The following is a 123233-nucleotide window of genomic DNA, read 5'->3' as shown; positions in this document are numbered from 1 at the left end:
ACTCAATATAGGGTCTTTTTCTCAAAAAAGGACCCCAAGTGAATATAATATCGTATAAAGGTCTTAAGTGTCTAATCAGTCTCAAATAAGAACCCGAAATACCCGATTAGTTTCAAGTAAGGGCCTGAGTTCGCCGGCCGGTCAAATGCTCACCGACCGACGACCACGTTACTGTTCTGGCGACCGAAATAAAGGCAGTTTCGTCATTTTCTTTTTAATTTTTTTTTCCTTTTTCTGTTTTTTTTTCCTCTCTTCCCCCGCCAGCCATAGTCAGGGCCGCCAGAGGTCGCCGGCGTTGGGTGGAGGCTGCCCTCGTCGGCGTTGGGCAAGGGCCGCCCTCGCCTAGGCTGGCAAGGGTAGCCCTCACCCGCCCTCACCTGACGCCGTCGAGGGCAGCCCTTGACTGGGTTGGGCGGGCGAGGGCGACCCTTGCCGGCGTCGGGCGACCCTCGCCTGCGTCGGGCGACCCTTGCCAGCCTAGGCGAGGGCCTCCCTTGTCTGATGCCAACGAGGGTAGCCTCCGCCGGCCCCGGCTATGGTCGGCGGGGGAAGAGAGGAAAAAAAAATCATAATAAGAAAAGGAAAAGGAAAAGAAAAAAAAATTAAAAAGAAAAAGACGAATATGCCCTTGTTCCGGTTGCCGGAACAGTAACGTGATCGCCGGCCGGTGAGCATTTGATCAACCGGCGAACTCAGGCCCTTACTTGAAACTAATCGGGTACTTCGAGTTTTTATTTGAAACTGATTGGACACTTGAGACCTTTATATGACACTATATTCACTTGGGGTTTTTTTTTCAGAAAAAGACCATACCAGAAGTCCTTAATTGAAATTTTGCCTAATTCATAGGCATTGTTAGGTAAGATACTTTGGAGGGATCGATCGAGGCATCGAGAGCAATTTTACTCCTCCCCCCATGAAAGAACCACGAATGTACGATGATCCTTTTAGTTTTGGACACATGCAATGCAATCATGGTACTTTTGGAACAGTCCAATTCAGCGGGTAGGTTTTCACGAAGAAAATCCATCAGACTTATCACGTGGAGATTCTGTCAACAGGTATCCCAGCATGCTGAGCCATGTTTGGATTCTCGGAAGATCAACTTCCTGTTCAACTGACCGAAAAGATCGGAGGATCTCCATGTTGAGATGCTGCCGAATTCTTCCCGATTGCTAATGTTATGATTGACTGGGTCAAATGATCTTTTCGTTCGCGACTTGAATTTGGAATCTCAAAGTGAATTTGAAGGGAAACGAAATCATGAGGATCCTCCCCTGCCGAACTGCCGACGATGTCTTTACCCATCCAATGTTCTTCGTGAAGGGGATGGATCAAGTCGAGCAGATTCAGCTGCATGCGTGACATCGATACCCGTTATCGAACTGGGTCGACAGCAAAACCCTTTCCTGGGGTTTGAAAGCCGGGGCTCGAGTTCCATAATCGCTCAGTTCTAATCGAGCTCGAACCCGAGTGTCGAGCCTTGGATATCGAGCTCGAGCTCGAGCTTAATGCAGTACCGACTCGATGACCCTTTATTCGGGTGGGAGGGATCCGCCCTGGGCCAGGGAGATCAAGGGGGAAAATGGAAACGAATCGCTCTTTTGCGAGTAAATTCCGTGGAAGAAGTACCGGATTAGGCAGCAATCCTATCCGATGATTAGGAGGGAGACCCCCAAATCAAAGACAAGGGCGTCCGAATCAATGCCCTTTTATAAACAAATCAAAAGAAAAGAAGGAGGAAATTTGGTCCATCTTCTTCTGCTTTTCTTCTTCGTAACTTTCCAATCCTCAAAAGACCAACATCCTCTCAAACGTCCCATTCTCCAAGAGCCCACGAGCGCCCCCAACTAAAATATATTTATTTATATATATATATATATATATTATATATATATATTTCAATTGTCCACAACATTAAAATCAATAAAATAAGTGGTGAGATCTCTTGGTGGCCCCCCCAACACCCCAGCTAAGCTAAGATAAAGGAATACCACATCTCATTCATCATGTGTACGATATTTCTTTTTGTTAATCTTCGGAGTTTATCATTAAATTTAAGATTCGAGAGCAGGATTTGCACTAAACCAGCTCCCCACATTCTGTGTGGCCATCGTTTGATTAATCGACTAATTCGGATCAATCATTGAAGACCCCGAATTGGGTACGGGGAAAAAATTAATTTCGAGACCCCCCCTTCCTTTCTAGTCGATCATGATTAACGAATAAATCTTATTAAAACAACAGCAAAAAATTTTAAGGGGCGGATTTAGAAAAAGGGGGTTCGTATTTATATTCGAATCAACGGCCGATGGGGTCCGGCGACGTCGAATGGACCCTCCCCTTTGAAAAGAAAGATTAGGAATTGGGAGAATTTTTCTAAGGTTTTGAATAATAGTGCCCACCCCCCCAAAATTGTTCCTTGTACGGCAAATGAATGGCATCGTCCGTATTGCTTTGCGAAAAAGCAAAAGTTTAGGAGGATTGCAAATCTGATTTGTTTATTAGGATGTATGCGATTGTGGGCATTAGAAAGAAGACCGGTGATGATGATGATTCGTGCGTTTCCTTTTGGGGTATCGCGGAGGGAGAGAAAGAGAGAAGGGTTTTAAGTTTAATCCGAGAATGCCGAGGAGAAGAGAACAGGAAATGCCGCGAATTTCAATGGAGCTGGAAGGCGGGATTTGAAGGGAACAAAAGTCAGTTGCTCGAGGAAATGAAATGGAATGGAGCACTCCAAATCCAAGATGGGGCATTAGAGAAAGCCCCCGGAATTCGAGTCAATGCAGTCGAAAACCTTTTCGTGTGGTACCGATTGGAAAACTAGCTAGAGAAGGCTTTTAGGAAGATTTGCCAACCGAAGCACTAGGGACCAAACCCCAGCCACAGGTGCCCTTCTCCCTGGATCAAATTCCTTCTTTTGTCTTTTGGGCGCGCACGAATGAAATGGGAGGGAGGTGCTCGTTTGCTTTGCTCCTTAAGGAAAAGAGGCATGGATGGAGAAAAGGCAAGGGAAAATGACACAAACAATCTCTGAACTTTGATAGAATGTGCAATTTGATTCTCGAACTTTTAATTTATTCAATATAATCCCTAAACTTTAGCCTAATGTTCAATGTGGTCCCTAAACTTTTGATACATATTCAATTTGGTCCATGAACTATATGAAAATGTTCAATGTAGTCCTTAAGCTTGAATTGATTAGGGACTACATTGAACATATAGTTTAGGGACTACATAGAACATTTTCATATAGTTCAGGTACCAAATTGAACATGTACCAAAAGTCCATGGACCATACTGAATAAATTAAAAGTTCATGAACCACATTGAACATTAAGCTAAAGTTCTAGGACCATATTGAACAAATTAAAAGTTCAGAGATCAAATTATACATTCGGTCAAAGTTCAGGGACTGCTTATGTCATTATTCCAAGAGGCAAAGAAGAGGAGAGGGAAAAAGCACGAGATTGGAAGGGAGCTCGTGAAATTCTCTCCTCTCCCCTATTTCTTTTCCCCCCCTAAAAACTAGACCCCTAACCCTAATCACCACCTCAAAAATGCATTAGCCTCCCGCTTCCCTCTTCGGCCTCGCGGAGTCTCGCTGCGGCGCCGGTTTCTTCGCCGCCATCCGTCGCTGTCGCCGTGGGGTTCAAAACACGCGACGGACGGGCGTGCGTGCGACGCTTACACCAATTTGCCCCATGCGAGCATCTTTTAGAGACGGAACGCCATGCATTCCAACGATCCCGAAATTATTCACCTCGAGAATTTCCGAACGTAAAAACCCATCACCCCAAAAATTTGTTCCTCTTCGAATTCCCTTGAGCCCCTGTTTTTCGGGGCTTTGCTTTCTGCCCAGTAAACAAAAGGAAAAAAACGGGTGTCATATATGTTAACAATGATCCTTTCCCCCTCCGAAGGAAACACACATCATTGCTCCCCCTCCCTCCCCAACCATCCATCCTTTTCATCCCTTGCGAAACTCCTCTCTCTTCTCCTCTCTCTCTTCTCTCTGTCTGTGTGTTTGTACTTCGTGCGTGTGTGAAAATGGAGGGTGTTTGAGCTTTCTAAAGATTACTCACTTCGCTTCGAAAATCTCGTCCCTTTTCCTTCCTCTTCTCCTCCCTCAAACCTCCCAAATTTAAAACACCCACCACCATCTCTTCCTCCTCTCGCCCTCTCTCTTTCCACCTCCTTCTCCTGCTCCTTCTTCTCCTTCTTCTTCTTCTTCTTCATCAGCCAAGTCATCGTAAGACCCATCTCTGGTCGAATGGATCCTTCGTCCACGAGCTCCGTCAACGGGTTCTACACGTTCCTCACCCGGGGGATCGACGACCTCGAGCGGACCTACCTCGCCCCACGGGCGGGGGCCGGCGGCGGCGGCGGGGGAGCCATGTCGATCCAGTTCCTGCAGGCGGCGCTGGCCCTGCTCCGGTCGTTCCACTCCAGCCTCACCCTCCTGGTGCAGAAGCTCCACCTCCCCGTCGGCGACAGGTGGCTCGACGAGTACATGGACGAGAGCTCCAAGCTGTGGGACGCCTGCCACCTCCTCAAGTCCGGCGTCTCCGCCCTGGAGTCCTTCTACTCCTCCGCCCTCGACATCGTCTCCTCCCTCGACCTCCACCGCCACCTCTCCCCCCAGCTCTCTCGCCAGGTAATTAATTCCCGCGACAGAAAGAGATTTCCCAGATTACATACTCTGCAACTGTTCCCTGTTTCGGCCGGTTCCTTGTGCACGCTGATCCCGCGAAATTACGCGCGGGTGCCAGAGCACCGTGGCGCTCCGATCATTTTCGGATCGCGCGGGGCTCTGATCGACCGGTGATCGTCGTGATCATTGCCGTTTCAATCTTGACTGATATTTGGCTCCCGATTGGCGGATCGATTGAACAGTTGGCGCGGGCGATCGCGGCGTGCGGGAGGGAGGCGGCGGGGCTGGAGGAGGAGAACAGGGCGCTGGTGGAGGCCCGGATGGGTCAGCTGTCTCGGCTGCGGTTCGACGACTGCGCCGCCGCCGCCGCCGTGGAGCCCCGGCTCAACGGGTTCAACGGGTTCCGCGGCGTCCTCTACGCGATGCGCAACGTGAGCTCTCTCCTCCTGACCGTCCTCCTCTCGGGGCTGGTCTACCACTGCCCGGAGCAGAGCTTCTTCTCCGCCCGGCCTTACGGCGGCGGCGGCGGCGGCGAGTACGAGCGGCCGTGCCCGCTGTTCGGGTCGGGGATAATGATATCGGCGGCGCGGCTGGAGCAGAGGATAGGGGAGGAGATGAACCGGAGGGGGAGCGGCAGGAGGGCGATGATAATGGTGGAGGAGTACAGGAGGGGGAGGGCGGGAATGGAGGAGATCAGGGGGTGCCTGGAAAGCGGGGCGGCGGGGGCGGCGGAGGGCGGGGCCGGGGCCGGGGTGAGGGAGAGGGTGGAGGAGATGAGGGGGTGCTTGGGGGCGCTGAGGGATGGGGTGGAAGGGGTGGTGGGGCAGCTGGATGACTTCTTGGACGAGATCGTGGAAGGGAGGAAGAAGCTCTTGGATTTCTGCAGCCACAGATGAATGACAATTTTTTTTGCAGCCAAGACGGGTTTTTTTCCTTAGGTGGGATTTTCGGTTTAATATCGTTATTAGCGTTATTCGTCGTTAGACATTTAGATGACTAGGAGGAGGAGGTGGAGGAGGTGGAGGAGATTTGTCATGAACATTTTTGAATGTGGGGTGGTGAAATGAGGGCGCAAAAGAATTTTACAGAAGTAGAAAGATGCTAGGGTGGTTGTACCTATTCTTTTCTTTCCTTTTTCCCCTTTGTAAGTTGCAACACTTTCCACTCTTGATCTCTCTCTCTCTCTCTTTTCTTCTTCTCTTATTTTGTTGCTTTAATCAAATTCCCTTTTTTTTAAAAAAAATATTTTTGTTCGTATTTCCCCTGGTCATCTTCCGTTTTTTTTTTTTTCAGTTGGCTACTCGATTTCTCTCTGTGTACGCGTATATTTCTTTCCGGTTCGTGTGGGATTCGCCGGCCTAGTTTTGAATATGTTATTAAGAGGGTTCGACTCGAAAGTTTAAAGTTATATGTGTTGAGGAGATATCAAGTATATAAAAACAATACAGTGGTATGCATGCACTGGTCAACACGGGGGGAGAACGCGAGCAGAAATTTAGGAACACTGCCGCGACCTAGAAACGCATTAAGGCCACGAAAGATAGTACACATACAGGAAACACGGGGTAAAACAAACGTGGACCAATGAATGGGTCGGGAGCTTCCTTTGTCTGTCGTCGTCCTTCATGGGTTGGGGGAATGCCAGCCAGTGCCTTACATTACATTAAAGTCAAATTAATCTTTTTCAGGGTTTAGTTTATTTGGGGGGGGGGGGGGGGGGAGTGTGATCTCGCCTCGTCCGGTTTCAGCTGTCATTTTAATCAGGCGAGCGTCGCTTCTTTCAAGTTGTCATAGGGCTGCTGTTATAGCTGTGAAAAAGAAAAGGAGGGCGGGCAAAAGAAAGTAAAGAGAACAGAGGAGGAGGAGTGTACTGTGTAGTGCAGTGTGATGTGCAGGGGAAGGGACAAGGAGATTCCTTGGTGGGCTATGAGTGAGTGAACCTTTAATTATCGTCGCATCAGACTTTGAGCACAGAAGCAGCAGCAAGAACGGCAGCTTCTTTTCGAGGGCTTTCTGGGGAAGCTTTTGTCTGGTCCGGTTCCTCTTCTTCCCCTTTGAAAGCCATGGGAGCTTTTATTACCAAAAGCTCCTCAGCCCTCTCTCTCTCTCTCTCTCAAAGAACAAATTTGGTAGTCAAATCTTTATTGCCCTTCTTTTGGGGGGTTTGAGGGGTAGAGTTGAAAAATGAAGGAAAAAGAAGAGCCGTCGCTGTCTCAAAGACCTGGTTGGATCTTTAAACCGTGAACTCATGCATGCTTTTTGTCCCATGCCGGGAATTCATGCCTTGCCTCTCTTCCAGGGTTCCCCCTAAAGAGACTGCTTACTAAACAAGCCACCTTTCGACCAAATACAAAAAAGAAAAAGAAAAAAGAAGAAGCTATCTGAATATAATAATGATGATGATAAATGCGGGCTGGGTGGTGAGGGAAAGATAAGTAAGAGAGAAAGAGAGAGGGGGAGAGAGAGCATAAGGGACAAAGGAAGTGCCCAGAATCATAATTTGGGGTTTTTGCCAAAATCATGTTTAGGCAACAGAAACCGGTAAAAGAACAATAATAAGGGGACAGTCACTGTGAGTCTGTGACTCTCTCTCACCACACCCCACCACACCACACCACAACACACCAAACCATCATTCCATTCCCCCCACATCCTCAGTGAGAAACACCACTGCTTTGCTCTCAGATTTCCAAACAAATCAGCAAACCAGAAGAAAAAGGTAACCACAGCTGTCAAGAATCTCGTACGAGCTTTTCCCTTTTTCCTCTTCATTTTTCTTTCGCTCATTTAAGCTCAGGCAATAATGACTAGGAAGCACAATCAATTTCAGCAATAGAAAGAGCGTGCCTTTAACAGATAAAAGGCCTCAGATATTTAAGAGAGAAGTTATATCTCGCTCTGCATTCTGGGAGTCATAGTCATAGTTATATCTCACCAAAAGTGTATTCATTCTCAACCTCATTTAACTTGAAGCAAAAGCTAAGTCATAGCTATAGCTCACGCTGTAAGTCATACAAATGTTCAGGAATTAGGCTCTCTGATGAAACGACGACCTGAACTTAAACCATTAACCCAGCACGTCCAGAAATATGTCGAGAACATGAACGTTGACAAAAAAAAAACGAAGAAAGATGCTTCCTAATGGTAATCATTTGTGTGAAGAAATGGACAGACTCAGACTGCGGTGTTCGATATTTCCACATGGTATAGAGACTAATTTTCTGTAATATACACAGCCGACTAACATAACGCCAAAAATTGGGAAGAGCGCGGGAGGGCATACAAGTGCAGGCGAACGGAGAAGTTCCGCAACAAATGCCTCCGGCTGCTTTTCTAGAGTCAACTGTCGATTCCTGGCATAGCAAATTGGGAAGCAAATGATTCAACTCGATTCCGCAGCTCAACAATGTCTTTGTTGCTCTGAAGACCCTTGAGGAAATCCCTCTGCGATTTTCCATGTTCCCTCCGCGCACCAATGGCAATCTGAGCTGCCCTCAGGAGAAAATCAGCTATCGTCTCGAAATCAGACTCTATACATCCTCTCGATGTCATGGCAGGAGTACCTAGATAAGAATAGATTTAAGTGCTCACTTTTGATATCGCAGCCACTATGAAGCTGAAATAGCAATGAGATCAATTCACAGAGTTATTCTACTTTCAGTTTTAGTAACATGGATACACTCAGAATTCAGCTTATAAAAGCTCCATCACCATATATGGGAGGTCAAAACTTACCGATTCTTGCTCCTCCCAGAGAAATTGCACCATTTTCACCAAATATAGCAGCTTTGTTGACACTAATGTGGCACATCTCACAGACCTTCTCATAATTCTTTCCTGAAAGAATAGTTATTTGGTCAAAAGAAATTTATGGATGCAACTTTTTCCATAAATTTATGAAAGAAGGGGAAACAGGGAAAAAATTTATGAACCGCTTGTCCCCAAAAAATTAAGAGCCATGAGGAGTTCTATTCAAAGTTTTGTCATAGTAAAATAGCAAAATGCATTTCAAATATCGCGAGTAAATCCTTGGTGTATATGAAAAGCAGAGAGCTCCAGCACTCAAATCAGCAAGTTATTTACTTCCATCATATAAACAAGCCCTTGTTCATCTGCATTACATAAGCATTTAATGCTAGAAGGGTTAAATTGCCTGATTAACTATCAGTTAGAGCTATCACAAAGCTGAAGTAAATAAGATAAAAGATTAGCTAGCAACAATTGTTAAATATGAGGAGTCCTTGAAAAAAATTTCAGAGGGGGTTTCATCATCTCAAAGAATACCTACTTGATAGCATCATCTGTAGTAAAGCTAGTGATATCCTAAAAACGACTACAAGATTTTCAGCAAAGAACTCTTCGGTTTCTCCTATATCTCAAATGATGAAAATGGCAGAAAAGCAACTCAATTGAAGAAGCATACATCACAAGGAAAAAATCAAATTAATAAACATTTCAATGACATTCCAGGATGTTCAGCAAAATGCTAGCTCAAAATAACGATTCCTCCACTGATACAGTCACTATATATGATGTTTCACACATTCACACAGAGAATGACAGCTTAAAATTCATTGCGTGCAAGGGGATGACAGGATAATAAACTCATGACACCTTGTAAAATCTGGAATAAGTAACAACTCTACCTGATAAGCCAAGCGGAGTCAGGTCCCAGACCAACAAATGATTGTCCGTGCCTCCAGTCACCAACCGGCATTTTCTTCTCAACAATGCAGATGCTAAAGCTTGAGCATTTTTCTTCACCTGTTGAATATATGCTCTGTACTCGAAGCTAGCCACTTGTTTTAAGGCTATGGCAAGAGCAGCAATGTGATTATTATGAGGGCCTCCTTGCGTCGTCGGATAAACAGAGAAGTTTATCTTTTCCTCGAAATCATAATTCGCAGTATCATGACCATGACTAGACAACAAGCCTTGTTTCTTTGACTTTACACCTTTTCTGTAAAAGATAATACCTCCTCTGGGACCTCTGAGACTTTTGTGAGTTGTTGAGGTGACAATATCACAATAATCAAATGGACTTGCACATTCCTGCAAATGACAATGACTGTCATGAGCATAAAAATTGGAGACTTAAAAGTTGGAAAACATTACATTATTCAGAGCATGCAGCTTTTTGTTGGTGTCGACTAGCAAGAAAACAGGTGTTGTATGTCGAGGCAGATTAAAAATCACAGAAATTTCAGTAAGGGTTATAGTATGGACAATAGTGCCATAAAAGAGTCCATCCAACCCTTACGAACAGAAGATTCCAATAAGAAAAAGCAGCACCATCTCCAAGTACCTCATTAAAAGATAAAGCTTGTCTCAAACTTCGTTGCTTATAGAACAGTTAAAACATACCCTGGACTTGAGACGTTGTGACTTACAATCAGATAATATCATGGTTAGTCAAACCACAGGTACATGGCAATGGCGCTACACGAATAATTTGTTGAACTTGACATGCCTGTCTATGCGCATACATGCAAACAAGGGGCCTAATGAATGCAATTGAACTCGAATTAAGGACTTACTTAGGAAAAATAGCACGCGCGTATATCATAAGCAAACACCTAAAATTAAGGCATAAGATCATAAAACAAGCTTGTAGAGTGATAGTGTTAGTTATGTTCACAATCCAACCAATCCCTCGTAATTCAATTCAGATTAACACAATAAAACGATGATACCAACGTCAGAAAAAGATCACGGATTCAAGAAAAAAATCTCATAAAGATCGCAGGGTCTAACCTTTGCTGCCACAAGACCACTGATGTGCGCCATATCACACATCAAAACGGACCCGCACTTATCTGCTATGTGCCTAAACCTTGCATAATCCCACTCTCGAGGGTACGAACTCCCGCCGCAAATCAGTATCTTCGGTCTATAATCGAGAGCCTTCTCTTCCAGCTTATCATAATCGACATACCCCGTCTGCGGATTGACTTTGTAAGGAAGACTCTCAAAGAATATGGAAGCAGCAGAAACCTTTTTCCCACTTGGTGCATAATAACCGTGACTCAAGTGACCGCCGGAAGGCGAGTCCAAACCCATTATCCGATCCCCCGGAAGCAAAAGACCCGTGTAAACCGCGAAGTTGGCGGAGGTACACGAATAAGACTGCACATTCACACCCCATTTATCCGAATCCAAATGAAACGCCTCCAATGCACGCTTATAGCAGAGGAACTCGATTTGATCAATATACTCATTGCCCGTGTAATTTCTAGATCCGGGCATCCCCTCCGAATACTTATTAGTCAAATGACTGCCTAGAGCTTCCATTACCGCCCTACACACGAAATTCTCGGAAGCGATCAACTCGATACCTTTAAATTGCCTCTGCTTTTCCTTCTCCATGATCTCGTGAATCTCCGGGTCGGCCACGGACAGAGCCTGGTTCCCCCACGCTTTGACGGCGGCTCGCCGGGCCTCGACCCCCTGCTCGACCGCAACCCGCTTAACTCCGTTCGAATTCGGCAACAATTGCCCGTCCCTCTGCCTCTTCAAGCACATGGAGTGCCCCAGAATCCTAAACTCCTCCTCCTCCTCCTCCTCCTCCTCCTCTTCCTCCTCCTCGCTCAATTCCTCCTCGTCGCTCTCCCTCGACTGGTCATTCTTCGGCTCGAGCAACTGCAGCGGGATCGGGCTCGACGAGCCGCGACGGTTCGCGACGAACTGCCCGGGAACGGCGTCGCTAGGGTTCAGAGGGGCCGGGGTGGAGGAGCGAGAGCGGAAGGCCAGGGAGAGACCGGACTGACAATCAGAGAAATCCATCCAAACAAACCCCCCCCAAGGAATTGCAGGGATTTCCGGGTCTTCGACGGCGACGGCGACGGCGATCAGGGGGGGGAGAAAAACTGGGGGAGACGACTTATGGGTAGGTGTAGCAACAACAGAAGCATCGACAGCAATTCCTGAACAAGGCGCAGCGGAAGAAGCGAAGCCTCGGCTGGCGATTCGTTGAGCTCGCAGCAGCAGACGCTTCCATGTAAAGATGGGATTTTTCTTCCGAAATCGCCTCCAAAATCGGAAATTGAAAGGACCCAAGAACGATGGATGGGTGTGCTTTGAGAGAGAGAGAGAGAGAGAGAGAGAGAGAATGATGATGGGTAGATGTTATTGACGGAGACTGGCTGATGAGGAAGGCGGGCGGGGGATGAACACGGACGCGATTGCGGGCGATGGGGCGAGCGCGCGCGCACAGAGTCGGTCGCGGGGGGCGGGGGCGACGGGATGACCGGCTGCAGGCGGTAGCGTTTCGGGTTGGTCGCCCGGTCGGAGGACACGTGGCGGGAGCTTACTGGCGGTTGGATGCTTGGGGAAGGGGGGGGAAGGAAGCTCGGAACAACGTTGATGCGAAGGGCGTCCAGGTACATGCGCTTACCTTGAATATCGCGAACGTGTGTCGTGCCGGGTATGCCAAAGCAGCAATTGTGGAACAAGGGGGGATCGCATTCGCATGGCACCGAGCTTTATGTCCTCCCGGGTGTGTTTGTTAGCCAACGACTTTTTCATGTTCTCGCGCGACCGTAGCGCTGGGGTGACGGGGTCTGTACACTCGGGGGCGGATCGTGTAGTTATAATTCAAACCGAGCATTATACGACGAAAGTGGGTTTTTTTTATGCTGGTGAGTGTGGCTGCGCGATCGCTCATGCCTACCCTATTGTTCAATAAAATGAAAAGAACGGGCTTTCATTTTTTTTTTTTTGGGTTTTGTGGGTTTTTTTTTTTTTTTTTCCGGCTATGGAGATCTTGAGATGTAGAGTTCGATGGGGCATCGAAGTAGCGATTTTGTGTTGGATTCGTTGCTTTTGCTCGCCCCGATTGTGAGTCCCCATCACTGATTACTATTATCGATAGCTATTAGGGGTGTCAGAACCGAACCGGAAAATCGAACCGAGATACGAACCGAACCGAACCGAAAATTTAGTGCATTTCGGTTCGGTTTTGGTTTCGATTCGGATCATTAAAATTAACCAATTTTTTTTTCAGTTTGATTTATTTCAGTTCGGTTCGGATCAGTTCGGATCGAACCGAACTAAAATAAACACACTTCCTCTCGCCGAGACCATCCTCACGGCCCTCCACACTCTTCCTCTTGCCGCCGTCCCTGCTCTTCTTCTTCTTCTTCCTCCCCATCGACTCGCTCGAGTCCCAAGCCTCGACCTTGCCATTGCCGCCGCCGCCGCCGCCGCCGCCGCCGCTGTTGCCGGTGACCACACTCATCTCTCTCGAACCCTAAACGCGGAAAATCCCCCAAATCATCAAACCCCATGAATCAGCATCCATGGCTCTCCAAGAAACTCCCCCCCGAAGAAACTCCCCGAAAAAAATCTCCCAAAAAAAAATGATAAATTACGCCGGGAAAAAAAGGCTCGAAATGGCTGACGCGGCGGCGGCGGCGATCGCTCCGGCGGGGAGGGTTTCCGAATCGATCGGCGGCGGACGGCAGCTCAATCTGCGGATGCGGCGGTCGAAGAAGCCGAGAGCGCGTCGACAAGAAGAAGAAGAAGATCGAGAGAGAGAGAGAGAGAGAGGATTTGGGGGTCGAGTTTGGCCTTTCGCAGAGAAGAAGAGAGAGAAAGAGGGGTGTGTGTGTGTCTGTGTGCGTCGTGTTCTTTCTCTAATTTTTTTTTTCTATTTTTTTTCTCTTTTTGTGAATTTTCTGCGGGTGGAATTCACCGAGAATGAAAAAAATGTCATTTTGTGGTGCGGTTGCATTTTTTTTATATTTTTCGATTATTACTGTTATTATTATTGTTATTATTTTTTAATCTGTTTAATTCCTGAAATTTTCTATTTTTTTTTGGGTTAAGCCTTTTTTATCCGGAAATCTTAACAATGTTTCTTTTTTTTTGTTTTGCCGACGTAGGGATTTTAAAAAAATTATCATAAAAAAATTATCATGAAATTTTTTTCATAAAAATAGAAAACCGAGCCATGAATAAAAAAGCAAAAAAAAACAAAAAAGAAGAAGAAACCGAAAACCAAACCGAACCAAATCGGCTTATCGGTTCGGTTCCAATTCGGTTCGGTTCCTATTTGGTTCGGTTCAAGGGGGCACCCTTAACGGTTCGGTTCGGTTCGGTTCGGTTTTTAAAGAAAACCGAACCGAACCAAACCGTTTACAGCCCTAATAGCTATTGTTTTTGTTATCACGTACCATCTTTAGCATTGTTACTATTTCTATCGTCACTTTCATCGTTTTGCAGATATCGTCATCATATTCTTTATTGTGATTATGCTGATACGGTCGTGTCATTTATCACAACTTTAGTAATAGCTAGACAGTTCGACATAAAAATGTAATATCCATCCTCAAACTAGAGATGATCCTGCAAATCGCATGAGGCACTAAGTTAAAGCGTCTTTCTTTTTTGGTCGAAACACTAAGTTAAAGCTTACACGCAAAGGAATATCAATCCCCGCAATTTAATCTTTGAAGATGCCGGTTCATAGCCCGGTCCGGTCCGATTCACAAGCCGAACCGAACGCCGCGGAGAGTCTTCATGTCGGACCCGGTCTTCCACTTCTCTTCCCGTGGGCAAAGCTGAAAGCAAGAGTCCCATCGAGTTCCAAATCTTCCTGCTTTTAGATTAGCTGCGTGATTGTCCATGGAAGAATCGTCGTCATCTTCTTCTCCTTCTTCTTCGACGGCCCCCCTGCATCCTCTTTCCTACTGGGATTGCCTCAACCTGTTTCTTCTCCGCCCGTTTCTCGCCATCTACTTCGTCTTCTCCTTCATCCTTCTGGGTATCTCGATCACTCCCCCTTCCGAATTCAATTGTGGTTTCTGCGAAGTCTTTCGATTTGTTTTTCTTCTTCTGTTCCGTTAACGCTATGTGGGTCTTTGATGTTTTTTCCTTTCTTATGTATACGTGATGATTCTTGGAATTGTGCTGTTCTGGTAAAGGTGTTCTCTTTTTTTTTTTGCTGTGGGTCTTCGATTCTGTAGGTTGGTATTTGGCGTGGAAGCTAGTTCTGGTACATGTTCCTCTGGTTCAGGAGATCTTCGGCCTCCGGAAGAAGTCTGTCAAGCCGAAGCCCCCGACTCGCCATCGGCTTTCGAAGTTCTATAGTAGCATGAATCGTGATCCCCAACAACACCCTGACTCTAAAAAGCCGATTTGAGATCGTTTATTAGGCATGGTAACCTCTAAATGGCAAACCTTTTAAGATGGTAATTTTGCATCTGTTGAGGCTGTCTGACTTTGAATTGATTGTGATGTGTTTTGGTTAATCTCTCCGGTATACTTAAGGTGGGTTTTCTTATCCCGATTTGTTTGACTTTGGTGCTCCAATTAGCTGAAGTAACGAGCAAATTTTCAAAGGTTCGACCTTTTGTGAGATTTATGCATAGCTTGTCTACGATGCAAGATATCCATGACAAGTTGATTATGTAAGAAGTCACCTCAGTGATCGTCTGTGAGGCTTTAGTGCTAAAATTAGAGTTCTGGACACTTTTGACGCGGATATTAAGTTTGCACTGGAATTGTGCTAAGGATCCTTGTGAGTATCTTTGAGTCAAAATCAATCAGCTGAGTTTCCAGTGTATTAAGCTGGTACAGTAGTGAGATGATGTCGCATTGCATGATGACAGGCTTGGGACTAGGCTCATCTTCCATAGATTACACAAAGAAAAAGCTTTTGCTAATTAGGAAACTTATTTGACGGCTGCTATCTGTCTTGTTTATGCTTATGTCAAGGACTCTTGAGAGTTTCCTGCTCTTGTCAATCAGTTCAATCAAGATTTTTATATGAATGCATCATCCTGGTTGTAGATTATGAAGCTGGTCAATTTCTTTTAAGTAAGTGGTAAATGTTTTAGGTTCATAATCTTTAATGAGGTTCAGGGGTGACACTTTCAATGACGGGATTGGAATTCACTGCCTTGTTACTGCAAAGTCATGATTTTGTCAAGAGGAAAGATGAGAGAGAAACTCTATTCAATAATCAAATAATGTTCGGCCTGACTTGATGGTTTACGTAGCCTGCTGCGATACTGGAGGCCTTATAGTAAAAAATTTCTTGGAACATAATTTGATTTGTGAAGGATACACCTTTTCTTCTGGTTGATATATCTTAAAATGACTGAAAGGTTAGCAGTTATTGACAATGACAGAGGTGGCCTGCCTTTACCACTGCTCCATTTACTCAGCAAAATCCATTCACAGCACCAATAGCAAAACACTTTCTGCTGAAAGATTTCTTAGTAAAGCACCAAAAGCCAGCGGCTCTTTACAAAGGGTTTCTGCTGAATCGAATCTGGGAAAACTTTGTTTGCATCCCTCGTTCTTCTTCTTCTTCTCCTCCTTCTTCTGGCTTTTTTCCTCCTGGACTGGCTAAATTTCTCCTCCGCATCCACATTAACCAAACTGGTTACAGGATCAAGAAAATCATCTTTCCTGTTCCTCATCAACCATCTGAGATCTTATGTCTTCATTTTGTTTTGAATCATCGAGCCAAGAAATGAAAGACTGAAAAGTTGGTTTGCATCACTTTATCAACCTCAAATAGGTAAAGCTTCTCACCATGTAAAAACAACTTATAATCTCCTATCTGTTACAATATTTCACTAACAACATGAGCTATGATCTTCCTCATACAAGTATAAAGCTCAGATACCAACATGACACTTGGCTCATGTCTAAGTTAAGATCACCGCTGCGTGGTCTATTTAGCTTGCTGAAGAGATGGCTTAAGGTACATGCCACTTAGCAGCAAAGTCAAACTCTAAATTGCCCTGCTTCCATGAGGGGTTACATAGCTAATGCCCGAGTGTGAAAACATCTCACATTTATCAAACGTTGCCAAATTTGGCAATACAAAGATGGTACTATGGCATAGGAAAGCTTTAATCTTTTTCTCCTCTGTGTATGAGATGTGCTTATAGTAAAGCTGGCATCGTAAGGATCTTATGACAATGCATGTCAAGGAAAATGGGGCGTGAAATCTCAATTTCCGTGTCATCCTTTCTGCGAGGGCTATTTTCTCCTTCCATTCTCTCATTGGCAAGTTTTAGAGCATGTAACTATGGACTAGAGATCTTCTGGCTGTTTACCGTGAACTTGAATAGCTTTCGGATAACATTCAAAGAATGATGAATTGTTTTGGTGTAAATTGTTCCTTCTTGGCCACGAGAGAAGAGATTATTGCTAAACGCCAGAATCAGACTGTTGTTAATAACCTTTTAGTTCTTCAATGCGTCGTGAATGCTGGAATTTTCCATGATTGGTTGAGTTCAGATAGAAATTTCCCAATGGCATAGTGCTGCTACCCTATCTGTTAAAAAAATTTCTGCTTAAGAACATGCTGAAGACAAAATGCAATAGTTTTGCATATTGATTCTGCACAAACCAACTGTTTGGGTATTCTTTTGTTACAGACAGATCGAGCAACTCTCGGATGAGGGAGGCAATCAGGCTTGTTAGGTCACTATGTTTGACAAGGATGAGGAACCTCAGAAATTTGTGCCGGAGACATGCTGATATTCCACACCCAATCTCTAAAGGTGTCAATAGGTCTGAAAGGTTGAAGATCGTCCGGTTTGTAGATCGACATTCTTAATACATCACAGGTGTAATTATTCGCTCCGTGCGTATTCAGTTCCATCTCGTCATTGTAATTATTCAATTAAGTGCATATTCTGTTCCATCTCTTATCCAGTCCACATTTACACGAAGTTTATGCGCGTCAAATCAATGTCAATGGCAGTATAGCGAGCAAGTTTTAAGCAGGCATGTTTTTTTTTTTTTGGGTCGAAGCAGCAGGCGTGTTGAATGGAGAAATTTTTCAGCTTATATGACATAGCTAGTGCCCGGTGCTTGTCTTGCTACAATTCGATGTTACCTTCCGAACCGTAAATGCTCATATTTTACTATTCCAGTTCAATTAATCGAGCTCATTATCTCCTAAATGGCCTGCATTTGAGCCCTGATAATTTTTTCTGCAAAGCTCGGCATAGGCATATAGCATTTACTTGTGAGAATCATTCTGAAGAAGGAAATATCAACATCTGAAAAACAGATCAGCTTGCCAATTGCCATGACGAAAAATGGTCACGCTTAGCAACATCAAAGTTGGGTAGAAGGAAACGCGCGCGCCCGGCTCGTTCATCATCTCCGTTTGACTGCATAAATTGTTTCAGAACGAAATTCCATAACCAGCAGAAACCCTTCCGAATCCAAAAATACTACAAGGCCAACATTAACACGCAAAAAGGAACACATTAAACCTTACAATGTACTAAAAGGACCGGGGTCTTGGACAAATAATCCAGAAAGAACGAAAAAAGGGAGTCGAGATTTCAATATCGTAACAAATGTGCTTCTTCAACCGGTTTCAACCGGCCCGGTTTATCCGTCGTATAATGCGCATCCCATCCTCTTCTTCCTCTCAGTAAAAAAGTTACACAAGCAATTAGGATTGCTAACCTTACATCTACAGCTACTCAAACTGGAGAGAGTCCTTGATTATAGCTGATAGCATAGACTCGGGTAACGAAAGTTACTTTGTTTTCCCAGCCAAGAAGAAATAACCAAAAAGACATTCACCGGACTCATCCGGTAACAAGGCACACAGAGTCGCCAACAATCGCAGCCACCACAACTTTAGATAAGGATCTAGGAACATTAATGAAGTTTAAAGCCAATACAATAACGCAAAAGCAACTTTAGATAAGGTTCCAACAGATCCAATACCACGACAAACATAGACCTTCAAAGGTACTGACTCCAACAACCTGAGATAACGCAAAGCAAACCAAGAGGCTCGTGACAGGGAAGATGAATAAACCCTCCCTCTCATTGCCTCCCTCTTATTATAAATTAAGAGAGACGCGATTACGCAGCTAAAAGCCAAACACGGAATGTCATAAGCATCACTCGACAGTATCTTTGATGCTACCAGCAGCAGCTGAAGCGTGCGCGCAAGTTCACCATCACTCTTCTTCGGTCTCGGACTCAGCACTCTGAAGCCAATCAATGAACGGCTTAACATTTTTCCAAATTGGAGAAGCTTTGTTTCCACCAGCCAGACCCTTCCGATACCACTCCATTATGAACTCCTCCTCGAGCACATCATCGTCATACAGGAACTTCAGAACCAGCGCTGCCTCCTTCGAGACCTCCTGACCTGCCCTTCCACAGAAAGACTCGATAGCCTGCAGCAGCACCATCTGTGATCCATCCTCCTCAGTGGCAGCCACCAGGTAACTCTTCTTTTTGGTCACTTCCTTTGCAAACCGCTTCCCAACACCATCAAAGAGAGCCTGAAATAAAGCATCCATGATTTCTTTCGGGGTCCCGGATAGAGATTTCAAGAATGATTTTAGCTGGCTGGATGAGGAGCCCTTTTCCAGGAATTCCTTAATCTCGTCAACAAGACTATCCTCAATCTCAGCAGTTACAGTGCCATTGCCATGCCCTTTGGTTTCTGATTTTGCTGCTTCTTCCGGCAGCTTCTTTGTCGACTTTGATTTCTCCTCATTGGTGGAGAGCATGACCATGTCAGCAGTAACAGCACTCAGCTGCTCCTGGATGCGCTGCCGGGCCGCCTCTAATGATGTGTCTGTTTGCCACTGCACGTCGTCGTCGTCGTCAGCAGCAGCATGATGATCATTCTCATCAGCCTGGCTCCCTGGTGGAGAGTGCTCCTCATCAGACAGGTTCTTCTTCTTAGTCGATGCACCTTTTGATGCGTCCTTGGAAGTTGCAGAAGCCTTTTTCTTCGCCGCCTCCTTTTTCAGCTTCTTCTGCTCCTCATCTGCCGCCTCCCCCTCTTTGAGCCGCTCTTTCTCAGCCCTCCTCATAGCCTTCTTATCTTTTGATGACTTCTTCTGCTCAGGTGGATTTTTCAGTATAAACGTCGTCAGCTTGTCCCTCATATCAACATCCGACACAAACCCACAAGCAGCACATTTCAGTGTGATCATCTGGGTCTTGGTAATGGTAACCTCAGTTTCAGGATTCCCACAACCATAGCACTGAACATACTTCTTAATAAAGTTCTCCAGTAAGCCGGCGAGCTTCGCAGTGTCATGGGCTCCATTAACAAGTGAAACTCCAGTCTTCTCATCAAACTTCGATTGAGCACCAAGCTCGCAACCAAAATACTTTGTGGTGTAAGAAGCAGGTCTGCCCAGTGCCTTCGCAATCTCAACCATGTTGACCACATTTGTCTTGATGCCATTGCCTCTACCCTCTATCTTTGTTATCATTTTTGGCATCTTATACCTGTAAAAGGCATCATCACGGTTCGAAGCACCAATATTTTGGAGGGCCATCTTGTCGCGGCAGCGCAAAGTCACGAATCTATATCAGAAGGAACAAAAGGTAACGGCAGCTTTATCTGCTATGGCAAAATTCTCTTCGGATGTAAAAGGTCGCATAGACCCGCAACCTAGAACTTCACTCCTGCAGCTCTCAATGGCTCCAAGACGCATGCATCCAACAATTTCAGATGGATGTATGTTCTTTTTTCTAGACGTAGGACAGTACTCCCCAAGTAATCCAAGTGATGACAGAAAAAGTGAGGCCGGTTCAGACATAAAAGAAGCTTCGAACTGAGGACCCTCCACTTTGACAGGCCAAGCGTCACAGATTGCCTGCACCAACTTCATGCAGGTAAACAAGACAAAATTTAGGAGACCACCAATTTATTAATGACAGAACTCATCAAAACAAAATAAAACACAGATATGAACATGCAACTAGGTATCTGAAATTTTCTCGACAAGACTGTAATTGTTGAGTCGAATACAATAGAAGCAATTTCCAGACAGCAAAAAAATACAACAAAAGCAGTTAAAACAATATTAGACATCCTAGATGTTTGATGGATAGTGACGATAGCAGCTCTAACCATTTTGGCCGTAAACCAACAAGCAGTTGACATAGATCCAACAAGTACTACTTTCCACACACTAAAACACCTCACATCAACCATAGTTCAGGCACAGCATCTCACACTCAGGCAGTAATAACATTCTTTATTAAAATCATATCAAAGAAAAGTGATGGGTGCATATCTATGCAAAACTAATAATCACCATTCCACAAATGCATGTCTTCATGCCAGAAGTTCCTTTTTCTGTTATTCAAATTTCATTTTCCGTCATTGGAACAAATGAAGGGCCTCTGCTTCCACAAGTGGCAAGCTTTTTCAGAAAATACAGACAACTTGGTCAAATGAAAACTGTTAACTCAATCTTTCCTGCAAAAGCCATGTCAGTATTCTAAAAAAGATCGCCACGCAAGGTTTATCTTAAACATTGATATGAGAGTGTGTTCGCATGATTAAATCTCATCGATGAATTCACTCATCAAAACAAAAGCTAGACACATTCCTTTGAATATCCAAATACGTAAGCAATCACGGAAATCGAAACACAGAGAGAATAAGACACTCTCGATATAAGACCTGCAACAGCTTCGAATAAATATACACAATAAAATCAACAAGATACATCAGCCCAAAGCACACACGATCCACCTAATTCCCAAACAGCAAGGGTTAGCTCCGTAAATCGATCAGAAAAGATCCATCACTCAAGTACTAGAAACAAACAAGCATCCACTCCATCAGGCAATCACCATACGCAACAAATCCAGCTAGAATCAAATCAGTTCGCAATCGATCGTCAACAATCCATCCAAGGTTTGACCAGACCAGACCGCGACCGAGGACAGCACCGCACATCCAAAAACCGTCAAGAAACCTCTCGATCCCCAACAAGAAACGCCAGATCTAACATGAAAACAGACGAATCGCGCTCCGACGAGCTGAATCGACCGTCCCGATCGCTGAACAGACAGCAACCGGCGCGATCAAACCCGACGACGCAGAGCGACGAGCATCGATCGAACCGATCGCCGCACCAGAACCAGTAGCAATCGGAGGAAGAGGAGGAGGAAGAGGAGGAACCGAGCACGATACCTTCTTTAACGATGGGAGAGGGATTCGTCGTCGACCGCTTCTCGCTTCTGTGCTTTGCGTCGCGCAGGCGTGGCTTGGCTTCTGAATTCCGGGGCTCTGCAGAAGAGCGATGAGGCTGGATTTATATAGGAGGCGTGAGAGTTACTAGGGCAAACTCATCCCTCCCGCAAATAAAAAAATAAAAAATAAATATAAATATAAATATAATCCGACCGACTTTCTAATTCCTAATTCTATTTTGCAAGAGAGTATCCCCGGTGGGTATATTTACGATTATGCCCCTCTTGGATGGGTGTTCCTCGCTTTTGTTCGGGGCTTTTCTCGGCATTTCACTCCGTTGCAGATATGGTCGGAGCTGGTCCACGAAAATTACGATGAGAAAGGGACGTTTAATATCCTGCTGTAAAGTAAAGGGGTCGCTGCCTAACATTTTTTACATATTATTATATTTTTGCCCTTGTTTTTTCCCTTGGCCAACTGGTTGCTTGACATGGGTTTTCTTGGGGCTTTCTGGCTTTAACTGGAATCATCTTCATCATAAAAAAACAATTTTTTTTCACTACCGTAAACTCATTTTTATGCAAGTGAATCCGAACTCATGAATAAGCAGATATTATAAACAATATCCAGCTCGGATATCAGTCATTATAATTTCTTTTTCTTTACTTGATCGATCATTATCGATCTTGTCATCTAGTATTTTAAGAAGTTATTTTCGATGCAACAAATCTAAAGGTGATGCGACGTCTAATGTGCCGGAAGAACGGTGGATAAATTTTTCAAGAAAGCAATCAGTAAATGATTATGTACTAATTAGAATTTTCCCAACGATATTATTTTAAAAACCTCGTGATAGAGTCCACGGTTTCACACTATATGGAGATTAAACGTCTTCGTTAGTCGTTTTTTCTATTATTGCGCTCGTTATTATTTCGGTTTGGACTTTCAGAAACTGACCAATCAATCGACAAGGGGCCATCGAAGGAAATATCCGGGGTGCCGTGTAATTTGGCAAATTATTAGTATTTTGTGAAGTGATGGAGATATTCATCGGAAAGGGGCCAAAAGTATATGCGGAGGAAAATAGAATCTAGAAGCTTATCGCTATCTTTGATTGAACAGGGAAAGGTGATGGGCATGGGCATGTTCGGAAGAGTAATGACATGTCGTACCAAAAATATCAATGATTTATATTTTTCTTTACCGCACTCGACTTTAGTCGGTCCGCGCTGCAATCGCTCGTTTTGGATTGGCAACGCGGGTTATAGATGTATGTAATTGTCGCGCTCCATGTGTATTTTTACGTGTACATGAAGGAGCCGTTTATTTTACAAAAAACGTATTCTTCATTTTTTAGCATTTGGATCGCTTAAAAAAATGAGTTAACAGAAAAGGTTTTCTTGATCAACGGAAAATTGATGCTTAAATTCAAGAAAGTAATTTCCTCTTTAAAACATTGAAAATTATGATTATACAGTAGCTTTTGGATCAAAAACTCTGCACTTGTGTATCAGAACCCCGACACTCGTTCACAGGCCCTTGACAACGAGGCCCGATCTATCGAGGTCCACCAAAGGCAAGCCAAGGCACATTGAGGAAGCGTTAAAGGCCCCAACGCCTGGGCCTTAATCCATCGAGGTCAAGCCCAGGACTCTCATGCCCGTGCTCATAACCCTGACACCCCAACCTAGGTCCATCTAGGCCAAGCTCGAGTATATCAAGGCTGGGGCCAAGATACTCAGCTTAGCCCCAGGTCCCGACCCTTGTGTCCTTATCCATCAAAGCTGGGCCCGAGACCCCGACCCCAGGCCTAGACTTAATTTATTGAGGCCGAGCACAAAACTTCGGCGCTAGTGCCAAGGTCCATGATGCCAAGCCTGCCCGTGCACGAATCCTCAATGTTTAGGCCTAGGTCCAATCAAGGCCCTGCTTGGGACCTTAGTGCCCAGGTCCTTGGCCCTCGCACTCAGGACCATCAATGTCGATGCCAGGTCCTCAACCCCATCAATGTTGGGCCCAAGACCCTAGTGCCCATGCTCGAGATCCGAGCCCATGGCCCCTGTGTTTGTGCCCGATTCCTCAGCTGCTCATGCGTAAGTTACTAAAACTCAAAATAGTCTATATCTGTTTAGGAAAATCCGATCTTTCTTACCAAACAACGAAAAATATTTTTTAGTATAGTTAGAGGTTTCAACCAAACATCGGAAAATATTTATCATTTTCCTGAAAAATGACTTTTTAGAATATATTTTTCGCGAAATAAATGGAACATAAATAAGTTATCATCTATTGAATTACAGGAATAACCTGGGAAGTTATTCTGAGTGTAAGAATTTACACCTTATTAATTCCCATGCTTTTGGCAAAAATTGGAAGCTTATCATATACAATTAGTAGATTTCGATATTTGCGTCCAGATTCAAGTGTGAAAAAAATTTACCATAAAAAAATCTAAATCTGAAAGTCATATGGAGAAAAGGGAAAAAGTAAATCGTCGTCTCTTCCATTCTCTCTCTTCTCTCTACCCGGCAACAGGGGAGTCCAGCCCAGATGGTCACATGACACGGCCTTTTACCAATATTAGAGTACATCATCATCTTGCTCGCCTCCCGCGGAAAGGTCGCTAATGCTTAAGGCCCACTTTCCGATTGTTGATCCATTTTGGGAAAACGACACAAATAGTCTTCGAACTTTGACCCGGTGTACAATATGATTCCTGAACTTTTAATTTGTACAATATAGTTCCTAAAATTTAGCATAATATTCAATGTGGTCCATGAACTTTTAATTTATTCAATGTCATTGAACATTTTTATATAAGACCCGTTTGGTTCGGCTTTGAGGGAATGCCTTTGGCAAAATGCAAAGGCCTTTGAACTAAAAGGGTTTTTCGAAATGCAAGTAATATTTAGTAATATATATTTTAAAATCACATTTGAAAGCAACTTTGGCCTAAATACTGTTTGGTAAAAATTATATTTTGTAAAAGACTTTTGCTGATATTTAAAAAAAAAAGAAAAAAAAAAGCAATCTTGGTGGAGCTCACCCACTGGTCATCACCGCCGACCAAATCTGGTCGCCAGCCACTGCCACCTGACCTCAAGCAAGGCGGCATGAGGTCGCGCGACCTCAAGCGTTGCCTGGGTTGCGCAACCCAGGCGAAGCCTGAGGTCCGGCAACCTCAAGTGGCATCCTCTAGGTCGCATGACCGCCTCCTGGGGTTGCCGAACATCGGGCAACGCCCTGGGTCGCGCAACCTAGGCAACGCTGGGCCTGGGTCATGCGACCCAGGCGACGCCCGAGGTCCGGCAACCCCAGGCGGTGATCACTGGGGTCGCGCGACCTCTGCGACCACCGCCTGGGGTCGCACGACCTCAGGCAGCGATCGCTGGCCGCTGGACCCAAAGCTTGAAGAAGATGAACGGTAGTCGCTCGATGAACAGGGAAGTTGCATCCCAAAAATGCAACTTCCTCAAGGCTCCTCTATTCAGGCAAAGGCCCTTGAAGAGCTTTGGAGATGTAATTGCATCTTCTCAAAGATTGCCAAACAATTTTACATTTGCTCAAGAGACTTTAGAATCCCAAAGCAGCATTCAAATGCTAAACCAAACAGGGCCATAGTTCAGGGACTATATCGAATATGTACCAAAAATCCAGGAATCACATTGAACAATTTAAAAATTTAGGGACCACATTAAACATTGGGTTAAAGTTTAGGGGCGATATCGAACAAATTAAAAGTTCGAAGATTACATTGCACATTGACTCAAAGTTCAGGAACTGTTTGTGTCATTTTCCCATCCTTTTTTCCAATAGAGAAGTTGTAAAATATTTTTTAGGGCTCAGAAAATGAATGATTTAGAAAATATTTTCTTAAAAATGATTATGTTTGTCTCTTAAAATAATTATTCAAATAAAAAATATTTTCATTGTCGACTACAATTTACGTCTAAACATTTTCGTTAACGATGAAAATATTTTTTGTCCATTCATTTTTGTAAACGATACAGGCGATCATTTTCAGGAAAATATTTTTCAAATCATTCATTTTCTGTAAAATAATCGGAGGCCTAGTAAGAAGTCGCAGGGCTTGTTTGATATAACCAAAAATTTAAGTGCTAAAAACTTACAAATTGGATAGTGTTAGCCTTAAAGATAGAAATAAAAGGTTAATTAATGATAAGTGAAAATTGATCCTCCAATATTATTAATTTCTTACCGAACATAGAAATACCATTATTGTTGGCAGGTTCCTAATTACCATCAGTTTGCTATTTCTATTAAATGAAAGTACCTCTTTCTTACTTTCCAGATTAAGCGAATTTTCATTTAATCGAATCTTTTAAGTCAATTCTAATGAGGGTTATCAAATAAGATCTCATTGAGGAGTTGATTCTCAATACTTAGGGTCCATTTGTTTCGCGGAGAGCATTTTCCGGGAAAATACTTTCCTCATTTTCCAGCGTTTGGTTTACTTATGAAAATAAGTAAATGGAAAATGTTTTTCTAGTCAACGAAAAATGTTTCCTTACCAAAGCTTAAATTTAGAAAAATGATTTCCTCTTTGAAAGAACCGGAAAACGTTTTTCCGAAGTATAACTAGCCATCGGCGCTTGGATCCGAAACTCTATGCTTGGGCATGAAAACCCCAACGTTGGTTCCCGAGTCCCGACATTCAGGACCAGGTCTCAGCTGTTGGGCTTGAGACCTCGGTGTCCAGGGCCTGGGCCCCCAACGCCTATGCTCGGGTCCATCGAGGCTGAGCTCGAACCCCTAGTACCCGTACCCGATGCTCTAGCACCCAAACTCTGGTCCATAAAGGTCATGCTCATGTCCCCGATGTTTGAGCACTAGTCCCGACCCTCCGACCCGAGTCCACAAAGACCGTGTGCAGGTCCCCGACGCTCGAGCTCAGATCCTTAATTAATGAAATGTTTGTTCTTATAAAAATATTTATTATTTTTATTATTTTTTTAAAAATCATTTTTTTATTTTTTTAAAAAAATCAAATTATCTATTATTTTCTTTTCTTTTTCTTTTCTTCCTTTTTCTTTTTTCTTCTTTCTCAGCCGATCGCCGGTCATGGCGACAGCCGGTGAGCTCACGGCCTCTAGCGACGAGCCTCGATCTCACCCTAGGTCGGTGAGCTCATAGCGGCCTTTGGCGGCGAGCCTCGAGCTCGCCCTAGGCCGGCAAGGTCATGACCTCTAGTAGCGAGCCTCGAGGTCGACCTTTGGTGGCCAGCCTCGAGCTCGCCCAAGGCTGGCGAGGTTGCGGCCTATAGCGGCGAGCCTCGAGCTCGCCCTAGGCTGGCAGCTCGGAGACCACCAGGACGTAGGTCGGCGAGCTCAAGGCTTAGGCGATCCAAGGGAGCCTGAGCTCTGCTGAGATTGGTGAGCTCGCGGCTCGCTAGATCCAGGCGAGCTCGGGCTTGGCCGAGGTTGGCGAGCTCGAGATCGCATGTGGCCATTATCGGGTAAGCCTAGAGCTCGCTAGTGGCCATCGCCGGCCAGTCACGGTGGAGGAAGGAGGAAAAAGAAAGGAAAGAAAAGAAAAAAAGAAAAAGAAAAGAGAAAAAAGAAATTAAAAAAATAATAAAATTTTCCAATTTTTCAATAAAAAGAAAAGAAAAAATAAAAAAGAGAAATAAAAAATAATTAAAAACTCGATTTTTAGAAAAATAAAAAAATCGATTTTTTTGCCCGAAATAAAGTCATGAGAATAAAATCATTTTCCAATGAATCCAAACACAAGAAAACGATTTTCATTGTGTATCACCAAACAAGCATTTTCCTGGAGAATGATTTTTTGGAAAATATATTCTTTTATCATTAAATTTTTCGCGAAACAAACGTACCCTTAATTAGGTTATTGAACAGGTCCTTAATATCTCTAGTGTCACGCTATTATGAAAGCAACCATGCAAAGTCTAATATAAGGAAAATGAAATTTTTACCATGCTCCATTTTATTTCATAGTTTCACAGGTTGATAACAAGAATATTTAGTAGTCGCAGCTACCTATCCGAATTGGAGGCAAGTATGGTATTTTCATGTTTCCTTCTAGTGATTCTTTTGCGTTTGTTGTCCTTCTCATGTTAAACTCAAAATTTACCAAACCCCACACAAAGTTATATTAGCAAAAAGTCCGGACTTTGGCTCGATGCATGATTAAAAATGACATATTTCACTTATAATGATCTAAATATTGAAATATATTATTTTCACCGAAATATGAAACGATTATTAATCCAATACGATCATTTGAATAAATAACAAAACTCATAAAATCATAATTTTTTACATTAACACGTCATAACAAAACTGATAAAATCGTAATGTAATGGGGGTGACTATCAGTCCCCATTCAACTCAAAAACTGGACCAAATCGTTTAAACCCATAACCAATCTTGGCCGATGAGGTCCCGGGTTGAATCGGTTTGACATCTTCCATTAAAATAACATTTATATATACTAATAAGTCGCAACTTCAAGAAGTCGACTCCATGGTCTCATGGTATGACGAGTGCATTTTCACTAAGCTAACGAAAGCCCATTTAACACTAGCTACAAATTTATGCAAGCTGATTTCATAGAATAAACTTGATTCTCAGGTAAATTCAAGCATCATCACGGAACCAGCTGATTCAGTTTAGAACCAGTTCTAAGAGTAACCGGTTCAATTCCCCATTCCAAAAAATCCGAAATGGAACTTACATGGTCAGTTCTAGGTTGTGGCCTCATAATCATAACCGACCTACCCTAAAACCAACTTATCCTTGATTATATCACTTTCCAAAAATGGAATTCAAATATGCCCCATTTGACAACCATTTAAATCTCTTTCCCAAATTAAATCACATCTTTGAATTTTTTCTATCACTCAAAGCACTAATTTATATCTGTTTTTTTTTTTTGCTAAAAAAAATTTATATCTGATTTTATATGCATATGCACGTGCCTAATTATGAGCTTCTTTTAAGACATTCAATAGGTATGGCTTTGGAAAGCCATAGCTATGAATTGTACGTATTACTTACACTTATCAGCTTGTTTCTACGTGTGAAATGGAATCTTAAGGACAAGTAGAGAGAATAACCTGGCTAAGAGGACATAACATGGTCCACGAAATTAATTGTCTAGGCTAGCTTTGAAATGTAAAAGTGTAGTAAAATAGATCTGTTAAAAAAGACCTCTAATTGCATATACGTACTCGTGAAAATAAGTTAGTATTAGCACGAAATTTATGCGGGAAATTAAATTTCCTTTTAAAGGAAATTAAAGAGGATTGAAAAAGGAATTTCCTATAACCAACTTAAACTAGACCTGCTTAGCGTGGGACGAACGTCCACGAATTAATTGGAATTTGGAACTGAACGGGCCGGTTCTCGATTCCACCCGAGAGCAGCATTGGTTTTGTAAAAATCAAATAATTCGTATTACATATCATATTTTTATATTCGATGACAAGTTTTGTCAATTGAGTGGTCTTATGTGCATTCTTCGAACCGGAGGTCATGGGTTCTACTTCTCCCGTTTGCAACTTAAGAACCAGAAACCAAATTGGATGACGAGGGATTGATTCCAAGGTTTCGGACCCGATAGTTAGCTCGGTTCTTCTCGAAATCGGCTTGGAATCGGACCAACTAGGCCGGCTCAAGGCGGTTTCCAAATTGCACAAGACCCGGTGGATACCCTCGATAATTAAATTGGGAATCTACTCTCGAATATTACCTTTTGAGCTCTCTTTTGGGTTGTTAGGCTCGAATGGAGTCGAACCAAGCCGTTAGGAATTCAATTGTGGACATTCTGTGAACCCAAATCCCTTTAGTTAGCATGTGAACTAACCTTGGGCCAACAAACTCATAAGTCATTAGTCTGAATGCTCGCTCGTACACCGTGAATGAGGTCGACCTACATATTCACTCACACACCGATCGTTCGCAAGGTCGCTCGCCCTGTGTACCGGATAGGCCTAGAGCAAACTCGTACCCGTGCCTAATGAAACTCATCACGCGGGAGCAATCCTGTGCACGAGCGACATCACACGGGCCGCCAAGGCCCACTCGTTACTTGCGGCGGCTGCGAGTGCAATGGTTAACGACCTGTGGAACCGGCAATAATTATGTGGGGATCATACTAAAGCACGTGTTTGGTGGGATTGGACTTAATCACACCGTCGTTCAGTACTGCGTGACGCGAATGCAAGTACATCGTTGACCTTGTGTGCTAGCTCGTGTACGTCCAAAACCAAGGCCGCTAAGGACGCGTCGATCGATCAATCAGCAACACGTTTCGGATCAATGCCTAAGGCTATATGTTCTAGTTATGCATAGGCTAGTATACTTAACGTAGCGGAAATCACGACCACGAGTTTGAATCGTTAGACGTTAAGGTCAATCCCAGGGACCAAAGGGCCACGAGGTGGACCGCTAAGTGAATTGATTTCGGAATTTAATAAGATGCCGAACTTTGTTCAATTTGGTCGTCCCATCTCATTAGATAACATGTCAAAACAGTATTCTTACAACTTCATGTGCGCATAAGTTAGTTTCGGGAAAATTACCAAAAAGTCCCAAACCTTTTGCAATTATGCCAATTCAATCCGAAATCTTTTTTTTTTGCCAATTCAGTCATAAACCTTTTGCAATTGTGCCAATTCAGTCCATCCGGTCACTTTTGGCCGGCCGACGCTGACATTGACGCCGGCCGACTGACGTGGCAATTTTTAATAATTTTTTTTTATTATTTTTCGAATTTTTTTATATTTTTTTCTCTTTCTTTTTTTTTTTTGCCTATCTTCTTCCCCGGTCGCCGGTCCGGCGACCGGCGAGAGACTGAGGCCGGCGAGGCCGCCCAGATCTGGCAAGACCTCGCCGTCGCCTGGTGAGCTCGACCTCACCCGGCCATGGCGAGGCTCGACCTCGCCCGGCGACGGCGAGGCCGCCCAGATCTGGCGAGGTCGACCTCGCCCGGCCATGGCGACGGCGAGGTCGACCTCGCCCTGGCCATGGCGAGGTCGACCTCGCCCGACGACGGCGAGGCTGGCCCTTGCCAATGCTGGCGAGGGCTAGCCTCGCCCATGGCCGGCGAGGTGGACCTTGCCGGCCTCAACCTCTTGCCGGTCGCTAGACTGGCGACCGGGAAAAAGATAGGCGAAAAAAAAAAATTCGAAAAATAATAAAAAAAATTATTAAAAATTGCCACGTCAGCCGCCGGCGTCCACGTTAGCGCCGGACGGATGGACTGAATTAACATAATTACAAAAGGTTGAGGACTGAATTGACAAAAAAAAGGTTTATAACTGAATTGGCACAATTACAAAAGGTTTAGGACTTTTTTGGTAATTTTCCCAGTTAGTTTCTATAGTCTGCCAAAATTGTCTCTTGAGATTTCGAGATTGCACGTGTTTGTCACGCAATCAAGTTGAGCTTCTTGAATTTGAAATATCGCAGGATGCCGATAGAATCTATAGCGGGGTGATAACAGTTTTCAATCTTTAATAGGATTAGATTTTTCCTAGGAATTATATTTTGTTAACTTAATTTCGGGCTTTATGAAAGTATCGCTCTTAACCGGTACGGCGTGAGGTTCATTACATCTAGTAATGATATGAACGATCAGAATGCGCAAGGAGCAGTTATCCCGAGACACTTAATGAGATTCTACGTGTAAATAACTACGTCTTAAAAACGCGTTACTTTCATGCCTTTTTTTTGCAATGCAAAATCTTTTGATCGACATCGACACCCAAAAAAAAAATGTGCAAATGAAAGTGTGAATAAGATTGAGTAATGTGTGAATTATGAAAACTTTTCACACGGCAAATTGAACTTTAAAGCTTACGAAAAGAAATCAGGTAGCTAGAGAACGGCGGTAATGTGTCCTTACGTGAAACTGCGAGTGGTTATCTTTTCGTGAGTACTTATCAGAGTTCGATTAGAATTCTTAAAACCGAATCAATCCGCGTTTGTTTGTTTCGAATTAAGTTTAATTATAAAGTACTTTTTCACTTCTCATCGAAATTTAAAATATTAGATAATATAAAAAAAAACCACGAACAAAAAGTAAATATTTATATCATCATTTTGAATCGTAAAAGTCTTGGAATTTTTAAAGTTAAAAGAAGAACCAAAATGGGTCGGCTGCAAAAATCTAATCAAATGAAAAATAATAGGCAAGGGAGCGCCAGAATTTAACTAATAAAGTGAATAATAAAAAAGGAAAAAATAATGAATATATATAAATTTGGGATAAGGGCATTCCTAAAATTTATCACGAGAGTGTAATTGAGTTCTGAAACTTTAAAAAAGTGCAATAAAATTCTAAAATTTATTATAAAAGCGCAATCGAACTCTAAAACTTTTCAAATGGTGCAATTAAGTCCTAAAATCTATGAAATCGATCAAATCAAGTCCTTCTGTCGATTGTATTTTTTGAAAGTCTTAAAGTTCGATTACACTCTCATGATAAGTATTAGGGCTTCAGATGAACTTATCACGAAGGCTGCGCATGACAACGATTCTGTGCCCGGAAACAGATTCTGCTCAGAAATGATTCTTTTTTATTCTGTGCCCGGAATTGATTCTGAGCATTTTAAGGCGTTTGTTAACGGCCCAAAATTCCATCCCTGGAATAGAAAAAGAACAGAAATGCGTTTGGTAACGCTACAAAATTTCTTTTTATTAATAATATTTTAAAATATTTTAATATTTCTTTCTTTTTTTTCTTTTTTTTTTTCTTTTCCTCCTCCTTGGCCATAGCTTGCTCGCCGGCCATGACCGGTAAAATATTTTTTTTATTAATAATATTTTTATTAAAATTATTTTTTCTTTTTTTGGCCATGGCTTGGTCGCCAGCCATGACCGGTAAAATATTTTTTTTATTAATAATATTTTTTATTAAAATATTTTTATTAAAAAAATATATTTTTATTTTTTTTTGCCATGGCCTGGTTGCCGGCCATGGCCGGTAAAACATTTTTTTTATTAATAATATTTTTTATTAAAATATATACATTTTTATTTTTTTGGGCCATGGCCTGGTCGCCGGCCATGGCAGGTAAAATATTTTTTTATTAACAATATTTTTTATTAAAAATATATTTATTTTTTTTGGCCATGGCCTGGTCGCCGGCCATGGCTGGTAAAATATTTTTATTAAAAATATATATTTTTCTTTTTTTTGGCCATGGCCTGATCGCCGGCCATGGCCTGTAAAATATTTTTTTATTAAATTTTTTTTATTAAAAATATACATTTTTATTTTTTTTGGCCATGGCCTGGTCGCTGGCCATGGCCGGTAAAATATTTTTTTTATTAAAATATTTTTATTAAAAATATATATATTTTTTCTTTTTTTGCCATGGCCTGGTCACCGGCTATGGCAGGTAAAATATTTTTTTTATTAATAATTTTTTTTATTAAAATATTTTTATTAAAAATATATTTTTTTCTTTTTTATGGCCATGGCCTGGTCGCCGGCCATGGCCGGTAAAATATTTTTTATTAATAATATTTTTTATTAAAATATTTTATTCTCGTCAGATCCGGCGAGGGCGGTCCTCGGGCCGGACATTAGAAGCTAAATTAAAAACCAAGAAAAGGAAGAAGAAAAAAAAATTGATTCTCAAAATTGTTCCCACAATCAAGAAGCTACTTTTTTTTTATTCTTGATTCTGCTCCAAAACTGATTCTGGGAACAATTTCTGATAAAATTGTGCCCAGAATCAAAAAATTAAACAAACGCATTTCTGTTCCCAAACTGATTCTGGGAACAAAAGAACAGAATCAAACACTGTTTGGCAAGTTGTCATGCGCAGCCGAATTGATATACTCGCGCTTTTTCCGATGCACGCTTATCCTTCTATGTATTTTCTCGGCCATGACTCGAGGCGTGACTCGTGCATCCAAGTCGTCGACGTGAACCTCACGCCGCTGGCGCAGGAGACCGAGACAACAAATCGCATCAAACCCCCCCATCCAACAGGCCCACAAACATTCCCCCCCTCCCAAAATAAAGAAAATATTAAATTTGACCAAAAATAATAATAATAAAAAAGAGAAAAAAAAGAATAAAATTACAGAATAAAAAACCAAAATATTCTGATTTTCCACGGCATTTGCCTAACCCAGAGTCCCAAGTTTGACGGTCCACGCGCTTGCTGCTCCGCCCGCTCTCCCATAAATACAAAGTCCAAAAAGAATTAGTAACAACAACATCGCCTCCTCTTCTTCATCATCTTCTCCTCCGTTTGAAATTTTCAGTTCAGTTCAATTCAATTCAATTCAATTCTCTCCCTCACGCGCTCGCCATGAAGAGCCGCGGCGGCAGCAGGATCTCCGCCAAGTGGATTCCGATCTTCTGCGTCTCCTTCTTCCTCCTCGGCATCCTCTTCTCCGACAGGTCCGTGCTCTTCTCGATCCCCCCCCCGGGGCGCCGATTGCCGTGATCTCTACGTGCCGGCGCCCGCGCCGTGCGGTCGTTTGATCTCGGCGGCGGCGGCGGCCGCGATGTGTTGTTATTTGAGGGAGCTCGATTCGAGCGTGCGATCGGTGTTCAGAGCAGGTCCGGTGTCGCGGTAGTGTTTTTTGATGATTCGGGGAAATCGTGCCCGCAGGATGTGGTCTCCGCCCGAGTCGAGTGGCCAGCTCGTGTCGCGGGCGCGGCGGGAGCAGGAGATGAGGATGCTTTCGGAGGATTGCGAATCGAAGAAGGTGAAGGTTCTGTTGCTGTATGTTTCGTGGCGGTGAACTGTGTCCGGGCGTGTGCGGATTTGAGTTCGAGCTTAGTTTAGCTTTAAGCTGGCGTTAACGTCGAGACTTTAACTCTTTTTTTTTTTTTTTTTGCGTGCCAGAAGCCTGCAGATGATAAGGATGTGATGCAGCAAGTGCACAAAACTCACGAAGCTATCCAGTGAGTGTCATGGCTGAGGTTTTTGAGCTGTTGAAAAGTCTCGATTTGAGATTTCGTTCCTAAGTCGTTTGCTTCTTTTGAAATTCTTGTGGAGGCCGGATAGATCTCTGGACAAGTCGATCGAGTCGCTTCAGATGGAACTAGCTGCTTCTAGGAGTTCAATGGAATTGGGGAGTGGATCGGGTGATCAGAAGGCGACGAAGAAAATGTTCATGGTCATCGGAATTAACACAGCATTCAGTAGTAGGAAGCGGCGGGATTCTGTCAGGGAGACTTGGATGCCTCAAGGTATTAGAATTCTAGTAGAACTCGTTGTCGGGTTGGCTGATGTTACCTCGTCGTATGTTTTTGTTGTCTAATGATTCGAATGTGGTCGCGATTGATTAGGAGAGAAGCTTCTTCAGTTGGAGCGCGAGAAAGGGATTGTTGTACGGTTCATGATTGGACATAGGTCAGTTATTCCCCTCCCTATTGGCATACATGCTTAGCATTATACCATGTGAAATGCTGTGAGTAATGACTAGACATTTTTTTCTAGATGGAATACGAGAGCGGAGTTTTGTGTAACGAGTTCCTTCGTACATGCACGCTCTAATAAAGCTGTGAGTGCCAACATAGTAATTCAGGATTTCTTGAATCCCCATAATCTACATAATTTAACTTGCAAAATTAAGAGTAACATCCTTTGGTCTTCCATAGTGCTTCTTTTGAATTACCTCGACGCAATGTCCTGACCAACGATAAGATTATCTTGTTTTTTCATTTTTGTAATGCTCCGTTGCCTGTTCAATGATGGATGCATATGAGACCTTTACAAACAACTCTCTCGCAAGTTGCAAGTGCCGTGTTCTGCCAACAATTGGCAAAAGCCGTAAATGAAATTTCTTTGATGAGAGACAAGCATAGGTAGTTCTCTTTCTAAAGCTCTCTTTTATTAGACAAATGAACGCATTTTACGAATTTTAAAATGTTTATGCAATGGAAATTCGAAGCTACAGAGTTAAAAAGGGGAAAGGTCTCTGGGGAAGGACCTGTGAGAATAGTCAGTGTTTGTTGTGCATAACTTACTTCTTTCACACCACTATGCACAGGAATGAAAACATCATATACACAAGAATGAAATTGGGAATTTGTTCATCAGCAATTTTAGATATTAAATTAGTAGGTCTTTACTTTTTTACCTTTTGTTTTCACAACCTTGGTTGAAGAAATTCCAGCTAGATTTTGGTGAATTAGAGGGGGGATGCATATGTCAGGCTTGTGGTTTAAGATGGAAAGTATAGGAGAATAGTTTTGAACCTTAAACTGACATATATTTAGTTGCACTTTGTATTCATTTTGGAGTAATTCTGGCATTGCAGAAACTCCGATTACTGGAATTTCCGTTGCTGTGTATCTAAAAGTAGAGTAGCTTATAATCAGCAGTATTTGCAATCCTTAATGCAGTTCCCATTTCGCTGAGCAATGACTTCATTGGATTTCTGAATCTAACTATGACCGCTTTATGAATCCAGTGCGACATCAAATAGCATTTTAGATCGAGCAATTGACTCAGAAGATGCTCAGCACAAAGACTTCCTAAGGCTGGTAAGAAAGCCACAGTTTTGCTGCTGGAAATCTGATAACTTGTTCGTAAATTTGGTCTTCTATAATACGACCTTTCTTCCTTTAGGAACATGTGGAAGGATATCATGAATTATCTGCAAAAACAAAAATCTTCTTTTCCACTGCTGTTGCTATGTGGGATGCTGATTATTATATCAAGGTGGATGATGATGTCCACGTTAATTTGGGTATGAGCTACTCCAGTTAGTTTCATTGCTTATCATTTTTCACTTAACTCCTGTCATTATTGTTCAAACTCTATTTAGCGCGTGCTTACTTCGTAGGTATGCTGGCGACAACACTTGCCCGGCATCGTTCAAAGCCGAGGGTTTATATTGGCTGCATGAAATCTGGACCTGTGCTTTCTCAAAAGTACCTTTTTAGATCTTTTAACTTGAGAAGTATCAGTGTCAAGCCTGCATTTTCTTTCTTATTTACACTTCTCTGTGTTTCATAGGAACGTCAAGTATCATGAACCAGAGTACTGGAAATTTGGAGAGGAAGGTAATAAGTATTTCCGCCATGCAACGGGACAGATCTATGCCATCTCAAAGGATCTGGCTACCTACATCTCAATCAACCAGTAAGGAGTACAATTTAATCTGGGTTTTGACTGATTGCTATTTACACAACATCCTTTTTAATCTTCAGTAGACATCACTTGCTTTCAGACTTTCTAATAGATTTTCACTCTTTTATAACTAAAATGATATTTGACATTTAGTATATTGATGTAATTGTAAAACTCTCTTCGTGCCCAACCTCTTGACTGGGGTGCTGATGGATTTATTAAGAAGTTGTCTATCCATTCCTCTCAACAAATGAGCCTGAATATAAGAAATCATTCTTTTGTAGGACATTATCGGTAAATTTTTTAACTACTATTCAGAAGATTTACGTAATTAGAAAAATTCGGATTATGTGTGCAGAAGGACCGTTCCTTGGCATCATTATTTCATTGAAAATTTATCACTGATCTTGATTGCGAATCAAGTATCTGTATTGACTTTTCCCTTCTGTTTTCATACCAGAATAGAACATTGAATTTGTTCAAAGCTTTAGTCTTGGTGTTGGATTATTATGATTTTATCTAATTACAATCAAGATTAGAGAACTTTGGTCCCTTGAGGTACTGAGTGCATGTGGTGGATTGGGCATTTCAGAAGATTGTGAAATAAGAGTTGGTCTGGATTGTGATTGCAGGCCCATATTGCACAAGTATGCCAATGAAGATGTGTCGCTTGGATCATGGTTTATTGGTCTTGAAGTTGAGCACATTGATGACCGCAACATGTGTTGTGGGACTCCACCAGGTAAATATACGTATCTCACAGAAAGACTTGTAAGATCAGAGAAAGGCACATACTTTCAACCTCTAGATGATAGCATCACTGCTACTGTAATCATGTAACTGAAAGTTTGCAATAGTTTTTAGCCATCTGTTGTATGCAGACCACAAGTCTCAATCTTTGACATGTTTTGAAATTGGAGATGGGAAACATGCCCTGGGGTTTGATGTTGTAATGTAATGCCAAAGTTTTAGGGTTCTCATAATTTCTTCTTTGTTAACATAAAGCTTCTGCTGCATCAGATTGTGAATGGAAGGCACAGGCTGGCAATGTGTGCATTGCTTCATTTGACTGGAGTTGTAGTGGTATTTGCAAGTCAGTGGAGAAGATTAAAGATGTCCACAGAAGGTGCGGCGAAGGGGATGGAGCTGTCTGGGATGCTTTAATTTGATGTAGAGTTGTAGCAGCGGATAGTATGTTGGGTAAAAGAGAAGTGCATAATCATTTAAAACACGGTGCGCACTGAAGTAACGGAGGCACTTTTGCAAGTTAATCGAGCATGCAACTTGCGGAGAAGAGATTTTCTTGCCGGGGTCGCAACATATTTTATGCACATGTGTGGTCCGAAGGAGGCGGTTGCAGCTGTGTTATCGAGCTGGAAAATGTCGTCGCAGTGCTTGTTTGCTGCATGTTCGTGGGCTAGGAAGATTGATCCCACTTAGATTTTGGGGTGATATATGGTTACTTTTACGTGAAATTATTTGTTTATTTTTCCCACTTTAGTGAAGTGTAACTTAGGCTTTTAGGATATTACACGCCTGGGTCCCATGTTTTTGACCCCCTGGCAGAATTTCGGGAACTGATTTTGTTTTTGTTCAAAAGGAAGTCAAGTGAATTGCTTTGCATCATTGTGTCGGTTTTTTCTTCTTACAGCTGAAATGGAAATGTCAAGATTTTCCTTGCATTTTTTCCTGGGTGGACTATGTTTGCGTGCGCTCGAAGTTGGTCAAGATTGTGAAATTCCCAGTATTCCAGCTGAAGTGAGCTACCAAACGTGATGGGAACACTTCACTAGCAACAGATGAGGGCCAAAAAGCATCTTCAACAAATGAAATGTATACGGAGTCTCTAAGTGAAGGACCCTGCTTGTTAAGACGTCACCTTCCCCAAAGCCGGCACCGGCGGGGCAGAATGTTCTTCTCTGTATAAAACATAGAAAGGAATAAGAAAGAATTTTAATATTAAAACAAGCCAAACAGAAAGTCTTTAATTGAGTCAAATCAATCACTGTTCATGATTTCCGTCGGATTGGGTCTCTGATTAGTCGGACTACATCGAATACTGGACTAATGTCGCGAAGAAAATATCGGATTTTGTCTCGATATGATTGTACCGATTAAGAGTTGTAGAATTTACTTGCATAATTCACATAAATTATAAAAGATCGAAAATGAAATTGTTCCAATCTTTAAATATCTGATTTTGCCCCGATTCTAACTTTGCTTTGTTGGGGAGGGGGAAAGGGATGGGAACGGAAGGAAAGGAAAGAAAGTAGAGATAATTGATTTCAGGTAGATTGCTTCCTAGTTTGTGGAATCGGCTCACTTAGTTATAGAATTGGATCGGACTGATTAGTCCGATTCTCGGGTGAGTCTAAAAATTGGTGGTAATTTTTTTTTCCTATTCCCTAAACTCTTATTTTTTAGTATTTTGGATCATTTATCCGTAAAAATATCGATAGAAAGACGCTAAAGGTGTAATAAAATATGATCAAGTATCATTGACTTATTAATAAAAAAAAATATCGGTTCGATCCGGCGGTTCGATCCACACCTGGAACCAGGAGCCGGATCGACAATCATCGATTCCAAATTTTAAAAATCCAAGAAGTGGATCGATTCTTGAGGGAACCGCCCAATTCCGGCCGGTCCGGTCCGATTCCAATGCTTGCCCCTGCAAGGGAGGCGTGAGCGTGAAATAAATTATAATATATTTTGCGAGAAGGAGAGAAAGGAAAGTTTATGCAATTCGAAATATTTCTCTTGCTTTTCTTTCCTCTGAGGTCTTCCAAGGGAAGCATCTGAATAAAAGACATATTTTTCAAACGTAAAAATTACTCCACAAATTGTTGAAAAAACAAAAGAAAAGAAGAAAAAACTAAAATCGGTCTCCCCTCCCTGTCGCTGTTTCTGTCGTCCCCCATTATAACTTATCAGACGCTCCAAAAACATAAACCAAAAAAAGGAAATAAAAAAAAAGAGAGGAAAAACTATTTCAGTTCAGCCGCAGTCCTGCACGGCACACAACCACCACCGCCACCTTCCCCAAGCTTCTTCTGCATCTCCGTCCCCCACTCTCTCTCCTTCGATGGAAGCCGACGAGTGCAGCGGCCGTCTCGCGGCGCGTTAGATAGACAGCGGAGAAGAGAAGCGATCGCGGAGAGGCGAAAAAAGTCAAGCGGAGCTCGCGTCGCTTTGGGGGTTCGGTCGCCGGCAATGGAGAACGCCGACGTCGTCCTGGGGCTGCACGATTTCCTGGAGCGCATGCGCCAGCCCTCCGCTTCCGACATCGTCAAGTCCATCAAGAGGTGCGCTTGATTTCATGGCGTCCGTTTCCGATTCGCTTAGCTTTCCGCCGTCTCCCTCGATGCCGGGGGGGGATTCCGTCAGCTGCTGCTTCCGGGGCGTTGATCCCGAGGGCCGGAGTCAACGGCGAGAAGGGGGGGGCTCTCTCTTGTTGTCGGCTGCTCTCGCTTGGTTTTTAGCACTATTCCGTGCTTCTGGAGACGAGTTCTAGTTTGAATTGGAAGCCAAAGCCGAAGTTAACCACGTGATGATTAGTCTACTAAAGGGGCCTCGATGTTGAAAGCGGAAAGTTGCGAATAAATTTTTTTATTTTTTTTGATAAGGATCGGATTCGTAGCAAGAAAACTGGAATTGCGGAAGCAATTGAACCTTTTTGCGCGTTCTGATACATGAGGTGGATTGACTCTGAAAATTTGTTGTTAAAAACTGCTGATGCTGGAGCATGATCAGGATTTTGCTCGATCAAAGTCCACTCTTCAAGTCAGGCACAATGAAGGATTATGTAGTTTTTTGATTTTGAAGCTTTCCCCTTTTCTAGTCGCGAAAATAGAAGACCTTTAGATCATATGCGGATAACCTTATTTTCCGTACTTCTTTTTGACATTAATATGTGAAGGTTCTTGACCTGTGAGCTAAGTGCATTCCTTTTTGCAGTTTCATTGTCTCGTTTATAAACAATGCTCCGGATCCGGAAAGGGATAGTGCCATTGTACAAGAATTTCTCAAGAATATGGAAGGAGTCTTCAGGAATCATCCATTGTGGGCGGGTTGCTCAGAGGAGGAACTGGAGAGTGCTGGTGAAGTGAGTCACTATCACAACAATTTTTCCCCAGAAGATTGCTTTTTGACTTTGTTTCCTGTATACTTATTTTACATGAAGGCATGTATACATGAGATCATTAAAGTTGCCTCCAGACAAAGCACTCCACTTTGCCGTCGTTAATGGTATTCTAAATTCTCTCAATTAGACATGTTCCAAATCTCAACTAGCCGATGAAAAAAAAAAAATCTCAACTAGCTTCCTAGGACCATGTCTTTAAGGTGGAAAGGGAAGGCAGTTCTGGGCTGGGCAAATTGGCATTAGAGTATCAACGCAAATTCTAATTTGTAGGGGACAAAGGCTGACTTCGCCATTAATGACGACAAATAAAGATATACCTGAAAAGTGGCTTCTTGCTCCGCCACCCAAATTCTTATTGTGCTACAAGCGAAGGGAAAGAGCCCCAAAGGGGAAATGGGATAAAGCATGTGTCGATAGTGGTTGCAGTTCAGCAGGATTGATAGGTTGATATCTGGAGAACGGTAACTGATACTGTGAACATACATTTGCAGCTGGTATGATAAAATCCCATGGTTTGATAGAAAGGACCCACGTAAGTGATTTATATGGCGTGGACATGATTCTTTGATGAGATAAGTAGAGTCTGTGAAGTTTCTGATGCTTCTAGAAATGAGAGAAGTATAATAGGCAAATAGAAGCACTGTCCATATTTGTGGAATTTCGCAACATTCTTCCTCCACTTCTTTTTTTCCCTTGGACTTTTAGAAGATTTCAACACTATTTGCTGAATTAGCTGGGAGCTTACCCTCATAAAAATGGTGAACTTCTCTCGAACAGCCTGTTGCTTTGGGTGGATGGGAATGTATTGTCCTTAGAATGGAGTAGATTTTCTATACTTGGAATTAAATAAACTGGTTATGTTGATTTTACTCTCTTTTTCCCTTTTTTATCTCGGCAGTAAATATATGCAGCTTAAGGTTCAAGCCATTTGCAGCGAGGCTTGGAAGTGGTCGAAATAATATTACTGCTTGGAACTTTAATCTAGTGGTTCATGCTGAGAATTCTCCATCATGATATTCTAGTTCATTATTCTATAGGCAGTCGATGAATTTTGACTGGTTTCATCCTGTTTCTCTGGCTTGTTTCTATACAGGGATTGGAGAAGTATGTAATGACAAAATTGTATTCCCGTGTGTTTGCGTCACATCCAGATGATGTTAAACTTGATGATGACCTTTCTGAGAAGATGGCCCTGGTGCAACAGTTCATTCGGCCAGAAAATCTGGACATCACGCCGACCTTTCAGAATGAAACGTCATGGCTGGTGGGTGTCTACATGCACTTTCTTAAACAGTTTCGTTTAAGGGAATTCTGGATTATTTCCTTAAGTTAGACTTTAGACAGTCAACTCTTTGGACCTCATTGACAATTATGCCAATAAATAGATGAACTGGCTACTCCTACTTTGGTACTGAAAATGCATTTCTTTAGATCTTGTTTTGAATGGGTTAGCTGCTGATATTATCTTCTAAAGATCTTTTAGTCTGACTAATCTTCTACTTTGGTATTGACAGCTTGCTCAGAAAGAACTACAAAAGATCAACATGTGCAAGGCACCAAGAGACAAGCTAGTGTGCATCCTCAATTGTTGCAAAGTTATTAATAACTTGTTGATTAATGCTTCCATTGCTTCCAATGAGAATCCACCAGGGGCTGATGAGTTTCTCCCTGTTCTAATTTTTGTTACCATTAAGGTACGTGTTCTCGCTATTTGAGATACCTGTCCTGTTCTTTATGACTCATGATATATTGAATGCTTATCCAAATTCTGTCATTGTATCCAAATTCTTTTATCTAAATTCATTGGCAGATTTATTGGTAAATATCAAAATTCTGAATAATATACATGATGTCAGATTTGAAGTTTGTGGTAACTTTTCTGGTTTGCAACACTGATGCCTTGTTCACTACTTTTAGCATTGTGTATCGTAATACTCAGACAACAATCTATACCATTGTTTTGTAATAATCTACTCCACAGTCTAGATAGTGAAAGGAGAAGTGTTGGCTTTGATCGTCATTCTAGAGTCCTTCACATACTGTGGTTTGCTGGTCATTGGTAAACATTTCTGCTGATGAAATGCCAGAGCTTTGGATGCAAGACTGACAGGCAATGTTGGTTAGTTTCTTCAATCTTCTGAATGAAGAGAATCTTAATTACAATGATGGTGTGGAACTCTTTCTTTGGATGTTTATAGGTAAGTTGGGAAGGGGATCTTGGGTCTTGGTAAGGCTGGACCACCATAAGCCCACAGTCCTCTGCCTCATTGAGGCGTTTAGATGGATAATATGGATAACCTTCAGCCTATGGAGGAGCGAAACTTGATGTTTCCGAATGTTAAGATAAATTACCGTCATGTCTCTGACTTTGGCCCAAACTAATGGACACCGTATTTTAGTGGACATTTCACTCCCCGCGAGTCATTGTCAAGGCATCAGATGCTGAGGCAGCCTGAAGTATTAGCTTTTCAACCCAGTGGCTCAGACTGATGAAGTAGACATATTTCATCTCGGCTTTGCTGATATGTATTCCTATGTGGCAAATTAGGTGGGCAACTGGAAATTATGATAGCCACTTCATCAGTCTCAGCTGGCTCACGCTAAAGAAAGTGCATTTATATATTAAAAAGAACATTTTACTAGGCTCAAAATGAGGATAGCAATGTTGTATTGATTTGGGAATATTAGGAGTAATCTTGCAATTTAAGCGAAATTGAGGGGGGGCAGTACTGTAGTTTAGATACCGTCTGGTGCATATCTAACCTGCAAGTAGTTCTACATATTTCGTTAATGAGACATTTATTATTCGAACAATCATGTTTTTTTTTATGTGGAATAATCACATATGTTGACACTATTACTTTGTCTTTGAACATGTTCCATAGAAGTTCGTTGGCCAGCCATTTTGAGGATTTCTATCTGTTGTTTATAAAAATGCTGGTGTTTTTACATAATTGGTGATAGTCCAAATTCTTTTCTGATTTTCCCAAAAGGAAAAATTGATCTTCCAATGTATATATGGGGCACAGACCCCAGGTTTTGAATGAAGCCTAGAGACGATGGAAATTTTGGAAAGATTAAGTAGTTTCATGGCTTCAAATTTTATTCTAATTTTTTTGGGGATACGAGTATTTTGGGATGCTGCTTTATCTGCTTATTGCTGAAATTATTCTCATGTATAATCTGCCCTTGTATACATCCCATGCAGGCAAGCCCCCCGCAACTGCACTCAAATTTGTTGTATATACAAAGATACAGACGACAATCTCGATTAGTTGCTGAAGCAGCTTATTTTTTTACAAACATGCTCTCCGCAGAGTCCTTCATCTCAAACATTGATGCAAAAGCACTTTCAATGGACGAAACTGAGTTCTTGAGCAACATGGAATCTGCTCGAGCTCTTTTATCTGGGCTTTCTATTGATGCCGATGGTCTCTCTAATAGAACTGATAGCGCTGGTGATTATGCGCCAAGAGCAGAACAGATGGCAACGAGAAATCAAGGTTCTTACAGAATTCCTGCAACACCACCCAAAACATCTGAAACGAAACTGAAGACAAAGTCAGTACCATATACAAGTAATCAGGCATCGATGGAAAAAATTCCATCCCTCTCGGATTTGGAGAATAAGGGGGCAGCTATACTGTTGAAGGAGGATCAGGTGAGTAAAACCTTTCAGGAGTTCCCATACTTATTTGCCCAGGCTGGTGATTTGACAGTAAATGATGTTGAAGACCTGCTAAGTAATTACAAGAGGATAGTTTTCAAGTACATTTGCCTTTCCAAAGGGATGAGTGTTTCCAACCCACAAATTCCTTTCAAATTACAAACCGGAGGCCCAAACCAAACGGAAACAGCGAAGAAATCTCATGATATACACTCTGAGCCACAAGAAGATACAGATAGGACAGATGATAGAGTTTCCTTCCTCGAAGAGGAGAGTCTTGTTTCAAAGTCGCCGCCAAATGAGCCATTGGAGCCACAAGGCAACCCTGTTAGCGAGACATCCCAATGATAGGTCAAGTCTTCTTTTTTTTTTTTGGTCCATTTCATATGTTTCTTAGGTAGAGAACACTGCCCTACGGAGGTCATATATTTGGGACAATGGACAAGATGTTAGGTTAATTCCTGTCCTCTGGTAGAATTTAGCAGTCGATCAGTCCTGTTTAAGGGAATGAGGAATGATCTAAAGAGCATCTACATCACTCCCTCGTCGTCAAATTTAGCTCACGTCTTCCTTTACCACTTGCAAAAAAATTTTCAGCAGGTTACAGTGATGGATAGGTGATAGTTCAATGTGCATTTTGATTCGTGTGATAGATGTGGATATTCCGCTCTTGATCAGAGTTTCAAGATCAATGTTTGCTTCAATGTTCCGCACCTGTGATTCTTTGTTCTTGAATTGTGCCTTGTATTGACCACGTAAGGATTTTAGTAAATTCTGGCCTGCATAGTCATAAAAAGATTTTTGGTATGATCCGTGATAAGAATGGATACAAATTTTATATTTCATGTGTTGAGGGAATGTAGAGGTAAGAATGAATCTCTCGGTAAATTCTGGTCATTCAGGTTATTACTGCAGGAAGTTATAAGCCAGAGATCCCGAAGGAAGATATTTGAAGGGAATTCATGTTTCTCAATCCTCTTTTCAGAATAGGGCAATATGTTTTCGAGGATTCTGATACAAAGTGCGATCATTTGTCGGTTGAAGGCTAGTAAGCTAACTTGTGAAGAAATAAATTACTCACATTTTAGTGTGGTTTCACAGAAAATCAAGGAATTGCACACTGAAAAATGCCGGTTCATGGATTTGCTTCATCAGTATCACGCGAAGTCGTGAAGTTGCATCAAATTTGGCACCTCACATTGCATTTTGCATGCTGTCTTTATTCTTAAGCAGGGCTTCTGCATTCTGAAACAAGCCAGATGATCATGTAGTTTTGCAGATGAGACTGACACGTCACCAGTTTCTGTGCATTTTTTAGTACTTTTTCTGTTGTAAGACTATCTTGACACTATCAAACCCTGGCAACCACTAAGCTCAACTCTCTTTCACCAATCTTTTTATTGATTTCTTTTCTTTTTCGCCAAAGAACCTACCTCCACCACTTAATGCCTTAACTTTCCGTTTGAACTTAAAACTGCATTTCCTTTTTAAATAATTCCGTACTTTTTTTACTAGACCTAAGAGAAACCAGACAGCATGATGGCCGTAGGATCAACAGTCTCGTCATCGCCGACGGTCGTGATCGACGTGCTTTTGATGGCGAACCACGTCCAGGAAAATAATGTCACGCGGACCTACATATTTCCGCGAAAAGACATTCGCATTGCTCGAAATAACGGAAGTTGACTAATAATTCCCATCAAGAGGAACGTGCAAAAGGCCTCCCCAACAGACAAACACATGAGGACCTTAGGTACTCATCTTTCTCTCTTTCGAAGAAACTTCCCCTTTACACTTTGAAAAAAAGGCGAAGCTCGACTGGAGATGACACCCATTACCCTTGTCCTTATCCCCTCGTTGTTATGCGGTCGCCCAATGTATTCTCTCGCGCAGCTAGCTTGCATTTTCTTATTTCTCAAATTCCTTGAACCACGTAGTGCTTATACAGGTGACATCACCTAAGAACTGGGGATCAAGATTCGAGTTATTCTGTGTGTTGGGACAGCCTGCAGTGCACCCCAAAAGTGGTACTATTTTTAAAAGGGGGAGTGTCCTCTTGGGGGGTGATTTTCTGGATCTGGGGGGATGTGGCCCTTCTTAATTTGACTTGTCATTGCCCTTGCATAACCGGGCATACCAACTGGCAGGTAAAAACCCTATTTCTTGTGCTTTGTATCAGCAGTGGATGTGAGAGAGAGAGGGAGAGAGAGATGGGTCTAGGGTTTCCTCTGTTTCTTTATTATTTGGGAACTTTAATGATTTAGAAAGAAGGGGGTGTTGCAAGCCACAGACAAGCATGTCATGCTGTGCCAAGACAATCTCTGGCCGTGGCAATGGGAGGCCACCTTCTCCTATGCATCAACTTCGACATAGCAGTACCCCCCCCCCCCCCCCTTTCTTTAAGGTTAACCTTAAGCCAAAAGAAACAGCAAAAAGAGACACTTGGATGGGTAAGAGATCAATGGTGACTTCCACAACCTGCGATTTTTCAATTATAAAACGACAACTGTGTCTTCCACGTATAATTGCTTAATCGTGAAGCATGTGTGGCAATGCACAAAACCATGGCATCTTCTGATGATTCCGACATTGACGGTGTCACTCTTAACTTCACTCCTTGCTTTCTTTATGTGAATGGATACTTTCTTGACTTCTTGTTTACTCAGAACAAGAAGAACACAGATTATTATTTTCGCGAATTTGTGACGAGACCATCTCGATTTGAATGTAATTATTCTCTAGGACTAATTTGTCGTAGGTAAATCCGTTTGGAAGATAAACAAAATTGTTTTCCGAGGTCTCACGTTGATTAATCATTCACGAATCACAAGTAAAGATTTCGTGCCTAAAAAATATGGTCGTCTAAACGATTAATCTCCACAATTAGTATGCATTTATGAAGATATCGAGTTAAAGATTTGAATACCTTATGCGCTATCCAATAAGTATAAAAGAAAAAAAATATCAACCCAGTTATTAAGAGGAATTCTCCAGGGCTATAACGCTTAATAATAGAAGTACTTTTTTTTTTTCATCTAATTTTGGGTATGCAACTTTTTTTTTGGTGAGTGATGGCGAAAGGGAGATTACCAAATCCACCTTTCACGTGCCACCCACGTGCAGACACACGCTACGTGTCGGCCGATATCAGCAAAGATATGTACTTCTCCGTTGCCCCGGACAAGATGTTATCCGCACGTGACCTGCATGTGCTTGGTCGGTACCTAATGGACCAAAGGAGATCGATTGGTCTTCACCCACTCCTCTCATTTTGACTGATATGTTTAATCACATCCTTTGAGCTTGATGAGATTGGATTAGTCATAATCAAGTAAAATTAGTAAAGGGGGAACCAACCCTTATCGAGTCTAAATTGTTGTCGGCGATCTTAATCATGCAATCGGCCCGGCTGTAACTATAGCTTTTTGGCTAAAAATAATGAGGGAAAATTCGGAAAAGAATAGGATGGGGAATTTCGATCGAGTGAATCCTGGCTATAGCCCGAAGAAATTTACATTTTGAAGATTCTTCAATTTGAAGTACCATAATACTCGAAATAATGGAACCTATGCTGATGATGATTTGAGGGTAATGACTGTCTGTGTTCAGAATAGTAGGGATTAAAAGCAAGCAACTTAGCACTTTGGAACTGATATATGGTCATATTCTACAATTCATCTACTTTATATTTATCACATTTGCTATTGGTCCAAGCTTAAACAGTCAAGACTATTCAATTACCAGAAAAGGGTACTGTTCCTGCAACATTAGCTCGGGAATTGTCATGTGGGTTGTTGGTTAAAGTTCATTATCTTATTTTATTCTAGCTTGAAATCCATAAACCACAAAAAAATTAAAAAAAAATTAATAAAAAGAGCAGTCGCTCTTGCATTTCAAGCCTCCCAATGTTTTTATCACTAGGAAGATATAACTAAAACCATAAAGCATTATTTCCCCATATTGGTTTGGAATTTAGGTCCCGAGCAAGTCCTCAAAAAGCCCTATCTCAGTTTTCGTCAGAATTTCGAGATCATCGAGATGTAAAACTCAGAGAGGATATTTCCTCCATCTAGGGAAGATAAAGATACAGAGAGGAATTTGAGGGTGCGAGGCATCGGGCAGTGACACATTAGTATAGAGAACGCTTTTCCTCACATTAGTTTTGGAATTTGGATGATCTCTAACTTACGTGGATGGATAAAGTTTTAATTAGTGTGGTGGAAAATAGAGGCATGACTAGCTAGTTTGATTCTAACTTCTTTCTTCAAACCATTTTGTCAAAACGATAAAAATCATAAACGGGATCAGGAGAAAGAACATGATTGCTATAAGTGATTCCAAAAGAGCATTCTAAAACCTTACGCGGGTGTTGGTCATCATCGTAGGTCATCCCTCACCATTGACTCTTAACTTCAACATTAACGGCTAACCGATAAGAGAAGGGTCTTACCAAACCCCAATTTTGGTCAAACACCCAACCTATTGTTGACCTTCAAGCTTCCGCAAAACTCTCTTCTTTAGGACGCCGCCCGTTACCTAAACGATACCGAACCATCGAAACCTTATGCACGCTTTCAAACGATCCAATTTCAATGCCTCCGAGGTTTTAATCAACTCTGCGACCGCGATCTACATCCGAATTCAATAATCGTGATCCAAGATAACCATCGGATGGCCAATGGGGTCACCGCTTATGTCCATACGGATATACTTTTCGCCCCGGTTAAAAGTTCATCCAATCAGTCTCGAACATCGTCAAGAGAAGAAGCACAAATTCCTGTTCGTTTCCCCCCCTCTTTTTTTTTTTCACCAATCGATCTCGTAGTGATCATAGTCACATTCTACATCAGTCGATGCCGACACCAATAATTTTCAAACGCCTATGAGCTCAAAGACTTTCGCCCCCTAGACAAAAAGGCCACCCTCTGCACATCTAATGCCTAGTTGGTATCCAACATCGAAGGGGAAGGAGTTGTCAATTTCCAGTACTTTTGGCTTGACTTTCGTTTTTTTGGAGGGTTTCGATTGTGATTGGGAAATCGAAAACGGCACGTAGGTTTTTCTTGTACGCCGGAGCCCCACCTCGAATGTATATGTTCTCGCAATTATCAATCGGCTTAGATTACTAGCCTTAGTTAGGACTTAGGATGACGGGTTTATATGAATGTAAATCTTATTTTGCCCAGCAAAAAATTGAAAGAAAAAAGGGTTCGTAGGGCAATCAAAATTATTTTTTTTGGGGGGGTCGAATACGGCAATCAAATTGAGTGCAAGAAAAGTCCATCGATGTTGAGACAAAAAAAGGAAGAAACAAAAAAAACAAAGGAAAACGCCGGCAAGGACGCATTAGGGCATGGGACTGGGGTGGCCTTCAGCCCCCAAGGGTCAAATTTTTTTTCTAAATATAATACATGAAATTCTAACTTCGGTTTAAAATTTTTCTGCATTTTTAAACTAAAATAAAAAAAAATGTAAATATGGTTCGCGTGAGCACCAACCGTGCAATGTCGAACGGCCGGTGTTCACGATAGTACATTTTCGGCCAAAATTATCCAGAAAGACTACATTGACAAATCGTCAAAAGGTTTGAGACTAAATTTAGCCAAATTGAAAAGTTTACGACCAAATCAGCATATGCACATTAAGTTCATGATTCTTTTTCGGTAATTTTTCCAATCCTACAAAAATCGGATGGACCCTCGGATTCAAATCCTTGTTATAACAACGCGTATCGCATGGACAATCGCTCTAGGGTTTCTGTACAAGGATCCTAAACGCGGCGTTCATCCATCGACGAGGGACTCGGGGAAATTTTTTTGAAATTCGACCCCTTTTGAGACGAGCCATTACTTTACTTTAAATGATACAAAAAAGGCGAGTCTCAGGGATTAGATTAAGAAATGTGGACCAACCTGGGAGAGAAAACAGAAAGGAGCGTCAACCTCAAAAACCACCATGATTAAACAATGGAGTGGCGTGTGAACGAGGCGTGAATGCATTTGGATGGAGTTCCCCCCTCAACTCCAAGCAACATGCAGTGTTTTTGGACCAATCCCTCTTTCTTTTATTCCTTTCCTTATAATTACTGTCCACACTTGGCTTTTTTGCTCCTTCTACGCGTGCGACAAAGCTTCAAAAGACTCACAACTTTAGCAGCAATCTTGGCTTCAGTTTCACTTCGAGCCCAGGTAAAAAAAAAATAGAATTGTTAAAGACGTACAGAAACTGATGCATGAAACTGGTTTTACGAATTAAACTTTTTTAATCCCTCTGCCTCGCTGTACATGAAGATATAAGCGAGCGTCGGGCTCATTTGTCGAGCCATATTGAACGAGTTTTGGAAATGAGAAATCGCGGAAAGGAAAAAAGTTTTCGCATATTTCGATATCTAGTAACGTATTTCAAGTGCTGTGACGCGCCCGATGGATTAAGCGTTAAATATGAAAAAATTTCTTTGCAAGTGTCGGAAGACATTATCTGTAATTAGAAGAAAACCCACGTTAAAGAGATGTAGATTTGAAAAAAATGGACGGACAACAGAGGTTTTAAAATAAATATTTGACCAATTATTGTTAAAATACACGGTGTAGCTGTATATAAAGGACCAAGTCCGTCAAAGACCTGGTTCTGCACTCGCAGGAAGAAGAATTCTCTTCCCCTCCATTTTTGACACCCTCAAAACTCAAACACTCTCCTTCTCCTCCTCTTAAACACTCCCCAACTATCACACATAACTCTCTCTCTCTCTCTCTCTCTCTCTCTCTCTCTCAAACTGTCAAGAAGAGAGATCAAAGAGAATAGAATCAAGATGGGCAATGCTTATAGAGATCACCACCATCATCTCCACCATAGAAACAGCCTCCAACACAAGGGCTCATTCTTGCCCATGTTGTGCTCGAGGCCGTCCATTAAAGATGTGAAGCTCCTCAAGTGGAATGACGACAGATCCGCCTCTTTCTCCGACGACCCGATGTCGCCAAAGGTCGGCTGCATGGGCCAAGTCAAGCGGACCAACCGGGTTGTCGGCTTCCCGACGCCCAACAAGCTCATCGCCATCACCGCAAAAGCCAATGTCAATAGCAGTCTCAATAAGTACACCAAGCTGAAGAGGCTTTTCTCTAGCAAAAGCCTCCTCGCATCCGCCACCACCTCCTCTGCCGCCACCCCAGCCTCGGCAACCGCCGCAGGCAGCTGCAGGGGTAGGAGGCAAAAGGAGAGCAATGGGTGTGCAGGAGCCAAGAAGAAATGTGAAAAGACTGAGAATTCCATCAGTTCATCAGTTAGTATTTTGGACATGGATCCCCCATTGCCAGTGATCAAGAAAGTGAGCAAACCGGCCACAGAAGGAGGCAGCGGAGACAGCGGAGGCGACGGCAGCCTGTGGAAGAGGAGGCTAGGTGGGGTTGCTTTGAAGAGCCTGGAGCTTCAACAGATTCACCATCGAAGACATCATATGCAGCCGGTCACTGTTTGATAGGAGGTTGAAAATTATAATTCATAGGAAGAGAGAGAGAGAGAGAGAGAGAGAGAGAGAGAGAGAGAGAGAGAGAGAGGGAGGGAGGGATCCCTGAGAAGTGTAAATGGTTGGTGTCCAGTATGTTCTGCTTGTTTCATTAAATGCGTATTGAATTGATTTGTCACTAGTATACACTGAATATATGAAATTTTGATCATAGATCTTGAACATACCATGGAACTATATTTCTTTTTCTGGGCGCAACCAGAAAGCAACTAGGAAAATCATGTGTCTGGTATATGCTTATTCTAATTTGGCAGAAGCACATGAGTGGGGTAATGCTTAATAACAAGGTAGGCAAGGGGGAGGAGAAGATCATCAGTTTGTCTATCGATGAGGGGTAAATGGTTTTTGTCCCCAAAATGGACACGATGTTTCGGAAGTAACTGGAACCCACAAATATGAAGCTTGATACTCTATATCGATTCGCTCGGCTAATTATTTATATGGATGGAGGATGAACAGCACAAAGCCACCAAATTCCAACACAAACTTGCCAAGTGAAAGGAACGAAAGACGGAAAACCTCATAACCATAGAAATGTTGTGGACATTTGAAAATTTGCTATATGAACGATCGAACCCATTTCTCAATTCAATAGAAGCTTAAAGAGTTGAATAGGGTCTCAAAAAATGAGAGATATTTAAAAAGCGAGTTTTGATTACGCTTATTTGTAGTCCTAAATGGAATGAAACAATGTAAGGATTCATAAGTAAATATAACATGTATTTTGATACGCTCAAATGATCCCTTCTCATAATGAGAATGTATATTACCCTATTCCTGGCCTGTCCGGAACATTTGAGAATGCTTACGGTCCAATTTGGTGAGAAGAGAGAAGTCACTCAATTAACCCCATTGTCTTGATTGATGGCCAATTATGAACCCTACTTTCTTTTTTTTGGTCGGAAAAACTCTACTTGAGCGCCTCAGAGTTCGCTTCGCATGACAAAAAGGTGCAACGCTCAATCAAAACAATCGTTCACTTGTCGACCAAATTGTTTGGTCTGGCTGAATAAAAGCTTACTGCTTGAACAGAAAAACTCGTTCCGTTACCAATGTTAGTGACTCACGGATCTTTCAGCCAACAAGAGAAAATGAATGAGCACAATTCCGAACATCAACATCCAAATCCCACAAAAAGCCAGTGCACATTGTAAAGTACTGCAAGGAGCATTCCAGCAAATTGACTTTGGCACAACTGCTGAATATTGATACTGTAACTATGTACATGCACTAAACTTTACATGCACACTAAAGGATTCTATCTGTGTTAATTTTTGGCATTCAAGTACAAGCAGCAGTGGATGGCAATAAGCCTCTATAGCTTTTGTTACGCCCACCAACCACCCATCATACCCCAGGCGAGCAATGTGAATCGACAAGAAGAATTGAATAAACCCTGACCTCCTGTACACTCTGACCTCTTCTCAATGAATGTACATCAATGGTGCCAAAATTTCACGGTCAAAACCAAGCAAACCGTTGGCTCCCTTCAGGGTGTAAGTGCAATGATCCCTGACCAGGCTGGGCATGATCTCACCGTTAATGCCTTGATTTCCTTTTTCATGATCACCCAAAGGCAATAACTTCTGCCGCACAAGCTTTGTTTACCCGTGACAGACACCAAGAAGCCTTCAGCAAGCGACTCGCAAACCAGAAGGAGACGGTTCTTTGACTAGCCACCATCTTCCAATGGCTCGCTCGAACCATCCTGGCTTATCCACTTATCCTTTGGGATGCTGTCTGATGGTACATATGCATAACCTTTAGGTAACATCTTATTCTTCAAGTCGGCTTGATCAGAAGTCATTACCAGCTCTTTCTCAAAAGTCTCTGGATGCTGAGTCAGAATGCGTAGAGAGAAATGAAAAACCAAGTCCTCACTACGGAAACATGCAGTTGAAGTGAGACAAACAAAGGCGAAATTATACCTTCTTATACCTCGACCTCACTTCTCCATCATTCAGAATATTTCGAGATGCAACTGGTGGCCTCTGAGGAATGTGTTTCCCAGAGAATGGAGCCTTTTCTGTTGGCTTCCGGATCACAATAGTCTGTGATCCAGGGCTGCCATCAGTCTTTTGGGCAGTGCTGGTGTGAGAAGGAACTTTACTTCGTCGCTTGATAGAAACTGAGCTATCCACAGTCATTTCATCCGATTTCTGAACTGCTTCATTGCCAGATCTGTAGTTCAGTGATGTGGTGGCAGATTCAGAGCTGGCATCAGTAGCTAAGAAAGGACCTTGAACCAGCATAGAACGAGCAACCGTGTTTCTCTTCAACGCAAGTATCTCGTGCGTGGAAAGCACAATTTCCCGCTGCAAACATCCGGTCAATGTAAAGGGTCACAACTAAAGGTCCAACAAAATCATGGACGGACAGTTCGGAGATCATGCCAAATCCTAGGAGGTTAACAATGAAGGATGGACTCCGCAGGATTGTATATAAAAATAAAGGTAAGCATGCCGCAAAAGACTGATATAATCCCAGGACACTCACATTCCAACTTTAGGATATCAAATATTCTAAGTTAACAAGATCTGCAAGTATCAATTCCCAAAAACAATAAATAGAAAGAAAAGTTTCAAAGGAATTTCTTTCACCAATTATAGGAGTTAACAATTCTCCTGTTGCATGTAAAGCCATATCCATGCAAAAAAGATCCCCCACCATCACAAGAAAGATCAAACAGCGCAACTCCTCAACTGATGTTCAAGCCCCACCTAACAGGGTCCGACTACCTGACTAATATGTAAGGTAGACGACTTTAACACATATATCACAAAGAGGATAGATGGCATAACTGTTTGTCAGAAAGGCACTGACAATCAGTTATGCATAAGAATCCATCTTATAGAGCCAAGAACCTTCCAGCACCAATAAAGAGTTGTGCAGGCATAGAAAATAAGCTGCAGAGCTAATGCAAGAACTTCTATGGAAAGTGTCTAAGTTTCTAAAGAGGTGAATTAGCATATCAGCAGCTCCCTAACACCATATAAAAAACATGCTGAAGTCACGTCTTTGCCATCATGATGAGCATACCATAAAACAGACATCATCTTACTGCTTGGCTTACCTTCACTTTTTCACGTTTAATGATTCTCTCACAAAGAAGCCGCAACCTTTCCAATTCAACCTGCAAGAGCGTTGAGTGAAGTTCAATAATCTGATTATAACATATACAGCAAACATATATATAACGCAAATGAATAGTATAGTTACATATTCATCACATGCAATAGAAAATCAGCCATGACTGGCCATAACAAGTTAGAAGATGTTAGTCAGAGGTAAAAAAATCGAGCACAGTTAAAACCCGTATCTTCATTATACATGATAGATTACATGATATTAGTTAATACTTAACTGTCCGAGAAAACAAAAAGTGAATGATAACAAGTTTGCAAAAAGAAAACATAATAACACATACTAAACTTCATATGCCTTCTTCTGGCTTTTGAAAACTTAACCCATACGTCCGCTGGCTACATTTTTCTGAAATTTAAACGGTACCTTGATTTGCTAAACATACAAAATTAGCCCATGCATCAAGATCAACGTAAAAATAACTGTACCCGGATTTGCTTGATGCTCTTTAGCTCTTCAATTCCATACTTTTGCGACTCAGCCTGTCCAATTTATAGAAATACAAAAAATATATGAAATATAGGAGATATACAACTCAATATCTATGATCTCCGGAATTGACTTAATAAATGAACATGCAATATGCAAGACACACCTTTGCCTTCTGCTCCACACTGTGCTTTCCACAATAAGCCCGGTGCTGCAATTTGCCACCAACAGTCTTTACACTCATGAACAATCCAGTAGTTCGAGCACATGATGGATGAAATGTGCTCTGACAGTGACCATAATTGCACTGCAGGCCATAAGAGCCAGACTTAGTTTCATCTACTTAAAATGAACACAGAGTTCATAGAATCATAGAGGTAAGTTCACCTTTATGCAGACACCAAATCTATGATGGCACACATTACACTCATCAACACCTTTTGAAATTGAATCCTGCCATTTTGTCAAATACATTGCTTTAAGACATTAGAGAAAATAAACAGGCATGAATATGGGGTACATGTCTACAGAGACAAACAAAGCATAAAACAGAATTAAATAGTTCAGGCAACTAGCATCACACATACCATTCCTTCGACTGGATTTACTTGTCCTCTTGTAAAGGTAGCTTCAAAGACCCACTAGAGCACAAAACGAGAGCACAAATAATAAAAACAAAACTCAAATTTCCCATCTGTATAAAGATAAAAACAAAGAAATATCCACAAAAACCACAAAGGAAAAGCCATTCACCTCAGCACAGAAGGCATGGACCCATTTACCATCTGTGCATTTCCTAAAAGCGCCAGTGGTGCCTCCACATAAAGCACATTCGGCAGCAGAAGCAAATTTCTCCCAGAAATCGACAGCCGGTACTCCAGAACTTCGTAACTCCTCACATAATTCACAGTACCACGGTCCAGTGGATTCTCTGACACTCCGGTAGCAATCCATGTGCACAGAAACCTGTTACCAGAGAAGCTTGTCAAACCCAAGGCAGCTAACTAAGATTACTTGGAGAAAAGGTAAAACTCAAGGTGAAAACCTTGCAACTTGAACAGACTAAAATAGAATTCATCAGTGTCTCCGGCCGACTACAGATATCACATGATTTGGGATGATCTTTGGAAAAATCCGATGCCGACTGAATAGACCCAGAATGCCGTTCCAATGAATCCTTATGAACGCCCACTTTAGGAACTGTCTCCCTTGCTCGTGGCATAAGTTGAGAACAATAACCAGGCCTTCCACTAGTAGCATTGAGCTTCACCAAATTCTGCAGAGACAAGAAATCAAAATGAAGACCACAACCAAATAACAATCATTTTCCCCTCCATCAACCATTAAAGTAATTTCCAAGATAATGCCAATAACCTCCTGATTCGCTGATCCATCAAGCAAATCTTTCCTGAGTGAAGAAATCCTAGATGAAGCTGCTGCAGCAGCAGTAGCAGCAGCAAGAACAGCCTGGGCTTCTTTGTGCTTCCGCTCCTTCCTACCCAGCTTCTTTGCCACTCGGAGCTCACAAAGATATTTGTTGACAAGCACGGCATCCCATACTTGACCATGAGCTGAATCAATCTCTTGTGGCAGATCCTTTCTAATCTTATTAATCAAATTATCTGCATGTACATTCCAGAAAGGAAACAATTAGTCAATGTCACAGTTCCATAATCGATAAAGATACATCACATGAAAGAAAAAACAAAGTTCAGACTCAAACCAAGCAATGAATCAGATAAAGGAGAAGAAAAACAAACCACTATATCGTTTTCTATCGATTGCATTGCCAAGCAGTCTACGTTGAAAATAGAGTATCTCTCCTTCCACTTCATCATTTGGGGACATCTCTAGCACTCTTGATCGCCCAGCATTGACCAAACTTTCTGAATCTTCTCCAGCTGATTTACAATCTCCCGTGTTGCAAATAATCTGCCCATTTTGGTGATCGCAGCAAACACTGGCACCACAAGAGGAACCAACACGAGAGGTTTCTCCTCCTTTTAAACCTGCAAAGTCAAATATCTGTAAGACCTGAAAAAAAATGCTAGCAAATAACTGAAAAGACTTTACCGTCATTCTCATCCATAACATTCCATAGAAGTCCTCTGCTCTGCATGTACAGCAAACTCTTTTGGATATACGGATGCATGTAGAAACTTCGTAGTGCTTCTGATTTTCTGTAGTCATATTTGACTTAGAGACTGATTTTATGCAACCATAGTATCAAAAAATTTCAGGAAAACCAGGACAAAAAACATAAAATATTTCAAATGCACATAAAAGGAAATGGAAAAGAAAAATTCAACCTACCCATAAGGAAGAAAGATGTTTAAAGAAAGAAAAGAAAGAAGAGGATCATCTACAAACCAGGAGGAACTCCTTGAGGGAAGTTAACACTTGAGGATTTGAGAGGATCTCAATATTCTCAGACAAATGGTATTTTCACATGTTATATAGGGAGGAGACGAGATCCAGACTCTCTAAGATACAAATTTCAGGAGAACCTCTTTTGTAGACACATCATGCCATTTACTTGTATGTACCATAGAACAATTTGCACTGTCATAATTATGAACACAAGGTTATTTTGTTCAGACACTTCTTCCAGCAACCAAATGAACTCAATATTAAGGTTAACTCTGGAAACAGGAAAAAACCAAAAAGAAATATATGCCAACCCTGATATGCAAATAACTATCGACAAGATTATACATTTCACTTGAAGCTAATAGTTTCTTTGGGGACTCACTTCATCCTTTAAATTTCACAATTGCCAGGTTAACATAATCCTTACTATAATGAAGAAAATTAAATTTCCCCGAAAGACGATTTAGCGGAACTTACACAGGATTAGAAAGTCCAGGATTCTCCTGATGAGGACAAACAGGATTCCCAGTGTTTGGAATCGCTAAGGTACTGGGGTCAAGATCTGCGGCCTCTTCCAATTGACTGCACTGAGAAAAGCTGCTATTTGGAGGTCCTGCTGGAATCCCTGCCCACATTCGCAGCTAGTGACCAAAAAATTGACGACGAGTAAATAGAGAAAAGCAATATCCAGCCACTTTCTCAAAGTAGGTCAACCCCTCAAGAGAAACATGAAAATGCTGCTTACAGTTCTATGATGTGAATCGTGCCCATCAGAAACCACGTCACATGCACAATATTTAACTATGCCACAATTAACAGACCATTTGATGCTCCTTTCTGGCATCTGTCTAAAAACCATTTCTGACATGCGAAGTATATTTTGTACATTAGTTTCTCTTATTATTCCTAAACAGTTCAACAAGATGAAGAAGGGAACAGAGTCAATGACAAGAAAGGAGGTATTTATAAACATACGCCATACTAGCTGCGAAATGATGTCAATTTTTTGGTCGATTTTTAGAATCTCAAAAATCTGTAATTTTTATAGACAAACAGAGCCTAAATGATGTTAAATTTTTTCAATTTTTTGAGTACATTAATTACTAAAAAAATTATTGACGAAATTTAGCCACCATTGAGAAAGATTTCTAGATCCATCCCTGCTAACAATTTACAAAATAGAACACCAATTTGCTACTCAACTAATTATACCATTACAATTCTGTCATGGCATGTGCAGTAACTTATGATGCTTATTAAAGGAAATTAAATGCCACATTACCAACTATACATGACAGTTTCTTTGTTAATGTACATTCCAACACAAAAACATCCCTTTACTCTTTCTTTCAACTCCTATTACTATCCTAAAGGATAAAACATTCCAAGGATGAATACCAAAGGTAAACCTTCTGACAAGCTAATGACATTTGATCACATAGAACGATCCCTTCACTTAATTTGTCTATAATATGCACTTTCAACCTGGGACCAGGTCAGGGCGAAACTAACACGAGCTAGGCACCATCCGATAAACTGGTACATGTATGGCACGTCCTCTAGAGAATTTTAGGTCAAATAGACACATCATTCAAGCACAACAGAGCTATGAGAAGCCCTGGAGTCAAAGGAGGATAAACCGAGACAAGAAACATACCTAACAGTGAAGGGGAATCCCTAGCTATAGTATTCTGAGAGCTATCAAGCTCAGTCTCAAGCTGCACAAAGAACAGCTTCAATTATTGTTTGATAACATGACCAGACAAATCCAAAAGCAGAAGCAATACAAAAAACGAATGGCCATCAAGTTCATCGGCCTTCTTAAACACGAACCTGCACAATAAAAAGGAATAGAGCACAAGCAGCAGAAACTTCCAATTTCGTACCCATTCAGATACATGGAAAGACTCCATGCAAATAGCCTTACATAATCCCAGAACAAATGAATGTAGCAGTGCATAAGAATCTCGATGCCAATGCCATAGAAAAAAATAGATGAGTTCAATAAGCACAAAATGGCATAAAATCTCTAGCAAAGATGACAAATCATAGACCATTCACATTCTCAACTTCTTTATTGGGAAGGAAAGTATGAAGAGAAGCCATAAAGAAACTTGCAGATGGAACAAGATGTCCCACTGCCTCTTCTGTGAAGCTATGGATGCCTCTACTATTCTCTGTTCTACAGTGACCATGAAATAAATGCACGGCAGATAACCAAAAAATTCGTGAAAAAGAAAATGAAAGTAAATTAGCAAGATTAAAAATCGAGCTCAGACCAATTTCAGCTTAGACGCCAAGAGGCCATCGATTGTCCTAAGATGAATAAAGGCAAGGTCGAAAATCAACCCAGACGTAACATGTCACTGAAAGACCAGGAAACGAAATGAATCCATATACAAAGTAGGATGACAGATCAACATGAATTCAAGAATTCCACTTTGAAAAGGCAAAAGATGTTCAAAATTTATGACAGCTTCGAATTTGAAAATTACAGAACAAATTGTGCATATACATATATATATATATATATATATATATATATATATATATATGAATGAAGATTCAGCACTCATAAGCATTCTCTATTTCATTTAAATAATCATCTCGACAGATATATGGATCAGCCGCCATATCTTCCTACCATGCAGAATGGCCTGGTGTATATTGCTCAATTAATAAGGAGAAATGGAAGATCTCAAACTTTCTTAAGGGTTTAGCTGAACTCTCTTCTCAGAATAGCTAACCAGCCCTAATATAAATCACATAGTTAAAGAAACGAAAGGTATTATCTTAACTCCCCGATATTCTAATGAACATCATGAGAAATAACAGGATAAGAAATATGGCTCCCTTTCTTTTTTACTTCTTATGACAGCTTCGAATTTGAAAATTACCGAATAAATTGTGTATATACATATATATATATATATATATATATATATATATATGAATGAAGATTCAGCACTCATAAGCATTCTCTATTTCATTTAAATAATCATCTCGACAAATATATGGATCAGCTGCCATATCTTCCTACTATGCAGAATGGCCTGGTGTATATTGCTCAATTAATAAGGAGAAATGGAAGATCTCAAACTTTCTTAAGGGGTTAGCTGAACTCTCTTCTCAGAATAGCTAACCAGCCCTAATATAAATCACATAGTTAAAGAAACGAAAGGTATTATCTTAACTCCCCGATATTCTAATGAACATCATGAGAAATAACAGGATAAGAAATATGGCTCCCTTTCTTTTTTACTTCTGGCAGGAGGACAACTCAAAACTTTCAGAGAGTACTAATGAAAGAATCAGCAAGTTCTTGGCAAGAAAGTTAATTTGTTTATAAAGCAGAGATATTTCGGATAGCAATTCAAAAGTGCAGGATAAAGAAATCTCAGTTTAGATTGCCAAAAATTACTCATCTTTTTAACGTCTAGTCTACTTTGGATACTCTAAACCCCCTACTGCTCAATAATATAGCTTCAATTACTTAAAAAGCTCTTAAAAGACCAAACACATCCATGCATGTGTCAGTCTATTAGCAAAGAGTTTTTTTTTTATTTTTGTGGGGGGGGGATAGGTAGATAAGTTTTGTGGCGCTTTTATCACTCTATAAATGATTGCGATTAACTTCCTTTAAATGAGATTAATCAAACATTGCTGCAACAAATAATATCCAAAAGCACAACAAAGTCACCCTATCTCAACTAAATTGCTTTACATTCACATCTACATGTTACTAGCTTTTGGTTTATCTCGTATGAAACCGATCCGTACTTTATTACAGATCTTACTATCTTCAGCCAGAAAAACACAACAGCTTTTCATATCAGAATTTAGAAGCCACAGCAGAAATCCCAATTATGCTAAGCCAGACAGAATCCAAATACAAAATACCAATGTTTACAGAGCCATTCTTCATAAACACAATAAGTAAGAAAATTTTCAGTCACTCTAACTCATTATATTCCACTGTCCCAAAGGAGAGAGATTCTAGGCATGCCGAAAGCATTTAAACAACCATCTAAAAACCAACATTACCTTTTCACTGACGTCAGGAATAGATAATTCAGTTGATCTCTCTACTTCTCCGGCAACAACTTGATCTAGTCCATCCATCACCGTCCTATTGTCATTAAAACTATTTTTGGATGAGCAAATAATATTGTTATCCTTTGATATCCTTATGTTGCTTTTGGTTCTTCTCCGCGGGGGTACTGATTTAACAGCAACAGGATCAGAAATATCAGAATCTGATAGTGCAACTGAATCGGAAGTATCAGTTCCTCCAACTTCAGCCTTAGCTGGAAAACTCGATTTTTTTACTTTCAGATCCTTCTGCGAGGTACCCATACATGCATGATTTTTAAGCCATTTAACTAGCTTCCACTGCAAATCAGGCACGTATTTATTATCCTGCAAATAAGACATCAGGAATACGTTGTAAAGGAAAATATGAGCAGAAGAGCAGAAAAAAAAAAACAGCTTCCACCTATAGCTAATAAGAAATTAATCTAGAAAACATAAAGTTTTGGATTCATTGGGGCATTACAGCAAGTTTTGAGTAAAATGAATCGGGTGAAATGCCAATCTCTGATGCCACATCTTTCACATTCACTTTTCCTCGATCAATCAACTGCAAATTAGCAAATACAAGGACAATCTCAATCTTTACTATCGTTCATAAGAGGAGCATTTATAGTGCAGTGCAACATAACAATTCAAGCAACCTTTTTCAAAATAAGCACAAAGTTCAAGGAATCAGATGCATTGGTGTCTTCACAGTTGCTCAAATGTATCTTCTCCAACTGTCCAAGCTCCTCTGAATCAGTACTTTCCAACTTAGTATTAATGTTTGATCTATCATTTGAAAGCACCACCTCTTGCAAATCTGTACTATCTGATTTGTGAGAATCATCACCCCCGTTTTTGCAGCCAACTTTCGAACTATTGGTTTCTTTCGTAGGTGATACCCCAGATACGGGATTCTCTATTTGTGGATTGCCATCAGCCCAACCAGGACAACCTTCTGGCTGGCCCGAGACACCACTGGCCCGGACATTTGAATGCCTTGAGCAAAAAGCACGTAACTCAACCTGTAGAATGACACTAGGAAGTAGGCCACATCAGCTAGAGAACCTCTTCACATTACAGAGCGAAGAAAAGCTGCAAAGCACAGTTACAACAGCACCAATGAGATAACTAGAAAGCAGCATCGGCTACAACAAAAGCTTACATTGTCATCTCCAAAATTTCCCCAAATCTCCATTCTATAGCTGGCTTCCCTGGCACAAATTGGGTGGAAAGAAATTCTGCAGGTTCCTGAGTTAACATCATGTGACACAAAAAAGTAACAAATAAAATACTTGTAACATGATAAGAATGAACGTACTAATAACAATTATCAGAATGTCGAACAACCCTTTAAAAAAAATAACTAAGGCCAATGATACCATGAGTAGGAACCTAGCATCACAATCTCACAAATTCAGTTACACATCCACCATGTTGGCCAAAACAAACACCAAACATTAACAGTAATCTCAGATATGCAGGGTGCACCTAATAATTAAAAAGCCAAAAAACTTACAAAAAAGAAAACTCAATTCCAGTAAAATCATCCTAGAAGGAAAGAGCAAATCAACAAACTGAAGATAGCTCATTACATGGCCAGCATCAAATGGCGTAAGCAAGACTGTAATTCTGTATCGTTAACCAGCTCACAGCACAAATCTTGCTCAGAGCTGAATCCACAACCATTCTAAATGAAAGGTCAGATGACCTCATGGTTAACCATGACACGGAGCAAACATGAACATAGACGAGGATGCTAACAAATACGAACTGATCAAGAGAGCACAACAAGTTTAACACCAAAGAAACCAGTATGACTTCTAACCGTTACTTTTTAAATGCATACATGGAAAACAAAGTGCTTGCAAGGCATAAGTAGCATTATGTTTGGAAGAGTTGAAGATATTTGTAATTAACCCAAAAGAAACAGTTAAAAACAAAGAGCTAGATAAATTTATCTTTTCTTTCGCTGGATGTTTGGAAAAAAAATAAAAACAAAAAGAAGATATGCAAAAATCTTTGTTTTTCCAAACCCACCCAGTGCAGAGGAATTTAAAACTTTCATGAATATTGTAAACAGGAACTAACAATTCATAATTTCTTCTCTCCTCCCTTCTAGAATGGCTAAACAAGTTTGTTTCAAGTGTCCTTTTTTTTTTTAAATCTTCCATTTTATCCTCCAATCCCTCCAATTTAACATAAAGCAAAGAAAAAGCCCGAGGAGCATAAAATAAATCCAAAATGTCCCTCAAGTTAAGATAAATTAATCAAAAATTAAAAGTAGATTTCAAATTAAACTAAGAAATAATTAACTTCGCACAGAAGTCAAACCTCCAATTAATCTATCTAAAGCTACATGATGCCACGAGTCCTTAAATGAAGAAGAAGGGGTGGATTTTTTTGTGCGTGCTGGTTGCTCTTCTATCTCATTGCCTAACTACATTTAACAGCAGAAAGGACAGTAACGAGAGGCCTACCAAAGTAAGGATGCGTCCTAAATTAGCTATAGAAATAAAAAGAATGCATCCTAAATTGCAGCCATGTGGAGGAGCATGGACAAGTTCACTGAACACTCCTCAGATGATCCTTTTTCTCCAAGCCAAGCATCATATATTCAAATTTCCAGATTGACCATATTATTTTTTTCCAACTGCACAAACAAAGAACTACCACCACTTCAACAACATAAGGTCGATTTTATCAACTTTCCAACTTGGAGCAGATTCCTCTTTGCTTTTGTCACAAGTTGACAGCCAGGGCATGCCTACCCAATTAAAATTGACTAATTACTATATCGTAAGATATTCAAACCCAATAAATCTCAGCAGCTATACAAAATAAATTCCAGAGAAGATCCCCGTGCAGTAGAAAACTCCAAGGAAACCAGCTACCGCAAGATAACTACCACAGCCTATGTTTTGAAATGTGTCTCAAAATGCAACTCCAAGATTTTCAAATATAGACAGCTGGCACAAGATTGGGCATACGATACTAGGCAGCTTTCTTCACTAGCAAGCAGCAGGCGCTTCTTGGATTCATTGTGAGTAAAAGACTGCACGTGTAGATAAACCTCGGGATTGTTTGTACTTTTTAATGTCACTTTCTTGCTGTCCTATAGGGTCCGCTAGTTGTTGCTTCTTGAAGCAACTTCTTAACTTGTTGTTGCTTCTAGCCTCTCATCACATCAAAGGTTTATCTTAGACATCAGGACTTATAATTGCTAATTGGTGGCGTTTCGCGCTATCTTTGTAAAAGGAGTGGGGAATCTGTAGATTTCATGCTTATACAGTGATATAGCTTCTAGCATGTGGATTGACTACCTACTAGTCACCATGTCTTGGGATTGTCCACAGAGTATCGAAAAGTTGCTGTATATCCAGAATTGGTGCAGATAGAGGCATATCAAATTGATGAGTACCGATAAAAAGCTCTACCTCCCTCGTAACTTGTCGTGTAAAAAAAATTGACTTCTTATAAGTAGGAAATGCCAGTTCACTTAACTGACCGCTGGATATCGATTCCATGTTGAAACAAGTTTTTGGCATAACCACGGAAAGGCTTACTATCACATTCACAAAACAAAGGGCATGAAGTCAATTCTTCCCAAAGCATGGGGCATTAAGTAAGGTCAATTTTGAACAACCAATATAAGAGATCAGAAGTACCACAGCGTCATTAATTGATCTAAGATACATAAATTCTCAAACTCCAGTATGAAAAAAATGTGACAATTACCATGCGTGCATTCAAAACCGGCTAGGCGAGACAGATTCAACATAAGAGAAGTAAAACATCCACAACACAATTCCCAGGTTCACCGCTGACATAGAGAAGCAGAATGACACAAAATAGTGAAGCAACGAAACATACCATGACTGCATGGAACACAAGCGCCGGATTTTATCTTGCACACATTACAAACTAATTTTCTTCGAGTTTCCTTGATCCCTTCCAAATTCATAATGGGTTCCATCTTTGTCAGATCCTCTACATAAACCTCAGGCATCCACTGAGAACAAAACAAGTGGGCAAACTCAGAGGTTGCATTGCTTCCCTCCTTTCTCTGGACTGGTTTTAAAGCGCCTCCTTCCTTCGGACAAAGGACGCAAGCATTCCCCGAATCACATCCACTGCCTTTTTTCTGCTTGCACCATGAGCAAACCCAAGAGCCATCTACATCCCCTTGCACTCCATAACACTTTGCATGAATCGCAACTTTACAAGAGCTGCAGATGATTAATGGATTCGACTCGAAGGCCGACTCGGTCTTACAACAAAAGCTACATACAGAAGAGTTCCCTTCACAAGGATGACCAATGAGAAGCTTTTGCAAGCCCGCATCACTACCTAACAGCTTCCGTTTCTTTGAAGGCCGCTCTGATGTTAAATAAATCTTGTTCCTACAACCCAAAAGCCATTCTAAACTACCCGAGGAGTCCGACGCAGGACACACCGCTTCTTGTCTGGGAGTACCACCAGCTCCCACACTATCAATTTCCATATCCTGTTCGCTCCTGCCCTGCTTCTCCTCTTCAAGAACAACCCCACTGCCACTACAATCGTCGACATCCTGACAACTAACAGCATTGTCCTCGACGTTATCGCCTTCCAAGACCGGAATCAACATGCGCTCCCGAGAAGCTATCGAGCTAACAGAACACGCGCCGTACAACGCGTCGATATCCGGCAAAGTCAAGCCCCTAAAGAAATCATCGGTCTCGAGCCAAATGTTACAGCCCCGGGACCGCTCCACTTGCCTGGACGACTTCTTCTCCGCGCCCGAATGCGACTTCTTGTGCTTCTTCCTGCTATCGGAATTCTTCAGCAGGCTCGCCAACCCACACGGCAGGCCGGGCACGGGCACGCCATCCCCGGCGGCCGAACCGTCCTCGGCCGCGTCGAAGGGGGAGCGCTGGGACAGCGCCTTCCGCGCCTGGGAGAAGAAATCCACGACCTCCTCGGGCGGAGCGGGCTCCCCGGCCGTGTCCGCCGGAGCCCTCGCCGGAACCCTAGGGACAGGGCAGGGCCTCTCCCCGGCGCCGCACCCTCCGTCCGCGCCCCTACCCATCATCCTCCTCTCCTCCAGGGGCTGGCATGGGCCCCCGGTCATCGGCGACGCCGGCCGCGACCCCCGGCCCCGAGGCCCGCCATTCCCGGGCGGACGGAAACCCTAAGAAAAACTTTGCCCCCCCTCGAAATCACGACGGCAATCGACCCTCGCGAGACCGCGAATCGAAACCCTAAACCCCAAATGCCAAGGTGCGGGGAGAGCTCAGTCCTCACCTGGACCAAACACAGACAGAGAGAGAGAGAGACAGAGAGGGAGAGTGTGTGTGGGGGGTAGAGAGAGAGAGAGAGAGAGAGAAGGGGATAAGAGAAGTCGAGAGTGCTGGGAAGGTCTAGGGTTTTCAGTTATTTCTGGTTTGGTTCTTTTGTTTATCGGATCGAAGGAGAGAGAGAGAGAGAGAGGAGGAGGAGGAGGGAGGAGAAGGAGGAGGGAGGAGGAGAGATGATTTCTTTTTCTTTTTCTTTTTTGCGTTTCTCGCGGTTGGATTTTGCTTTCACGGAAGAGGGAGGAAGAGAGAGAGAGAGAGAGAGAGAGAGAGAGAGAGAGAGATTCGCGTTTTGCGCAGGCAGAAGAGAAGGGCGGTTCGTTGAGAGAGAGAGGGAGAGAGAGATTTTTGTTCCCTCCAATGGGAGAAAATGTCATTCATTTTAATGGCATTGGATTATTTTCCGACTTACCCGTGACGCGGGAATTTATTTTTACTCGTTTTCCTGTGAATTCTCGTGGCGTCCCGATTTCTTTTCCTATTTACGGACGACGGTCTTTTTGCTAAATCTCGACGCGCGAAGGCGCGGTCCCAAAAATGGGGGATTCCCGACTTGTGGGATAATTACTGTATTTGCAAGCATTCACAGACATGCTAAATCTTATCTTTTTACCACCGCTATATACCCTTACAAGCTTTGTTTTGCATCTGTGGTTGCGGCGGGAAAATGGCCCAAAATCTATTGCAACCAATTCGGTCATAAACATTTTTTAATTAAACATTTTCGCATTTCTTCAATTGAGTCCAAGAGGCCAATTTTGGCCGGGATTCGCTAACGTGGAGGACTGCCGTCCTGCGTGGCATGACCGACGCTAACGTGGACAATTTTTAAATAATATTTTAATTTTTTTTGAATTTTTTATGTTCCTTTTTTTACTCTATTTTTTCGAGCAGGCAGCCGGCGAGGGCCATGACCCTCGCCCAGATCTAGCCAAGGCCGGGCAAGGGTTGCACAACCCTCACTCACCTAGTGTCGCTAGTGATGAAGGGAGGCGACGACAAACTTGGGCCCATTGGTACTTGTCTGGGTGTTCACTAAGATTTGGTATGGGGCTTCCCAGAAGACCTGCAGAAGGCAGGAGGTCGAGACTTGCCGGATTTCGTCGGCTGAGAGTCGAGACTTCCTACCAAAAATCTTGGCGAGGCCAAAGGGGCGAGGTTGAGAGTCGAGACTTGCTTTCGATGGCTGCTGGAATTAACACCGTAACCGGTAGCCGGTGGATGATCGGTGAAGGCAAGAGGTCCATGACCGGCGAGGGTCGTGGGGCCCTCGCCTGTGTCACGGTAAAAAAAATAAAGAAGAAAAAAAGAAAGTAGGGATTAAACAGTGATATGAAAATTTTAAATTGTTTATATCAGATTTGAAATTTAAGTGAAAGTTTATAATTTTTTACGAGATAAAAAAAATTCTCGCCAAAATCGTCACTCAAGACAAAACTAGTACTTGTTTTTTCGGAACAAGGCTGTCTATTTTCCCATTCCCCGCCAACCCCCTCTCAAAACATAGCTATACATATAGAATTACACTTTCAGTCTTCGAATTCAGATTATTCGAACGAAAAGCAAAGGGCAATTTGGTAATTAGAATGATTGAATAAGTGGAGGGTCTTCTACTCTCTTTTTTTTCTCTTTTCATTTACCGGAGAAAAATAATATTCTCCGTTTCTATTTGCGTGGCAAAAAGGCTCCACAGGAAAAAAAGAAAAGAAAAATTCCTTCGGGCGTGTCTCTATCGCTCCTTTTCCCCGCTCCCAAAAGGGAGAAAGCATAAAATAAATTCTCCCTTCCTTATCTCCATTTCTTTCCCTTATCCCCCACGTGAAATAAATTACATATATCCGCCTTTCTCGCGTTACACTTTATGCTATCTGAGTAAAATTTAGGAAAAATAACACAAACAGTTCCTAAATTTTGATCAAATATATAATTTGGTGAATTAATGAAAGGATTATATTGAACATTTTCATATAATTCAGGGACTAAACTGAATACGTACCAAAAGTTCATGAACCACATTGAACAAATTAAAAGTTCAAGAATCATGTTGAATATTAAACTAAAGTTCATGGAGTATATCGAACAAATTAAAAGTTTATGGACCATGTACTGTTCATGTTCTATTCATCACTGTTTGACACTGTAGCAAGAAGAAAAACAAAGAAAAATTGTCGTTCGGAAGTGTATCCGTCGTTTGTCAGTTGTAAAAAGGCCAGAGTTCAAGGACTGTTTGTGTCATTTTTACTAAACTTAATTGTCATTCAACAATATATCGAAACTAATTTCTGCGATAGTCGCCGATATTAATTATAATTTCAATCTTGTCGCTGCACAATAACATAAATTTCATCGGAAATCATTAGTCCTGTCATTTTCTCTGGAAAAAGTACCAAAAAAATTTTAAATCTATTGCATTGGTACCAATTCAGTCATTAACTTTTCATTTGTATCAATTTAGTCCTGAACATTTTCATATTGGTACCAAGAAAAGTTCATCTGGCCAATTTAGGCCGGAAATCACTAACATGGACGCCAATGGTCCTACGTGGCACCGCCGGTGCTTATGTGGAAATTTTTTTATAATTTTTTAATAAAAATTTTTCTGATTTTTTTAATTTTTTTTCTTCTTTTCTCTTTTTTTTCCCAGAACTGGTTGGCCGGCGAGGTCGTCAGCCGACCATCGCCAGCCACAGGCTAGTCTCGCACCCTCGTTGGCCACTGGCGAGGGCCATTGCGTGTGACATTCACGATTTCGGCTATACGGAATGCCCATGGAATTGGCTTGCCGATCGCGGGAAAATCGGCCATGAACCAATCCAAGAATAGGTCATGGATCAATCAACCCGATCGGAAGAGTAACCGAGGGATCAACCATGGTCTGATCGAAAGATCGGCCCTGGAATGATCAAGGGATCGGTAGTAAATCGATCAAATGACCACACAAGTGACCCGAACTATTCGACCATAGATTGGCTTCTCGACCATAAGGATTAATCGTGGGACGGTCTTGTACCACCACGGATTAATGGACGATCATGGATCGGTACCACACGGTCTTATTCCAATCACGGGTGATTCTGCATGGCTATGTACTGATCGCGGACGACCATGGATCGATCTGTACGATCGTGTATTGGTCACGGAACGATCAGTCCCGCATAACTACATGACAACCGAGGGTTGTCCACGGACCAAGTATGCTTGGCCATGGACTACTTGGATGGGTCACGGATCGGTCGCGGATTGGTTCGACGACCTTGTTGAATGGGTTGTATGTCTAAGCCGTGTGCCGGGCCACGAGCCGGTCATGTGCCTAATTTGGATCCTTCCGTAAGGCCAAAGGTTAGCTCAAGCGTCGGCCATGTGCCCGTCTGGCTTGTGGACATTACTTATGGACCACGTGCTAGGTCACGCAGGGGCATGTGCTAGGTCTGCACAAGCCATGCACCCGGTCTATTCGGCTGGCGGCCCTGCGCCCGTCTAGGCCGAGAACCAAGCGGACAGGCCCTACGCCAAGCCATGCACAGACCATGTGCCCTATTTGCCAAGCCACGCACCCGGTCAATGCCGGCCATTGTGCCCACACCATGGGCCACCGGCCTAGTCGTTCAAAATAAGTTTATCCACGACCCGCCACTTTCGATGGTGACTCGGCTATGATCCTCAATTTAGCAGGCATAATCGATCGTGGGTGGACACAATGAACTTATTCCCGATCAAGTTAACACTTCATTTTGCCTAGTCCTCATGTTTACTTTATTTCTTGGAAAATTGACAAAATAGAAGATTCTAGAGAGAAGAACTTGTCTTGGAGAGCAAGCTAGAGATAAGATCAAATCAAAAGCCAATGATTACATCAAATCTAGACATTTAATGAAGGATGGTGAGTCACCTAACTTAGGTGTTTTGCACATCAATACACTTCATTAATACTGGGATAAATCACACAAGTGGTCCAATGTGAAGAAGACAAGTGTGCACTCAAGGCTTAGGCTTGCCACCTCTTCTTATTAGACTTGCCACTCCTACTTATTAGACTAACCAACTCAACCTAATAGGTTTGCCACTTCAAGGTTTCCTATTGGTCCAATTGGCAAAGCAATGATGAGGGGTTTGCCTATAAATAGATAAGCCCCCTCTTGCATTTCCACCTTTGGCTCACAACTCCATCATCACCTCTTTCTCACACCCTCACTCTCTCTCTCGACGGTGCCCGACATGTGCCGCGCCGTGCCACGCCCCTTGCCGTTCGGCTCACCCCTAGGCCACACCCGGCTGCGATCTTAGAAGGTAGTGTTGAGGAAAACTCCTATTGATTTTGAAGTTGACAAAACTTTCTATGTTATTGTAAATTTGATACTGATTCTGAACAAATTTATTCCAGGTCTGTATATTCTGGAAGCTCAGAAGAAAGTTATTCAGACTTTACAAACTGTCAAGTATGTTTTTGAAGACCCACATAATCTAAGTTCTGAGATTCAAATGCAGAAGTTATTCAGATGCGGATGCAGAAGCAGAAGTTATTCAGATGCAGATGCAGACGAAGAAATTAATCAGACGCAGAAGTTCTTCAGATGCAGACGCAGAATTTCTTCAGACGCAGAATTTAGAACGTAACACAACAGCTAGTGATCTGGCATGGATTTCACAGAAGGAATGTTCTGATTGTCTCAATCTCAATCAAATTGATTGACAATCAAACATCACGACAAGAATGCATTACAACGGACAAAGCTCTACTTATGGAAACCAAGATTCTAATTGTATGGGCGACCAGAATCAGCGGGATTCAGAATCTGTCATCCAACGGCTACTCAATCCTTATTATACAAATCTGTCCAAGGTGAAGATTGGAAGATGATCCTCTGAAAGCTGTCCAACGACTAGTAGAGGAGTATTTAAGAGGATCAACGAGCAGCAGAAGGAAGTACAGAATCAAGAATCAACAAGTCCAAAGTCTGAGCATACTCCAATCATTTCTCTTGTCATTCTGAGCAAAACATTAAGATCTTGAGGGACACTTTGTAAGAGTGATTGTGTGAGATAGAGAGTCCTATCATACACGAGAGTGTTAACACTCAGAAGTTGTAATTCCTCTTGATTATATAGTGAAATCCAGCCGGTAGGCTGTAAGCGTGGGAGAGTGGACGTAGGCTTGCTATAAGCCGAACCACTATAAACTTGTGTGCAGATTCTCTATCCCTTATTTCTTACTTTACATTCTGCACATCAAGAGCACCGTCTTTATAATCTGTCTTGAATCTGAATTTTATTCAGACTCTATTGTGATTTATTTTGTTTCCGCATAAATTATCAAAAATTATTTAAGATCACCTATTCACCCCCCTCTAGGTGATCCTTGCTAGCTACATCAGGTAGTAAGTAGACCAACTAAACTTTGGTTAAGGCGATGTGCTATGATGATTGAACGAGTCATGTTCTTGTTGTGCTTGTATGGTATAGTAAGTGGACTTACTAAATCTTGGCTGCAATGTTGTGTTACGTTATTGGGCGAGTCATGTTCTTGTTGTGCTTGTGTGGTATAGTAAGTAGACCCACTAAACTTTAGTTAAGACAATGTGTTACGTTGGTTGAACGAGTCATATTTTAGTTGTGCTTATGTGGTATAGTAAGTGGACTTACTAAACCTTGGCTACGGTGTCATGTTACGCTGTTTGGCAAGTCATGTTCTTGTTGTGTTTACGTGGATTCCGTTGATTGTGAACGTTTGATATAACTTGCCACACATGTGTATGCATTTGTAAGATTTGCTCATGTGTTTGGCATCATGCTTTAGAGCACGCCCCGGGCCATGAACGAGTCTCGCTCAGTTCGGATCGGCGTCGAGGCGTGTCGGAACGAGCCATGCTTGGAAAGTCGGTATTGAGGCATACCAATACCAATCCAAGCCTTGCTTGGTGTAGGTCGGCGTCATGACCGGTCGGTCCGGATCACAAACTTGGTTTTATGCCTGGCATGACGTGAGATTTTTTAGGCTATATGACATGACACTTACTTCACGTGAAGTATTCAAGTTGGCATGGTTGTACGAGGGAAAATATAGCCGTCGCCCTTGATTGGAGACGTGACCCGATTAAGTTCGAATGAATAGCTGTCGCCCTTAATTAGGGGATGTTATCCGATTAAGTTCGAATGAAAAAGCCGTCACCCTTGGAATAGGGGACGTTGTTTGGAGAATTTTCGGAAGAACCTTACTAACGGTTGAGATAATGAATTCCTCGTGTGCATGCCCTTTGTGGTATTGTTGTTACGTGAATAGAAAAGCAAGTTGAAATCATCTCACGCATAAAGACAAGGGTATTTGAAGCATCTTTGCTATTAATTTGTCATCAATTGATGTAGCTATGACATATGCTTTGTTCGATGGCGAGGCACCTTCCTATCCGGAGTTTAGTAAGTTTTATTTACTAAGTCATTGACTCACTCCGTTGTTTTTCAGATTTGTAGACATAGAAGACTCACACCGGTTTTTTGAGTTGTAGTCACGTTAGAGGAGAAAAGAATTTCCCTCAGCCTACGCATATACGTGTAGTATGTTGAAAAGGGAAAAAAAGCCCGTAGAAATGGGTTTGTAAAATACAATAATGTAAATAGAAGGTTTGCTCATGATGCGCTTTTCCCTAATCCTGTTGTTTGATTGATGTTATTATGATTGTCCTGAGTATATATTTTCGCTTGTTCATAACAATAAGATAATAACGAATGGGACGTTGCATCAATAACCCCGAAGTGAAGACGTTAGACCGCGCTCTCGCCGACCACAGGTGAGTGGTGGGCGAGCCTATGGCCGGCGAGGGCCGCGACGCCCTCGCTTGGTTTAGGCGAGGGCTTCCCCACCCTCACCTGGATCTGGGCGAGGGATTGATGCACTCCCTTGTGGCTGGCGACCTCGCCTATGGCGTGTGCTCACGAGATTCAGTGATCGGCAGTTAATTATTTTGCTTGACAAATCTGTTCTCGTGGAACAAGTACGTGCTTAACTCTGTCGGTGCTCCGTGTTGATTTTCCTCGCTTTCTGGATTTGGTTTTGTTTCGTAGTATTCTGGGATTTCTCTGCTTCGATTTGATTTGCTGCGTAGTTTATGCATTTCTCATGAATACAAATTTCTTTCGAAAAGCATGGTCAATGTCCCCCTCTTGCCACTTGCCATATCTGATTGCGAGGATTGTCAAAGTAATGGCTAGCCTCGAAGTGGTTAATTACACTTAGCTTTTTCCCACCACCGTATTAAATAATCACTTAAATAGGCAAGGGAGTTTCTATATAGAATGTAACCTGTGTCTCTTCAAAAAATACTCCTTTAGTGCCTCACTTGAGTTTGAATCAACAAGTTAAAATAAAGAGCTCTGCTCAAGAGATAGCAATTCTCATGGTGGTTGCAATTATACAAATCCAGCTAGTTATTCTTTCAAGTAAGCCTCTTCATGCCTGCACATTCTTAAAATTTTTAAAAAATAAAATAAAGGGGAAAGATTTCATTCATGTTCTCGGATTCATTATTTTCAAACCTTGTATCGCTCTTTTTCCCGAGACGGTATACTCTTTTTGAGTACTCGTTCATCGAATTTGTCCAGGTACCTATGACATTGGTGTCAATTACGAGTTAAATGGAGACAACCTCCCATCTGCGGCCGCCGTCGTCAACCTCGTGGGAACCTGTCAGATAAGCTACGTTCGAGTCTTCGAACCGAGGAAAGATGTATTGGAAGCGTTTATAGGCAAACCCTTTGTCATCTCGCTCGACACTCGAAACAAGGACATCCAGAATCTAGCTTCGAGTCCGAGCGCTGCCCTCGCGTGGATTCAATCCAATGTGTCTCCGTATATAAACGACGTAAACATATATGATATATCACAATAGGCAACGAGGTGATTCCAGGTGCGGAAGCGCCTTACGTTGCTCAAGCCATAGACAACGTGCTAGCCGCAATCTCCACCGCGGGTATTGCAAAGACCATGAAGGTGTCCACGGTGATCGCGATGAATGCGCTCGGAAGCTCGTACCCTCCGTCGGCCGGCGCATTCTCCGACGCCGCCGCACAAGTATTGAGCAAAATCGCGCTGTTGCTCAAGCGTCAAGGGGGCGCCCCTCATGTTGAAAGTGTATCCGTACTTCACGTACGTCTCGGACCCCGAGAAGATCTCCCTCAAGTATGCGCTGTTCACATCCAAGGACGTCGTCGTGAGGGACGGGAAATTGGAGTACTACAACTTGTTCGGCGCGATGGTCGATTCGGTCTTCGCGGCCCTGGAGAAGATCAACGCGTCCGATCTGAGCATTGCCATCTCAGAGACGGGGTGTCCGAGCATTTGGAATCCGCAGTACACGAGCACGGACAATGCCTAGACCTATAACGGGAATTTCATGGACCGCATCTCGAATCGAACCGGCACGTCGAGGAGGCCGGGAGTGGCCATGAAAGCCTTCCTTTCCGAGCTATTCAACAAAGACGAAAAGGCCGGCGGGGCGGAACAGAACTTTGGATTCTTTTATCCCAACATGCGACCCGTTTACCCGTTCTGGCCAGGATCTTAGATGTATTCGACGGCTTTGTAATTCTCTCTTTAACTGCTAAAGATTAAAGTCACAATTTCAGCCTTCAAATTTTACTGAAAGACCGTTAAGGTGTGGAGGACGATCACCATGAATGTGCTCCGAAGCTCTGACCCTCCACCAGCCGGTGCATTCACCGAGGTTGCGGAAGCCCTAGACCAGATTGTGCCGTAGCTAGTGTGTCAAGATCCGCCCCTCATGTTGAACACGTATCCTTACTTCACGTATGTTCCGGACCTCGAGAAGATCTCAATTGAATACGTGCTGTTCACATTGAAGGAGGACGCCGTTGGTCGCGATGTTCAATTTGGTCTTTGTGGCGTTGGAGAAGATTAACACAGCCAATTAGTGCATCACCGTCTCGGAGACCCGGTCCTTGGATTTTTTACGGCTTGTGTAAATTTCTAAAAGAGTCAATACTACGAAAAACCCTAAATTGGTACACCCGTTATAAATTTACCAAAAACTAATTTTTTGATCATCAAAAAACTCTAAACTGGTATACTTGTAACAAATTTACTCTCTGTTAGTTTCCGTTAAATTTTACCGTCGAATTACTGAGTTGGATGACACGTGACAGTTGACAGGTATACCAATTTTGGATTTTACCCTCCGTTTGTTACAGGTATATTGGTTTCTGATTTTTCGTGGGATTAATTCAATTCGACGGAAACTAACGGAAGGTAAATTTATTACAAATGTATCAGTTTGGGGTTTTTGGTAATCATAAAATTAGTTTGTGATATATTTGTCAAGGGTGTATAAGTTTGGGGTTTTTTATTGTCAAAAAATTAGTTTAAGGGTAAATTTGTCATAAGTGTAGAAGTTTCGGATTTTTAGTTGTCAAAAAATTAGTTTAAGAGTAAATTTTTCATAAGTATACAAATTTGAGATTTTTCGTAGTATTAACCCATTCCAAAAAAATGATTTGGCTTTATTCATGAATAGTTTGCTAAAGACTAAAAGCATGCGCAATTTCCTTCTGAATAATATATATTACCATTTTATTTAAATTTGTTAAATATACAAGTGAAATATTCAAATACTCCCAAATTTGCACCATTAGAAGAGGATGTCAAGTCACCTAATTCAATTAATAGGTAAGTCAATGTTTGATGCCTCTCCCTCGTTCTGGTGCGTGCTAACTAATCGAAGTTGAGATATTCCGGTGATCCTAGAGCCTGGATTCTCTTTGGAGCGACCTCCAAATCGAGTAAAATTAATTTCTCTCGCGAAATTAGACATCTCGCGAAATTAGACATTTTCCAAGGACCGTACGGATTATTATTATTTTTTTCCATTTTTTTGTTCTTTTGGCTATAATTGCGTAAAAGAGTCTAATGACCAAAAATTTCGAACCGACAATTCTGGTTAGGTACATCCCCTCTCGTACGAAACTTGGTCCCTCGCTTTTGTAATAAATCGGCAAAAAATCGCGGATTAATAATAATATTCAGACCGGACCGGGCGACGAGGAGGAGGGGGGATGGGGCCCCACCGACGCGCCGAGGGGGAGCGCGTGCGCTACAGACGGCGCGAGATATATAGATACAGTGCAGCCAGCCGTAGCGCAAAAGCACGAAACCGGGGGGGGGGGGGGGGGGCCCGCACCGTCGGTGCCTCCGCTGCTCGGATCACTCCACGTGGCACCGCGTCCCGCTTTTCCAATCCCGCATCGGCGGCTTTTACCCGTACTCCCTCTCTCCTCCTCCCTCCTCCTCCCTCCCTCCTTCGTCCTCTTTTCTTTCTCAAGTCTTCCGCTCTCTCTCGCCGGTCAGCTCTGTCTCTCTCTCTCTCTCTCTTCGCAGCAATTCTTTCCTCCCCCCATTTTCCCGTCGCCCCAATATTTTCCCGGAAAGTGACCGGCGAGCTTCCTCCCCGAGCACGTCTCCTCCGCTCCCCGCTCTCTTCGGCCGCGGAAATCCGAAACGAGGCGCCGCCGGCGAGGAGCTCCCTTTCCTTCTTCCTCTTTCCCTTCCCCTTTTTACATCCGCGCCGCGGTGTCGGTTTTCGCGAGCTCTCCCCCGTCCTTGGCGCCCGCGCGCTGGAAACCCTAAAGCCTTATGCGGTTGCCACATGCCTCGATTCTTCTCTAGAGCGAAGCCGATGGAGTCCGGGACGAATCGGGGTTCGACGAGGAGGCGGCTCGAGCGCCGGAACGCGGCGAAGCACTACGACTACGACGCGTCCTCCTCGTCGTACTCGCCCTCCGACTCCTCGTCCTCGGCCTCGGCCTCGCGCCACACGCGGTCGCTGGACTTGTTCGAGCAGAAGAGCTTGCGGGTCGAGGGGGGCGAGGGCGAGATCGATCTGATATGCCGGAACCTGGGGCTGTCCGGGATCGATGACTTCGCTATCCCGACGGCGGCGTGGGAGGCGAGGAAGATCAGGTCGTCCTCCGATGTCCTGCCGCGGTCGAGGCTGAACTGGATGGAGAGTCCCAAGGAAGGAGGCGAAGAGAAGAAGGCTGCGGAGGTTGAAGCTGAGTTGCCGTCCGATAGGGTCTTGACTGAATTGACTTGGATTGCTTCTGCTAAGTCGAAACAGCGCAGTGAAGTTGTTGAGGATTCAGGGGACAGCCTTCGCGAGAGATTTAGGGCGGATGCGATCCAGTCAAGTCAGGACAAGCTTGTTGTGTCGGGTAAAATTTCCGTTGGGGTAAGAGAATGTTGTGGTATAAAGGGTGTTAGGCCGCCTATGCTTAAGCCTCCACCCTCAATGCGGCTTCCAGTAATCGATGATGGTTGCTCGACATGGGACTTGCTGAGGAATTTTGCCCCTGTTGGCGAAGAGGGAGCTTCTAGCGTTGCTCGGGAACGGGTTCATCCCTCCTCTGATGAAGAAGACGAAGATGCAGGAGAGCGGAAACAAGCGGTAGATGAAGCAATTAGGGTCGAGGTTGAGGAGGAGCAGGAAAAGGGAGTAAGGCTAGGGGAGACCGCAGTGCTATCGTCGTCTTGCTCATTTTCGACTTCGAATGATGAAGACTCCTCAAGTACTGCTACAACTACTCCGATAATTATTTCACCAAGTGAGAGATACAGACGAATAATCGAAAGTTGGGATAAGGGTCAGCTTCTGGGCCGTGGGTCATTTGGATCAGTCTACGAAGGAATAGCTGAGTAAGTGCAAAATTCTCTTCAGGCCTCACGCTAATCATTTAGTTTTGCTAGCATAATTCCTGAATCATTTGATAGGTCATCACTAAATGCGGCTCTAACGTTGTGTTCCAAATTTCCTGCATAATTCACGTAAGCTGGTGGAAATTAGGAGTTGCTTAGATATCAAGCGCAGTACACGGCTCAGCTGTCTCACCACCTTATTAATTTTTTCCAAAAACCCAGTCTAAGATCATCATGCGGGACATTCGGTTTGCAAAAGGCTTTACGTTGAACCATTTGTTCCATCCAGGATTCTTATCGACTTTCTTTTTGTTTTTTGTTTCTTTTGCGATAATGAGTAGCTATTAGCAAGCGAAAGGAGTATATGGATCTAAGTGTAGTTAGCTCTAATTGTGGGAGAGAAATTCACTCAGTTAGATTGATGTACTGCAGTGATAGGTGGATTTTGGTCCTTTAAGGTTCACGAATTGGCAAATCAATGAGAAAGGATGCATTTGACTGATATCACAAATGCATGTGACTCTTCTGCTTATGGAGGACTCCTACGCTAAGAAAGCCTTTACTTGTCAATCTTTTTCCTGGTGTCGGTGAAAGTCATGTACTTTACTCGCCATTATTGCTCCTGCTGTTCCTACATCTGCAGCGTGATGTTATTCCCGTTTACTGAGCGAGTTTATTATACCGGAAATTACTTGGTTTTCTTGGTACTTTATGGGCTCAATGAATTCTAATCCATACAATAGGATCTTCTCATTAATGTCCTTCTTCCTCTCTCTTGCCCTGCAGTCATGGCTTCTTTATCGCTATAAAGGAAGTCTCATTGCTCGATCAAGGAGATATGGGAAGGCAAAGTATCTTGTATTTGGAACAGGTAATTATTTTTTCTCCTTTGCCGTATCTAGAACATCAATGTAGTTGGGAGAGGCTGGAAATATCACAACTGCAATTTATACTAGTGTTGGGCTTGATCTCATCGAGTGCTTTCTTTTTCAGGAGATTGCTCTTCTAAGTCAGTTTGAACATGAGAACATAGTCCAGTATTACGGCACGGCAAAGGTACAACTTTCTTTCTTATTATGTTGATGACATGCCTTTTAGCAATTGACTCTCCGCATTCTTACAAATCAACAAATCCATGAACAGGATGATTCCAATCTCTATATTTTTCTCGAGCTCATGACGAAAGGTTCCCTTGCAAATCTCTATCAAACATACCATCTAAAAGATTCTCAAGTTTCTTCATACACAAGACAGATCTTGAGCGGTCTAAAGTATCTTCATGATCGCAATGTGGTCCACAGGTGAGACATGCATACCTACCCTAATTCTTGTAGTGTTATTATACAATCTCTATAAGCACCTTTGATGTTACTATACCCTAATTCCTGTAGTGTTATTAGTGCCACATCCTTGATTTTGGGTGCTCTTAGTGGGTGTTATTGGTATGTTATATCTGCATTACCAATGTGCTACTGCTGCCTATTTTTTGTAGCAGTATCCGTATGACCTCTACATGCTTTGTGCAAACATTGGGTTTCCTGCTTTAAGAAAAACTTTTTTATTTTATCATGTCTTACTCGAAGAAATTCTTTCTATAGTGTTTCTATGGTGTGTGTTCCGCATGTAATTAATCTCGGTTGTATCTTTAGGTGAGAGGTCTTAGAACACTGATTTTCCTTTTGAAACTTAATTTGATCTTCATAAGGTTTCTCTAGATTGTCTTTTACCTCATATTATTATTGCATCGTGGCTGCGTTTATTGTTATTGCAATATATCTGCCTTTGGTTGGAAAAATATCTAGTGGTATTGGTGCAGTAAAACATACTTCTGCTTAGTTATTCCCTATTGTTTCATGCACTGATTTGACTTCTCTTTCTGCTTTTCGATTGATCTCTAACTTTTGGTAATACGATGGAGTGAAGTAATGTCTCGAAGTAATGACTCTCTTTGCTGACTTAAGCTGCATCATCTATATTTCTTGATTCTGAAATGATACACAAACCATTGTGAAGTTTGGTTTACAGTGCCAAATACCTGGAAAATTTACAGTTTTTTCCCTTAAACTTTGTCTTCTGCTTTCATACATTTATTTGAATTATATTATTTCGTTACTTAACTCTCTTCACTCTTTCTTTGATAGTTGTTCAATCATTTATGAGTCTGATACACTTTTAGTGGTTGTTGATTGCCATTCCTCATTGTACACAATTGTGTTACCTGTTTTCGCACCTCATCTTATTCATTATTGTGCTTAAGGGACATCAAATGTGCAAACATTTTGGTCGATGCAAATGGAATGGTGAAACTTGCAGATTTTGGATTAGCAAAGGTAATTATCGGTTTTTTTTTTTTTTTAAATGACGACATTCGGTTCTATAGATGTTGAGCTGCTGACACTACAAGCTAATCCCTTTTCTTCACCCGCCTCAGGCAACCAAATTAAATGATGTCAAATCTTGCAAGGGCACTGCATTCTGGATGGCACCGGAGGTTGTCTTTCATCCTTTCTTTTTCTGGTCGTTTTCTTTTACTGCAACTTTGAGTTTTTGAGTAGATTAGATTATTTTATTCAAATGATGGTTGGTGGCCCATATGGTAGGGTTGATGTGATCATCATATACCAGTGGATCGGAAGATATATAGGACCAACCAGGTGTAGAGCTGGATAAAAAGTTTGATAGTGAACAAGGACTGGACATGTCTGGGCAGGACATTTCCTATTTGTGCATATATTGAGATTCCTTTTATGGTGACAGCTGCCAACTTGGCTGAACTCCATATAATATCATATCCAGTCCCTAATAAGTCAACCAAGGGCAGTTTTGGAGTCTCATCGATCTACTGGTGTTTTTCTTTGAAAACATTAAGGTCTAGGTTATCAGGTTATTGAGTTCCTGATATTACTTGAAGATTTGTTTTTCAAATTGTTCAGGGCTTTGATTTTTGTTGTAAGCATACTACCAATTGCGTTACTTGATATTTCTTGACTGTTTTGAAATATCAAAATGATGTAGAGTGATACTTGACCACTGATTGATTTTGCCACAAAGAAATCAAATGCCCCTAGACTGCGATCAGAACTTGGAAAGCATTTTACACTTGGAAATCTTTAATATGGTTAACTATGAGTTATGCTGGGAGTAGTTCTTATCCATTGATGATTTTCTCATGGATGCAAACTGCAAAAGTTTTGTCTACATTAACTACTTTCATCTCAAAGGATTTGTTAATGTCAAAATAGGCTTGTTTATTCTTTTTGGACTAATCTAGAGGTCCCCCTCCCTCGAAAGAATACGAGAAAAAAAAAACACGGGGTCGTACTGATCTCAATAGGTCATTTAATTTCGTGTCGTCGGAGATCATAGAATACTATGACCATGCTTGTAATGTGATCAAAGGGGAAGAGAGAATTGTTTGCTTCTTCATTATTTCCTTCATCTTTTTTTTCCTCCATTTTGTTTTCTCCTGATGATTTTCCGAACATAGAGTTATCTATGTTATTCATCTTATTTTCTGAAAATAAAATTTTTCTTTATATAGGTGCGGGTTGTTATCCATTAGGAGAATAGTCACATGCCATTTTTTTCTTCTACATTTCTTAGTTAGGATAATTTGACTGTTTCGATTGGGTTTCAATAGGAAATTATCCTTTATTGTGTTCTCCTTGTACCCATGCAGGGTGTTTGTACTGAAATTACCACTTCCTGATATGATATAATAGGATGAGTTGAGCCTGTATTTGAGACAAAGATGGCTATGAAGAACGTAGAGGAGGTAGGATGGGCAGTTGCTTAGTTCTAGTATGGATTGTGGTTGGACTTGGATGATAGTTGGAGCCATTGGATATTAGAAAATGTGATTGAATATCTAATTTCCTAGAATATCATGGTTTCGTGTAAGTGGTCAAAGGAAGTACTTGTTGGGTAATTTGGACTCTGAACGTTTCCTTCTTGAAAATAAATTACAAAGACACATAAAAAATAAGTCAATCTGATCTATAACTTCATTTTGCTGGCAAATTATGGAGCCCTCATTTCTGTTTTACTTTGCAACAGTTTTTTATTATGTTGTTAGAACACCCTGCAATCGCTTCTCTTTAATAACCAAAAAGCTATTGAGTGTGGCCATTGAATTTCCCACGCTATGTGGCATATGACCATGCAAACTCTCCTAAGCCCCGCTTCCATGGCTATTGAAAATTTGCTTCTTGGTGGAGTGGCCTTGAATGAGGCCTTTTATGAGCATTTAGGCAACAAGTACAAGGCATGGAAAGGAATGTGATAGGATGGTATCCTCATGAGTGTTATATTTATTTTCATCATCAATGCAAACAAATAGTGATTAGTTTGTTTCCAGATATTTATAGGGTCAAAGTGGAATTTTCTAGAAAAGATGTGGAAATGCCCTTAACACCAAAGAATATGTGAAAAATGGATGTCCCCTCCAGCTTAAATTGTTGCGTCCAAAGAAAGGAATAAAGGTTGAATGGAATTTCATTCTTGCCAATTTTCTGGCCACCAAGGGGGGTGCTATGAGCGAAAATCTTATTGAAGCGTGATTTGTGCTATGCCATGTTGTTCGAACTGTTAAATAGACCTTGATATTCTCTAAATTTTAGTTCCCGTGTCTTATCTGTGGATGGGAACATGTCCATCTTGCAAAACTTGATTAGGGGGTGGGCCATGGGCTGTGTTATTTATAAGTTATGTCGGATGATGTTGATCCCATTCTCTGGTGTTCGTGGCAGATTTTCAAGCTGCATCTAGTTGTTATTATTGTCATCGTTGTCGTCCTTCTTCTTCTTAATCTTCTATTATTTTGCTGCTGCTGCTACTTTCTTTCTTTGATTGTGCTGTATTTTCCACTAACAGATACTTTTAAATTTCAAATTAGTCAAATGCTTCATATGGTATCACTGTTTGTCTCTTTCTTTTTGGACATCGAGTCATCCAATCAAGAAGTTTCCTACTCATCTGATACAACATTATTGAATGGATTGTAATACAAACTTTGGCTAATTCAGGTTGTAAAGGCCAAAAACCATGGCTATGGGCTTCCAGCTGATATATGGAGCCTTGGGTGCACTGTCTTAGAGATGCTGACCGGTCAGATCCCATATTCTCCTTTGGAATGGGTATGTTCCCTCCAACACGTCTAGCGAAAATATCTCTTTCGATCGTCTTGTTCCAAGAAAAGAAAAATCTTTCCAACCAGATCTCTCTGATGAGGCAGCTTTTCTACTTGGACGATAAGGGTTTTCCTTTTAATAACAGCTTTTCGATAATGTGGAATCATACGATACCTTCTCTGTATTGCTTTTTCTTTATAATAGTGTACCCTCTTTACTTTTTTTAGTAGAAAACGGAATCATCTAAATTCGTTTTATGCTCAAACCTGTTATCCATTAAACTGAACTTACATTTATCCTGTAAAAAGCAAAAGATTATGTCCGACTGTTTTAACTGTTGACCCAATCAGATGCAAGCATTGTTTCGGATCGGAAAGGGTGAGCCACCACCGCTACCAGATTCTTTATCCAGAGATGCTAGTGATTTTATCTTGCAATGTTTACAAGTTAATCCCGGCGAACGTCCCACTGCCGCTCAGCTTTTAGATCACCCATTTGTGAAGAGGCCAATTCCCCCATTATCGGGCTCGGCATCTCCTTATCACCATCTCGGTAGACGAGCAACTGCATAAACCAAACCAAATTCATCTTTGCTTATTCGTAGCGGTCAACTTCTCACAGCCTTGCTGCGGATCTAGCTGTAGATCTGTGATTTATAGAGGAGCATGCATTTGGTCCGTGCAATTAGGTTCAGAAATTCATGCCTTGCAAATATGTCTAGTTTGATTCCTAGGGTTAGATTAAATTTAATTTTTGCTGTTGTTGTTCTCTCGATTTCTTTTTCCACTGGTGAAACCCGAAGATTGCGAGGGACAGGTATTGCTGTTGCTGTTGTGGTGGTGAGAAAATGAAAAGGGGAGGCAAATGTACATATGTATCTTTCATGAAATGCGTGTATTTAGATTGAGTGAATTCAGGTCTCTGATTCAGAGTTCGATGGATGTATTCACTGGTTCAATTATTGGAGCAAATGTGCCTTAACGGTATAATCCTTTTATAGAGTGAACAGCAGTTGATGTTATAACATCATATTACTCCACTGTCTGTGATTTGAGCTTACTTTTCACCAGCCCCATCTGCTCCTTACAGTCCTGGTCAGACGGAACACTGTATTTTCTTCGTGGGTGAAATGCTTGTACGAGGAGCACCTAAGTAGATACGTGAGATCTCATCGGCTCGTCTCATCATTGACTTGACTCGAGGGCTTAGAAAAGTCTACGGGCGGGGGGGGGGAGAAGAAAACCGTGTACGACACGAGAACGACGGGGCCTACGAAAAAATAAAAAAACACAACACCCGGTCTCCTCGCCAAGTTGTCATATCATGTGGATCTATTCCATATAGCCGTGCTGCTAGGACGCATCGTTGACTGAATTCGAAAGTCTCAGAAGTAACTTAATGACTTGTGAGCAGTGAATGCACGTGAAAAGAAAGGAAGTTTTGGAGAACATAGCCTGAAAATTCTTATGCGATGATCAATCTGCGAGTAGACAACGACAGTACTTTAAGATAATTCTTTCCATCTTGCTGCGATGACTCTGGATTTGTATAGACACCTTATATCATATCCTTGGAGAAATTATCAAAAAAGTTCTAAATCTGCTGCACTTGTGATAATTAAATCCTAAACCTTTCAATTTGGTTAATTTAGTCATAAACTTTTTGATAATTTGTCAATTTAGTCCTTTCGGGTAATTTTGATCGGAAATTACTGATGTGGTGATTTAGTCAGCGCCGATCGTGCCATGTAAGATAGCCAGCGCTAATGTGGACAATTTCTGTAATTTTTTCTTTTCTTTTTATTTCTTTTTCCTTTTTCCTTTTTTCCTCCGCTGGTGAGGGTGACCCTCACTTGAGGTCGGCGAGGGCGTCGAGATCCTTGTCGATGGCCGGTGGAGGAAAAAGGGAAAAAAAGAAAAGAAAAGAAAAGAAGAAAAATTCAGAAAATTACAAAAATTGTTCGGGTCGTGTCGGTCGTAAGACGGCTAGCACTAACTAAACCACCACATCAGCGATTTCCAGCCAAAATTAGCCAGAAAGAGTAAACTGACAATAATTAAATGGTTTAGGACTAATTTGGCAAATTGTCAAAATGTTTATGATTAAGTTGGCCAAATTGAAAGACTTAGGATTGAATTATCGCAAGTACAATAGATTTAAGACTTTTTTGGTAAATTTTCCCCCCATATCCCTCTTCAGCTAAGATATATATGCGTTTCTTTAGAAATTTATAGCTACAAGGCGATTACCATTAGGAAATAAAGATCTAAATCTCTTATAAATGGAAAACAAAAAAGCAACTATTTGCAAAATACGAAGAAACTATTTGAGAGTTGAAATGGATCAATCACTGTACGTATGAAAAGACATGAACCATATGCGAATTAACGACGGTTTGCTTGAGAGCATTTACGAAATCATGACAGACACTACCTTCAGCTAACTGTGATTTGGCAATATTTGTATTGTTAATTGGAGAACTCTTTCCTAACATGTTTATAAGCAATCGCTGTCTTTAATCCAAGATACTTACTTCTTTTAATGTCCTTTAAAGATTTCTTCGACCTGGTATATGTTTGTTGGCAAAAAGCACGCCGATCCATCGCCAAATCTCAAGAAATCCGCGGCTGAGAAGTTTATGGATCTGTGACTAGCGAGGATGAACCAACAGAAACAATTCAGGGAACGACTAATCAACAAGCACGGACGGATAATTTGCAGAAACCAGAAAGCGCAGACTCGAAAAGTACTACGCATTTTGATTATATACAACGCGTCCGTTGTCTCTTGGCGTGTTTATGAATCTATCGACATGTAGATCTCGTTCAGATTACGAGTCCCAGGGCTACTTCAACAATAGAATATAGCGTGACAATCAGATTAAATTCCTCCCCACAACTCGTGTGCAGATCTCGTCATGATGATCCTTTTGCGCACTTCCATCCGCATGATAACTTTCGGAGCATACGACTGAATTTCCTCTGTCGAGACACATGGAGAAGGGCAGAAAAGCACAAGAACATCGTCACCGGAAAACAGTGCAAGTTGATTAGAGAAGTGAATAAAACTCGTTGCGAAGAATAATTATGAAAAAATCCTGTAAGATTTCCTTACGTAAAAGGGCGTTTTACTTCTCTGATAGGCACGCTCGGGAGTTGCCGATCTTTCTTCTACTTCTTCTTCCTCGTCGGACCCAAGGCGCTCGTATCTCCGACTCTTGTTCCGTCGCCGAAGAATCTGATCGAGACATATTCGGATCCTCTTTGGCCCGGCTTGGGCTGACCATCTGCTCTTCTGCACTCAGAAGCAAAGCATTTTTGCTTTATATTATCCGTGCACGCACGTTAATTCACCTATCATTTGATCAAACCGACGGGAAGATTAGCCCGTGCTAAATTCGAGCAAAAATCCGAGTACCTTGCGCTCGGTCCGCTGTGCTGCCGGCGGAGAGCCGCCGCTGGTTCTCATTGCTCTTGCATAGGCAAGGAGCTGAGCGCGGCGATCGTAACCATCTGTTCTCGGGATTCGAGGGTTTTTGGAGAATGAGTCTGGCTTGATTTTTGTGGTGGGATGATTAGGTTTCTGGGAGGGAGACGGTGATGGTGATTCGACATAGACTGAGATGATGACTGGATTGGCGTTCGCCGATCTCTTCATGGATGGATCGTGAAAAGTGGTTGAGGATCAACCGAACAACTAGGCAAATCGATAACACTAGGGTTGTTATAATACTAGCAAATCTCAAGGGTTTTAGTTTGCAAATCTCATGGATTAGCTAAGTTGTTGAGGTTAACTTGGGTCTTATGCTTCGGACCACGTTAGCTCTCGTGTTCACTTTATCCGATATTCGAACATTCCGCTTGACCAATCTCTATAAATCTATGAAATACTGCATTCATTCGCATCAAATAAGGCTCCACGAAAGTGAGGCCGATGCAGCCTCCTAGAGACGAAAGATGTGATCTGAACATGGGGTGCATCGCATTCGAATCAAACGCTCGGCGACTCCACTAATCTTTTATAAGGTCAATATAGCTGTCACAATTACTATCGTGAAATCTTATTTCAGTTTCTTATTCTTGAATTTCATTTCAGGTTCAATGCAATTTGACATAAATTCTTGAGAGATCGGTCGTAAGAAGGTGAATTACATTTCGATGCATGTGTGACGATAATATCATTTTCTAAGGTTCTCCTTCATGTTTCCTTCGCAGTTACGGGCGTGAACCTAATCGGATTTGTCAACCAAAAATCAAATGTGTCCACGATTAATTGAACTGATCTCAGCCCTTTAGAAACTATGTGGAGTTCGAAAATGAATTAGATAGTAGCTTTTTGTCCCCTAGTAATCGGGACTTATTCCGGACGACTAACCTCTTAGTCTTATTTTTGCCATGATCCGTAACTACTACTCAAACCATGTTGCACTTTTCACCTAATCCATTATCTGTACCCTCCCGCGATCCAAAACAATGTAGCTGGAGTAGTTATGTCGCTGTCAGGCAGCAACAATGTAATGGAAAGTGAACAGCGAAAATAAATGAAAGAAAATTCTAGAAAAAAAATCACAAAATTAGAAAAAATTACAAAAATCGTCCATGTTAGTATTGATGGTTCGTTCGAGATTGCATTATCATCAACCGAGCTGAATTTGGCTTTTTTGAGGATTGGGGGGAGCTAGATTTGGCTCCACCGAGGGCCCGCATGGCTCCATCGACAATGAAGGACGCTGAACTCGATTGGCTCGGTCGTCGACGACAATGAAGGAGCTAAACTCGATTGGCTCGGTCGTCGACGAAACCCCGATAACGGGACGTATAGCCTCCAAGTACTAGCAATTCATCACCCTCAATTGTTTTGAACATGTGATAAATCTTTGAATCTCCGGTCATTGTCGCCAAACTGGCTTACAAAAGCAAACATGTTCAATTGAAATTATTCATTTAAGTCAGTGAGTCCATTTAGGCATTTCGGCACTCAACCAGTATCCATCACATTGCTACATTAATTTGAAACATGCCATAGCGTACCCCTCGGGCACTCGTTAAGTCTCATTGGTTGTGTTTTCGATATAATAAATATTTCTATCTGAAGTAGGTGACCTTTTTCGAAATGTGTTGTCGCTCCATTTTAAAAAATGTGGCTGACATGCGTAGTTTCTATTATCGATGATCTTAATTAATTCGTCGGGGACACTCGTCGGCAAGACCCAATTGATATGTTAATCTTGGTATCTCGAGCATTCTTCCTTAGACTTCTAGAATTGCTTTTGCAATCGAATGCAGCTGTATTACAGAGGTTTAATTTCTAATATTTCATATATTGCATCGATACAGTGGGGATGCTACGATCTAATTATTTCGTAGGAAAATAAAAATTGAAGCTCCAAGGTGAAACCCTCGAAGCTCATCTTTGGGTTTTTGCTGGTTCCTGGATTTGCCACGCATTTCACGATGGAAAGATCAATCAAGCCCAAATTACAAAAGGAAGAAAGGAAGAGAATGAAGAAGCGAAAGGCCGTTCTCGGTTTTACATTGTCAGGCTTGGACCCATCAAGAACAACTTAAGCTCAGCCCACGTTTGAATGGGGCTTTTTGACTTGCTTATGATTTTTGTTAGAGTGAGTTGGGAAAGGTTATAGGTTAATACCACGAAAAACCTCAAACTGTTGCATTTATGATAAATTTATCCAAACTAATTTTTTGATCAATAAAAACTCCAAACTGGTACACCTGTGACAATTTTACCCTCTGTTGATTTCCGTTAAATTTTACTATCAAAATTTCGAGTTGGATGACAAGTGGCAATGGACGGATGTACCAGTTTGGGGTTTTACTCTTCATCTGTCATGGATGTACTATTTTGTGATAATAATCCAATGTAATGGAAGGTAAATTTGTCATAAATGTACCAGTTTGGGATTTTTGGTGGTTAAAAAATTAGTTTAGGGTAAATCTGTTACATGTGTAGAAATTTTGGAGTTTTTTATAGTCAAAAAATTAGTTTTGGGTAAATTTATCACAGGTGTATCGATTTGAGGTTTTTCGTGGTATTAACCCAAAGGTTTTTAGGTGTTCGAGATGACAATCCTTGTCGCTTGTGCATTCCATACATTCTTCAAAGAGCTGCCGTTTCGTGTTTTCTCTTGTGCGGTTCGAAGAGTCTTCATTGCGCGGCTTGAAGGAATAAACAATGTGTGGCAAAAAGTTATATTTATATTTGAGACGTCCGCTGGATTCTTTATTAGAAGTCTCACTTTCCCACGATCAAATTTTGGACTTGGGTATTATCTCCAAGAAATTCAAACCTCCATATACTACGCTAACATATGGTCTTCAAGAATTGATTTTCTAATCCAAATAGGAAAGTGGACTTCTTTCCCAACGGATTCTAATGAATCGACCTTACATCCTTCTAGACCTTACATCCTTCTAGTGGAACGGGGTCTCGTACACGGTTCAAATTCGAGATGTTAATTTAACGGTAATTATATTCCCACAACCCTTATATATGCTATCAACATGTGCCTTATATACATGTAGTTTCTCTCTACCTAATTTCTTAATCTTTCAAGTTAGACTTTTTCACAAGATGCATATATTCGGAACGACGGAGGTCAATGGTATACCGAGAATTCGAGCTTGGGGAGAGGCGAGACACATTTTTTCCACTAATTACATGATATAGATAATTTCATCTTTGTATAACATGGACTATCCATATTTAACTTGTGGGTTAATACCACGAAAAACCCCAAACATGAACACCTGTGACAAATTTACTCAAAACTAATTTTTTGACTACTAAAAACTCTAAACTGGTACTGCTGTGATAATTTTATCCAAAACTTCTATTAATGCACCGACGGGCGCTCAATCATCACAGACGTATATTAAGCTCTAAGCCGATATCATCAAGACGTCCACTAGATTCTTTCTTAGAAGTCTCACTTTCCCACTATAAAATTTTGGACTTGCATATTATCTCCAAGAAATTCAAACCTCCATATATTACGCTAACATATGGTCTTCAAGAATTGATTTTCTAATCCAAATATGAAAGTGGATTTCTTTCCTAACAGTGAACTGATCTACATCCTTCAATTGGAACGAGGTCTCGGTTCAAATCCGAGACATTAATTTAACAGTAATTATAATCCCACAACCCTTATATATGCTGTCAAAATGTGCCTTATATACATGTAGTTTCTCTTCACCTAATTTTTTAATCTTTCGAGTTAAACTTTTCTCACAAGATGCATGTATTCGGAAAGACGGAGGTCAATGGTATGCCAAGAATTCGAGTTAAACTGTTTCGCCATAGGCTAATGCGATATCATCAATCAGTTATTCGAGCATAATTATTACATCTTTGTACAACATGGATTATCCATATTTAACTTGTGACATAGATATTTACATGATATAGATTTAACAGGATTGCACTTTTTGCCTTCTCCATCAACTCTGCATTATCGGTCTCCTTCATTGTTTTTGGCAATTTATTCTTGCCGTCCAACGCCTTTGCCAAACCTTGAGGTTGCGGTTGGTCTCCTGGATTTCTAGCCATTGGTGAATCGCGAAAATAAAGCCGGATATTTTCACATCTTACCATGTCATTATTTGTTATGAACGTCATATAAGTATAAATGAACCTAAAAATTGCACAAACAAAGATGATAAAAATATTTCACAACACTCTTACCTACTTCATTTTTATTTGCTTTTTTTTTAATCATTTTTCCCTCTCTTTTTTAATTATTTTGTTTTGTTATTTCCTTTTTCCCCTTCCATCATTCTCTAATAAAATTTTATTAAATAGTAAACTATACTAATATACCTAAAATATGTAATAAATATAAATACATTAGTATTGATTTATATATATGAAATTTATACCACAAGATATAAAGAAATTTTGATATAACTAAAAATAACAATAAATAAAAACGAAATTATTGTTTTTTTTGTTATTTTGAATTTTTTATATTAAAATTCAAATATTATTTATATTCAAATATTATTTTAATTTTATTAATTTAACAATTTGTTATTCGAGAAATTAAGTTTATATTATGATTTTTAGAAATCTTATCCACCTTTAACCCACCTCCCCCATGGGATAATTTTATCCGGGCTATATCCTTCATATATCCGACTTTATCCTATATTGGGCAGATATCAAACATGGGATATGATAAAATTTATCATATCCTAAATTTTATTCCGACTTCCAAATGTAGCCTGAGTTGTTAACACGTCATACATTTTAAGCTCCGCAACCTAAAATTGCTCCTCCCGTTGAACTTCTCAATCTCAAATTTCGCTCTAGACATAATTGTGACATTAGAATTTCCAAACGGTGATCAGGCAAAGCAAAAGCCCCAAATCAACTCTAGAAACCTTAGCCTTAATTCTAATGCCAATTGTTGTGATACAACGCGGAAGTGCTAAAGGTTATTGCAATTAAATCAATGCGAAATCACCATAGAAATAAACGAGGAACAACAAAAAACATCAGAGATTTATGTGGTTCAGTCCGAGTATTTGTACCTACTTTACGAGAAGGGCTAGCAACAAATAATTTAACTAATAGAAGGATTTTAGTGTTATAATCATTCACTGCTTAAGTGTTTACCATACCTAAATTACACCCAAGTCCGTAGTGTATACCTCACGTAATTGCTTGAACGTTGAGGTCACAGTTGCACTGACGCATCGATAAACAGAAGCTAAACTCACGACTAAAGTCCTTTGAATAGCCCCTCTACAAGCGTCGTTCCCTGCTTCTTCGGCCAAACAAATAAGTGTGCCCCTTTTCGTTCCGTATCGACCTTCTTCAAAGAGCAACCTTTTTGTGTTTTCTCTTGTGCGGCTCAACAAGTCTTCATTGTGCAGCATGAAGGAATAAACAATATATGGCCAGTTATATTTGAGACGTCCACTGGATTCTTTCTTAGAAGTCTCACTTTCCCACGATCAAATTTTAGACTTGGATATCATCTCCAAGAAATTCAAACCTCCAAGTATTACGCTTACATATGGTCTTCAAAATTTGATTTTCTAATCCAAATAGGAAAGTGGATTTCTTTTAGGGGTGTGCAACCGGACCGGACCACCCGAAAAACAAGTCCGGGAACCGGTTGGAATTGGTCTGGTTCCCGGTTCCAAGTGAAGACAAGTCCGGGAATCGGTTGGAATTGGTCCGGTTCCCGGTTCCAAGTGAAGACCCACCCGGACTGGTTTTGGAACTGGTTTTTAGCTTGTATTAAAAAAATAAAACCGTAGATCATACTATTACTATATTTTGGATTGTTGCTTTTGATGGATAGTAACTTTTATTACTCATCGTAGGGATTGTTGCTTTTGGTGGATAGTGATTTTTATTATTCATTTTTACTTTGAATCATTTTATTGCTACTCATATTATTTTGCTTGAAAAAATGAAACTAAAAAAAGGAACAAAAGAAAAACAAGTTCTCAAGTAGACCCTAAAACCGAACTAGAAAAACAGGGTAGGTTCCAAAATAGGTTCCAGGACAAACATGATAGGTTCCAGGTTCCAAAAACTGGGAACCGGTTATAACATAGTAGGTTCTAGACCTGGAACCTATCCACCATGGAACCGATCACTCTCAATTTGTTTCCTAACAAATTCTAAAGAATCGATCCACGTCCTTCAAGTGGAACGAGGGCTCGTACACAGTTCAAATTCAAGACATTAATTTAATAGTAATTATAATCCCACAATCCTTATATATGCTGTCAAAATACGCCTTATATACATGTATTTTCTCTCCACCTAATTTCTTAATCTTTCGAGTTAAATTTTTTCACAAGATGCATTTATTTGGAAAGACGAAAGTCAATGGTATACCAAGAATTCGAGCTTGAGGGAGGCGAGACACATTTTTTTCACTAATTACATGATATATATAATTCCATCTTTGTACAACATGGGTTATACATATTTAACTTGTGGGTTAATACCACGAAAAATCTCAAATCGGTACATTTGTGACAATTTTACCTAAAATTAATTTTTTAATCACAAAAAACCCCAAATTAGTACACCGATGACAATTTTACCCAAAACTTCTATCAATGCATTGACGGGCACTCAATCATCATAGACGTCTATCAAGCTCTAAGCCGATATATCATCAGTGAGTTACTCAAGCATATATTCGAATTATCCATACTTAACTTGAGACATAGATAATTTACATGATATAGATATACACGAGGTTAGCTCTTTCGATGGGCCACAAGCTGGTATTCCCAAAAGCCAAGGGGCCAAAAATATCTCGACGCCACGGGGTCAAGTGAAAATGTGGCTTCTGTGGCATTTCTTTTGTGGACAAACCGTGTCCCATGTAGGAAAGCCAAACAAAAATTGACTAGCATCCCCTCCTTTCTTTCGTAATTATTGTCATCACTATTATATATAAAGTACTATTGTTATTACAACCGATGCTATCGTTGCTGTTATTATTATAGTCAAAAGGATAGCTGGCAAAAAACTTTATCTTTTATTTAAATTCCCTCCCGATGACCTTTTCGGTACAGTCACATCGCCCCAATGTGAGGAGAGGAGATGCGTGTCAATCGTGGATTGTGGAAATTAAATTCAATCTGTCGGCCCCCCACAATGTATGGACGTGATTCGACTCTCGACGAAACCCTAGCTCCTTTGGTCTTAGCTCGGGCGCTATGGGCTCTCGTCTACATGTGACTCGTTTTGTCACTGGCCTAATATGGGAGGGAGGAAGGAAGAAAATGTTCATGTGCCCTCACATTATTCTTTCGTTAATTTGCTGAAACTCTCGACTTTAATCTTGGCATCGAATTAGATAATCCCCACATCCGCGACGCTAATAAATGGAATGGTTCCGTTGAAGCAGAGCAATGAAAAGGGTCTTCATTTCTTTACTATTGTGCAAAGTATAGGACCTGAATTTGCCAAGTATCTTATGTACGAGGCGTGTCTAAATAATTTCCCTCTACAACGAAATCATATGCGTGGGACACTTTTCCAATTATTTGTAACAATGGGTAAGACATTGATCGAGTTTACTCGGCGCTACGATCGTCTGAATGGATGAAACAGGAAAATTAGAGGGATTATTTAGCACTTGCATCGAGTGACACAATGGATACGGCATTATTGATCCGTAGATAATCTCTGAAACATTGTATATCTTATCCGTGCAAGTTCGCGAGAAAGATATCTTTTGATTACTTCGTTAGCATCAAGATATGCACACTTGTTCTGTCGAGACGTAGAAGAACCATCCAAATCCATCTCAAATAGCGTCGCTACAGTTCTTTATCGCAAGACGATATGTGTCAATGCGATGGGGTTGAATCCATCGGATTTAAACCTACGATTTAAACCTACTACACAAACGACAATTGAGAGGGAGAGAGATGGAGATGTGTGGTAAAGAAAAATGTACGGAAGAGAGAGGTCAGCAAGTGTACAAAAAGCCGGGGACGGCTAATGGAAGTGCGAGAGGGGTAAGTAAAAAGAGACATGTTGGCCTTTTGGTGATGCATGGAGCCACCTCCCATGGTTTGATGGTACGAAGCCATTGCGGATTTCCCCACTATCTTCCTCTCCTTCCCCTGCTGAAACTCCGCCCCATGTTTCATCTCATTGGCCATTTGGAGCCTCCATGCGCCACTTCCCATCTTCCCCTCCTCCCCCCCACCATTTTTGTCCATTTCACCCCCCCTTCCCCTTTCCCCTATTATTCTTCAATTTGACTTCTCCTTTTTAATTAGCTTTTAAAGCTGGGATTGGATTACTTATTCTAATGGGGGACCTCCCCTAATCGCCTGCACTTTAGCAAAACCCTAATCAATCGATGGGTGGCACATAGTCTCTAGTTTTTAATCCCAGATGCACATGAACTTGTCCCTACATGCTCCGAAATGGAAACCCTGCTTGGCCGCCTCACGTAGCGAATTCCCACTGTGATTTGCCCCAAATGGAACGCCCCTATTAAGTTATTCATCGGCTTTGGCTCCGACATGGTCGCTCGGTTGTTGTTGCATTTGGGAAAGTTGGCATCTGGGACAGGGTGAATTCTGGATTCGTCTGATCTTTAGTTTGGAAGAATTTGACACGTAAAGCATATAATGAGCCAAAACGACGAGACAAACGGAAAAACAAAACGTCGACGAGACATGAGCAATACAGCTGTTTACGTGATTCAGCTACTGGGTTATGTTATAATGGTTGTACTTAACAAAAAGCACGTCGTTTGGTAAACCGATCCGAAATTAATATTATGCATGTTAGTTATCAGAAACCCTAGCTATCTCTAGTATTTTTTGGGGAAGGGTATATGTGGATCGGACGGTCTATTCAAACCATGGAATGACATCGCTAGGGATCCACGAAGAAAGTCCATCCCAATTTCTGAATTTGTAGTTTTCGATAAATTTTGAAAGCAAAAGCCACCAAAAACCTTAAACTATGCTCATTACACATATATCCTAAACTTTTTTTAGCAACACAAAAAATTTCGAACTTGTACATATATGACACATTTACTCTCCGTCAAAGTTCCGTCAATGAGAATCATTAAAAATCTGCCTACATGGATACCAGAAAAAAAACAGTGTTGACATGGCGTCCACGTAACTTAAGTGAAATAGAAACGGCATTAGTTTAGTTGAAAAATTATCTAACGGAACCTTGACGGAGGGTAAATGTATCTTATAGGTACAGTTTAGGGCAAATGTGTCCCAGTGGGCATAGTTTGGGATTTTTGATGTCACGAAAAAAATTCAAGGTAAATGTGTCGTGGTGGGCATAGTTTAAGGTTTTTTTGTGACTTTTTTCCAAAATTTTGTAGTAGAATTTCAAAATGCACTCGCTTGTCTTTCTCTCTATTTCTCTATTGGGATTTTCGTATTTTCAACTTCCTCTAATTTTTTTTCCTCTTAATCCTTTGGAAAACACCCAAGTGTAAGAACGAAATCCCATCCCGACTCCTTGTCGCTCATTCCATTCTAGGCCAAACAATTTTTTACATAAGCAAATATAACCTAGACAATTCGTCAGTTATTTATGTCGTCGTAGACAATACGGTAACATGCACATCAAGTTTACAGTTTGCAATTCTCAGACATGAAATCTATCTGATCTTTTAAGCTTCGCTCATATTAGTAGTCGACGGCAGCTTGGGGAAGAAAGAATCGATTGCGTATAGGTCATATCTATAGCGAGGTTCTATGGTTCTACCAAGGTTCTATTGAAAATATAAGTATAGTTACTTTTAAGACTGTCTGTTGATAATTTTTTTTGGGGTTTTTGGTCGTTTCTATTGAACCAAATATTGCCTCAAAAAGAAGTCAATATTGGTAGAGTTAAGGATGTCAAATAGTATATTATATATAAATTATAGTATGCGTTTTGATAGCTTAAATTTTTTTAAAAGAACCGGTTTTTCAAAAATGGGGTATCATAATATCGAATCCCGACACTCCCTCTTATGTTTATTCTGTCTATTACTCTTGTTAAACCGTTTGCTTTCCTATGTCGGGTTGTTTGGTTCATGTGGTCCTGTCTATGTCTTATGTTTTCATGTGTTAGAACTGGCCTACATGCGAGACGGGGTATTAAGTGATGGAAATTGAGAAGCTAGCAGTACGCATTTAAGTTGATTTTTCTTTTGTTTTGTTTACGAATTCAATCTTCTATAAAATTCTAAAGAATTATATGTTCATTACTTTTTCCTTTTATATGAATTTAAAATATTGATGGCCAATTCAACTTTCTGGTATTGATATTATAAAATGTATGCACTGTCGTCGGAGTTAAACTCTATACCTATTTAACACAACATAGACACCTTGTCCCTTATTTTCATGATATCTTCATCATTAGCGTCGTTAATTAAATAAATTGTCTCAGCCTTTTTTTATAATATGGTTTCATCAATCCAATTACGTAAAAGGAACTTCAATGTGAAAACAAACTAGAAAAAAATGGTTTTAGCATATTCATTTCGAGAAAGAATAATCATATCGATGAATAATAACTAAAATTCAATGTTCAATAAGAGACCGGTAAACTTTCTTTTTTCGAAAGAAGGGCTAACTATTGTTGGAAATATGGGATAAATTGATGGGTGAATGAATAAGAAATTTATGCTCAAAGTACACCATTGAGTTGGAAGTGGGAAGTGAAAAAAAACACTAGTCCCACATTGGAAAAGAAAGAAGGCTATGGAGTGCTTTATATACAGTTACACTCATTTGAAGTGGCAACTATCATAGCACAAACATTATGCCTTGCGCGCAGGCGCAGGGGGTGCAAATCCGATGCCCAACAAGCTGAAACTTGAGCACGAGTGCGCATCCCGTCTACACGATTACAGGACCGAAAAGTGGGCCTCGCAACGAGCCCAATTTTGCCTTCTGATTTATTTTTTTTCAACTCAAACTGTTACGAATTTCGTAACGTGCGGCAGATTTAATCGTCCGTTATTCGTATTGATTTTGTAACGGCAGATTTAATCGTTCGTTATTCATATTGATTTTATAACGGCAGATTTAATCGTCCGTTATTCGTATTGATTGTGTACATGATCGGAAAGCCTTAAACAATTTGAAAGTTCAAAATGTATATTCTTTCTGTACCGGATATTTACTTTTCGCATTTATCATCTTGAATATTATTATTCTTTCTTTTTCTCAATATGCACCTGAAAATCGCTATAGAATTTTGTATAATGTTTTAATTTTCACTTGAATAATGTTTTGTTTCTCCCATTGTAAAACCATAATGCCCGCTCATGGATATTGTGCTCCGGTTGCTCATCCTATCGAAATCAGAAATGTGTGGTCCAACGTGCGCCATTACTAGTTAGTTCTTTTTCTTATTTTTCTTATTGCAAGGGAGAAATGAAATTCAATTGAAAGACCATAGTAAATGCATGTATAATTTAAATACTTTTCAAACCACAAACGGGTGCGCAGCGAGAGAATTTTAGGTGCTCCGAAAAAATCATATCATCCACCCCCCTATTAATATGAATTTTTCAGGATGCGTCGTTCAAATGTATAGTAGCTACCTGTGTAAACTGTTAAGTACATGCACATACATACATACATACATACATACATACATACACACACACAGTACGTATCTTTATTGTGTATATGTGTTCTCATTATCGATTTCCTTGAACCCAAGACGCTCTCAATTACGTACATTTACAAGCAATCCGTCATAGTGCATGATTGACTAAGCCAACATCTAGAAATGATTAGTAGGGTCGTTCTCTATAGTATAGTTGTACTATGTATAATCAAATTATTCGTAAAAAAATATCAATTTTATATATGTATAATCTTTCTTTCGCGGGGTGAAGAGGCGTAGCCACTCCCCCTGCCCCAGGCGGAGGAGTGAAGCGGGGAAAATTCGGGAAAAAATTAGGTCATTATGGCACCAAGAACATATATCAATTGGTCACATCCCAATTTATCAAATAATAAATATTTCGTGTTGGTCATCCTCCCTTGGCGGAAATACTAATGACGTGGGATGATTTATACTACCATACGACAAAATTTGGTGACCAATTCCAATACATTGGCCTCTTCCTTTTCTCATTTAGATTAAGCTAATACACGAATCAATCGCACTGTTGATGAAAGGTTAGCCCACAAAATAAGACTTTGAAATAGAGGAAACAAAACACCTCCTTGTGGCTTGCTTCGAGTCCTAATAGCACCTTGTATTGATTAAAATTATGAGTTCGATGTCAGCTCGGGTAAATATTAGAATTGTCTGATGAAGTCGTGGGCATTATTCAAAAAGTCATAATGCTCCTTTTGCCATTCGATCGAGATTTCACGTAAAATTATGACATGAGATGCGGTAAATTGTACATGGGCATATGATAGAAATATGTAAAACTCCATATGTAACAACAGTAAAGCCTCCAAGAGTCGTATTGGCACGAGATAGATTGTCCAATTTTAGCCAAAGTTGGCGGCATGCTCCGCTGGCAAACGCTTTTGCTTAAACAACAACAAAAAAAAAAGGCAGTTCGCCCTCATGCAAGCATTAGAAAAAACCAAAGAAAATAGTGGTGGTGGTCAAATATCGAATACAAACAAGTGGTGTGGTGACCATTATTCTTTGGCCCGCCGCCCTTCCTTCTTTATGCGTCTCTGCGTGTGTGTGGCTCTTGCCAAGCACCCCTTTTGCTCTGGAGCCACATCTATCTATAGCTGAAGTCGCCCCGCTGCTCCACCCATTAAACAAACACAATTCAAAAGTGTCGCGTAATATTCTTATAAATCGCATCAGTTAGTACAATAATATGACATTCATTGCATCTTAATTGAAAAGAAAACGAATATGTAAATTAAGGGATCAGGAAAGCTTTCGCATCAACTTAGTATAATAACCAAATTAGATTCGAATTTAGTTGAATATATATATTAGATTCGTGTCATAATGTTGTTGGGAAACGAAAAACCATGTCCGGACCGAGAGATCACTCAGTCGCATCAGGTGGGGGCCCGAAAGAAATGGTGGGGGCTCAGTCGTCGTCTTCTTCGCACATCGCTCCTCCTCCTTCTCCGAGGTCCATGGCCTATACTATATATACTCCACCGTGATGGGTCGGACCAATGAGAGAGAGGAAACCAAGCTCTCCCCCACTCCTGAGGGAAAAGAAATACTTTGCAAGCGAAGAAAAAAACAGTTCAAAAAGGAGTTCTCTCTCTCTCTCATCCAAAAAAAGTCACTCCAATGGCGGCCTCAGTCGACAACCGCCAGTACTCCCACCGCGAGCCCGCCATGAGCGGCGGCGTCGCCCGCCCCTTCAAGCCCGGCCCCACCCACCGGCCCGACTCCCCCATCAGGGGCCGCAGCTTCGCACCGACCAAGCCGGCCGACTCGTCGAGCGAGGACGAGGACGGGGAGACCAAGGCGGAGACCGCCTACAGGGAGCTCATCAAGAAGGGCAACGCCGAGGTCGAGTCGTCGGTCCGCGACCCGCGGGACGAGGCCACGGCAGACCACTGGATCGAGCGCAACCCCACCATGGTCCGCCTCACCGGGAAGCACCCCTTCAACGCCGAGCCCCCGCTGGCCCGGCTCATGCACCACGGCTTCATCACCCCGGTCCCGCTCCACTACGTCCGCAACCACGGGCCCGTCCCCCGGGCCTCGTGGCAGGACTGGACCGTGGAGGTCACCGGACTCGTCAAGCGGCCCGCCCGGTTCACCATGGACCAGCTGGCGACCGAGTTCGCGAGCCGCGAGTTCCCGGTCACGCTCGTGTGCGCCGGCAACCGCCGCAAGGAGCAGAACATGGTGAAGCAGACCATCGGGTTCAACTGGGGCCCCGCCGGGATATCCACCTCGGTGTGGCGTGGGGTCCCGCTCCGCGACGTGCTGCGGCGGTGCGGGATCATGGGCCGCGGGGGCGGGGCCCTCAATGTGTGCTTCGAGGGGGCGGAGGACCTCCCCGGCGGCGGCGGGTCCAAGTACGGGACGAGCGTGCGGAAGGAGGTCGCTATGGACCCGTCCCGGGACATCATCCTAGCGTACATGCAGAACGGGGAGCTCCTGTCGCCCGACCACGGGTTCCCGGTGCGGATGGTCATCCCGGGGTTCATCGGCGGGCGGATGGTCAAGTGGCTGAAGCGGATCGTAGTGACGACGCAGGAATCGGAGAGCTACTACCACTACAAGGACAACAGGGTCCTCCCTTCTCATGTGGACGCCGAGCTCGCTAATGCCGAAGGTACGGTGTCCGGTCGCCTAATTTATGTACAAAAAAAGCGGGTGTTAAGATCCGTCACGATGCTTCGAATCCAGCTCGAAGATCCAAAATGATTCCTAATTCCTCGATTTTACGAGGAATGCATTATTTTCGTTGACGAGAGAGACGGGAATTTCGATTGGGCAATAATGGAATTGATTATCCGTTCTCTAGAAATTTCGGCTGGAAATCTCTGTGAAGTCTTATTCTCTCCGCTGGAAATGGACAGACCACAAAAGGGTCTTGTTCCAAATTTCAATGGGGGGAGGTTGGTGGGGTTATAATTAATAGTTTCGATTAGGACGTGGAATTGAGATCGACCTTTTGGCTTTTTGTCAGTCGGTCTCTTTCGGATATTGAGGTTAAAAATCGTGGGTAATATTGAAGATCTTGTGTTTTTTTTTCTTCTTCTTCTTTTTATGAATTTTTCGGTCACGAGTTTGCTTTGGTACAGCATGGTGGTACAAGCCGGAGTACATCATAAACGAGCTGAACATCAACTCGGTGATAACCACGCCGTGCCATGAGGAGATATTGCCCATCAACTCGTGGACGACTCAGAGGCCCTACACGTTGAGGGGCTATGCTTATTCCGGTGAGCCTTTTGGAATATTTATTCGCAGGGATCGTTTGTTTGCACTCTTTCATGAGAAAACAAGCTCGGATCTATCTATCTATCTACTCCCCACGCATGAGTACAAAACAAATGATGTCGATGCAAGCTTCGATGAGCCTAGCTTCGGGTCTATGCGAATTCAATGCATTATAGTCAGTTAAATCGTGTATATGTATAAGACATCCAGTGAAATTTGATTAAAAAATTAACAATTATAACAAAGTGAGTCCGTGGGAGTAGGATACGCGTAAAATTTTCCATTGTCTAGATGCAATGATTTTCACGGTTCACATGATCAACGTTCATAGTTCATGAAATAATTTTCAGTACTAGGCAAAACCTTTCGCCGTGCAAAATAGTTACTTCAAAAAGTGATTATACATTAGAAATATTTGTTGATCAAAACCAGTGGAGGATTATGATAATTAATCAATTTTATAAAGTGATTATACATTAGAAATATTAGAGATTCGGGAAACATGAGCCAGCAGAGTGGCGGACTGGACTTTGCTTCCTGCAATGTGTCTTTTCTGTATAGTGACCGATTTGTGGATCGAAATAGTTGCGGTACGAACTCACATATAAAATAAAATAAGGATTTCTTTGTTTTGTTTCGTGGGGAGAAGTGGAAGGAATGCCAAGAAATATGGTACACACGAGGAAAAAAATATCTTGGCTGACGTCGGACCTTTTTGTTGAATGACTTATGTGAGCAGGAGGAGGGAAGAAGGTGACACGTGTGGAGGTGACACTGGATGGCGGCGAGACGTGGCAGGTGTGCGCGCTGGACCACCCGGAGAAGCCAAGCAGGTACGGCAAGTTCTGGTGCTGGTGCTTCTGGTCGCTGGAGGTGGAGGTGCTGCACCTGCTTGGGGGCAAGGAGATCGCCGTCCGCGCCTGGGACGAGTCCCTCAACACCCAGCCCGAGAAGCTCATCTGGAACCTCATGGTACGTTTAATGAGTAATTTGACCTGTGACATTTTTTTAGGTTTGTGTCCCTTTCTCTGCGTGGTTGGCGCAATACGAGGCCTGTCTGTCTGCCGACCTGATGTTGGTTGCTCCACCTGAGGCGGAAAGAGTAAATCTCGAGGGTGGAAAAGAGCTGAATTATAAGTGTAGTTTTTAACCAGATAATTGGGTGAAGAAATCTTAGCTAAGTAAGGATTAGAAAAAGTTTGCTTTGTATGATAATCTTGGTGAGCTCCAAATGGGTTTTCAAACTTATTAATGATATTCGAGAACCCAAATTGATTTTCTAAATCAGGTTTATTATACAAGGTAAAATTATCTCGTGTGTTACTACGATATATGAAATATCATTTTCTATTCACTAGTACTATGAGCATTGAAGTGATTGATTATCATAATGCAAGAATTACCGTTGTGCTAGCAAATGACCACATGAAGTTTTTGAGGGAAAATTGGTTTTTTATTTTACGAAGAGTCTTAGACAGTTAAACTTGGAACTTAAAACATATATGTAAGTGCACTAGAGTCTGGGAAAAGGACCGCATCTTGCACGTAATTGTCAAAACGAGACTGATAAGGTAAGGCAAGGATGACTTGTGAGCCTACCTAACTCTATAATTTGGTAGAATCTGAGCTTCGTTTGTCTGGGTTGTAAAGATTACACTGCGGGAAGATAAGATGGATTTGCCTTTCACTCTTTAGATGTCTCGCTTTCCATGGTAATTATTCGCACGGGACTGTATTTATATTGTAATAATATTCAGATAGGGACAAGTGGGTTGGTCCGCATTGACTTGGTCAGCAGACGAGAATTCTCATGGATCTTTGATTTAACAGGGCATGATGAATAATTGCTGGTTCCGAGTAAAGACCAACATGTGCCGACCGCACAAGGGCGAGGTCGGGATCGTCTTCGAGCACCCGACCCAACCGGGGAACCAATCCGGCGGTTGGATGGCCCGGGAGAAGCACCTCGAGCAGTCGGCCGAGGGCAACCAAACCCTCAAGAAGAGCGTCTCTTCACCTTTCATGAACACTGTCACGAATATGATGTCCGAGTCCGAGGTCAAGAAGCACAACTTGGCCGACTCGGCATGGATCATTGTCCACGGCCACGTCTACGACTGCACAAGGTTCCTGAAGGACCACCCGGGCGGCGCCGATAGCATCCTCATCAATGCCGGCACCGACTGCACCGAGGAGTTTGACGCCATCCACTCCGACAAGGCCAAGAAGCTCCTTGAGGACTACCGCATCGGCGAGCTGATAACCACCGGCTACACGTCCGACTCCACCATGTCCTCACCGAACAACTCGGCGCACGGGTCCTCCAACTTCACCTACTTGGCCCCAATCAAGGAAATCACGCCCTCTCGCCCCGTTGCCCTTGTCCCGCGCGAGAAAATCCCGTGCAAACTAGTCGAGAAGACGGCCATCTCGCACAACGTCCGCATTTTCCGGTTTGCTCTCCCATCCGAGGACCAGGTGCTCGGGTTGCCCGTGGGGAAGCACATATTCGTATGCGGCACCATCGAGAACAAGCTTTGCATGAGGGCGTACACGCCGACGAGTGGAGTGGATGAGGTCGGTTACTTCGAGCTCCTGGTCAAAATCTACTTCAAGAACGTGCATCCGAATTTCCCTAACGGTGGGCTAATGTCGCAATATTTGGAGTCGCTCCCCTTGGGCTCGTTCCTTGACGTGAAGGGTCCGTTAGGGCACATTGAATACACCGGACGTGGTAACTTCCTAGTGCATGGCAAGCCAAAGTTTGCCAAGAAGCTGGCCATGTTGGCTGGCGGGACGGGCATTACACCGATTTACCAAGTGATCCAAGCGATCCTGAAGGACCCCGAGGACGAGACCGAGATGTACGTGGTCTACGCAAACCGGACTGAGGAAGATATTGTGCTAAGGGAAGAGCTCGACGGGTGGTCGAAGAAGCACGACCGGTTGAAGGTGTGGTACGTGCTCAAGGAGTCGGCTCAAGAAGGTTGGCAATACAGCACCGGGTTCATCACCGATGGCATTTTGAGAGAGCACGTCCCCGAAGGATCGGAGGAGACGCTGGCGCTGGCATGCGGCCCGCCGGTAATGATTCAGTCGGTGCAGCCCCACTTGGAGAAGATGAATTACGACGTCAAGAATTCATTGCTAGTGTTTTAGGAGAGGCAAAGGTATATATATAATACATATATAGAAAGAGAGAGAGCTGAGCGAAAGAATGTAAATATACTAGCGTTATATATTGCCACGTGCCATTTGTTGGTTCATCTCTTGTACGTGTCCCTATGTATTATGGTGATAATGAAGGAGGAGACTATACAAAGAGGGTAGGGGCTTTCAGCTTTCTTCTTTCTTAGGGATAACAAAATTTATCCGTATCAAAACTATTCTTTCAATTTGAAGGAAAAGTTGCTATCCAAGCGATGGTTCTTTTACTTGTGACCTTTTGAATGACCTCTTCTTTGGTTTATTATATATATATTTGGTGATTAATTTATGTAAGTTACATGCACAAAAAAAAATTGAAAACGACAAAATCTGCGCGTCAAGCGCGGGTTATTCACATTTCCTCGGTATAGCGGTTATTTTAGGTATACTTTATTCTAGTTTACAGTGTGTAAAAAAAATCTGATGTATTTGGGCACTAAGTTTGACGATAGTGAACTTTTAATCATCATTCTCCAGCCGATGTTTTTCATTTCTTGTTTTTTGGACTGCCATTTTCCCCAACACTCCCTCTATTACAAAATCCTAATCCCATGTCCTAAGTAATCACGTCTTGTGGTTCCGTGTATATTAAAACTCAGTTTAAAGGGGTTAGTTACCTGCCAATCCAGCATTGCCATTTATCTTATAAGATAATTTAAATTTATAGGACCTTATGATTTGCGCGATACATATAATGAAATCGAATCTTATAGATCTGACGGATGTTCTATGTTCCTAGCAGTGAAACTTTCGATGGGCCACGATTCTAGATTAACCAGATTGAGTCAAACGGCAGGCGTTAAACACAACCGTCGATTCAGAGTGTTAGAATAGTTCGTATAAACAGAACGATGGGCTGCGTTAAACACAACCGTCGATTCAGAGTGTTAGAATAGTCCGCATAAACGGAACGATGGGCATGACGAGAGAGAGAGAGAGAGACCAAGGGGATCCCACAACACAAGTAATGGATCACCACGCATCCAAGGTGCCCTGGGCGTTGGTCATGGCCGATGTGCGGGAGCGAGGAACGACTACCGCCGCGTCCGAAGAAGAGGACGCCTTTTGCAGCGAGCCAAAGGTGCAAAAACCACGTGCATGGGTTTGGCCTCTTGCGGTCTCGGTCTCTCTCTCTCTCTCTTTTGCTGCTTGGTGCATGGCAAGGGCCGTTTTTATCTTTGTTTCTCTCGCCGCGCGCAACCCTACGATCATTCATCACCTCCGCTTCCTTCCTCTGTCTCTTATTCTTTCTCTCCTTTTACTATTAATACCAAAGCCCTCACGTCTCCCAAGAACGAAAACCCAACTACAGAGGAATATGTGCTTTCACTTTCATCCATGTGGTGTGGTTTTGAATATTGTCTCCTTCTTTCAACTATCGTCCAATCGCATCGATCTTCGTAGGGACACGGCACATGCCCCCGTTGACGCCTTGTGGTAGCCGACAAGGAAAAATAAGAGGGTGAAAAGCCCCGAAGAGAAATACGACCAAGATCAAGCGAAACTCATCGAAAGAAAGTAAAGATTTTCTCTTCGGCGATCCCTTCTTTCCATATTTAGTGGGGAATGAAGATAAATAATGGTTAAATGGGTGACATCATCTTATCCGTGTCATGACTATTCAATGGATAGACTTTTCTAAAAGAGGACCCGGTTTTTCTTTCCCAACCCCCCCTGGTCTCCCTGGTCTCTCAGCCAATGGGGAGGGGTGAGAAGGGGTGTATCGGTGAAAAGAAATATTATTATTATCTTTGAAGCTCATCGATCTAATTCATTTAAATCGCTGATGATAAAGTTCTCATAATGAAATATGAACATGGTTATTGATTCGCGCAGTCCATAGACCATATTATAACTTCTCTCGTCCATTTGAACACGAATCGTGAGCTAAAAATTTTACTCCCTATGGAAAGAGCGTTGATGCCCACCATAGTATTATTACTCTGGAGTTTCGTGAGCATTAAGAGTGGGCCTCAGAGATGAAATTTTCCAGGTGCGATTCGAGGGCTAAACATCGAGATAAAAGAATGTTCAAAAGATAAGAAAGAAGATGTTCAAGTTGGGTGATGCTCAAGCTGGTCCATCGATCATGTCTCGTATGAAATTATTAGGACTAATCTTTCGTCTCGCCACCTCGAACTAAGGAGTATTCAAAAGATAAGACGGAAGAACGATACATAAACAAAACAAGAACATGTCCCCGACGTCTCTTCTAAGACCGCGCCTTGACCCGGGAATAGTAATCTACCTTCTCCTCCACCGGTCACGTCACAGTTGCTGAGGGTCCAACCGCCCTTTTTAAAACAATAGGAAGACGGCTAAATGATTGATCGATATGTTAGTTGGTAGGCTTAATGTGCAATAAATTATTCCCGAGAGCTTGGAATTGAACTCCCAAGAGGACGGGGGGAGATTAGATTTATTCACAAGTGCATTGCATCGCGACACTAAGCAAAACAGAGCCTTGAGGTGGTCGATCCGCCATTAGCTGTGAAGGCTTATTCTAATATTTAGAAAAATATATATATCCATCTATCGACTAACAAAAATTTTTGGGATAAGGACACTAGAAATGCTATAACTTTCGTACGGCGCTCACTTGAGTGCCATAATTTTTTTTTGCTTACTTGAGTGCCACATCGAAGTAAAATAGATAATTTGAGTGCCACTTCCGGCGAAAATAGATCACTTGAGTGTCATTTTCGGCAAATGAGCTGACGTGGATTTTTTAATTAATTTTTCATCCGACGTGGATTTTTTTAATGTTATTTCATTGATTTATTGATTTTTAAAATTTTTCTTTTTCTTTATCTTTTTATTTTTCTTTCTTATTTTTGTTTTTTTTTTTTCAAGGTTGGCGAGGGTCGCCAGTGACCCTCGCCGGCGGCCGCCTCGCCTACAGCGGCGAAGGCTCTCGCCAAATCTGGCAAGGTCGCCTCGCCCGTGGCCGCGAATGCTCTTGGCGAGGCCATCGCGGCCTCACCGATCGTGAGCGTGGCGGCAAAGACTCTCGCCAGATCTGGCAAGGGTTGCCGGTGATCCTCGTCGGCTGCCGACTCACCTGCGGCGGTGAAGGCTCTCGCCAAATCCGGCGAGGTCGCCTCTCCCGCTGCTGCGAACGCCCTTAGTGAGGCCATCGTGGCCGTAGGCATGGCGACAAAGGCTCTCGCCAGATTTGGCGAGGCCGCCTCGCCCGCAGCCGCGAAAGCTCTCGCCAGATCCGGCAAGGCCGTTTTGCCCACGGCCGCGAAAGCCCTTAGCGAGGCCATCGCGGCCTTGCCGACACAGGCGAGGTGGCGAAGGCCTCGCCCGCGACCGGCGAGACGGCCTCGCCCAAGGCCTTTGTGGCCAAGGGCATGACGGCCCTCACCCAATCTGGGCGAGGCCTTCACAGACGGCGAGGGTCACCGGTGACCCTCGCTAGCATTGAAATTTTTTTTTGCAAAAATAAAATAATAATAATAATAATAATTCAAAAAAATATTAAAATATTGTCCACGTCAGCTCCAGCGAGTCCACATCGGCTCCGGCGAATCCACGTCAACTCCGGCGAAACCACATAAGATTTTCTGGGTACTAAATGACATTTGGCACTCAAGTGATTACTTTTTCAAATTTTTGGCACTCAAGTGATCAAAAAAAAGTTATAGCACTCAAGTGAGCACCGTACGAAAGTTAAGGCACTCCTCCTTGTCCCAAAAATTTTGGTCAATTCCGCAATGTCAACTTGCCAAAATGGATAACAAAATATGTTCGAATGCATTTGGCGTATTGTGTAAGCTAAGGTTGTTAATGCCACTTGTTACAATTTTAAAATTTTCGAATTCGCTCATGCACTTGTTTGTGACTCGTTCTTCTTTCAAGCTATTCATTTTACTTAGAGATAAGATAGTCAAATAGGCCACTTGTTATGGAAAACCATGGTGGGGACAGGAAAATTAAAAAGAAAAATGATAAACCTATTGTATTTGTGCCAATTCAATCTTAAACCTTTTAATTTGGTCAATTTAGTTCTAAACTTTTTAACAATTTGACAATACAGTCTTTCTGGCCAATTTGACCGAAAATTGTTGACATAAACGCCTACCGTTCTGCGTACGACTGGCACTAAAGTAAACATTTTTTGTAATTTTTTTTAAAAAAAATTGAACTTTTATATTATTTTTCATCTTTTATTTCCATTGTGATCAATAAGGCCTGGCTTTGCTAGCCGAAGGCGAGGCGACCCTCACCTAAGGCGGATCTTGTCCTCGCTGACCATGGGCAAGCGGCCCTTGCCCAAACCTAGGCAAGACCTTCGCTGCCTCACCGGCAGGTGACTCTCGCCCAGATCTAGGTAAGTGGCGGCCTCACCGACTACGGGCAAGGCATCCCTCACCCAATTATGGGCTAGGCCTGGCCTCCCCGGTGAGGTCCCGGCGATCATTGCCGGATTCCGTCATGTCACGTAAGATGGTCAGTGTCTCCGTCAACGATTTCTAACCAAAATTAACCGAGAGGACTACATTGGCAAATTGTCAAAATGTTTAAGACTAAATTGGCTAAATTAAAAGATTTAGAACTGAATTGATACAAGTCAAATAGGTTTAGGACTTTTTTAAGTAATTGTCCCTCCTAACAGCCCCTTCAAATCTTCCCATGGTTTTCGCTAACTTAGACAGAACATGATGGTATCAAAAACGCCTTTGGCGAGAAGTTTGAGTTGGAGGAAAGTGAGAAATGAAAAATAATAAAATGCACGTATTTATACTTGTCAATATGTCTAATCCGAGGGAGATAACATGCCAACTTGGTCTAGTAGAGGACAATGCAAAAGTAATATGTTAATCTCCTCTCGCATAAAAAAAACTGGTTTGACACTTACGCCGGCCATTTCTGTTGGATTTTCGCTTGCTTTCTACTTGGTTCGTGAAGTCAATAGAATAGCACGAAAGAGAACAGAGAAAAAGGAACAAAAGTAAGCTCTACACATGGTCAATGCTCGATTCTACTTTCAAATATTCTCCAACTATGTAAATTAAAAATAGACAGCATTGAATATGGCATTTGGTTCAAGTTGCTAAAGATGAGCTCATTGATGCGACCGTCACATGATGTTTGTTGTATCATGAAATTGAGATGCATTGCGTTTGCAAGTACGTGTAGTTCTCTTGAGATGACCCACCCACTTGGGTTTGGCATTTCATCAGTCGGCTGCATTGGTTTCGTGAAAAATCGACCGGTTTTGATATATTTTCCTAAAAATGATCACTTTATCGCTTGCAAAAATAAATAAACGAATAGTATTTTCACAATCAATAATAACATATACAATGCATTTTATCACTTTATCACTGCATGTTGCTTCGATCATCTTAATCATGATGAGAAAGTTTCTTGCCCGGCTAGATATGTTCTTTTAACACGTCAAAAAACTAAAAAAGAAAGGACCATCCTAATTTCCACACTGCATCATCCCTCTAAGACTATAGAAGGCACGCGAGTTTGACTAAGCACACGAAGTCTAAAAGCTTGTGGAAAAACCATGCATGCTGTTAAGAGCCGGCCAATATACTAGTCGTGGTGGTACTTTGGATGGGTGTTTCTAGGGTGACTTGGTCCTATGCGCTATAAAATCGCCATGCCGTGTCTTCGCCGTCCGGATGCAAGAGATGTGATGCCCGCCCGGGGGATGGAAAGTTGCTCCTCACTGTCGAATCAAGAACTTCTACCATCAAACGCGAATTTGCCCTTGTAAAAGACCCATAACGGGAAAAATAATATGGGACAGGAGAATACATAACGAAACGAGCACTCAACCATGTACTCGCATGCATCTAGCGTATCGATAAACAATTAGGCCTAGACCTAGCTGGATTAATTATTCGAAACAATTGTAGTTGTTTACCAACACTTATCAAAACTTACTCGTCAAACAAAATATCAGGAGAACCTTTTTTGTCAGGTGCTTGATTCCGTGGGGATTGGTGTACAAAAATCGAGAATCAGTATGCGTAGAATATACTCATATCATATCCTAAGTTATATCCAGGCTACCGAACAAAGGTCGTTTTATTAACATGGCCCGTATTAAATGTGGCGCGCACGAGTTGTGTTAGACCCATTGGGCCGACACCGTTCTCAAGTCCCCAAAAAATGTAAGAGGCCAATGTAACTAGCGAGACTCAACTATTAAAAAAAAAAAAACTAGAAATCTTTTTGGGCTCAAAGCTGACCCGAACCCATATTGCCCGGATCCAGATCCAGCAACTTCATGGGCCGACAAGGCCTTGTTCTCTTCTCGACGTAGCTGGGCCTGGGCCTGGGCCTTTAGTCAGTGCCTTCTCTTTTTCTGTTTTCCTTTTTCAATTTTTTTTTAAATCGAAAGAGATAAAAAGCTAGCAGTGGCCTCTCTTATCTCGAAGTCAGAAAGCTCGCGCTGCTGCCCGGACGACGACGGCGACGCCGACGAAGAAGAAGACGATGGCACAGGCACTAGCGACGCCGGTGGCGCCGTCACTCTCGCTCATCAGCAACCGCGGAGGGAGCTCCTCCTCTCCCTTCTCCGCCCTCTCGCTCCCCGTCGCCGCCCCTCCCAAGGTCATTCTCATTTTTCCCCCTTTCCTCCTCTGCCTTCTCTTCTTTGGTGGGTGGGGGTGGTCCTCGTCGTGTTCTCTTTGCGGGCTTCGGCTTCGGCTTCGGAATTCTTCGCGCTCGGTTTGATATGCGTTCAATTCCTGAAGAATCGACTGGAATTTGAACATTCCAGCCTTCTGTTGATCTTTGAATTAAGCTAAAGAGAGGATTTCACGAAGCTCTCTGAATCCATTAGCGGCATACTGACTTAGTTTGGTTCAAATTCCTTTCTTTCGGCATACTGACTTAAGTTTAGGATCGTATGCTTGGTTGCACTGTGAGCTTAGCGCGCCATCGTTGCTCAAAAATTTCGTGTACATTGCGCTTCGGTTGAATGGATTGGATGGGTTTTGCTGGTTTTTGTCGATGTGCTTGAGCAGAAGATTCGCGTCGTGTTGTTGTTCTTTTGCTCTCTCGTATTGCTGGATAGCGAAACGGATGTGATCACCCCTCTTGCGGAATGGTGTCATATTCATGCTGGGTTTCGCGTGTCATCTGTAGCTCCAAGGCCTAAGCATCCGGTGCGCCCGTGTCGGAGGTGTGGAGATCCCGAACAATAAGCGCGTCGAGTACTCTCTCCAATACATCCACGGCATCGGCCGGACCCGAGCTCGCCAGATACTCTGCGACCTCAGCATGGAGAACAAGATCACCAAGGATCTGTCGGAGGAAGAGCTCATCACGCTCCGTGATGAAGTTTCCAAGTACATGATCGAAGGCGATTTGGTAGTCCACCCCCCTCCCCTTTTTGCATTGTTCTCTTAGATCTCCCGGCGCTATCCTTCTTAGCGTTCCCTTTTTTTTCGCGCTTTGGTGATGCAGAGGCGGTTCAATGCGCTCAACATAAGGAGATTGAAGGAAATCCAGTGCTACAGAGGGACGAGGCACATCCAGGGGCTGCCTTGCAGGGGACAGCGCACCAAGAACAATTGCCGGACGCTGAAGGGCAAGCGCGTCGCTATTGCAGGGAAGAAGAAAGCGCCTCGTTAGCCAGATTTAACCGGTTCGTTTTATCTGTGATGATCGCTGAAGCGAGAAACTCGACTTTGAACTCCATTGTGCAGGAGAAGTAAAACGCGTCTTTTAAGCTAATGAAATTTTCTTCAGCAGTGCCCGAGTTCCGTCGGTTTCTTTACTTTGGGGAGCGTCTCCTTTCCTGCATAATCATTAACTTGTTCTTGCCTATGTCCGAAACATGATTATTCAGTATCAAGAAGTTGCATCATTATTCTCAATTTTCGAAATCAGAGACTGCATAACCGGGAGAAGCTGATATCTGGTTATGACAAATGTAGTTTGTGTGTTCGGTACAAACATGAGTTAAGTTAGGGGATGCGGCGTCGTGTAGGTGAGTCGGGCGATACCTTGGTCCGGCGGCGGCGGCATGTTCTGCTTACGTACTGCATTATCTGTACTCTGAATGTTCTCAAGGTCTTTTCTGCAGTCTCGGTTTCACTCTGACCTTGTTGTAGCCATCTTTGTGGAGTCGATTCTTGGTAGCATATTGAGGTTGCAATTTGTTCATCAATTGCTCGAGCATTCACGCTGCCCATATCACCTCTCTTTCCGTCGACTTTGGGTCACATCTTCATCAGGATTCAATTAAGTACCCCATTACTTCCTTCATGACAACTCATGAGGTCCCTGGAGTATATCTTTTGTTACTTGAAGCGAGTCACATTGGTCTCCGCAGCCCTGCCACGGAGAAGATTGGCATGGATATTCTTCGCCAATCCGTCGCATGGTCGCTAAAACAAGCACACGACCCTAACTTGAAGCAGGTGAGTCTCGTACGGTAGGCGCGTTGCTAGTGATCACGAATTGAATCCATCGAGTCCGAATAGTTAGATTAACACAGGCCGTGTGGTCAATGTCTGCTCTAAATCCTAACAACTTCACCTGTCTACTCTCCTAGTCTTCTTCACATCGAATCACTTGCATCCTATAATAGTTTGTTAAAATTTGATGATCATTGACAAAAACTAACCAAATAAGATCATATACGTTCTTCCCTATCCAAACTCCAAAGAAGAAAGAGAGCAATCACGCTGTTAAGGTGGCTAAGCCACAGGAAGTCGATTGAGATATATGATTAATCTACAGTTTCAAACTCAATTGACCGTAAGTTTCCGATGGGATGGGCGCAACTATCGCCGCACGCTAAGCAGTGGCTAAATCCACGGACGATGCTTTGGCAACACATCTCGAGTCACGAGTCACGAATCTACGAGAGAAAATATGCACACGAACTTGACCTGAGCAGCACACATCTATCGATGGGGCATTCTTAGCAGATCGACTAGACCCAGGACCACATGAATCGATCTATCTCCACCGTCGATCGTGCAGACTCGACATGCGGAGCACAGGCAATCAACAGTTGAGATAGAGCCGATATAATGAACTGGGTTCAAGCGAGAGCTATTACCTGTTCAAGAAACAAAAGAGAGCATCAAGCAAAGCAAAGCAAACACAAAGTATAACAGTGATGATGCCTGATTAAAACAGGCAATGTACAGCCTGTCTAAACTAAAGGAGAATCAGTTGCACTGGCACATACAATATATATATGTTACAATCACATCTCTCATGAACCCAAATAGAGCAAACGATACATTGTTTCTTCCAAAAAGAGACAAAACAGCAACATACAAATGAAAGTTCTCAAGTCCATGTGTTTCCAATTCACCCTCGACTTCGTCTATCTTTCCTCCAGGGAGAGAATGAAAACACGGGAAGGAGAACGCTCGACTCAGTTATATGGTAAACCCAAAAGGCTACCACCTAAATCCAACATGTAAACCTATCAACTTGGTCCACAGACACCGGAGAAAACAAATCCTAGACCCCTCATCAACACCATTTACAACTGCCAAGTGTTGCTAGACACAGATGAGGGAGAGGGAGGGAGACTCCTAGTCAGACATGCACGATGCTGCCATTTCGATGTTGAGGTGTGAATGTGTGCATTATCATATCTCATCACACCCAACAAATTGTTCCCAGATATGACCATGGGAGCTTAGGCTCCAGCTTCTCGTGCTGACGCAGCACCTGGACATTTCCCAACGACGATGAGCAGACCGTTCTTCTGGCAGCCATCGGCGACCACCGGCTGATACTCCCTACACGGGAAGGCCCTGTTCTTGAAGTTCCACTCCAACGCTACCTTGCCCTATAAATAAATAATACATTTTCACATATAGATCAGAACACAACCATATACGGTTCAACGGTTGAAGACAAAACTTAATAAAAACAAAATCTAGTTAAACAGGTTCTTCAAATGCCGGAAGCCATATCGACTTCTCTTGGGATAATTAAGCTGAATCCTTTATTACGAGGATTATACGACCACTATCACAATATGCAAAACAAATAACAACATCAAACAAAATAGTACCCGAGGCAGAAAAGGTAGTAACAACAGATAGACACTCATGACCATCCGTTCAAACTCAGGACAAGAGCAACACAAAAAATGAAAGCAGATGGGGTCCATGAAAGCTTCACCTGAATCTTGGCGGGGCTGATTTCGCACACTTTCTTGCTCCTGAAGTTCAATTTCTTGATTGGGAGACACTCCCACCTGAAGTTGTGGTAAGCCTGGTACATCCTTGACGCCCCGGTCGGGTTCGTGAAGTTCACGAACGCATAACCCTTGTTGGCCCTGGTTCTTATCAATATCAAAGTCAAAATCTATCAAAGAATGTCAAATGATGAATCCAACAGCGAACACAAGCAAAGCAAAAGATAACCAACAATCCGTATCGTGAAGTACTCAAAACAAACAGCAAAATTAATGGCCAAGATCGAGCTCGTTACTTGAAGTCCACTGGGAGGTAGACGAAGTCGTACTCAGATTGGTCCTCCTTTGAATCCGCCATGGCATTCGCTTCATCGCAATGCTTGTCCAGAATGTACAACAAATCTTTCCTCCTAAATCAAACATAAAACGATAACAAAAGTGTGATCAAAACAAGCAATATCAGTAATAAATGATGGAATATGGTCGTCTATTGTTTCACACGAGGATATGTCCACTGCATGTAGAGCAATAAATGCTCAAATAAATCGCAAGAGTGTTCAGCCGTGGGACTTCGGAAGTCAAACCGACACTAACGACCTTTCATTACCCACTTCCCCGTTTCAAGATAAATAGCCACAAAATATAAGAAATTTCAGCAGAAAGAAGTACCAAAACTTGTTCAAATAGCAAGAACACAAGCGAACGCACTTGAACTGATTAGGGATGTTCCGTATCATGACTGTCGTGCTTCCGTTGAGTAAAACTTCCGGATCATCGCGAACAACATCGTCGTTCGTCGCATTCTCCGCAACAACCCAAGCCTTACCAAGAACAGCTTCATCGAAACGATGTCTGTTCTCGTCACTGCTATCGTGTTGTTTCTGAACCCATTTTCTCTCTCCGCAGGACGACCGGGTCAGATTTCTATGCCTCTGTCTCTCTCTCATCGACCGAGGAGGCACGAGGCTCGTCACACCGCCTCTCCTCCTCTCCTTGCCAAAGGGTGTTCTTGGAACCTCCATTTTTCCGAGCTTCTTCCCAAGATCGCCACCGAAGACTGGGTGGGGCCTTTTCGGGGTGACATGCTCACCATATTTGATGGGTCGAGGGCGAAACGTCAGGTGGCGTTGAGGGTTCAGATAATAGTAAACAGGCGAAGGGCACCCCCAGCTCGAGAACACCAGGTGTGGAGCTTGAAACTGATGATGCTGGAGCTTCTGGGGAGCGAAGTGAGGTGGCGTGTAAGGCTCGGCCAGCGGATTCAAACTGGGCTTATCATCCCCTTCCGACGTTTTGGAGAGAGGAGAAGAAGCCCCGCTGGGTTTCTGGCACATGCTGTGTGGAACAGGGCACAATCTTCTCTCTCGTTTCTTTTCCGAACAGCTCTTTTCCACCGCGCAAGAGGCTAGGGTTTACGAGTTTATATCACCCTTTTTTCCTTCCGTCTCTTTTTCAATGGGAAAAAGCCAAAAGACAAGCAGAGTTGGGACAGAAGTTTCAAGTTTGTGTTGGAGCAGAGCTCGAGGGGTTCATCATGATGGCGACGGGTATTAGAGACTTGAGAGAGAGAGAGAGAGAGAGAGAGAGATGTGAAATGAAAAGTCTATTTTTGCAGGGTGTTTGGTGTCGCGTAGAGGTGAGAAAATAAGGGGATAAGAGATCTGAGCAATGATGAAAACCGGGAATATGGAGAGATCGTGTACAGTGGTGTCCCTCCATTCCATTTAATGCTCGCCATCAGAAGATGACAAACCTCGGCTTGCAGCGGCGGCTTCGCCATTCTGAAGAGACGGACAGGGGGAGAGGCACATGTAAGACATACCGGACATTGGAGTCTGCTCTGCGGATTTTCACGGTTCGTTTCGAAAATGGTAAATAAAGCGCGACGCGAGCCGAGTGAATTGTGTTTTTGCTAATTCGAATTGGCTTTGCGGATCGATGTAGCGATCCCTTCTATTAGGCACCCAAAAGGGGTGAGTACCGGAACCTTAGAATTGGATAGGTGAAAACCTATCGATTACAAGTTTTAGAATACGTAGGTAAGTTTCAGGTTCTAAAAATTAAAAAACTTTTTTTAACGGGTAGGTTAGAACCTAAAACCTAAAATTAAGTTTTTATGTTTTTCTTGATTTATATTTTCGTGACATCCTGTAGTATTCCATGGCGTCAGTATATAATCTGAAACTGCTAGTCTGAGCTTCCATTTTATGAATAAGACTTTTACTTTGTTAAAGTTTCATATTCTTCGTATGTCAAAATATAAATTGAGGTCAGTGGATTATAATATCAAGTTGTGATAATTAAAAGTGATGATTTGCTGCAATCGTTTAATTGATAATATGGGTGGAATATGAGTAAACTCTGGAACCGACCTTAGAACCTGTGATAGAGTAGGTTTCAAATTCCAAGATATGCAAAGTATATTTCAGGTTCAAAAAAATGAGAAACCTGCTCTCACGAGTAAGTTTCACGTTTCAGATGAAACTTGTAAGGAACCTGAAACCGCTCATCCCTGGCAACCAACTTATTACTTGAGGATTTAGCTACCATTGCGATGGTTTCCTCATATATTCGAGCTAGGATAGTCTCTAGAGCTTTCTATATTCTTGAGGAAGTGCTGAGATTTTGAATGGAAAAGTTTTAAAGACCTTGGCTGGCGAGCCACGATCACTGTCCGAAGTTTATTCCTTTCTTGGATTCCTGATGTTTTATTTTTATTTCTAACTTTTTCAAATCGTCTGTTGCGATCGACCTTAAAAAATAGGTGTCAACATCTTATTTATATTCATCCATATTAATGTTGTCACATTTTATTCGATCAATAATTTAGTCGAATTCGGCTTTGAATCGTGTATGCTACACAAACCGAGGTGAGAAATTTTTGAAGTCTTTATATCAATGCGGAGCAATAGTGTGGCAATGATTTTTGTTTTGCCACGTGGCGCGGACAGTGGATGGAACCAAATCCATCAAACATGGTATAATCTATCATCATCCAGAACGGCCTACTTGTTAAGTCGTGGGTGGATTGGACAAGTCATTAATGAAGGAGGGTCAAAATCCCTGGATTTGGGCATGGGAAGGACGATTTCATTCGTACACAAACACGAACCGAAGCGCGAAACTTGAACATGCCATGTACCTTTTAATTTAGTCTCGGATCAACTTTCCATTCAATTCCCACCAAGAAACTTTCAATTGTCTGCTCGAAAGGAACCGATCGTTTTCTCAATAGGGAAGAACTTTTGGGGAAAGTATCCGGAATTTCTTTGATTTGAGGGTGATCCTCTTCTTAGTTTTTGTTTGTTGATGGAAAAGCATAGTGTAAGTAGGTTGAAATTCTCAATCCCATGTTCAATGTTCACGGTTATAGACCGAGTGCTGTTGTTTGGGTTATGGTTGTATTGGTCTGATCAAGGCTTGGCTGGTGAAATTTTCCAAATCATTTAATCAAGGACATCTTTTATTTCCCACACCCTACTCTCAAAAGAGTCCACTAAGTTATAAGTTCTTCATCAATTGTCCGGGTGTCCAGAAAGTGCGCCACGTTTTCTTCATTTTAAACATGAGTGCTTTTCACATACGTGATACAACAATCAGAAATCTTCTCTATTTAGGAACGGAGTGAAAAATAGGCAATTCATAAAATGCCTCATTTTAATCTTTTGGATATTTGTCTCGCGGCTACCACTAGAGAAGGAGTATACTATTTAAGGTTGGGGAAGTTCTCATCGAAAACTCAATTTCGAGGAAGGGAACAGATTAGGTTCGGTAGCAAGGGGAAAGTTTTTTTTTACGTAACTATCATCCGCGCGTAGCATAAATGGCACTAAAGTTCCATTATGTCATGACTATGTCATTATGGATACTGTCAGCACTATTCCTCAATAAAGAGCAAATTGTTATCTAGACTCCATCCATGGTAAGCAAGGTTAGTCTCAACCGTTAATGACTCGAGTCTTACTTGAATCCCAGGCCGGAGATGATCCATCCATATCCAAGTTGTAAGAGTTTCACATTTTCATCTGGGTTGACCTTGAGCAGATTAGGGTTTCACCTTTCACCTGAACCCTTTTTTTAACTTCTGCAGTTTCTGCTTGCATTGTTCCGGTTAGACTCCAACGCAAAGAAGAGGGCTAATACCACCCTCCGTATTTGCTATTTGCGAGTAAAAAGCCCTCGTTCCTTGTCCTGTTTCTGTTTTCTTCTTTATGAACTTCACCTTCATACGCATGCATGCTCATATAGAGCTGCGCTGTATAAATTGCATCCGTGTATCTGCTTTCTACATTGGTGTCTTCTGAACCACATTGTTTTATGCAAAACTGACTCCAATCTGTGCTTGACGTGGCTTTCCATACCATACAAAGCCTACCAACTCTCTCTCTCTCTCTCTCTCTCTCTCTCTCTCTCTCTCTCCACACACCCACACACACACACACACACACACAAACACACGCATGAACAAAAGCTAGAACCATGTAAGTAGACTTGTGCTAAAGATGGGGTTTTGTGGGTTTGACCATTCCTTTCTGGGCATACCTCAGGCCTTATATCATTGGATTTATGCAAATGCAGATGAATAATCACGAGCAGATATAACATTCTCAATATGTGTGTCAAAGGCTCAAGTAGTAAGGAAAGATACACATATATAGCGCAGATTCATTTATGTAATCGTTAGTTATTATTCCCCAGATCAATCTCTGCGTCTCTGTCCCATGAGAGGACGAGCCAAAATGAACTCGCGGCGGCTGAGCATGTGCCCAGTCTACAAATTCCTCTCTTCTTATGATGGTTCTCTTTTACTCTTCGGCACTTTTGGACATGTATATTAGATTGCTCTATTTCTTGGTCAAAGACTCTGAGTCCTTACATATATTTCACGTTCATACGTTCAAAAGTTGCATAATAACATCTCTCTCTCTCTCTCTCTCTCTCTCTCTCTCTCTCTCTCTCTCTCTCTCTCTGAAAAGTAAATCTGCTTGTGCCTGCAAGGGAAAGATTATGCAGCACATCTCTGTTTTTCAAGCTTCTCTCCATCTCTCCTTTTCACCCCTGGGTTGACCTTCTTCTTGTGCAGAAGTGCTTGCTTGTTTTGGCAAACTCCAACTCAGAGAAAGGAGGCAGTGCCATCCTGCATGTTTGCTCTTCGCATGTAAAGGTCTCGTTTCTCGTGTCATGTATTGTTTGCATTCTTTTTCTATAAGTTCGCTTCATGTACGTGGTATGTACATACTGCACCTGCAATTACGCATGTCTTTTTCTACGTTCCAAAAAATAAATCGCCATCTAAATAATAATGCACGACACAGTGTACTTACGAGAATTTGTGGAACCAAATGTCATTTGTTCTAAAAATTTAAGTTGTTGATGAAAGTATGGTCATGTGGTATCCAATTGCTATTGATTACAATATAAGCAAGCAATCGGGTAGAACAATCAACCCCAAAGCCAAGGTTGACATGCACATTCATCTGCCAATGCTACTACGATAGAGGCTTCTCCCAATGAATTGTTTGTCGCTCTCTCGTTACAGAATTTTCATTCCATTCTTTGAAAATCTTGTACTTCTAGCTCGTCTCTTTATTATGATATATCGATCGCTGCAGGTAATTCTGATTCATGGTATTATGATTCCGCTTGTTGCAATCATATGACATCAAATTATTATTTGTTTCGGTCAAAATCATGCCTTCACATGCACCTACTATTCACATAGTTGATAATTTTCTAATGCAAGTCAGCCATATAAGAAACATTTCCACATTCACATTGTCCTTACCTAACACTTTCATGGTTCCCAAACTCTCTCAAATTTGATTTTAGTAGGACAATTCTATGAACTTGGATATTCACTTCTCTTCTCATGGCTGTTATGTGCAGGATCCATGGACGAGACAGATCATTGGAACTGGCTGTATAGTAGGACGTCTATTTGAGCTCGTTTCCTTAAATATTCCCAACTCTTTTGTTGGTTGTGCTGCCACAATATCATCTGAAACTTGATGTTCTCGGTTAGGTCATCCTTCTTCTTCTAGATTAAAATCTTTGATTTCAAGTGGTCATTTAGGTTGTATTGATGACAAACATTTTGATTGCTTGCCTTGCCAATCAAGAAAACATCATGCCTCACCGTTTGATCTTAATGAATCCGTCTCTCATGCTCCCTTTGATTCACTCTGACATTTAGGGACCTTCTCCAACACCTACCACGAGAGACTCTCGCTATTTTGTCATTTTTGTTGACGATTACTCTTGCTATAGTGCTTTTTCTTATGAAAAATCAATAAGAGGTTACTCGTATCTATCGTGATTTTGTTGCCATGATAAAAACACGAATATCTAAAGATATCATGGTTTTTCGTATGGATAATGCCATGAAAATTGAGACACGAAATCTCTTAATTTTCTCTTCCAACACGGTACTATTATTCACTGTTCATGTCCAAACACTTCCCAACAAAATGATCGCACAAAACGTAAGCTTAAGTTGAGGCATGGTTTATTATTTAAATACTCTAAGGGCCCGTTTGGCAACGTGCCAAACAGTGAAAATTTCTGTTTTTTTGTTCCCAGAAATAGTTTGGGAACAGAAATGCGTTTAGTAAACTTTTTGTTCCCGGGCACATTTTTGCAAAAATTTGTGCCGAGAAACAGTTTTGGAAGAGAAATAAGAAGTAAAAAAAAGTTGCTTCTTATTTCTCGGCACAATTTTGAGAATCAGTTTTTTTTCTTCTTTTTCTTTTTTTTCTTTTCTTATTTTTGTGTTGTTCTTCCCTGGGCTGGGCTGGCCGCCGGCGACCGGCCACAGCCCAGGGCCGGCGAGGGCGTCACGGCCCTCGCCGGCGAGGGCGAGGGCTGGACCCTCGCCGCCGGGCGAGGCGGCCTCGTCCGAGACGGTGAGGCTCGGTCTCACCCGGATCCGACGAGGTCGAGCCTCGCCGTCGCAACCCACGGCGAAGCCGACCTCGCCGTGGGTCGCGACGGCGAGGTTGGGCCTCGCCCGGATCTGGCGAGGCCGAACCTCGCCGTCGCGACCCACGGCGAGGTCGGCCGCCGTGGGTCGCGACGGCGAGGCTCAACCTCGCCAGATCCGGGCGAGGCCGACCTCGCCGTTGCGACCCACGGTGAGGCCGCCTCGCTCAGGCGGCGAGGGTCCAGCCCTCGCCCTCACCCTCACCGGCGAGGCCGAGCCTCGCCGTCACGACCAACGGCGAAGCCGACCTCGCCGGGGGTCGCGACGGTGAGGCTCGGCCTCGCCAGATCTGGGCGAGGCCGACCTCGCCCAG

The 123233-nt window shown here is 42.1% G+C and overlaps 13 protein-coding genes and 1 pseudogene across 30 annotated transcripts; 9 read left to right on the top strand and 5 right to left on the bottom strand.

The window, feature by feature from the left end:
- The first annotated feature begins 4196 nt into the window (after positions 1-4196).
- On the top strand, positions 4197-6094 carry LOC115662870 (uncharacterized). The gene is made up of 2 exons (XM_030584955.2): positions 4197-4657; positions 4897-6094. The coding sequence occupies exons 1-2, from the start codon at positions 4274-4276 to the stop codon at positions 5548-5550; spliced, it is 1038 nt and encodes a 345-aa protein (XP_030440815.2). The 5' UTR covers positions 4197-4273; the 3' UTR covers positions 5551-6094.
- A 1667-nt stretch (positions 6095-7761) lies between these two features.
- LOC115665939 (serine hydroxymethyltransferase 7) lies at positions 7762-11789 on the bottom strand. The gene is made up of 4 exons (XM_030587761.2): positions 10409-11789; positions 9301-9706; positions 8390-8491; positions 7762-8217 (listed from the first exon to the last, which is right to left on the bottom strand). The coding sequence occupies exons 1-4, from the start codon at positions 11435-11437 to the stop codon at positions 7994-7996; spliced, it is 1761 nt and encodes a 586-aa protein (XP_030443621.2). The 5' UTR covers positions 11438-11789; the 3' UTR covers positions 7762-7993.
- A 2348-nt stretch (positions 11790-14137) lies between these two features.
- LOC115668317 (uncharacterized) lies at positions 14138-17559 on the top strand. Of its 5 annotated transcripts, none has more exons than XM_056308969.1 (3): positions 14138-14417; positions 14620-14813; positions 17114-17559. In XM_056308969.1, the coding sequence occupies exons 1-2, from the start codon at positions 14279-14281 to the stop codon at positions 14793-14795; spliced, it is 315 nt and encodes a 104-aa protein (XP_056164944.1). In that variant the 5' UTR covers positions 14138-14278; the 3' UTR covers positions 14796-14813; positions 17114-17559. The 5 variants fall into 5 exon arrangements, 4 of the variants coding, with proteins under 4 accessions (XP_056164944.1, XP_056164943.1, XP_030445651.1 ...); XM_056308968.1 differs by having other exon boundaries at positions 14139-14417; positions 17054-17559; XR_008815933.1 differs by having other exon boundaries at positions 14141-14417; positions 14620-14923; positions 17050-17559.
- A 740-nt stretch (positions 17560-18299) lies between these two features.
- Positions 18300-21755, bottom strand: LOC115664622 (probable eukaryotic translation initiation factor 5-1). 2 transcript variants are annotated; one of them, XM_030586535.2, is made up of 2 exons: positions 21600-21755; positions 18300-20268 (listed from the first exon to the last, which is right to left on the bottom strand). In XM_030586535.2, the coding sequence occupies exon 2, from the start codon at positions 19945-19947 to the stop codon at positions 18604-18606; it is 1344 nt and encodes a 447-aa protein (XP_030442395.1). In that variant the 5' UTR covers positions 19948-20268; positions 21600-21755; the 3' UTR covers positions 18300-18603. The 2 variants fall into 2 exon arrangements, with proteins under 2 accessions (XP_030442395.1, XP_030442391.1); XM_030586531.2 differs by having other exon boundaries at positions 18300-20277; positions 21600-21750.
- A 12060-nt stretch (positions 21756-33815) lies between these two features.
- On the top strand, positions 33816-38372 carry LOC115666920 (beta-1,3-galactosyltransferase 7-like). Of its 8 annotated transcripts, none has more exons than XM_030588579.2 (11): positions 33816-34004; positions 34219-34315; positions 34459-34514; positions 34618-34802; positions 34902-34965; positions 36029-36101; positions 36187-36307; positions 36404-36491; positions 36577-36702; positions 37323-37432; positions 37711-38372. In XM_030588579.2, exons 1-11 carry the CDS (start codon positions 33913-33915, stop codon positions 37857-37859), a joined length of 1161 nt encoding a protein of 386 aa, XP_030444439.1. In that variant the 5' UTR covers positions 33816-33912; the 3' UTR covers positions 37860-38372. The 8 variants fall into 8 exon arrangements, with proteins under 8 accessions (XP_030444439.1, XP_030444429.1, XP_030444434.1 ...); XM_030588569.2 differs by having other exon boundaries at positions 34609-34802; XM_030588574.2 differs by having other exon boundaries at positions 34456-34514.
- Positions 38373-39646: 1274 nt separating this feature from the next.
- Positions 39647-45205, top strand: LOC115666964 (vacuolar protein sorting-associated protein 9A-like). The gene is made up of 5 exons (XM_030588612.2): positions 39647-39995; positions 40648-40795; positions 41928-42098; positions 42349-42528; positions 44043-45205. The coding sequence occupies exons 1-5, from the start codon at positions 39904-39906 to the stop codon at positions 44847-44849; spliced, it is 1398 nt and encodes a 465-aa protein (XP_030444472.1). The 5' UTR covers positions 39647-39903; the 3' UTR covers positions 44850-45205.
- A 5875-nt stretch (positions 45206-51080) lies between these two features.
- LOC115667235 (uncharacterized) lies at positions 51081-51982 on the top strand. The gene has a single exon (XM_030588848.2). The coding sequence runs from the start codon at positions 51310-51312 to the stop codon at positions 51973-51975; it is 666 nt and encodes a 221-aa protein (XP_030444708.1). The 5' UTR covers positions 51081-51309; the 3' UTR covers positions 51976-51982.
- A 1058-nt stretch (positions 51983-53040) lies between these two features.
- LOC115664492 (uncharacterized) lies at positions 53041-67507 on the bottom strand. Of its 6 annotated transcripts, none has more exons than XM_056306738.1 (19): positions 65914-67507; positions 63206-63291; positions 62700-63065; positions 62522-62605; positions 62011-62385; positions 59624-59684; positions 58444-58591; positions 57670-57776; positions 57357-57605; positions 56971-57218; positions 56642-56872; positions 56350-56562; positions 56184-56237; positions 55984-56049; positions 55763-55807; positions 55596-55649; positions 55097-55156; positions 53952-54338; positions 53041-53860 (listed from the first exon to the last, which is right to left on the bottom strand). In XM_056306738.1, exons 1-19 carry the CDS (start codon positions 67151-67153, stop codon positions 53696-53698), a joined length of 4239 nt encoding a protein of 1412 aa, XP_056162713.1. In that variant the 5' UTR covers positions 67154-67507; the 3' UTR covers positions 53041-53695. The 6 variants fall into 6 exon arrangements, with proteins under 6 accessions (XP_056162713.1, XP_056162707.1, XP_056162708.1 ...); XM_056306732.1 differs by having other exon boundaries at positions 55763-55903; positions 58444-58582; XM_056306733.1 differs by having other exon boundaries at positions 55763-55903; positions 58444-58579.
- A 7006-nt stretch (positions 67508-74513) lies between these two features.
- Positions 74514-75931, top strand: LOC115664376 (glucan endo-1,3-beta-glucosidase-like; annotated as a pseudogene).
- A 1633-nt stretch (positions 75932-77564) lies between these two features.
- LOC115666316 (mitogen-activated protein kinase kinase kinase 1-like) lies at positions 77565-85189 on the top strand. Its single transcript, XM_030588062.2, has 8 exons — positions 77565-79071; positions 79858-79942; positions 80065-80127; positions 80215-80372; positions 81329-81401; positions 81503-81562; positions 84096-84206; positions 84551-85189. Exons 1-8 carry the CDS (start codon positions 78026-78028, stop codon positions 84770-84772), a joined length of 1818 nt encoding a protein of 605 aa, XP_030443922.1. The 5' UTR covers positions 77565-78025; the 3' UTR covers positions 84773-85189.
- A 1752-nt stretch (positions 85190-86941) lies between these two features.
- On the bottom strand, positions 86942-87944 carry LOC115663094 (uncharacterized). Its single transcript, XM_030585141.2, has 3 exons — positions 87618-87944; positions 87315-87494; positions 86942-87181 (listed from the first exon to the last, which is right to left on the bottom strand). The coding sequence occupies exons 1-3, from the start codon at positions 87855-87857 to the stop codon at positions 87116-87118; spliced, it is 486 nt and encodes a 161-aa protein (XP_030441001.1). The 5' UTR covers positions 87858-87944; the 3' UTR covers positions 86942-87115.
- A 12804-nt stretch (positions 87945-100748) lies between these two features.
- Positions 100749-106024, top strand: LOC115666892 (nitrate reductase [NADH]). The gene is made up of 4 exons (XM_030588540.2): positions 100749-101979; positions 102452-102592; positions 103330-103562; positions 104421-106024. The coding sequence occupies exons 1-4, from the start codon at positions 100980-100982 to the stop codon at positions 105747-105749; spliced, it is 2703 nt and encodes a 900-aa protein (XP_030444400.1). The 5' UTR covers positions 100749-100979; the 3' UTR covers positions 105750-106024.
- Positions 106025-112191: 6167 nt separating this feature from the next.
- On the top strand, positions 112192-113521 carry LOC115662747 (30S ribosomal protein S13, chloroplastic). The gene is made up of 3 exons (XM_030584855.2): positions 112192-112376; positions 112914-113138; positions 113235-113521. The coding sequence occupies exons 1-3, from the start codon at positions 112260-112262 to the stop codon at positions 113400-113402; spliced, it is 510 nt and encodes a 169-aa protein (XP_030440715.1). The 5' UTR covers positions 112192-112259; the 3' UTR covers positions 113403-113521.
- A 1463-nt stretch (positions 113522-114984) lies between these two features.
- On the bottom strand, positions 114985-117435 carry LOC115664383 (uncharacterized). The gene is made up of 4 exons (XM_056308828.1): positions 116650-117435; positions 116238-116351; positions 115926-116088; positions 114985-115587 (listed from the first exon to the last, which is right to left on the bottom strand). Exons 1-4 carry the CDS (start codon positions 117273-117275, stop codon positions 115435-115437), a joined length of 1056 nt encoding a protein of 351 aa, XP_056164803.1. The 5' UTR covers positions 117276-117435; the 3' UTR covers positions 114985-115434.
- Between the last annotated feature and the right edge of the window lie 5798 nt (positions 117436-123233).

Source organism: Syzygium oleosum, unplaced genomic scaffold (assembly GCF_021117445.2).
Source record: "Syzygium oleosum isolate NSW1041296 unplaced genomic scaffold, Sole_v2.1 Sole_v2.02, whole genome shotgun sequence".
In the NCBI taxonomy this organism is placed as follows: Eukaryota; Viridiplantae; Streptophyta; class Magnoliopsida; order Myrtales; family Myrtaceae; genus Syzygium; species Syzygium oleosum.
This window is presented reverse-complemented; position numbering and strand designations above follow the sequence as displayed.

What these genes read in the sequence shown, in the direction of transcription:
- LOC115662870 (XM_030584955.2), top strand. Translation starts at nt 4,274, where the DNA reads ATGGATCCTTCGTCCACGAGCTCCGTCAACGGGTTCTACACGTTCCTC. An exon ending in CCCCCCAGCTCTCTCGCCAG is followed by an intron (nt 4,658 to 4,896) that starts GTAATTAATTCC and finishes TCGATTGAACAG; the next exon opens with TTGGCGCGGGCGATCGCGGC.
- LOC115665939 (XM_030587761.2), bottom strand. Translation starts at nt 11,437, where the DNA reads ATGGATTTCTCTGATTGTCAGTCCGGTCTCTCCCTGGCCTTCCGCTCT. An exon ending in GTGGTCTTGTGGCAGCAAAG is followed by an intron (nt 9,707 to 10,408) that starts GTTAGACCCTGC and finishes TGTCATTTGCAG; the next exon opens with GAATGTGCAAGTCCATTTGA. An exon ending in TCTGGGAGGAGCAAGAATCG is followed by an intron (nt 8,218 to 8,389) that starts GTAAGTTTTGAC and finishes ATTCTTATCTAG; the next exon opens with GTACTCCTGCCATGACATCG.
- LOC115668317 (XM_056308969.1), top strand. Translation starts at nt 14,279, where the DNA reads ATGGAAGAATCGTCGTCATCTTCTTCTCCTTCTTCTTCGACGGCCCCC. An exon ending in CTTCTCCTTCATCCTTCTGG is followed by an intron (nt 14,418 to 14,619) that starts GTATCTCGATCA and finishes TCGATTCTGTAG; the next exon opens with GTTGGTATTTGGCGTGGAAG.
- LOC115664622 (XM_030586535.2), bottom strand. Translation starts at nt 19,947, where the DNA reads ATGGCCCTCCAAAATATTGGTGCTTCGAACCGTGATGATGCCTTTTAC.
- LOC115666920 (XM_056308658.1), top strand. Translation starts at nt 33,913, where the DNA reads ATGAAGAGCCGCGGCGGCAGCAGGATCTCCGCCAAGTGGATTCCGATC. An exon ending in GGAGACTTGGATGCCTCAAG is followed by an intron (nt 34,803 to 34,901) that starts GTATTAGAATTC and finishes GCGATTGATTAG; the next exon opens with GAGAGAAGCTTCTTCAGTTG. An exon ending in GTGTTGTGGGACTCCACCAG is followed by an intron (nt 37,433 to 37,710) that starts GTAAATATACGT and finishes CTGCTGCATCAG; the next exon opens with ATTGTGAATGGAAGGCACAG.
- LOC115666964 (XM_030588612.2), top strand. Translation starts at nt 39,904, where the DNA reads ATGGAGAACGCCGACGTCGTCCTGGGGCTGCACGATTTCCTGGAGCGC. An exon ending in ATCGTCAAGTCCATCAAGAG is followed by an intron (nt 39,996 to 40,647) that starts GTGCGCTTGATT and finishes TCCTTTTTGCAG; the next exon opens with TTTCATTGTCTCGTTTATAA. An exon ending in AGAATGAAACGTCATGGCTG is followed by an intron (nt 42,099 to 42,348) that starts GTGGGTGTCTAC and finishes TGGTATTGACAG; the next exon opens with CTTGCTCAGAAAGAACTACA.
- LOC115667235 (XM_030588848.2), top strand. Translation starts at nt 51,310, where the DNA reads ATGGGCAATGCTTATAGAGATCACCACCATCATCTCCACCATAGAAAC.
- LOC115664492 (XM_030586422.2), bottom strand. Translation starts at nt 67,153, where the DNA reads ATGACCGGGGGCCCATGCCAGCCCCTGGAGGAGAGGAGGATGATGGGT. An exon ending in TAGTCTGTTCAAGTTGCAAG is followed by an intron (nt 56,563 to 56,641) that starts GTTTTCACCTTG and finishes CTCTGGTAACAG; the next exon opens with GTTTCTGTGCACATGGATTG. An exon ending in GATTTGGTGTCTGCATAAAG is followed by an intron (nt 55,904 to 55,983) that starts GTGAACTTACCT and finishes TATGGCCTGCAG; the next exon opens with TGCAATTATGGTCACTGTCA.
- LOC115666316 (XM_030588062.2), top strand. Translation starts at nt 78,026, where the DNA reads ATGCCTCGATTCTTCTCTAGAGCGAAGCCGATGGAGTCCGGGACGAAT. An exon ending in GTATCTTGTATTTGGAACAG is followed by an intron (nt 79,943 to 80,064) that starts GTAATTATTTTT and finishes TTTCTTTTTCAG; the next exon opens with GAGATTGCTCTTCTAAGTCA. An exon ending in AGTATTACGGCACGGCAAAG is followed by an intron (nt 80,128 to 80,214) that starts GTACAACTTTCT and finishes ATCCATGAACAG; the next exon opens with GATGATTCCAATCTCTATAT.
- LOC115663094 (XM_030585141.2), bottom strand. Translation starts at nt 87,857, where the DNA reads ATGAAGAGATCGGCGAACGCCAATCCAGTCATCATCTCAGTCTATGTC. An exon ending in CACAGCGGACCGAGCGCAAG is followed by an intron (nt 87,495 to 87,617) that starts GTACTCGGATTT and finishes TTCTGAGTGCAG; the next exon opens with AAGAGCAGATGGTCAGCCCA. An exon ending in GAAGTAAAACGCCCTTTTAC is followed by an intron (nt 87,182 to 87,314) that starts GTAAGGAAATCT and finishes GTGTCTCGACAG; the next exon opens with AGGAAATTCAGTCGTATGCT.
- LOC115666892 (XM_030588540.2), top strand. Translation starts at nt 100,980, where the DNA reads ATGGCGGCCTCAGTCGACAACCGCCAGTACTCCCACCGCGAGCCCGCC. An exon ending in CGAGCTCGCTAATGCCGAAG is followed by an intron (nt 101,980 to 102,451) that starts GTACGGTGTCCG and finishes GCTTTGGTACAG; the next exon opens with CATGGTGGTACAAGCCGGAG. An exon ending in GAGGGGCTATGCTTATTCCG is followed by an intron (nt 102,593 to 103,329) that starts GTGAGCCTTTTG and finishes TTATGTGAGCAG; the next exon opens with GAGGAGGGAAGAAGGTGACA.
- LOC115662747 (XM_030584855.2), top strand. Translation starts at nt 112,260, where the DNA reads ATGGCACAGGCACTAGCGACGCCGGTGGCGCCGTCACTCTCGCTCATC. An exon ending in CCGTCGCCGCCCCTCCCAAG is followed by an intron (nt 112,377 to 112,913) that starts GTCATTCTCATT and finishes TGTCATCTGTAG; the next exon opens with CTCCAAGGCCTAAGCATCCG. An exon ending in ACATGATCGAAGGCGATTTG is followed by an intron (nt 113,139 to 113,234) that starts GTAGTCCACCCC and finishes TTGGTGATGCAG; the next exon opens with AGGCGGTTCAATGCGCTCAA.
- LOC115664383 (XM_056308828.1), bottom strand. Translation starts at nt 117,275, where the DNA reads ATGTGCCAGAAACCCAGCGGGGCTTCTTCTCCTCTCTCCAAAACGTCG. An exon ending in AACATCCCTAATCAGTTCAA is followed by an intron (nt 116,352 to 116,649) that starts GTGCGTTCGCTT and finishes TGTTTGATTTAG; the next exon opens with GAGGAAAGATTTGTTGTACA. An exon ending in TACCTCCCAGTGGACTTCAA is followed by an intron (nt 116,089 to 116,237) that starts GTAACGAGCTCG and finishes GATATTGATAAG; the next exon opens with AACCAGGGCCAACAAGGGTT.